Below are 126,543 nucleotides of genomic sequence, written 5' to 3' on the forward strand. Positions count from 1 at the left end.
TTTGTTGAAACAAACACCCGCTGCCCCGGTCTGTATGTAGGTGCCGCCCGCCACCGTTGATCCGCCACCGTCTTCATCCGAGCCGAATTCCTCAGGAGGACCCGACGAGCTGCAGCCCAGACACGGTGGCATCTTCTGACTAAGGCGTGAGCAGATGGCACCACCACCTCCTTCTCAGTTTCTGAGAATAGAGGAGGCTGATAGCCAAAGACACAGTGAAAGGGAGACAGACCGGTAGCAGAGGTGGGCAAAGACTTGCGTGCATACTCCACCCATGTCAGATGCTCGCTCCAGGTTGCAGGGTTCTGAGAAACCAGGCAGCGCAGGCACGTCTCCAACCCTGATTCAGCCGTTCCGTCTGTCCGTTGGACTGGGGATGATAACCTGAGGTGAGGCTGACGGACGCTCCCAGGAGGGTGCAAAACTCCTTCCAGAACCTGGAGGAAAACTGAGGACCTCGATCCGACACAATGTCTCTGGGAATACCATGAACACGGACAACATGAGTCAATAACGCCTGAGCAGTCTCTTTAGCTGACGGCAACTTTGGCATGGCAATAAAATGGACCATCTTAGAGAACCTGTCCACTACAGTGAGGACAGTGGTGTTACCCTTGGATGGAGGAAGACCCGTGACAAAATCCAACAAAATGTCAGACCAGGGCCTGCTGGGAACGGGGAGAGGCTGCAGTAGTCCCATCTGTGATTGTGATGACGTCTTGTTCCTGGCATAAACTACACAGGCAGCCACATATTCGGAGACATCCTTAACCAAGGAAGGCCACCAAAACCTCTGTCGAACGACGAATACGGTCCGCTTGACCCCTGGATGACAAGTGAGCAGTAATGTGTGAGACCAATGAATAACCTGTGACCGCATGGATTCAGGCACGAATAGCCTGTCCAATGGACAGCCACTAGGTTTCGGCCCCTCACCATTGACACGTTTCACCTGATCTACTATAGGCCATGTCACCACCCCAACCACACGGGAGAGTGGAAGGATTGGCTCTGGATCCTTGGCCATGGGCTCTGGGTAATGGAGGCGTGAGAGGACGTCAGGTTTGCCATTCTTGGACCCAGGTCTGAAAGACAATGTAAAGTCAAAACGGTTAAAAAAAAGTTGCCACCGGGCCTGGCGTGAGTTCAACCTCTTAGCTTTGCGGATGTATTGAAGGTTCTTGTGGTCGGTCCAAACCAAGAACGGCTGTGGCGCCCCCTCAAGCCAGTGCCTCCACTCCTCCAGAACCATCTTGACTGCCAACAGCTCTCGGTTTCCGACGTCGTAGTTTCTCTCTGCGGGAGATAGTTTGCGAGACAAAAAGGCACAAGGATGCATCTTATGATCCCCAGCCTCTCTCTGTGAGAGAATGGCCCCCACCCCATCATTGGAGGCATCCACCTCCACAACAAACTGTCGTTGAGGATCAGGAACAGTCAGTATGGGAGCTGTGGTAAACCTTTTTAACTCATTAAAAGCCTCCTCGGCCCTGAGGCCCCACACAAAGTTAACCCCTGGTGAGGTCAGTGCATGAAGGGGAGCAGCAACAGAGCTAAAGTTCCTAATAAATCGTCTGTAGAAGTTAGCAAACCCCAAAAACTGCTGTACCTTCTTCCTATTGGTGGGGGTGGCCCAGTCTGCCACTGCACTGACCTTTGCAGGGTCCATCAGGATTTGTCCAGGAGAAATGATGAACCCCAGGAATGAGACAGTTGATGCATGGAACTCACACTTCTCTGCTTTTACGAACAGGTGATTATCCAGTAGGCGCTGTAGTACTTGGTGGACATGTTGCACATGAGTCTCCTTATCAGGAGAGAAGATTAAAATGTCATCCAAATACACAAAGACAAACACGTTCAAAAACTCCCTGAGTACATCATTGACCAGCGCCTGGAAAACTGCTGGGGCGTTAGTTAACCCGAAAGGCATTACGAGGTACTCGTAATGTCCTGTTGGGGTATTAAATCCAGTTTTCCACTCATCCCCCTCCCTTATTCTTACCAGATGATAAGCGTTGCGTAAATCCAGTTTTGTGAACACTTTAGCATCCTGCAATAGGTCAAAAGCAGAGTCAATGAGAGGGAGGGGGTATCTGTTTTTTACCGTGATGTCATTCAGTGGACTGTAATCGATGCAGGGATGGAGAGAACCATCTTTTTTCTTCACAAAGAAGAAGCCCGCTCCGGCAGGAGAGGAAGACGGTCGGACGAGTCCTGCCTTGAGTGAGGTGTCGATGTAATCCTTCATGGACCCCTTTTCTGGAGCTGACAGGGAGTACAGACGGCCCTTGGGAATCGTGGATCCTGGCAACAAGTCTATAGCACAATCATAAGGCCGATGGGGTGGTAGTGCACTCGCCCTAGCTTTACTAAAGACTTCCTTTAGATCATGATAACATGTGGGGACCTTTGATAAATCAGGGTAATCAGAAAAATAGTCAGAAAGAGGTTCGTTGTGACAGTCTGCTTTAGAAGTGGAGATTTTCCTCAGTATCAACTTACTCTGGTCGTGTACACACTTCTGTTCACACAACATTCCCCACTCTTGTACTTTCCCTGACCGCCAATCAATGACAGGATTGTGCAAAAGTAACCAAGGGTAACCTAAAATGATCGGGTGTTGAGCTGATTTAAACACATGAAAAACTATGTTCTCAACATGAGTGTCATTGATTGTCATTTTTACAGGTGTGGTGCAATGAGTCAGTGAATAGTAGGCGCCCATCTAACGCGTTCGCTTTTAACGGCGAAGGTAATGGCGTCAACGTCAGGTTAAGCCTAAGAGCTAGCTCTTTATCCAAAAAACTCTCATCGGCTCCAGAATCTACAAGTGCCCCCTGTTCAATAACCTGATTACCTTCACATAGCATAACTTGAGTTAATGTGCGTGGAGGGAAGTCAAAAAAGTCAGATTGGCTCACCAGTGTCTTCCCTTTCACCGGTGAGCCTGTTCTTTTACTGGAAGCTTGTTGATGCCCCTGTTGACCGCAGTCGAAACATCTTGCCTCCACTAGGCGGCGACGTCGTTCCTCCGGTGAGATTCTGGCCCTGCCGAGCTGCATCGGCTCCTCCGAGTCAATGGGGGGCGCTGTGGCCTCTGAAGCAGGTGACGAGCCGAATGATGTCCTCCGGACAGGATGAACAACTGTTGAGAACCCTCTGGTTCCGCTGGACGAAACGGCAGTCTTCTTTCTTTCTCTATCACAGATGCGATTGTCAATCTTAATAGCAGCCGCTACCATACTTTCTAAGTCTGTGGGAGGATCCATAAGCAATAAATGATCCTTAATTTTCTCTGATAGTCCGTTCCGAAATATGTCCCTTAACCAGGGCCGGACTGGGACAATAAGTCTGGCCGGGAATTATACACCCAGTCAGGCCACTACCAGTTTTTTGTGCCATTTTGCTGGATTTATTTGTCAATATTTACAGCGTTGCTGCCTGTAGTGATAGCCCCCTAAATCTACTACCCAAAAATAAACATATGGACATGGGTTACTATTTTTAAAAATGTGCAAATCTATTTAGGAACCTATGTGAACATATTGTAGCGTTCACAAGGTGAGTCGGAAACAGGCTTCTCGTTATTAGGCTTTAATAACTCTTGTTTGACAACAGATGATCACAGGTACATGTACACTTTGTGGGTTCTACCTCACACTAACCTAACTCCTACACACACACACACACACATATAATATATATATATATATATATATATATATATAGCAGTGTTACGTCACAACTCCCCACCCTCCCCCGTCTGCTCCCCCAAACCACAGGCCCCGCACTCAAACCAGCATCACTGTGGCAGCTCTATGAATTGGCAGAGAGACGGGGGATGCCTGAGTGACACCCTGGACATCCTATGCAGGGTCGCTACAATATTTTAAGTGGGGTGTGGACCTCAACTCCTATAGCAGGGTCCGGGGGCATGCTCCCCCGGTAAGATTATTTTAAATGTTTGGACTTAAAGGCATCAATCTGGTGCACTTGAGGGGAAATAAAGAGACTACACCATATGAAACATAACTGTATACATTTAAATAATCATAAAATCATAAGAACATGGCCATAACCAATAACATACCATATCCAATATGGAAAAACATTGAAACTTGTTTATTTATTGTTTTTGGTTCATTTATAGTTGTGAGTGTGTCTGTGCTCCTGAACCAAGCCTCTCCTGTCTCCCCCCTGCTCCTCTTTGAGGCAGCAGCAATTAGCTCTCACAAGTTTAATAGTTCTTACCTTTTTTCACCTAGTTAACGTTTTTTTTTTTTTGTATTATTTTACTAATCACTCCCCCCTCAAATGGAAATATGTGTTTACATAAATGGTGACCAAACCGTTTGAGACCCACTGGGATAACTTAGACTAAGTTAACTATCTAAACACTCAGAGAGTCCTTTACCTCACCTGAGCTGTAGTTATCAGTCTCTCAGTCTGACAGCAGAGGACTCTCCTCCACCTTGTTGTTGAAAAAGCTCCCTATATCCGTTAGCGCAGCTAGCTAGCACCAGATGCTAACAACAACAACAATACACGTAACCGGTGCGCGTGCTTTATCTCACTCGCTCACGCCACACATAACACACACCCTCCCGAGCTTGAATGACACACAGAGACCAATCGAGGGCATTAGTATGATCTGTATGAAAGTGGCCATGTCAGCAGGCCACATCATGTAGACAGCCAGTCACCCTCTGTGAGGCAGAGTCAGACCCACATTTGCGCAGCGTTGCGTTCACAATACATAGGCCTACATAAAAAAAAAAGTCCTCAGGCCAGCAGGCCACTTAGCAGGCCAGGCCATCGGGAAACCTCCCGGTCCTCCCGATGGCCAGTCCGGGCCTGCCCTTAATGCTGAATCATTCCAATCGCAATCAATAGCCATAGTGCGGAACTCAATTGCATAATCCGCCACTCGGCGTTGATTTTGCTGAATGTATGTCAAATTATGTGCGCTCTCTACAGCTGGTGTGTGATGTGCAAACACTCTTTTAAAACGAGTGGATGAACTGAGATACAGAGTTGCAAGTTGCAGAATTGTTCTCCCACTCCGCCGTAGCCCATGCAGCCGCACGGCCGGACAGATGATAAATGATAAATGCAATCTGAGCATAATCAGAGCTATATATGTAGGCAGGGCATCAATTTAAAGTGTAGATCACACTGAGTCAGAAAGGATCTACAGTCATTGGAATCTCCGGAAAACTTATCTGGAGGGGCCAAGTGAGGCAACAGGACAGCATGAGATCCAGGAAGCGGCGCCGCTGTAGTAGGAGGGGCTGCCAGCTGTTGAGGATGAGCCACAGCATCAGGTAATGCCGGAGCTGTGGAACCGGCGTCCAGGCGTGCCAGCACACGATGCACCGCCTCCTCCATGTCGCTGATTTGGGTGTTGACCGAGGCTTGGAGTCCATGTTGCTGCTCCGCCAGGTCCCTCACTGCCTGGTGTATGACAGAGAACTTCTCCTCATGATGGTGTAGAGACGTTCGCCCTGAAGTCGTATCGCTGTTTTAACTGGTTCTGCATCTGCTAATTCCATGTTTTGGGCCAGATTGTACTGTTAGGGCTGTACAAGGGCGTGGAACCAAATGCACGATGCAGAGACAAACAAAGTATCAAAATAAAGTGTTTTAATGTAGACAGGTCATAACACACTGAATACATAAAGCAACAAAACAAAAACTACTAATACATCTAACTCTATGGAAGATAACTCTATGGACAATGACAAAAGGATATTACGCTGGAAGGCTTGGAACACACAAGACAATCTGACAACGAGACAGGGGAAGACGAGAACTATATATACTAGACAGACAACACCAGGTGAAGACAATTAGACAATCACAACCGTGGGAAAACAGACAAGGCAGGAAACGTACTTTAGACACATGAGGGTAGACAAGACTATTAAAATAAAACAGGAAATTATCTAAACACATAACATGAAAGCTAAACTAGGGAACAATCTTAGCAGAGCCGTCTACGCACAACACTTGTGAAAAATAAGGATAGATGCTGTGTATAATACCCTCTCCTCATGCAGTGTTAGAAAGTCAAATTATATTATAATGACCACAAAGAGACCAAAACAATAGAAAGAGAAACCAAATACCCACAAAGAGACTCAGAAAAACAAAAAAAGAGACACAAAATGACATTTAAGAGACACCATCGAACAGAATAGAAGGAAGCGACTACAAAAAGGCGCAAAAAAAACAGCAAAGAGAGCATAAAACACTTTGAAGTCTGAGTGTCTTGCTCCTGTAGGAGTGGTGCTGGGGCCTGTCGCATGTAGATCAGCAGATGCAAATGTTCTCATTATCCACCCATAATTATCAATTTGTTCCAACTTTTCATAAATCTATAATTATAAATGTATGTATTTTATATAGTTTATCCGCGACAGACTGGCATTGCTATCTTTGGTTTATATCTGGCTGTATGAACATATCACATCAAACCCATGACTGATACGGAGTGACAAAAATATTGTCTCTATTTTGATCCGCGATGGTTACGACATCTTAAGTCTGGATGCCAGCACCATCAGTGCACCACTCAAAATGCTTTCACTGAGTAAATTGGCACAAAACATATCAATATTATATTTATTTTTTAAAGATTTACTTTCACCTTCCTTGATTAATTATTCTCTAATCACCCATTTCAAAATGATGACAAACTTTACCTTCCTACTGTAGTACCTTGGTTGTCTTCAAGCAGTGAGCTGTACTGCAATAATAACTGTGGGAGACTTATGTGACATCTCTTTATTATGAGTCATGATTTAAAAAAAGGACATCTCTTATGTTATTTGTTGTAAATAAACACAGTAAACTATTAGCGGAATGTGTCATAGCTTTTGAGCTGCTGAGATTATCCCTTGTTTAATACAGAGTTTAAATTTGTATTGCTTAATGCTAACATGACATTGATGTATTTATAACACATTTTAGTTTGAGCTATCCTCATTCCATCACAAGGTGTGGCAGTAGAGCCCCTTATTGTCACATGGTGGTGTAACTGGTGTTTCAGAGGACTTTTCACCATGAATTTCTACATTCTAATGTTTTTATTTTCTACATTATACATTTTTCTTCCCTTATTATCTCTAATTTATCTTTCTTTTTCTATTAACCTCATGTCTGAAAAAGGCAGGTTGATAAAATGACCTGTAACAAATACAAACAAAGATCAGTGTTTAGTACAGTACAGCACGGTCACTTTTTTCCGGTAACACCTCACCAAGCTAATGAGTGGCAGAGCCTGGCAGCCAGCTGCATCCTCAATGGTTGACAGCATTCATTATTAATTGATGACAATAAATGATTCATGAGTCTCTTTTTTTGTTTGCTGCAGAGTGTGGCTGAATTCTCACTGGGAGGGGGAAGCAGGGGGATTACTTTATGTGAAACCCAGATCTGACACCTGCACAACAGACACACGGTAATGGAGGAAACAGATATTGTTCCACATCTGGGATTGCATGCCAACAGAACCACTGGTATATAAACACAGGATAGGGATATAATACCATGCATGCATGTACTGTATACTGTCAGTCTATGTTTACCTTCTCTTTGTCTAGACCACATGTTTAGTTTTGTTCTGCATTATCAGTTGACTTAGGAATGGGGTTCAGAGTTTAGTCAGCAGACAAACAGAGAAACAGAAACAGCTCCATAGGATATACTTTTTTTTAAACTTTCAACTTGGTAGTGATTTTATATAGTTGCAAAACATAACAAAGAGTCAGTTTTTGTTTCAGTATCATTCTGCCTTCCATCTGTTGGTTTTATTGATTGAACCTGCTCTATAATCTCCAGCCCTCTGAGCTTTCTTAGGCCCCGTCCACACGGAGACGAAACGGAGATGAAACGGAGACGAAAACGAACCGAAGCCGCTTTCAAAAAAGTCTTCCGTCCAGACAGAATCGACTCAAGAAACGTGTCCGTCCACACGAAAACCCTCAAAAACGCTGGAGACGCTGTAGTACATATGCCGGGCCTGTAAGTGGCGCTGTACTTCCACCACAAAATACACCAAAAGCAGCGAATAAGAACCTCCGAGCATGGGCATAAGGTATAAACAAACACATAAATGTCCACTTGTTGCTGATGGTTGTGGTAGAGGAGCTGTAGATGTTGCACTAACATCTGTATCATGGTCAGTAGCGTCTGGCGAACTAACGCAACCCTGTGATCCGCCATTGTTGTTGTTGGCGAAATGCATCAGCAATAACGCGGGGGTGAGCAGGAGAAGTGGGGAGAAGCGGGGCTATGGCGTCATCGTTTCAGGGAATGATCGTATAGGCAGGGCGTACACACGGAGCCGCAAGCGTTTCATCCTCAGACCTAACCCACTTTGGGAGCTGTTATCAAATTATTCGGGCTCTGAATCCGCGTTTCCGTTTCGGCCTCGTGTGGACGAACCGTACTCTATACGATAGGTAAGGCCCTGTCCACACGGAGACGATATCAGTTGTATCCGCTAACGTTCCCTATCGTATAGATGCGTTCGTCCACAGTCTTCTCTGATAACCGCTTCCTTGTCTCAGCTCACACCTGCGGCTCTCAGAGGGAGCAACCGTTGAGTTGGGGGAGGTAGGCCGGGGTCTCCCTGGTCTTATCACAAAACAAGGGAGTATAAATCAGATCAACATAAGCATGTAGCAAAACACTTTTATGCCCTCTTTGATTTCTTTAACAGCCTCATCTGTTGTGGTATTCAGCAGCGATACAGCGGCTGCCCTTTTGCCAGTAATGATTGATTGAAAACACACGCTGTGTTTAACTCTTCAGCTCTACCCTGCTATTGATTGTTTAAACAGTGGTACACATTCTTAAATTGGCTATGGTTACTTGTGGGTTCAAATATCTGTGCTCTAGACATATGAAGTGCCATTGACAAAATATAATATCATTCTTTGTTTTAGAAAAACTCCATAGGCCCCTAAAGGCATCCCAACAAAATGCACATACTTGTAAACACTATTTGGCTTCTTGTGAATAATCCTTCATTTGGTAAAACCGTGTCACCTTTGAACGTAGGAGCAAAAACATCTGTGGTCTTGACCCAGAAATGATGGTCTACCCTCCACTTCTCTGCTTGGTTGAATAAAGAGGAAGCTGTTAATGGGCCGTCTGACAATGTCCTTTTGCTTAAACATTACCCTTGCACTCAACCCTTTTATCTGTGTCTGATTGATGGGGCTTCGGGGGCCCTGAGTGCTCCTACAGGTCCTGCGTCGCTTCCTAATTGCTGCCTTTGCCCAAGCTTCAAGCTTCTCTATCCCGAGGGAAACTTCACCATTAATTACAGCAACTTCATGGTATATCAATCAGAGACTCCCGGTAGGCACTGAAGGGTTCTTACTTCGCCGATTACATGCAAAAGAGTTGATGAAGTCCAATAAACTCCTGTAGTGGAAACACTGTCTGTAATTTAGGAGCATGTCTCTGAATCTGCTCGATTTTCAGTTTGCCTATCTGTCTTGCTGGCAGGGACGAGACCCATGGGTGCAAGATGGAGAGGAGACCTGAGCTGAGAGGAAGCTCTATCCTTTAATGCTGGGAACTACAAACAACAACCGTTGTGAGACCTGTGTGCCGTGTGCCTGCAGTATATTTACCCTATTAAACAGTCTTCATGAAAAAAAGAGGAATAGGATGTTTCTCTCTTCAGAAACTGTATAACTCACTGAGGAGGAGGTGCAGCGTAGGCGTTACAAAATGTCGTAATTATGGTTTTTATTTTTAGTGAACATACTGTTATTTGTAATGAGTCAAGCAGTGGGAAAACTTGGCGAGAACTGTAAGAAATAGCTTAGTCATCATTTGTATCCTGATGTTTTGTGTTTCATTTAATTTGTCCCTTTGATTGTTTATTGTGTGTTGTCAATTTCTAATCATTTATGTTATTTTATTTAAATGTTGGTAATTTGTACAGCCATTTTTAAGCTTCTTACAAAGCATGTGATCATATCATAAAAAATAGATTCATTGATACAATATCAGTATAAGTTTAAAGTATAGTATATAATCATTTGAGTACTTTAAACTTTTGGTCATTTTTGTATATTTTGCTCTTAATACTGTACTAAGTAAAACATGGAACAAAGAACTCAACACATCTGTTATTTCCAGTAGAATGAAAGCCAAGTACTATTATGACCACTTTTTCTGACAACACAGGGAAATCACATGCCCTGTCAGCACAAAAATGGGATCATATTATGTCTTCCTTTTTTTAAATAACGGACGTTTAGTGGTGATTGTCTTAATCGAGGACTTTTCCAGGAACCTGAGCGTTATGTGCCCTGAAACCCCACCTGAGGAAACCTGCGTACTTGGTGCTTCTTGTCAGCACCTCAGAGACCTTCTGTTTCCCAACAACCATCTCTCTCCTGGAGAATTATCCAAGGTGAATATGAGCTTTCACTGAAACCATGATGGAATGCACTGTAATGGTCTTTTCATCAGATGCAGCAGGCTCCATTTCCTCTAATACAAATATTTTACAGTGTAAAGCATAAATTGATTAAAAACTCACAAACTTAAGCAATTCTTTTTTAAACATTGAAAATGGATAGATATGCAGTCACAGATAATTGCTGTGAAAATGCCTATGACCTGGTTTCTGTTTGCAGTCTCACACTGGGGAATGCCCATGAGGTATGGTGTGAAGTAATGATTAAGACACGACTGCAGAATCCCACAAGACAAGTACGGGAGGAATTTCAGCAGTAATGAGGGGAGAAATAATGGCTTGCCACACATGTGAATCTCATTTTTGTTTGGATGGATTCATTCATTTATCCAAATCTATCTATAGAAGGAAAACCTTTTATAGATAGACTAGCCAATACATTACGAAAACAGTGGTGCTCTATTTCTATTAAAAATGTTCCTGTTATGTGACTGTGTCCGCCTTAATGTCCCAACATTGAAATCCCATCTTCAATATTGCTTTTGGGTTATTTCTGTAGTTGTGTGTATAACTTTGCTAACTAAGTGTATACAGAAAGTGTTCAGGCTTAGTGTAATTGGTCATGGTCAGCAGACACAAACATGACACTGGTGTAATATGAATGTTAAGGAAAAGTGTGGGATTATTTGAATAGTTAATAAAGAACTAGTGTCTTCATTGGCTCTGTAATAAGCAGAACTGTGTAATTCTCTGAGAGCACAAGGTTAATTGATAACATGTGATGTGATGATCATCATCATGGGCAACATTGCATGGTTTGTTTAAAAACGGAAATGGGGGAAAAATGGGTTTACATAATAAATATGTAATAGTCCTTTGATACATAATTTACATCATTTGTTATCAACATGGATCTATCTATATTTATTCTTATGCTTCAGACAGTCTCAGACTTGCTGAGATGATTTATACAAGGGTTACATAATCAGAATACCAGATCAACGGAAATATGTTAGAATTAGTCCAAACGTACACAATAATGGAGGTAGGATAAGGACTGTCACATCTCAAAGCTATACCCATGAAGTGTGCTGAATGTGATGCAAAGTGGCTTACCTCCAGTGAGTAGAGTTACATTTATCTAATTGCTTACTTGTGAATGAAGACAGTCATTATTTTATCATATCTTTTTTTACAACATATACATTACATATATATTACAGTCAATGTGATAGTGCTGTAAAGGTCAGCCTTTTATTTCACGATTATTAGAGTGCAAACATTCACATTTCTATGAATTTACTTTCTTACTAAGTGCATTATATATTTCCAATTGGTAATGTCCCATTTCAGGGTTCTGTTGCTTTTATGTACATGCAATATGTGCAGTGACATGCAGGGTGGCATTTTCCTAAGGACTGTGATAAAGACTTTGTTTTTATTAAATAGTAATAATTGAAATGAGAAGAAACACTTCTTTGAATAACATATTATTAAGGGGAGCAATCCCAATTTAATGAAGCTAATTATTTTTGGAGAGTCACTAAATAGGAATGTACCTCCTTTTCGTAATGTTGCATCATCATGGTATGCCACTGAGAGACTTATATTTTGAAATCTAGTGGTAAAACAGCAGCATAAGAAGGTAGCCTAGTCTTTGTTCATGATCACCTCTAAACCTCAGGAAGGTTTGCACTGCATTACAGAAAAACAGCTTTTGTATTTCAATATCACATTATAGTATAACACACTGCATTGGGTTCATTCTTATCCCATTCATGCCACTGCAGATCCCGAAATTATGATGAAATAGTTATTATAACAGGTGTAACATGAAATGCTATTTAAATATATTCAGTAGGCTACATTACATTTAAATGGAGTCACACAGTATGTCTGAGGTGAATCACTGTAGACGGAGAGAGTTAAACCCGGTTTCAGTCCCCAGACCCCCCCTGATATCGCTTAGTCACCGCGTCCCGGGGAAGCAGCGCCTCCCTGTGTACACACCGATTGGTCGGTGCTCCTGACGGGCTCGCCTTCTCCACAGCCGTCTCCAGAGCAGGGCGGGGCTGCCTCTCCGCCAAACTGAATTAGGCTACAACCGGCAGAAGAAAACTTAGCCCGGGTCGATTCATGGAGCAGTGTGGGAATGCTCTGACCGTAGGTGGGAAGCAGAGAACCGGACGGCAGCTGCATTTCGGCCACAACACCCCGGACTGCCGCTGCTGCTGGTGCGTTCAGGAGTGACCTGTTTAACACACCACGGCACCGGGCTTGGCGTAAAACATCTGCGAGGTGGAAAAAAGAAGCGTGTTTATTCCTGCGCCTCCACCAGGATGATGTGACACATTATCTCATCTGCTGCCTGGGAGAAATACAATCTGTGTTTTCTATTTCACTGCTGGAGATCATCTGAGCTGCTTGTTATAAGGGTAAGTTGTGTCATTATTGCATGCCTGTCTCCTGTGGTCGCTCATACGGAAGGCAGCAGCCGAAGGAAGCGCTCACGCGTCGTAATCGAAGGGGATAAACGAGTTTATATTGAATTACTGGTCGACATGGGAATCCTTCACATACATGCTGTACAATGTACATAGTAAGCCAGAGCATCATTTAGGTTACAGGGTGCTGTGCCATTGGTGGTGCCTGGAGTGGAGTTTTTAGTGAAAGTAGGCTATTTAAAGTGCTCATGTGGTATAATTGGATCTACCTTTAGGCCCGATCACCTTTTTAAAACGTGTGAAATTCCCTACACATTTGAGAGATGTTGAAGTGGGATTAATGAAGTGTGAGATGAGCCTCAAATCCAAAATGAGCCACAGGCTGATAAGCTAAATGACTTTCTTCCCTTTTTTTAGGTTTAAACTTGGCCACATTCAGTAGAGATTACTTTCATAAGAACCAGCCAGTATGAGCCAAACAAATCTCATGATTAGAGGCTGATGGAAGATGGCTCATCCTAATTGTTGTTTGTACTAAGGAATACACCTTAATGACTATGTTGTTGACTAATCATACAGCACATCACGCATAAAGTCACACCATGACCTCACTTCTCCTCTTCCTCCCACTCCTCCCTCCTCTTCCACCTTCATTATCAGCATAATGTACCTCAAATTAAATCACTACTGCTTCATGTTTCTGTGAATCAACAAATTGCTGCACCACACATTATAGATGGCTGGCAGCACACAAATGTTATATCATTCATGATGAAGATGTGGATGAAAAGAGCAGCACACAGCATGTGGTTCTCATATAATCTCCCTGCTCTCCCACCCTTTGAACCTGAAAGTATTAGATCTTTGTGTTCTTCTGAATAGTGGCTTTCATGGGGTAACTGTGACAGTGACTCAAAGTGACTCATGGCAGATTGTCCCAAAAGGTAACAGATTCTTCAAAATGATACACATGGAGGGGCCACCTTAACGTCTAGATTTGACTCATAAGAGGTTGAAAGCTCCATGGAAGACAGCACAAGTATTCACAAACCGCAAACTTGTTGACATTGGAAAGGTTAAGCGCTTCAATGTCCTACAATACCTGGGCAGACTGAAGTGAAACCATAGACGTACTGTATTAGAAACTGCTGAGTTATTTTGGCAGACAGGACATAGGAGCACATGGCCCTGTTTGTGTGCCCAGTGTTCCTGAAACCTTATCGCATGGAGGGAGGGGTATCATGGCTCTGGGTGATGTAATCACACTGATAAAGCATTGCTCTGATGTGTGATAGTGGCAGTCTTCCTCTGTGTCTGCTCCAACTGGACTCCAGAGAGAGTATTCCCAATGTGTGCGTGTGTTTGGATGTTTATGTGGGTGCATGTGGGTACGTGATACTTGGAGGGAGCTGGGAGTAGCTGTGCTGAGGCAGGTGGACCATCCAGGCCGGCCTGTGTTGACTGGCTGGTATTTGAGTTTTTCAGGGGGCTGCTGAGGGGGCCACGCTGTAGTCATGCCTGCATGACTCATGGCGCGGTATCTGTCTGTCAGTCTTGCCAAGTGCAAAATCCTGTACAAATGCTTCATGGTGCTGCCTTCAAAAGAGCCACTGAGCGTGATTTTACACTCAGCGCTTGTGTTAACATTCATTCTTCAATAGATATTTATTTGCATTCCTCTCAATGCATGTATCAGTCTGCAATAGCACCGTGATGATGTTTTTCATATGTGGCCTAATCACTTCAAGATGATGCATTACATTACATGTGACTTGTTAGACGCTTTTATCCAAAGCGACTTCCATACTCAATACTGTGGGCAATCCCCACAGGAGCAATTTGGGGTGAAGTGTCTTGCCCAGGGACACAACGACATGCTGACTGCAGTGGGGTTCGAACCTGTGACCCAATACCAAGGCTCTATCCACTGCGCCACACAACCTCCATGCATCTGGGTTAAATCCCTGCAGAAATCAATCACTCTCAGACCTCACCCAAAACCATTTCCCCTACATGCTTACCTATATGAGAATGTTTTGTTTCCTTCCATTTTTTAAATGTTATATGGTTAACAATTAATCTCATGAAGTGTTCTTGCTGTATTTGCAATCTGGTGATCAACAGCAAGTTTATGAGTTGTTTGGTTGGTAGGTGTACGTTTTTAAGTATTCAATTGTGGATAAGATATCTGGGTCTCAAATAGGGGTGGTCGTCCAGTATAAGTAAACACTGATGGCACCTGACTCCTGAATGATTGGCCATTCTTAATCAAACAATGTCCAAAGTGTAACATAGGCAAAGATCCATCGAAATTCTGAGTTCAGAACTTTTTAATTTTCGAGGGTGGTAGATCTACAAGCAGGACATCTTTTTGTGGTCCAGATAGTTTTTCTCTGTATATGTGATGCTGATGAGATGACACAGGACTACAAAGCAGCGATAGATTTCCTGGAACAGGCCCTCTCAAATGAGAAATCGTCCTGTTCCCAGACTGGGGTGTGCTCTGTGTGATTGTTGGTCATTTTCTTTAGTCTCCCTGGACAAAGCTCGCTCTGAGTTCAGGATAAATGCACGTCACTGGGCTGAACAGTCCCATGTGCGCAGAGCACATGCTCCTTTAAATAACCTCAGGCTGTTTCTCCAACAAACGCATCTGTATCACAAGTCGAAATGTCTTCACTTTTAAATCCTGTTTTCCAGGCGACCTGCAATTGAAATTGTTATTTGACCCAGGTAGCAAGTTGCTCCGACTATATGCTAAGGAAGTAATACAAATAAATATATGCTTTTAATTTGAGCAGATCACATGTTCACATTCTGGTAAAGCTTGACAGGATGCTGATTAACCCATAAAGTTCCCTTGAGGAGCTTTTTTTATTCCACAATTTATGTTAAGGAGCGCCTTGCAATAAGGATGCCATCTAAAGGGTCCATGTTGGGAATATATATAAAAGTGTTGTGCCCTGTTTTGTTTGACTTTATTTGCATAATTCTTTGAGGGCTTGATCTCTAAAATACACTTCTTTGGGTTTCAACAGAGCTTGTAGTAATTGGCCTACTCCCAATGAATGAATAGTGTTGAACCTTAATGACTGAAAATTGTTATACTGTTAACTGAAATAGATATTTCTCTGAGACTCTTTGCGTCAGTCATCTTTCTGATTTGTGTGAAAACTACTGCAGTGAGCATTGTCTCCTAGGTGGATTTGTGAATGTGGGGCACGGCAGCAGTTTCTTGAGAGGTCAAACATGTTAACCAACTTGTTCTGCTACTTTGGAGACAATACGCATGGTTTCCTGCTAAATATATTGGATACAACTGTTCCTCAAATATACATTAGCTTATAAAGCATGTCAGGTATGTATTTTACAGAGGCTTAATGGTGAGAGAGCCCACAGACACTGTTTGATCTAATTCTCGGTGGTACTCAGCGCGTACCTTTTTTACTTTGATGTGGTTTACAGTTTTGAGTAAGTTGTCAGGAGCAGGAACAGGGATTTTTCTTGAATGCAAATAATGTGGTATTTGTGGAAAAACAGAAATGGTGTTGTGTCTGTCGTGGTACAACAAGGAATGGAAGCAGATATACTGTATTTTGCTTTATTTAAAGAGGTTCACAAAATCCTGATTGGTTGTGGTGCATTGTTGGTAATTATACAGGAAGTGCGGTGTTTGTTGCTCATAAAGGTCCTCATCCTATGGCTGCTTGTTTGCCTGCCTGCTTCCCCTATGGGACTCACAGCCGTTGCATCCAATTGTTCTCACCGTATGACATCTTGGTGGTGGCATGATGCATCCGCAGCCATAACGGTGTAGTCAGTTGTGATGTAATGCTGTAATGCAGCAGCAGGGCTATTTCAGGTTTACCTCTGAGCCTCCAAGGCCTCCCCCTGCTAGCAGGCCACCCATCTCTTCTCTCAGTCAGCACCTCATCTATCATGACCCAGACATACATGAACTGGCTTTCACAGAATTGACCAGAAACCTTTGATGCGCAAGTTAAGAGAAACGTGGGAGATGTGACTGAATTGAAAATACAGGTTTACTTTAATTTGTTTTCACAGTATTTGGTTTAGGCCAACATTAAGCTGTAGCAGAAAGGGAAACCTCTAATTTGGGGTTAGTTGTGCGGTATGTTTGTTCCTGTAGCTTGTATTCTCACTGACACAGTGTCTAAGGCTGGTTAACCTCAGCACAACACACATTTTCAGTGCTGTGGGAATTTTTCTCAGAAGGTTAGCACTTTCAGACAAGCAGCAATTGCTCCTTGAACTTTGATCTTCCTCTGTGAGCGTCAAGAGCTGTCTGAGGGTGTGTCTGCAGAAAACCCAATACATATCTTACTTTACCTAGTGCCTAGAGACAGAAATATATGTTGCAATTACATACCTGGGGGAAATCCCATGACAGAGGGTTTTGTTTAAAGCCCACACAGGCTTAGATAGCAGTACTTTATGGTCAACTTGTGAAAAATATGTTAAGTCTCCTTGTTGGAAATGCACTAAGTTTCATTGAACCAAAAGTTGTTGGTGTGTTGTCATAAAAGCCTTTTCTTACAACATATACAACTTTTCCAAGGTTAGGTTATACAGAAAAGTAAGAGAAGAAGAACAATTATATCTATATTACAAATACATCAAAATAAACGTTACTTCTTTATGTTGCTAATCCACATTGGAGACTGTAGTGTAATGCATGCAGCAAAGCCCTCACATGCTATAATGACAGCCCGATGTTATATCTGTTTACTTTTTTCTCAGGTCATTGTCAAGCCAGAGAACCGACTCAAGGAACACCCTGACAGATACAGTATCCCAGCACTGTTACAACAGCGAGGAGGGTGAAGTTTTAAATAGGATAGACCCCCCCCCACCCCCCAGTCCGCTATCTTTGGCACAGTCGGTCGTCATACGCAGAGGCTGTGAATCCTCATTGTGTACCAGACTGCTAAACTCAATTTGACTGTTCCCTGAGTCTAGCTGCACACACACAGTTATATCTGGGCAGCTTCAACAGTCCCACCAACATCACATACCACACGCCAAACTCACTCCAGCAGCCTTCCCAGAAATGAGGGTGTGTTTTGGATTCCTCTGTGACTTTTCTTTTGCTGCCTTTTTTTTCGGAAGTGGTGGATCTTGCTCGGTTTAAAGTTTTTTTTTCTATTGACTGAACCTGAACCTGAACCTGAAGTGAGAGGTCAGTTAAGTATGCAAGGGGTGCATCTAAAGTCCTATTTTATTATTCAGTTGTTGTTTTTCATTGTGCAAATATACATTGGTAATCTGTTGGACTGTGTTTGATAGTTAGACAAATTAACGCGGAATCATGTTGGCATATTTTGAGGTGTACCTGAACCTGAAACTCTTAACTTTCCACTTCTGCTGCCTCTCTACTGCTTCTCTCCACAGCTGTGCCAACTTTCCTTTTCATTTGACAGAGCTTGTAATGCCGCTTGCCAGGGAAAATGATGTCAAGCCTCTCATGTATGGTGCCCAGTTGATCACACCCAGTTTAAGTGAAGGCATCACACTGGAAGCGTAATGTGTGGCAAAGCATATTCCCTCAAAACCCTGCAAAACAAACATTAACAGTAATGTAAATCAAAAGTAATGTATTCCTGGAGGCTGTCAGGGTTTGAATTCCCACTCAGGGAGACGAGCTCCTTCTCTTTTTTTGTTTCACTTCTCATCTTGGCTTCATTAGACATTCTGTCTCCTCAAGAATATTACATTTCCTGATCATTTGTCGCTCCTGCGTAACAATATTAGCTTGCTGTCATACCTTAAGCAGTAAGGAAAACATCTCTCATGTGTCCTCTGTGACCTGGAGGGGAAACTGACTTTATCTCCAGAGTAAAACAGTCAGTGTGTTTTCTTCGGTTAAATCAGGATTGAGGAGTCCTCCCCCTCACTGGGACTGGGACCGTCCCAGAGGACCTGCCCCAGCCTTCCCAGTTTTCCTGTGCTTTTGTCGTGAGTTTTCCACTGATCTCTCGGTCCAGCTGCATGGCTTCATTCTTCCTCCTTCCTCCCCATCATCATCATTGCTTTCACATCTCCCTGATCCCAACTCAGATACCCCAGCCTCAACTCTGGGTCTTTCTCTGAGTATCCTCTCACTTCCTCTCACATATCAAAGTCTGTGGAATCTTTAAGAAAAGTGAAATTACACTGAGCAGATATTTTGTCTAAAATATTCAGTTAGATAGAAATATATTGGAATTGCTGCTTGTATGGATTATTGCATCTAATGCAACCACTCAGAATCCACTACTATCCAAGCCACGTGAAGAGAAATGTGGATCTGCAAATGTTCTGAAAGGTTATTGTGTCTTCTAAAAACCAGTCATAGAAATGGTGCCGCTATGATGAGTGATTCTGACTTGCTTTGACACAGAGCCCGGGATCTCACCTCACATTTATCTGAATCACTGCTCCACAATCTACATTGTTCACAGCCTCTGACAAAATGCATTGTGACCCAAATGAGTGTCCCACCACAGAGACTGAGTAACTGTCAGATTTTTCCTGTGGGTTGCCAATGTCAGATATCAGAAATAATGTTTTTGATCTTAACTTCATTCCTTTTCCACACAATAGTTTTTGTAGGCGGGAGGTTGCAGTCGATTTGATTGATCTGTGTGCTCTTCCCAACCAGCGCTGGGAACTAGAGCACATACCCTGAATCAGCACTCATCTGTTGGTAAAACTACTTAATCTTGCATAAGACATTCACAATATAAACTTTGTGCATTTCATTCATTTTAATGAGCGCTCTCTGTCTCTTCTCTGCTTCTCTTTCACTGGCATGTTCGCCTGTGTATTCAAATATTGTAGCTTTATTATATTAGCCAAGAAATGTATTGTCTACGAAATCCAGTAAGGAAACCTATAAACCAAATAGGTCTCTATGGCCGTTGCCCCTGCCAAAATAAAATGAAATCCTCAAACCTGTGACACAAGTCTTTAACGTTTTCTAAAACAGAAATTCTGGGTGTATGTCACCAAGATATGTGAAGATAAATGTTTTTTGGGCAGAAGGCTGCCACAACAGCTCAATTGATATTCCTTGCCTTTAACTTCGGCACACCTCCACATACACACTGTGTGGAGACACATGCACATGCTCACCTGCCCACATGTGTTCATACTCACAGACTGCAGTGGTGAAAATCAATGCAGTCCATGATCTGTCCTTGTACCAGGTCTGCAAATCTTCCAAGAGGAACTCACTTTATAATGTCCTCTTTAGTCATTTCAGTGAATGATGAAATGTTTTAAGATTTTAAAGGGCAAAACGTCATTATACTTTAGTCTTTGAGGTTGATTCATGCCGAAAAAAATATATGTGTCATATATTAAATGATATCCTGTTCATTATTAGTAAATTGATTATTTGACTTTGTAGATTATCTCCTCTGCTTGAATCCATGCTAATACGGCTAATTCCCATTGTGCTAGTGCTACAGGCTGCACTTCATCTGCTCGCTTCAATAGAAGTGTCAGCTTCAATGTCACACCTCACTGAGATCACTCTCTGGCCGCTCGGTGCCTGTCCAGAGTGGGCGGCCTGCCTGACTCAAATACTGCATATTATTTTCTGCGTGCTGTGACGTATGCTGCATCACGGCCAGGGATGGGACGTGTGTGTTTACATGTGCGCTGCTGGATGTGTTCCTGTGCATGTGAGCAAACGTATGTTGTTTCCGTGGTTGTGTGGAACGGACACGGAGAATGCGCCTGGTCTGCAGTGTGTTTCCTGCCTTCATTTGCACGTCTCCCCCTCCTTTGCTCTGCACTTCCTTCCTTCCAGCACTGCTCCGTAAAATAAGCAGTAACCTGACCTCTCTCCGTGCTGGTGGTCTCCCACGGAGGATGTGAGATGACAGAGCTGATGGCTCTCCTTTGTGAAGTATTTTTAATCCTGTTGATTTATTAGATCACAAAAATAAACCTAAACAGCAGTGATAGACGCTTGACACTGTGTGCTTTGTTTTCTTTGTCATTAGGACTAATTACTTGATGCTTGTCCATTATAACTTACATACCAATACAACGTCTCTGCTTAACCATAATAGAGCTAACTTGTCTCTTGGCTCAATCTTGATGGAGGGATGAATACTTCAGCCTGCTGCTCTTGTTTTTTTTTACTCCGATCCGGCTGCACAATGACTCTTGTTCAGCCCAGTCCACATCAGACCATACAATGCAACCTTTTGTAGGATTGATTCAGGCTGATATCATGCTGGAAACTATTTAGACGGGGATCACATGTTGTTAGGGCACACTGTTTCTGAGATTCTCCTCTTACTCACTTAAAGAGAGAATGTCAAACCTCCCATAGACAATGAGGTGATTGTGTAAGGACACTTTTGGGAGGACTCGGCTCTGCAAGAGAGATGGCCTACTTCCCTTTGTTGTCTTAAGCGTCTTCTCTTAGTAAGCCATAAATCCAGGATGTTGCGTCAAACCAAATCACATGAAGGGTGAGAAATACTCTATAACCTTGTCAGAAAGTCTGATGCTCATATTATTGATCTGCTGATTATGGCATGTAGTGCAAAAAGTGATCTTTGACATTTACATTTCTGTCAGGTTGACAGCCCTTCTCTAATTCAAAAATATAATATTGAAATGAAAGCATATCCTTCCTTTTGAAAAGGTATTCAGATATATAAATCAGTCATTTAGAATTACATTTATTCATTCATTTCAATATGATTAATTGTGAGTGTAATAGGCAAACAGTAGTTTAGCTTAATCTAATTGTTTGTCAACCCTTTGTGCAAAATAAAATTCAGTTGTCTATATTGGACATGTGGGTTTATTGCAGAGCCATGTTTTTATTTGGAAACTGAAACTTGTTAGCCTCTGAGCTGGGGTCAGGTCCTCTGCAGTATCACAGTCTTGTTACATTTTATTAACTGTCTGTGTTTGTCACACACATACTCTCTCTAGCTCAGTGTGCAGTTGTACAGTAGGTTTCAGTGGCTGCTGGCTTCCTTGTAGGGTTCTGTACATCTGGAGATACAGTAATGTAAAGCTTCTACAGGAAACAAAAAGGTGTCAGGTCTGGCAGCTGGACTCCTAGCATAAAGAGAACTGCTTATCAACTGCTTTATTCCAAAGCGGGGACGGCTGGTTCAACAGGGTGTTACCTGATCTCACTAAAGTTGAGTATCCTCACATCATCTCCCTTGTTATGTATAAAACTGTTTTTAGTTGTCTTGGCGTCTGAGGTATATATAGCCCACCACGAGGGAGTTTTTTCCATCAGCTTCTTCCTTTAGATTAGAAACACAAACATAGCCCTGGACTGAGACATGACACATATCCCCTAAGTGAGCCTTTTGTCCGCTGAGGTGAAGACAAGTCTTTACTATCTGTTGTGAGCTCAAACAGGCCCTTCAACATCCTGAGAACAGAGGAGCTCTAGCTGAGGGGCCCCAGACATGTGCAGCAGGTCCTGTAGCTAGTATGTAGTAAATCATTCTCCTGTGCAGACTAACTAAATAATTCAATTGCTGAATAAGCTGTAATAATATTTCACCTGCTTAGCACAAAGTAAAATAACTTTGTGCTAAGCAGAGATAATATTCAGGTGGCTGATATGTTGTTTGTGACAAACTGATATTAAAGACATTGTGTATCTGGCTTCCTGTGTACTCTCAACAGCTCTCCTTCATATTGATTTCCTATGCAGGATATTAGTTCACATAGAAAGATGGGTTACTGTGCTGATAAAATAGCCAAGTGCAATTTTCTACGACCTTTATTCTCCGGGTAATATATAAGGCTTTGTGGAGAAATACGGGCAGTGGTGCAGGTATTGTGATGGCGGATATAGATATGGCTTCTGGTGGGGGTCTTTTCTTGCACAGAGATTAATGAATGCACCCCGTTCCATAAAACTAGTTTGAAGCTTGATGCTGTGCACATCTTGGAGAAGTGTATTCATGGTTTTTTTGTTGTTGAAAGGAACTTCACACTGTCTAGAAATCTGGAGCAGAATGTTTTTCATGTTGGTCTGCAGTTTCATCCAGACGTACATTTGCTATCTAGTTCTAAAAATACACCACATGCACACAGCCTGCTGTTAGGAGGCCATTTATACTTTCATGAGCTATTCATATCTCTGGCACCCGATCCTGTCATTTAGTAAACACTGTTATGACAGTGAGTGAGCAATGGATCCCATGCAAATAAGTCACTCCAGACTGAAACCACTCAGCTAAAAGGTTAAGTCTTCATTGTAAAATCCCACCGTGTGCCGACAGCCTGTGGAAAACATGGGAAAAGGCTTGAGCTGCTCCACCCTTCTTGGCTGGGCATGTCAGCCATGTCCAGCCTTATCCACCCACCTTGCCAGTCTCAGCAGCCCCGCCTGTCGCCATGCTGCCCCTCAGATAGCTGTGACACTTGATCTCAGGGTCAGCTGCGATGGATATTTCTGCTGTCTCTCTCTCTGTGTGTTTTTTAATGTTGTAAGGGCTGGTTTGGTGTGACAGCCTGTCACTTGTCGCTAGGGTCAATTCAGATGACTGCAGCTTTACTGCTGCTTAGTTGCACTTCACTCTCTTGCCAGCGGCTGTATTTTGCAGGGCATTTTCTTCCTTGTAAGATGTGCTGAAATACTGATAGAGACAAGCTTTAAGCCTGGACAGTGTAGACGGCTCAATTTTATTTTGGTTAGGGTGCTATATGTGTGGAAGCCATATGTTAAAGTCACACAGTTTTTATAGTTGCCAGAGAAGCCAGAAAGGAAGTGAGACACATTAGAACACTGCTTTACATCTAAATCAAGTTTCACAACTGGGTATGTCACCTGGCATTAATGTCTGCTCTACAGTGTAATACATTTATTTTTGTGACTGTTGCTGTCTCCGTTCCTGTTCTCATTACCCAAATGAAATATCAGTGGCTTTGTAGTTTTGTCAGCTTCTTAAGTCAAGCTGGGTCGGAAGCACAATGTGCTATTTAAAGATCAAAAGCATAGTTCTGCAATTAATGTGCAGATGGGCCTCAGATGCCTGTAGGAACTACCGTAGTGTTATAGAGGTTGATGTTTGGATCATCGGTTGGGGGGGTTGCCAGATCTGTTGCTTTTTCATATTGTTTTCTACATGCCTCCACCCACTAGAACGACTATGTCATGGTCATGAGGTTCTGGTCATAGTTATGAAATCTCATTTCAGGGAACTGCAGCTACTGTATATTTAGATTGATTTCATAAAGGAAGCTTTGAGGCATTTGTTTTACAGCAAATGTCTGATATGCTTGGTATGTCTTTTTATATTCAGGCTTTATATTTTAAAGTTTTGTTAGTGAGAGAATAACAGGGAGAGTGACTGTCTCAATAGCATAGTTTCCCTTCATTGTTTGCAGTGTCAAATATGGCCTCTAGCCTGAAGTAGCGCATACACAATGGATAGGAGCATTTATAGTGAATGACTAACTATTGGAGAATGGGGAAAACGTAACTTGTTTGTTCCATTAGGTTGTGAGTAAGACAGTAATCTGATAAACTATCAGCGCCCTGCTTACATAACAGAAAATTGTAGCAACATATTAAAAAACATTTTACCTTAATATTTAGGTAACACTGAATTTATAAATTGAGCCTCAGTGGGCAAAAGTCAACCTGTTTCAGATGCAGAAGCAGGTTCGTTACACAGGAATAGAAAGAGGAGCCCTGCAGCTCTCAAGAATTAGGTATCCGGCCTCATCACTACCCAGATAGATGAGGTCATCCATCATGGCGCCTGCCCGTACAGGCAACAATTCCTCCTTTTTTACTATCCACATTGGCTTCATAATCCATGTTGTGAGCAAACAGGGTCCTGCAAGGCAGCCACCTGAGGCTTTGTCCGCCTCAATGACACAACTCTCTCAGACAGCCAGCCTCAATGTGGCTGCAGCTATACCATGCCTCCCGTAGAGTATAGCTCAAAGCAGTTAAAGTGCACGCAGTACCCGGAAACCAGCCAGCTCCTGTCCATAACAGTTAGGCTTCATGTGGTTTCCTTCTTGGCCATTTGAGCTCAGTTCATTCTCAGCTAGAGACCTTTAGGAATGTGGCTATGGCATGCTTTAAGATTGGAAATGGCCCTGGATAGAAAAGATTACAAAGATGTCTCAGAAGGACATTTTTGTTTAATACTATTTTTTCTAAAAGACTTGATAGGGTTGTCATGCACACTTTTAAAAATAATACACATTTATTTAAAAAAGGTCCCATTTCTTTCATATCTGTAAAATAGTGTATAGGGACAGAAGAATTTAAATAAAGCATCCACAGAAAAGATGACTGATCCAATTTAAAGGAGGCCACGGTCAGATTACTATTTTATTTATGATGAATATGAAACAGGAGGGCAATGCTCTCTTGCAAGCCTCTGCACATATTTGGAGTACAAGAGCGGTAAGAGAAAACTATGTTGTGCATGATGAACAAGCACAAAATGAAGCATTAACACGGCCCCCGGCCTCACTAAGCATGTTTTTTTTTACTTTGGCTTGAATGTGTTAAAGGTGGCACTTAAAAGCTCCATCAACTGAGCCAGCCAGTCTTCTGTTTGACTTTAAGCCTCACCTGTAGCAGCTGTTCATAAACCAGTGCCTTTCTCTGCATGACTGGATAACATTACTAAGTGATTATATTAAATCAAGGCATGGCAAACGTCAGTGGCCTTGACTTTGTATGCAGAAGGTATTACAATAGAGCGCAGTTCCCCCGAGAGAGACAGAGAGAGACAGAGAGAGACAGAGAGAGTGCTGGGTATACCTGTCAGCCCCAGTCATTATGGCCTGCTGGACATCCCTGCACATGGAGAGATGTCAGCTTCGTCCTCTGTGTTTTGTCATGCCTAATGGAGAAAAAGAAGTGGCCTGGAGAAGCAATGTCAGCCCTAGAATTAAAAAAAATCCATGCAGTGTTGCCATGGGTCTCTTTATTGAGTAGGAAGTGTTCGTTTCTCACAAGGAGCAAACGACGGCAGGAAGCCAATCTTGCAAGGCTCAGTGCAAAGTTATGGGTGTGGGCGTTTTCCCTCTTTAGATGTGAAACGTGAAGTAAAAACAAATATCTTTAAGAAACTAGATTAAATCATTGTACTCTAAAGAATGTGGGCCTGACATCTGTGCTGGGAATGTAAACACTGTAGGGAACTATTACATGCTTGAAATTGTTGCCATACGACAGAAAAAAGCCAAACACCTTGAGAATAAGATAAGACATTGTGGTGCTTTCACTAAGCAGGTTGAAAGAATTCAATAGTGTAGTCTTCTCTCAGTAAGCCGTTGCCTTACAATGATTTTCTTTAACCGTCAAACTTGACCATGAACAGATAAAATGCTGTCAAGGGAGGGCTAATCCTCCTGCCTGGATAATTGCCAAACACAAACTTCAATCAGCTCTCCTTCCCCCAAGGATATCTCTCCTTCTGAAGGATTTTCTGCCGATGAAGACCCCCTCTTATCATACAGGGACCAGCCTTGAGTCCTACCTCTCTCTTCACTGATTTCTAATTATCACTCAATGGGATGTATGACATTTCGAAAGCTCCCTCACAGTGAGAAATGAGTCGTAGCTTGCGTCTGAGCAATGCCCAACTGTTCCAGCTTAACTGCTCCTGAGACACGAGTCGCGGGCCCGTGCCAGTTTGGCTGCCATGTTGACTTTGGAGGATGACGAGAGAAAAATAGGCAGACAGACTTCCACGGCACTTGGCTTTCAGTCGAACGTTGAAGCTTTGACCAAAGCTCTTAAAACCCACTGATCAGTGGGCTAATGGAAATCCACAACAATAGCTGCATGGCTGCATTAGGATTTGCTGTGTTGAAGTTTATTTGGCACGATCAGAATTTGTTTAGTACTTACTGTCATTTAGAGCTTAATTTGCATACTTTGAAAACGAAAAAAGCCTGTGTGGGTTTGATCTAGTTAGCATAAAGACAGCAGGAAAGAATAAACTCAGATGCTGTAATTACCTGTAAATGGCAATCACTCATATAGAGAGCACATTCATGCAACGAGTGGGAGACCGCTCGAAGCTAGAACAAAGCCTAAAGCAGGAACAATGAGAGGTTTTCAGTTATCTTCTGTCCGTCCCTCTTCTTTCATTCTCTAGAGGCAAAGCAGCATCACAACAGCAGTCAGGGCAAACTCAGTTAAAGCACCAGGAGCCAGAGCTTAGGCAATCAAACAATGTTTAGCATGGATTAAATTAGGTTCCCTCGCTGTCTGCTTTTAGTCCCAGTCTGTTCCAATCTACAACCCTAAAGCTGATGCCTGCTCCCTTCACTGATCTGCTCTATATCAGGAGCCCTGCTGTTGCTTTGAACTAATGATGAAAGTAATTAAATGTCGGGTGTTCTAGCCTGGGGTAAGAGAGAGGGCTGTTGTGCGTAAACTGGGTTTGCATTTGCCATAATGTTAGCAGCCTGTCTATAAGATAGAGGAAGTAATGACTCCTTTTGGTGCATTCACAGGCAGAAGGCTCTGCAGGCTTTCCTTGGTAAAAAAAGAGAGCAGAATGTGTCATATGTCACTCTGCAGTCTGTTTACTGGCACTTTCTCTGTTTTTCTGAATCTGCCATGGATGGATATGATCTGGTGTCTGCCTTGCTAATATTGTATAACAGTCCAGACAATGTCACTGGAGGTCAGACAAAACCCTACTAAAACAACCTACAATGCACACTGCTGTCTCTAGTTTTCTGCCTCTCGTAGCATTACCTTTATTGTGTTGGAATTGTCCACAAATGATATACTGTAGGGTCCTTCTGGGAATTGATTGATGGAGAAATATCTGTCAGCAATCGTTAGACTGCGTTTAAATATTAACACATTGCTGATGACCCCTGCTGCCCCTCAGCCTGAGGTTTTCCTTCTGTTTCAAGTTTCACTGACAACTCTTCCCATCACCACTTGGGCTAAAACAGAAGCCTGTGGTGCGTTAAAATGGCAATGGGAAGCAGATGTGGTCACTTGGAGCCATGGGCTTTTTTTCTGGTTGCAAATCTGTAACAGGAGAAGTGGGGACGAGACCTGATGCAAAGTCATTTGTGACAATTGCATCTTGTGAAACTAAAATATTTGAAGGACGCAAAAGGGATTCTATAAATTCATTTGGTTTTGTAACAGCTCCATAGCTGAGGAGACACCCTCTTTCGTAAGTTTACACACTTGTGCAGAAAGGCAGTCATTCATTTGTACATTCCTCATGTCTGCAGATTGAAAGATTGCTTGAATCAATAATGAACACATAACTTTGCATAAACATATGTTTGTGTGATACTGCTGGACAACTTGCAAATGATGCCTTTGCACTGTTAAGGACTAAAAGGAGCAGTTTTCCGTGGGAATGTAGTGAGTAAAGTAAATGACAGGAAATGAACCACCAGGCCTAGAGAAGTGAGGTTAGATGGTGGGACAATAAAACGAGGGCCTGGTGATAACAAGGCTGCAGCTACAGGCAGGCTGATGTTGAGTTTCACTGTGTAACCTTCACAGGCTTAGTTGTGGGAATGCAAACATAGTCTCTTTAACTTTTTAACTTAAACTTTGTCTCTGATAGGTTTGCTGGATCCACAAAAGGACCACATTGGGGGATTACATTTGATTTGAACTAGAATTAAGGGATTATTTTTAAGAATGCAACTTCCCTACTCTCCAGCACATGTTTTGCTGTTTTTTTTCAATGGCTCTGGGAATTATTTTGGAAAAGGGGTAAAAAGCTGTAGGCTGCTCTCTGTGGTTTCCCCTTTACTATCTAATGAACGGAAATATGTGAACGCCCATGCTTGCATCAAATAAGGGGCCTGAGCACCCTCTTGTGAAACAATTATGCAGCACAAAATCCTTGTGGCCATCATGTTTGCAACCGCAGACTTTATCCTTAAAATGTGAATGTGTGTTGTTACTATTGTTCCTTAAGATTGAATGTGATTCTTCAAACACATAATAACGTCATCTTCTCCTTCTCTGTGTGTAGCTGGCAGGCCTGGGGTGGGACAGAGAACATGGCTGAAGCACGGCGGGAGAGCACCAGCAGCCTGCAGAGGAAGAAACCTCCCTGGCTCCGACTGGACATTCCCACGGCTCAGATGTCACTAGACGAGCCTCCCACCTTTGTACAGGTGTTCTTTCTCGCTGAATCCCATTCTCTACTTTTTGTCATTTTTGTCATGACCTGTTTTCACACTTTTCCCTGTGGGTCCTTTGCTGTGTAGCCGGTGAAGAGGCAGGGGTTCCTGCGCAGTATCAGCATGCCAGTGGAGACCTCTCACCTCCAGTCCCCCCCCCGAGACTTCTTTGACACCCGGCGGCCCGTCTTACAACGCCAGTCATCCATCACTCAGACCATTAAGAGGTAAAGGCTGCTAGCAATACACTGGATGTATACTAACGTCTCTATATAAGCGGGTTATAGCATGCCTAAAGATTTGAATATAAAGAACTTGCAAATTATTGAATGAAATGCTGCAATGTGTAAAATAAGTGATAAATGAATGATTTAAACAGAAGATAAGAGCATCCTTGGCATATCAAAAAACAACAATTTCCATGAAACTACAGTGTTTCTGCTTAACTTGTCTTTTTTTCTAATTTGCATGACTGATCCTATCTGCCTGGTAATAACCCTTCTAATGTTTTTAATCTCAATGAAACCCAAGTCCTAACCTAACAGTCTGCTTTGCTCTCTCTGCATGATGGCTACAGCACTGTCCAGCTGCACGTTTCCTTCTCACTGCCTCTTGTTATCTTCTCTTCTTCCTTCTTCCTGTCCCTTTCTGCCACCTTCCGGTCCCGGTCTGCCTGATCACAGCAGCAGAAGGGTGCACTTTGAGCGGATTAACACGGTTCCCATTAAGGGGCAGCGAGCTGCTCGCCGCTGCGTCAGGAAACACCACTCGCTCTCCAGAACCCTGCTCAGGTACGGCAGGAAGTCCCTCACAAACCGCAGGTGTTAGGGTCAGGGCTCAGGTGTGTGTGTGTTGTACACTGATTTACTGTAAGAAAATAAGTGGGTATACTTTGTGTATGATTACTTCACATTGACCATTCGCATGATATTGCCAATTTGCTTAAAATTTTGAATTGTTTTTACTTCATTACTGAATTGTAACACATCATACCATTCCCACACATTTATCTTTTGACTGAAGCTGTTGCAGATGTGAGTCATAAGACCTAAATGACCCAAAACCAAAACAAATTCCCCTTATTCAAATAGCTAATATCTCAGAAAGTTTTTGCATTTGAGTGCTGGCCTTCAGTGAGCCTGCATTTTAAGGCTGACATGCCAGGTCTAAAGGCTTTTATCGTGGACACTGATTAGATTAGTCTGGGCCGTGACAATGTTCAAACATGCTCTTACAAACCAAGGTTAGTGATGGCATATCCACTGCTGCAAAGAAAGCAACACATATGCCAGAATAGTAGCTGTACAATCTTGACACTGACATATTTGGGGACCAAAACGGCAAGTAAAACGTATTCACAGAGAGAGAGAGATAGCTGAACTAGTGAGAAATAGATTTGACCCAAACTTTACAGAGCGTTTACTCTGCAGTTGGTAATTAGTAGAAATAGCTAGCTTTCATGAACTTTCCTTTGAAGAATGTTTCCACTTCCTGCCCTCGGGGTGCAGTAACATTGTTTTTTCTGCTATTGATTAGGGCTTCAACTTCAACAACCTGATTGCATGTATATTCCTCAAGGTTTGGTGCAATGATATTCGAGAAAGAACACATTTAAACCTCAGAGAAATCCTCTGTTCTCTCTTAATTGGGATATCTGTTTGTTTGTGTCAATTAGGATTGGGAACATCTGAATCATTATTTTTTGCATTTGCCGCATCAGACTCCAGTTAATACCTCTGTTGTTTCTTGCTACCTGTCTTTATGGTGTGCCTGGACACAAACATGCCGGGCTTGTTCCCTGTCCTCTGCCTTTCACTTGCCTACATCCTGGGATCTGCAGTCTTATCAGTCCCACACATTTTCAGATACATTGCAGATACAGGGCTGTTCATCTCAAGTTTCACCATTGCAAATTGCATTTTGAATCTCTGTGAGAATTGAAGCACATGTGTTGGTTTGGTGACCCAAAGCTGAAAGGGCAGTGTTTGTGGTGCTAGGGGAACAGCGGACTGGTTTGGGGTCAGTAAGGACGGTGATGCCACCCAGAAATGGCAGAGGAAAAGCCTTCGCCACTGCAGCATGCGCTATGGAAGGCTGAAGCCACAGGTGATCCGAGAGATGGACCTGCCCAGCCAGGACAACATCTCCCTTACCAGCACGGAGACCCCGCCTCCGCTCTACGTCCCCTCCTCACAATATGGCATGCAAAAGGTAAGGGAATACGTGAGCTGCTTTGCCTAATGCTGATCTTGTTTTCTGTTTTGTTTTCTGAAAATACATCATGCTTATGGTGGACAAACATGTACTTTAATCTGAATATTAAAAAACATTTTATATAATAAATGTGGACATCAACTTGACACACAGGTGCATTGTATATACTCCCATTGCTTTGAGCCTGGTTCTAAGTTAGATTGATCTTATCTACAGTATGTGTTGAATGTCTAAGGTAAAAATGACTGTCTCTTGATTATTTTAATTGTTGGGCTCTTTTTAACTACCATATCTCGTACCCATTCTCCAGATTGTGGATCCATTGGCGCGAGGGCGAGCTTTCCGTATGGTGGAGGAGGTGGATGGCTACAGCGTGCCTCAGACCCCCATCACCCCTGGAGCCGCCTCTCTGTGTTCCTTCACCAGCTCCCGCTCAGGTCTGAACCGACTGCCTCGTCGACGTAAGAGGGAGTCTGTGGCAAAGATGAGCTTCAGGGCCGCCGCAGCGCTGGTCAAGGTGAGGGAGAGCGATAAGATCAACAGATTTAATACAGATGATTAATTTTTCATCTCATCATGTCATGCACAAATAATATGGACAGCCCAAACAAGCTCAAATAACACCATGTTTACCATTCTGAGCGTATTTCTTCCACAATTCACACAACCTGTTCTCCTCGTGGATGTTTTTTAATCCACCAAATTCAAGGGCCAGAGGAAGCTGCAACTCACTAAAGACCTGTGACTGCTTGATAGATTTGCTATGAGATCGAATCAAGTGAAATAATTCTATGTTTGTATCAGTCTTCCAAAATTACATATTTTCAATTAAAAACAAGAAAATACCTGTACTATAACACATTCTGGAAATAATTGGACTTTATTTGTGCAGAATTACATTACACAGGTAAGATAACAGCTGTTAATGCATATATATTTGCATGTGTTTTTGTGTGTGTTTCTCAGGGGCGGTCAATACGGGAAAGCACTCTCACTCTAAGACGGGCTCAAAGACGCAGCTTCACCCCCGCCAGCTACATGGAGGAGGACATGCTCGACTTTCCTGATGAACTGGACACATCCTTCTTTGCCAGAGTAAGACATCTTTGGATGCCATTATTGTGTAAAAATGTTTATTTATAATTTAATATTCATTCTTATGATAAAAACATGAGAGTACACTTTGTTGCAACCTGCTCACTTTTGTCTTTGTACAATTTTCGTTCTAGGACACTCTGATGCAGGAGGAGCTGTCCACGTACGCAGACGAGGTGTTTGAGTCGCCGTCTGAGGCGGCCATGAAAGAGGACGAGCCCTGCAGCCAGATGGATGAGACGGAGCTGACAGGCAGCGCCCTGGATAAGACGGAGCTGGAGAGGAGTCATCTCATGCTGTACGTGGCTGTACTAGGCTCTGCTAATACCAATGTTTAAAAATAATTATTAACATGGTCCATGTCACTAAAAAACAGCTTTCATTCAAACTCACAAAGCTGAGCCGTAAATGATGTTTAAGAGGACCATGTTTTGTGATTGAATTAGGAATATAGAAACCAAGTGTTGGGAATATAATGAGTGGTAAAAAAGCCCTTGGTTAATTTACCAAACTACTTCTCTCTTTTGCTGGGATGAAGCTTGTAAAGCCTTTCAGAATAATGGAGTCTCTTTTCCTGTGTCAACCCTTTCAGACCTCTAGAACGGGGGTGGCGAAAAGCCAAAGAAGGAACCCCAGGGCCCCCAAAGGTGCCCCTTCGTCAGGAGGTGGTGAGCGTTACCGGACAGCGGCGAGGCCAGCGCATCGTATTACCTGTCAAGAAGCTTTTTGCCCGAGAAAAAAGGCCTTATGGACTGGGCATGGTGGGAAAGCTCACAAACCGGACCTACCGCAAGCGCATTGACAGCTACGTCAAGAGGCAGATCGATGACATGGATGATCACAGGTACTGCTCCTCTTCACAGATCTGACTAATGAGCGCCCTCCCTCTGCTCCCCTCAGTGGACGACAGTGATAGATGATGAGCGCTGCTGCTCTCTTTTTTTTTTAATACATACTTTTTTATTTCCTCTAGGCCTTTTTTTACATACTGGATCACTGTTGTCCATTTGCTCATCACTATCCTGGCTGTATGCATCTATGGGATTGCACCAGTGGGCTTTTCCCAGCACGAGACAGTTGATTCTGTGAGTAACGGCTCATTTACCGGCTCTGTTCTGATGATCTGTTAATACACTTTTTAAATCCTTTCATATGTATTGTGCTCTTGGTGATTTGGATGTCTTCTGGTTTAGGTTTTAAGAAACAAAGGTGTTTATGAAAATGTCAAGTATGTACAGCAGGAGAACTTTTGGATCGGGCCGGGTTCGGTGAGCACTCTTCTCTAAAAAGATCAATAATGCAAGCATTAAAGGGACATCAATACTACATTTAAGATGTTTGTCCTATTGTCTTTTATTCGTAGGAAGCTCTGATCCACTTGGGCGCCAAATTCTCTCCATGCATGCGGCAGGACAAACAGGTGCATGATCTTATCAGAGATAAAAGAGCTATCGAACGCAACTCTGCCTGCTGTGTACGTAACGATCGCTCCGGCTGCGTCCAAACCTCAGCGGAGGAATGCTCGGTCTGTAAACCATCCCTCTTCTTGTTTGTGTTCTTCTACCTTTATAGTTTAACTGTAAATCGAAGATGTTAGCCTCTAACGCTTTCATTTGTTGTTTTATATTTAGAGTACTCTAGCTGTGTGGGTAAAGTGGCCGAGTCATTTCAGCACACCCCAGTTAGACGGTAAAGACAGACAGTATGGCTCTGTATGCCATCAGGATCCCAGGTAAATACACTTATTTAATTTCTCTCATTAACGGATACGGTTTGGTAAAAATACATAATGTATGCATATTGTTTGTCTCATTAAAGGATATGTCTAGAACCTGCCTCAGTAACACCTCATGAATGGCCTGATGACATCAGCAAATGGCCGGTATGTTCAGTGACATTGTGTCTGGCATTTAGACATAAATGAATGACAGACCCTTTGGAAAGTTTAATAACATCAGCTACATGTGATCCGGCCTCGATAATAAATTAAATATTTGAAAAGATTGATTTCTCAATGTTTGATTGATTTTTTTTAATAAAGAATACTTTATCCAAAGAATGAATGGTGTAAACATGTATTTCCAACATTGGTGTCATAGAAAACAGGACAGACATTCACACATAGCATGCAAAGAATCCCTTAAATAGTAAGAAACAAGACCCAGGGCATCTGAAAACATGCTGTATTATCTATTCAATAAAACACACTTAAAACTTTAACTCAAACGTGTGTCGGGGATTAAGCAACGTTTTCTGTCCGGAGTACATATTGCTCTCTTTGGTGAATCCAGGAAGTATACAGATTTCGGCTCTAAATAAGATTAAAAAAACCTAACGAAACAACTGCTTTCAGATTTGTACCAGGTACAACACAGGGAACCACACCAACCTGCCTCATATAGACTGTACCATCACAGGCCGACCCTGCTGCATTGGAACCAAAGGGAGGTGAGGGGAACCGATGTACCTGTCACTAATATGTATCCTGGACTAGTAGAGAAACAGGATGTATGATAGGTTATTCATTTAGAAATGCTTCTTGTTTTTCTCAAGGTGTGAAATAACATCCCGGGAATATTGTGACTTTATGAACGGCTACTTTCATGAGGAGGCTACTCTCTGCTCTCAAGTAAGTAACCATCTTAATTAGATTTTATTATCGGGAGAAAAGGAGCTGTTCAAAGCCAAAACGTTCTTTGTTGTACTATATTGTTTCCTGAATACCAAAACACATTAAGTGTGAACTCACCAAACATTTCTGTGTAGAAGATGTGTTGTCTGCTTCAGTCATATTTGATCTTTGATTATCACATTAATAATTTGTGTATGACATAATATGATGTGTTACGTCCATTTTCAGGTGCACTGCATGGACGATGTGTGTGGACTGTTGCCTTTCCTCAACCCCGAGATCCCAGATCAGTTTTACAGGCTCTGGCTCTCACTTTTCCTGCATGCTGGGTAAGTCTGTCAAGATACTGCAAAGTGATTTTTCTTAATATAAAATGTACCTGGCAAAAGAAACCAACAAAAAGGAAAGGAAAGGATGTTTTTCATATGAAATGTAGTATTCCTAGAGATTATATCTGTGGATGTATTTCCAACTTCAAACACGAGTAGTATATAAAAGAAAAATCTTGAATAAGAACATGACTTTCTACACAGTAGTACAAATCAAAGCAAATCCGGCTAACCAGAAACATAATTTAGCAGATAAAATCAGCCTTTCAGCCGATAAATCGGTCAAAACATGATTTATAAAGAGCTGAAAGCCAGCTTGTCTCAGCATGGTATACTAAATCAGTTTTTTCAAGGACTGTGTTTGCACCCAGTGGTAAGGAAAGGATGATTAAAAGATCAAAATCAGCATCATGTTTATGAGCAAAATATATTTGGCACATACAAGGAAATTGACTATCTGTCTGTAGCTCTTGGTGCATTCATACTTACCTCAAAACAAATGTATGGAAAGATAAAGAGACATATTAAATATCTAAAAGAAAAAAAAAAATCAGGAGAAAAGGCATGAGTAGCAAAGGTGAGGTTATTGGTTGTTAATCATATGTTGAATATAAATGCAAGAGTCCATAAAGAATATAATATGGGAAATCCAATTAAATCGAGTACTATCATATCCCTAGTGATATGTGTACATTAATAGTGCATTCATTGTATAAATGCAGTGTATATTTAAGACTGGCTGCAACACTCTCTGTAGTTCAGACCTGACAGCACAGAGAGCTGACCTCCCTTTAGAAGAGCGGTGCTTCATCTTAATGCCGTCTCTTATCCGTCTCCCGGGCAATTAAACAAAGTGCCCTAACCTCACAAACTCATTAAGCTTCAATGAGATAGAGACCGATTTTGTAGATGGGCAAAGTCATTGGTCTGCTGAGGTTTTTTTTCTTATCTTCCTAACACGCACAGCTTTTCTTACTGACATACACACACGTCCCGCTACACATATAACATATTAAATATAACATTTATGACACATGTAGGAGCCATATGTTAAAATGTATAGTTTGATATATTTGAATATTATAATCCTTTGTTGTTAGTACTATCATATCATTTATTTGAACCAGCCGTGTGACATCGACGGCATAGACGACCGCAGCTGTTTGTGATTACGAGACGTTATAGACAGCTGCTGGTGATTGTGTGTGTGTGTGTGAGAAGGAGAAAGAAGCACAGAGCAACAGCGTTTTTTACCTGAGAAAATATGTGTTTGTATTTGATACCTTTTTGTTGAAGTAAAGAGTCAAACAAACTATCCTGAGACGTATCTTGTCCGAGTCAAGCTTATTTGCTATCTGTAAATCAAATTTTGGATTACTGGAACTACAACACATATGCACATAATAACCTTTTCTCCTTCCTCCCTAGGATCCTTCACTGCTTGGTGTCGGTTGCTTTCCAGATGACCATCCTGAGGGACCTGGAGAAGCTGGCAGGCTGGCTGCGCATCTCAATCATTTACATTCTCAGTGGCATCACTGGCAACTTAGCTTCAGCCATATTCTTGCCCTACAGAGCGGAGGTAATCACCAGTATCACACTCACGAAACATCAGTGCATTTAAGAGCCATATTATCAGGGTTCCTGTTTTGGAGCTCATTAAGTTTATTAAGAACATCATATAATGCAAGGAACTTTTAAAGGTCACCTATTATGCAAAGTCCACTTATTTTATACCCAAATATGTGCCCCCTCTGCATTAGGAGATTCTAAAAGTTTCAGGAAAAAAGATTCACTCACTTTTTGTTCTGATCCAATTATATAAAAACCTGTCTGAAAATGAGCTGATCAGATTGTGGCCGCTTTGTGATGTCATAATGTTATTTTGGCTTGTGTAACCATTAGCCAATCACCAACCAAGGTAACACCCGCCCACCTTATCACCTGAATCTCCTCCTAGAGCACCATTGTGTTATTTTTAACCAAATATCTCTCAGAGGGAAGTGGCTCCTTATTTTCATCTAAAGTAACAGACAGAGAATCAGCACTTTGGAAACAGGGATGAAACAGAGGAGTTTATGGGATGCTACAATGATCTGTTTGGTATTTAGAGCCAAACACTTCAGAGACATGTTTTGTCTATATCTGAGACCAATAATATATTGATGAAAAACAGTATAATAGGGGACCTTTTATATAACGTGGTGAATGTTTGTGCACATGGTTATGTTAGCTTATGCCTCTCTCTGCTGTCTTTTTGTCAGGTGGGCCCAGCCGGCTCTCAGTTTGGGATCCTGGCCTGTCTGTTTGTGGAGCTGTTTCAGAGCTGGCAGATCCTCGCCCAGCCCTGGAGGGCCTTCACCAAGCTGCTGTGTGTGGTGCTCTTCCTCTTTGCCTTTGGGCTGTTGCCTTGGATCGACAACTTCGCCCACATTTGTGGCTTCATCTCCGGCTTCTTCCTGTCCTTCGCCTTCTTACCCTACATCAGCTTCGGCCGCCTGGACATGTATCGCAAACGCTGTCAGATCATCGTTTTCCTGGTGGTGTTTGTCGGGCTCTTCTCGGGCCTCGTGGTGCTATTCTACGTCTACCCAATCAAGTGTGAATGGTGCGAGTTGCTCACCTGCATCCCCTTCACGGACAAATTCTGTGAGAAGTACGACCTCAACGCTCACCTCCACTGAAGTGTGGACAGTGTGAGCGAAACAGGAAGGCATCAGGTCAAAAGAGGAGGACTCACAGATGATATCAGCAAGTCTGTGTTTCCACTCTGCCCCTGTGTGACTGTGGGAATGTCCCCCTCGTTGTGAAAATGACAATGTACTTTGTGTTTTTTTTTTTTACTCTGTCAGTATGAAAACCTATGCCCCTCATCCTAAACACTTCCTTTTATCACCTCCCTGTTCATTGTCACTCCTTCATTGTCCAGTGAAACAAAGGTATGGCACTTCTGAACCTCATTAAAGTTCCCAGCTGCCTTTTACACGAGAGGCAGGAATTAGAGAAGCCAGCGCTGGTACAGACATTGATTTTATTATTCAGGCAACCTCAAACAAAAGCAGGGACAAATAAATCAAATATCGATACCGTTGGTGCCTTGTTGAAAAATGTACCAACTACTGCCGTATTTTTGTTACGTTATGCTGAGCACTCAAATGTTTTCTTTTATTTGTTTGTATTGCTTTTCACGAAGTGATGATGTTTTAACCCGGTAGTGTTTTAGCTACCTGTCTAATCACATGTAACTGAAAATAACAGTAAAAAAGATCGACAACCTACAGTGGTCTGTGATTTTATCTTATTTATCAAAAAATGGCTGTCGAAGATTTTACAGTTTATTCAAATTGTGTAAGAAAGAAACAAAAAATATCTGCTACAAATACTCAATTGACAATAGAAGCATTTTAGCAATATGGAATACATTTTCACAGTAAAGACACTTTGAATTGATCTCATCCTTTGCTTTATAAAGTTTGCAAAAACAGTAATGGCATCACTCACTACCCCAGATGTAATGCTCAAAATTCACACATAATTTACTCTATTACATTACAAACAGTGAGTTTTGGAGGATTTGACAAATAACAATAAATGCTTTTGAGTATAATGAGATGTCTGACAACACAGATTAGTTACTCTTTTTGCATTCATCCTCTCTGGTCCCATTTGTCGTCACACAGTCCTCACTCAGTGGATACTGGGGTACTGACATGAGGAGGTCCATTTAGACCTTGTTACCAACATTGAACCCTGTCTGCTGCACACAGGCTGACCGGAGTCCATGTTAGATAGGAGGGTGTAGAAGCTCATAAACTAGCAGCCACTGTTCCGCCGTGCGAACGCCTGCCCACCAAGTGTGAACTCCATCTCTTGGAATTGCATGTTGTATATGGAGATGGCTGATGTTCCTTTCTCCTTGAAGCCGGCCTTTACGTAGAAGGGCACCAGGAAGTCTTCACAGATCAGCAGCGCCCGGCGGAGGCCCGGCATACAGCGCAGGTACTGTAAGTAACGCCAGAGGAGGATGGAGCCCTTGCCTTGCTGGCGACAGTGACGGTGCACTGACAACACATGGATGTGCACAGTGGGGGTGTCTGGAACATGCCGAGTCATTGCCTCCTGGAGAAAGGGGATTACATAGTCACATGCATCAGAGAAAGTTTATCAATATCATTTTTCTTCATGGTGAAACAAGGTTTGGCACATTTTATTTTGTACACATTTTCATACCTGTGAAAGCCTCTCCTTATCCCAGCCAGTGCCGATGATGAAAGCTACCAGCTGTCCCTCCTCAAACCAGCCCAGCGACAGCTCAGGGCACTGGCCCACAAAGTTAAGCACCTCATCCAGGGTAAGTGGACACTCTCCAGACACCGAGACAAATGCTGGCATTAAGACGAAATTGAACACTCAAAAGATATGTAACATTTATATCTTCCCCAATAACAGAAAATACAGTATATCACCTCTACACAAGAACAAGAGTCAAGTTCTTAGCTGGTGATACATTGTGTTAAAACGCATATCAGGTTAGTTTTATGGTGAGCAGAAACTTGACATACCTTCTCTCTCGATCTCAAACACACTGATAGCGTCCTGCGGCGTGAGGTTTCTGAACTCGCTGGCAGGGAGTGTGTGTCGTCTCTGTCGCAGAGGGTTGACCACTCTCACAGGCGTCCTCAGAAAAAAAGGCTTGAGGAACGGTGAGCCACTGACCTGCTGTGTCATGATGCCTCAATAACACAAGGCAGGAAGATCTGGTGATTTGAGGAATCTCTTGTTAATCAGTTTTATTCTCTTCCAGCCTTTTTAAATATAAAGTTTATACGGATGCAACATGAGTCCAACAAAAACTTTGGTCTGCTCAGTTTGTCCAACAGACTGTCATGTAACTCACTTCTCTGTCTCCCTGCTCTCTCTTGCTCCTCTTCTTTCTCTCTGATCTCATACTGCAAAGTGGTCCTCTCAAAGTAGGGTAGCTGTCTGTGCACTTGTGTATGCAGTTTCTTAATCCCCTGCTTACAGACAGGCATTATGTTATTAGGGTGTTTCTTTTGTGATCAGAGTTTAGAAGAACTCTTTAGTTGTTGCTTTCTATTGTGCATATTTTTAACAGACAGTATTTTGAGTTACCTCCGTTTTGGATGTTTTCAGCACTTAGTTTTATTTTTCCCACACCTTATTTTGTATTTGTTTATCTGGTATTTGATATATTCACTGTGGGATGAATGTTTTTTTGTGACAGTGAAATGTTATGTTTTTTAGGGGAAATCAAAGGCATGATTAAACCCATACTGAGCTAGGATGGAGATTTGCCTCAAAGAGGTTTAGTGCAGACTAATTCAATGAGGGAGCACTTTCTTTGACCGGCCAGAGGTAAACGTGTTTACACAGACTTGTTTGACCTTTTAGTTTTAGCATAAATTAGAACCTAAATGGAGAAAAAAGAGCTTTAAATAGTAAATTATCCTCTAATCTTGAATTTTGAGTTTACTAGTTGTGCAAGTGTCTTAGAGTTTAAAACAGTATTCTTGGTGGATTTAACTTTTCCGAAAAATATTTTCATTCCCAAGCATCTGCAACAAACGAAAGTCCTGTCTTACATTCGTTATTTCTCTGCAGAAAGCCAAGCTTCACCCCTAAATCACCGAGCATGAGGCATATCCTAATATGTTTTAAAGTACTGCCCCAAGAGATGAGACCAATATAGAAATATTTTAAGGATTATTGTTTACCCCAACTGTTTATTTTTACTGTTAGATAAACATTTGTACAGATTTGTATCCACCTTCCTGAACAGCAGCTCTCTGTGTGGCCTGGGAGGGTCTGAAATTATTCCTAATCTTCTCTCAAAATGACATGGTTAAGTTTTTAAAATCATAAAAACATCTTTCAGCTTATCAAACAAGCGAATACATTTAAAAGCGTTAAGGAATAGCTCTCGACTGATCCCACCCACTGACCTTCTCTAGCTGTCATAGACCCTAATCTCATTTACAACATGTGTAAACACATAACACATACATTTGCAGACACATTTTCTCAGAGTATTATGTTTTTACAGGCACACCCGAACCTCGGTAACTGAATCCATATTACATTTTACACTGCCGTATACCTGTCGGTCCAGCTGAGTAGAGAGCAGTTAACTAATACTGGAGAATGTCTTTATGAAATATGAAACATCTAGCAAATTCATCCTGACATGAACCGGCAAACACCAGCAGGTTGTTATATGTGTGCTTCATCAAAACAAAAAAAACATGTATGTACTCGTTTCAGGGTGAGACGTAGAGGTATATCATCTGGAATATACTGACGTTAACAATGTGGAATCGAGGAAAAAATAGTTAATTATTAATAGGATTTGTGCACTGTCAAGACACAGATATTCAGTTCCAGCACAATAAATGAGCACACACCCTTCCTCTTTTCCACAGACTGTTCATCCCCCGATTGGCCTTACTTCACTGTTGCTGCATTCATGTGGAGCAGCTAACATGTTTCATGCCTGCTTTTCATAGGAATCTGTTGCAGGACCATGGCAAACAATAAGCAATAATATAAACACAAATGATGTACTGAAAAGTAACATAGATACTATTCCAAATTCAAAGATTTTTCCGATTATTTTTTGACATACTATACTTTCATTTATTTATTTGTATTTGTACTATATACTATGTATTTTTATTACATACTATACTATTTCTTTTTTATTACACATGATACCATAACTTCTAAAACTTTCTAGTTCAATTCTATACTTTATTGGCCTACTCTTTTTATGAAATACTGTTCTGGGATATTTTTATGATGTTGTTTGACATTCTTAACTATGACTTATTTTAACTAAATGTAAAACATACTATACAATGCCATTATTTAATAAAAAAATAAAAAATGTTATAAAATAAAGTAGAGAAACCTATAGGATAAAGCACCTCTCTATTGGACACAGATCCGACACAAGGCAGGATGTAGTTAAGCAGTCGCTGCTAAGGAACTGTACCTGGTGGTGTTGCTACTAGCAACAGAATGCTCAACTGAAGCCAGCTGCTGGTGGCAGAACATGGACTGCGGCTTCAATGAAATGTTGCTGTATCAAATGGTATTGGTATTTAAAGGGAGACTTGTTTACTTGTTCCCTGTTTGGTGACTCAGATTGTAAATGACCTTAGGCCGACTGTGAGGGACACTTCTCATCCACTTACATCTGAGTAAGCTATAATTAATTTGTTGACAATGCAACTGCACTGTTCTAAGCTTCAGCCTTCTTATAGTTCTCATCAAGGGACATCAAAAGTTACAGCCTTTAAACATACTTTCACAAATGGCATTTTATGATGCTCTTCGTAGCACTTTATGAATGGAAATACCATATAGATCATGTTAATCATAAACTAACAGGACCATAAGAGTAAATAAAAACCTTTATGGTTTTACTGCAGTTCATGGTCCATGTGAGGAATCCTAATCCATGGGAGGATTGTGTTGCCTCCTTTGCCAGCAGGGGGCACTGTTTTTTCTTACATGACAATCTTTGCCAGGTTTAAACCTTTATATATACAGTCTATGGTTTAAACCAATTTGTGGCAGGCATTAAACACACGTATAAAGTAAGTAATAATAATCAAAGATCAACATCTGGCCATCCTGTAATCATACTTTAGGCCCCAAGTTCAAACTTAAAAGTAAATAAGTAACTAAAATAACTTGCAGTAGCCTATATGGAGTAATATATTCTAATACCGCAGCATCAGGACTAAAACCACCAGACACGGACAGTTTCATCCCACAGGCCATAAGACTATTAAACACCTGCATTTTTTAAACATCCATCCATCCATCTTCTCCCGCTTATCCGTGGTCGGGTCGCGGGGGTAGCAGTTCCAGCAGAGAGCCCCAAACTTTCTTTTCCCTGGCGACATCAACCAGCTCTGACTGGGGGATCCCAAGGCGCTCCCAGGCCAGCGAAGAGATATAATCCCTCCACCTGGTCCTAGGTCTACCCCTTGGTCTCTTCCCAGCTGGACGTGCCTGGAACACCTCCCTAGGGAGGCGCCCAGGTGGCATCCTAACTAGGTGCCCGAACCACCTCAACTGGCTCCTTTCGATGCGAAGGAGGAGCGGCTCAACTCCGAGTCCCTCCCTGATGACCGAACTTCTCACCTTATCCCTAAGGGAGACACCAGCCAACCCTGCGGAGAAAACCCATCTCGGCCGCTTGTATCCGCGATCTCGTTCTTTCGGTCATGACCCATCCTTCATGACCATAGGTGAGGGTAGGAACGAAAATGGCCCGGAAGACAGAGAGCTTTGCCTTCTGGCTCAGCTCCCTTTTCGTCACAACGGTGCGGTAAAGCGACTGCAGTACCGCTCCCGCTGCTCCGATTCTCCGGCCCATCTCACGCTCCATTGTTCCCTCACTCGAGAACAAGACCCCGAGATACTTGAACTCCTTCACTTGGGGTAAGGACTCATTCCCTACTTGGAGTGGACAGTCCATCGGTTTCCTGCTGAGAACCATGGCCTCAGATTTGGAGGTGCTGATCCTCATCCCAGCCGCTTCACACTCGGTTGCGAACCGATCCAGTGAGTGCTGAAGGTCGCAGACCGATGAAGCCATTAGAACCACATCATCTGCAAAAAGCAGTGGTGCAATCCTTAGTCCACCGAACTGCAGACCCCCTCCCCCATGACTACGCCTCGAAATCCGATCCATGTATATTACAAACAGGATTGGTGACAAAGCGCAGCCCTGGCGGAGGCCAACCCTCACCGGAAATGGGTCCGACTTACTGCCGAGGACCCGGACACAGCTCTCGCTTTGGGAGTACAGAGATTGGATGGCCCTGAGTAGAGACCCCCCTCACCCCATACTCCCGCAGCACCTCCCACAGTAACTCCCTGGGAACTCGGTCATACGCCTTCTCCAAGTCTACAAAACACATGTAGACCGGATAAGCGTACTCCCAGGCCCCCTCCAGGATCCTTGCGAGAGTAAAAAGCTGATCCGTCGTTCCACGACCAGGACGGAATCCGCATTGTTCCTCCTCAATCTGAGGTTCGACAATCGGCCTGACCCTCCTTTCGAGTACCTTAGAGTAAACTTTCCCGGGGAGGCTGAGTAGTGTGATGCCTCTGTAATTGGCACACACCCTCTGATCCCCCTTTTTAAAAAGGGGAACCACCACCCCGGTCTGCCACTCCTGTACTGTTTCCGACTTCCACGCAACGTTGATGAGACGTGTCAACCATGACAGTCCCTCAACACCCAGAGCCTTCAGCATTTCCGGGCGGATCTCATCCACCCCCGGGGCTTTGCCACTGTGGAGTTGTTTGACGACCTCAGTGACCTCCCCCCGGGAGATTGGTGTTGATCCCCGTCATACTCCAGCTCTGCCTCTAACATAGAGGGCGGAGTTGTCGGGTTCAGGAGTTCCTCAAAGTGTTCCTTCCAACGCCCTAACACTCCATCAGTTGAGGTCAACAACGTCCCATCCTTACTGTACACAGCTTGGATGGTTCCCTGCTTCCCCCTCCTGAGGTGTCGGACAGTTTTCCAGAACAACTTTGGTGCCCGCCCGAAAGTCCTTCTCCATGTCTTCTCCGAACTTCTCCCACACCCGCTGCTTTGCCTCGGCCACGGATGAGGCTGCTGCCCTTCGGGCCTGTCGGTACCTTGCAACTGCCTCGGGAGTCCCCCGGGATAACAAATCCCTGAAGGCCTCCTTCTTCAGTCGAACGGCTTCCCTGACCACCGGTGTCCACCAGGAGGTTCGAGGGTTACCGCCCCTTGAGGCACCTAGGACCTTGAGACCACAGCTCCCCGCCGCGGCTTCGGCAATAGAGGCTTTGAACACCGACCACTCTGGTTCAATGTCCCCAACCTCCACAGGAATGCCCGAAAAGCTCCGCCGGAGGTGTGAGTTGAAGGCCTCCTGAACTTGGGCCTCCTCCAGACGTTCCCAGTTCACCCGAACTACACGTTTGGGCTTACCAGGTCTATCCAGAGGCTTCCCCGCCACTCGACCCAACTCACCACCAGATGGTGATCAGTTGACAACTCCGCCCCTCTCTTTACCCGAGTGTCCAAAACATACGGCCTCAGGTCCGATGATACGATAACGAAATCGATCATGGACCTTCTGCCTAGGGTGCTCTGGTACCACGTACACTTATGAGCATCCTTATGTTCGAACATGGTGTTTGTTATGGCCAATCCATGACTAGCACAGAAGTCCAGTAACAAACCACCACTCCGGTTCAGATCAGGGGGGCCGTTCCTCCCAATCACGCCCCTCCAAGTGTCTCCATCATTGCCCACATGTGCGTTGAAGTCTCCCAGCAAGATTAAAGAGTCCCCTTCAGGAGCCCCATACAGGACTCTTTCCAGGGTCTCCAAGAAGGCCGTATACTCTGAACTGCTGTTGGGTGCATAAGCACACACAACAGTCAGAGTTTTCCCCCCCATAACCCGCAGGCGTAGGGAGGCGACCCTCTCGTCCACTGGGGTAAACTCCAACAACGAAGCACCTAACCGGGGACTTGTGAGTATCCCCACACCCGCCCGGCGCCTCACACCTTGAGCAACTCCGGAGAAGAATAGAGTCCAACCCTATCCAGAAGTAAGGTTCCAGAGCCGACGCTGTGCGTAGAGGTGAGCCCAACCAGATCCAACTGGTAACGCTCCACCTCCCGCACAAGCTCCGGCTCCTTCCCTCCCATAGAGGTGACGTTCCACGTCCCCAAAGCCAGCTTCTGTCGCCCGGGTCTGGTCCGTCGAGACCCTCCGCTTTCACTGCCACCCTTCTGGCAGCGCACCCGACCCCATCGATGTTTCCCGTAGGTGGTGGGCCCGCGGGACGGAGAAGCGGAGGTGTTGCCCACGTTGCCTTTTCGGGCTGGGCCCGGCCGGGCTCCGTGGCAAGCCCGGCCACCAGACGCTCGCCGACGAGTCCTCCTTCTGGGCCTGGCTCCAGAAGGGGACCCCGGGCTTCCTCAGGGCCGGGTATCCTCACTTCTTGTGTCGTCTTTCATGAGGTCTTTTGAACCAATCTTAGTCTGGCCCCTTGCCTGAGACCAATTTGCCATGGGAAACCCTACCAGGAACACAAGGTTCCAGACAACACAGCCCCCAGGTTCATCAGGGCACACAAACCTCTCTACCACGGTAAGGTGCTGGTTCTTCAGAGAGGTTTTTTTTTTTAAACATCCACAACATTAATCTGGCTGCAATTTATAAATTATTTATCTATTATATCATATTCAATCACTTGCATAGTATTGCAGTATTAGACTTTTTTAGTTATTTACTTGCACTATTTTTTCAGTTGTATTGTGTTTCACTGTTGGAGGAGCCTGTGACCTAAGATTTTCATCGTCATAACTACACTCTAGCTATGTATGCATGAAAAATAAAAGCCTTGAGGAATGTAAAGTATTCTCCGAAGTAAATAGGTACTGTGATGGATCAGAAAGGTTCAGGGTCGGAAAGTATTTCATCTGTTCTTTATTGTTATACACATGCTGCTATACACACGAGGAAAGACAGGTATTGATTTTACAGAGAGCCACAAACCACCTACTGTGGAGTTATCCTGGATACCAGGTCAATAGTGGTCACAACAGGAAAAGGAAGGCACAGTGTCAAGTTAAAATGGCACAGAAGAGGAGCGGGGAAAGACAAAACAACCATGTTACTAAAAAGCGGTGAGAGGTTCAAGCCTCTACGAGTTCACATGCAATCGCTAGCCCAATTAGTAATTGCACTGTTTGCACTTATTGCATTGGATGGTGGTCATTCCAATCAAATGTAATCTTAAAAATCCACTTGAACCTAAATACTAAGAATAAATGCATAATTGATTCATGGTCATAACAAAGTAAATGAACAGTTACATTTTATATTGCAATAAACAATAACAAGATACATCTTTCGAGTAGCACAAAGTATGCGATAGAAAAAAAGGCTTTGTACATCAGAATCAAAAATCCATAAAACTGTTGAATATTGTAGCATTTAGAAGAACACTAATGTCCAATGCAACAAGCAGGCAGCCATATCAACTCAAGGCACATAGATCTATATGCATGGCGCTACACATACACTACCAAATAATGTAAAGGTGATGCAGCCACACAAACGTCACATAAGCAGACACTGGCTTTGCCGCGAAAAGACTGAAGAGAGATCTGCCACATCAACGACGAGCACACCTACTGTGCCACAGTGAGTCAGCATCTTTGAGTTTAGCTGTTAGGTTGTGAATCTGTAGCGCTTATTGAAAACCAAGTCTTAAATCTTATCTGAATCTAGTTTCATTATTTAAATATAAGGACCTTTTTTTCTATGTAATATGCAAGTATACATTTTTTAAGCAAGTACACAGGATTCTGGTAGATTCATGATCGATAAATGTCACATTAGAAATAATAGAAAAAGTGACATGTAGATGTTGAGGACTGCAGACAACTTAAACTCATCTCACCATAAACTCATTGTTATAAGGAATGGATTATTTTTGGAGTGCAAAATCACTTCAAATGGACACAGGTACATACGCGATAAATGTTCAAATGTTCTTATCATTACCCAAATCTAACAAGTACTGTAACATGAATGTATTTCACTGAGGAATACAATATTCAGACACAAATTGTATTTATAATGTCTTCTGAATTTAGTGTAAAGCAATTGATACAGTTAATTTAAAGTAAGTGTGCTTAAAACCACCATGACAGGTAGTGAAATGTCTCTGGAATCCACATTACAAGACCACACCTTCGGTCAAGACACACAACCCAACACCATCTGACCGTTAATGAAATGTTTTCAAAGCTCTGGAATCAATATTCCTTTTTTAAAACATCCGTCATATAATAAAAGGTATGAGGAACATCTTTGCAGAGGCTAAATTTGGTTTCTAATGTCAGAGCCATTGATGGAATAAACAGAGCCCTCCATCTTCCTGGCGGACTTCTTTCAGGGCCGCTGTTGGATCTCATCGGTGAAGCAAAAGACTGGGCAGGGGGGGTAAAGGAATAGAGGGACTGGATGTAACGCATACATCTGTTCTGATGGATGGGGGGGAGGCTGGGTCAGACTCAGGGGTTGAGGTGCTCATCTTCCATATGAAGGCTGCTTGTGGGACACAGGAGAGGCTGGCTGGAGCAGTTGGTGCTCTGACTCTTCAGGCTTTCTGTGGACTCTGATGACCCTGGAGAGGAAGAAGCAATGGATAACCAACATGGCTCAAAGGGAAGTTTTCAGTCAGACGAGAGAAAAAAAACATGGCCTATTCTTCCTAAAATAGGCCTATCACCGTCACTTGATAATACCTGCCAGATCTTGTGTTTTTCTATCTGTGTGACAGTTGATATCAACTCCCTAATGGAGTGAGAGCAGTAGAGCTCGCACACAGGCCCAATCCCAATGTCCCACTAAACCCTGATCCCTCAGGGACTGAATTGACGTCCTGGTAAGTGCTTCAGTGTGGGGGGAATGGTATAAACAGACCTTTTTACAATTTGCACTTTCTTCAAGGCTTATCAAGGCTTATCTAAACTGCTCTGGCTTAACAGAATTGTCAAATTATCTATTTATCAAAGAAAAAATAAATCCTAAATCCTTTTTAATGTATTGTTTCTTTGTTATTATACCAGTGCAACCGACATATATGTTTAACTGAACACCCAATGTGACAGTCATCCTTTCATCATCTGAATTGTGGGTGGTTCCCTCAGGCAAAGTCTGTACAACTGCAGACAAAGTGTGTATATAAAGCTCAAAATGTCGGCAAGAGAGCCCTCATGCAGTAGAAGATTTGACAGAGGGACAGCCCTAAGCCCTTGCAGACCTAACAGGAACATGCTTCAAAGTCTGAGTGTGGGCATGGGCATTGAGCCCCAGAAAAGCAGAGCAGACAGGAAAGCCTACATACCAGAGTTATTCCTCCAAACCAATGGAGCAGGAATCAGGACCTAGAGCTGCCCAAAGCGAGGCAATACGAAGGGACAGGATGGAAGGAACCAGAAGAGGATTGTTAGGGAAAAGAGAAGCACACAGGTTAGATGCAGAGCACAGGATATCCCAACCTGGAGTCTTGGGTTTAAGAAGAGGAACGTTAGAGAACCAGAACTAGAAAGGAGTTGAAAATGAGACGAACCACATGTTTTTAGTAATTCATTTTAAAAGCTGCAGTGATCAGCTTGATCAAATTTGCTTTAAGCCATCATCAAGTACAGGTTGAAACTGTTTATGGATTTATACAAACATTTATATACACAGTAGATATTGCACATCATCCCTTTGCTTTCCTGTTTTGCTCACCTGGCAGAGACAAGTCGCCCGCTGGGTCGCTCTCTGTTTTGGTCAACCTGCTGTGTTCTCTGCTGCAGTCCTGTAGGATGTCTGCCCCAGAATGCATCCTGTCCTCTGAATCACGCAGGAGAGTAAATGTCAATTACTTTTACCCTTAAAGACAACAAATCTCTACCAGGGTCACATAATGAACTGTTTTCTGAGGAAACTCACCATCATCTGGAGACAGGGATTCTGCCACATCCTCTGCAGCTGTGGCCTGGAAGAAGAGAAGGAGAAATATCTGGTTAATCCTTTGTTTTCAGCAGAGTGGAAACTGAAATGTCAGGTGGTGCAGAGGCGGCTCACGTCGGTGTGGGCGGGGCTGCTGGACAGCAGTGTGTGTGGCTGTGCGTCAGACATCTCAGACAGCTTCTCCTCATCTTCTTCCTGGATAGGAGACGATGGAGACCTAAGGGTGCTGTAGGGGAGGACAAGGCAAAAAATGTTATAAGTAAATAAAAAAATATAACAGGTAATTCAATCAATCACAGCCACATATATTTTCACTCTTACTCTACCTCTACAAAATATATAATAATGGATTCCAGATGTTATAACCTTAAGAATACATTTCAAAACTTTAGTCGAGTAGCATGTAAAAGCTGCCTTTTTCTAGTTTATTGTGTCTAAATTGTCCTATTAAAATCTGCAGCAGCCACTGAAATATTATAAAGTTGAAAATATAACTGAACACCACATCATTGTATGAAAGAGGTTGTAGATCTTATTATTAATCAAGCATAATGTAAAGAGATGTTTGTAAATAATGTTGCATATACATATAATCTGGTGTCCTGACCTGACCTGATTTCTTGCACATGCACACCTACCTGTCAGGTGACTTGCTGACTTTGCCTTTCTGCAGACCGCCATCACTCAAATGCTCGGGGGAGCTCAGCTGTCTGCCGTCGCCGACCAGACCTCCTGAGAAGTTGATGTCATCATAGAGGGGGGCAGATGGGACGGCAGGAGACACTGAGCTCATACCATTCAAAGCCTCCAGCAGGGAGATGGGCTCAAAGCCCGGAGGAACCGAGTCCGTGCTCTGCAAAGAGACACAGACGAGAACTGATGGTAACAATGCACAGCTTATGTCAAGGATACAATTGCATCGAAAACACTGTCAGAGATGGGCTAGGGCCAGTTTAGATGGTAAGAGTCGTGGCCCTAAGGTCTGCTAGCCTACAGTATGTTTTTCCCCAAATAGTTGGTCGATAAAATGCCTTTGGAAGCTGCAATGGCAATATGATAAAAACATTAAAAAAAGATTTTACCATCTTTTTTTACACAATAGGTTTAAACACTTTGAACCACATAAGGACTAAACATTTTATTTTTTTTTACTTAAAGGTGGGGTAGGTAAGTTTCAGAAACTGGCTCGAGTGCACTAAAATTTGAAAGTACACAGCCGAAAAGAATCCGCCCCTTCCTTCAGACTTCCTTACAGAGCACCTCCTCCAACACACATGAACGCGCACAACTCCGATATTGACTCTGGTTTGACTTCTCCTAGTTTCCACTTTCTTTTTGTTCCTAATTTGCTCCGTTACATTTTTTCTTTTGCGATCAGTAGACGATGTTGAACCTAACTCTGCCATGGTGAAAGTGCACGCCTAATGACGGCACGCCCAATGACGGCACGCCCAATGAGGGCACGAGATACATTTGTGCGTGCACGAGATGGAAGGCTGACAGACAGGGCGGCAATCCAATCCGTTTAGCCGGCCCGGTTGTGCTTTTTACAGTACTACGGCTTCCACAGATGACATTTTTTTATGGATTTTTTGTCAAAGCACTTCAGATATTCATTGCTATCGGGATGTTAAGAGCATTCCATGGAATATAACAAAAAATGTATCTCGAGCCGGTTTCTCAAACTTACCTACCCCACCTTTAATTTGTGAATTTCTGCTTTTTTTTTTAATACTGTGAACCTAGAAAAAAAAGATTACAAAAATGATCTATTATGCATCCTGAATTCATGACCAATTTTCCCCCTGATGTTACTTGCCGTCTTAGCCAATAATATCTGATAATAAACAGATGTACAAAAGACTTACTGAGTGCTCGTCATGGTCCATAGTCTGAGCCAGGACAGGGCTGAAGGACACGGGGGAGAGAGCCCCGGGCTTTTTCCTCACAGCTCTGATCTGCAGCAAGGCTCTGAAGGCTGGTAAAGTAACACAATAAAACACAATAATAATGGACAGTCATTAATGTAAATGTTGACCTGTCCTCAAACAGCATCAATAAAGCCCTTTTAGGAGAATAACTGTTTCAAAAACAATGTGAGACTTCTTACGCAGCCTGCAGATGGGGCAGTTGTTGGCCTGGTAACGCAGGGTGTCTGCGCAGGAGTTGCAGAGACACAGGTGTCTGCAGGGCAGGATGAGAGTGTCTCGCAGGTCGGACAGACACACAACACACTCGTTGCTGTTGTCACTGTTCTCATCGTCTGACTGCTGGAAAAGGGAAACAAAATCAAATTAAAAGTTAAGCAAATGAAACAGAGAGAAAGGTTTACAGCATTGTGATTTATGAGGTGATGTTAGTAAAACCTTGGTTTCCTGGTTGTTTTTGTTCTCAATCCCATAGATCTCCTGCAAGAGGTAGCTCACACGATCCACCTGAAAAGTGCATTAACGAAGTGTTTAACTTATCCTCTCCACTTTCTTGTTTTGCCTTCATTTGTTTGGTCCGTTTAGTTATACATTTGGGCAGGATTGTACAAAATGAATTGATATATATTTCAATGCTGAATGTTATAAAAGGCTTAAAATGAATAGCATCGGTCTGAGCTCATAAATATTTAAACGTTAAAAAAAAAAAAAGATGGGGCTCTAAAACCTGCCAGACTCCCAAGGGTCTCGTAACAGATTATTTTTGTCTTTTTTCTAAAGCCGCAGATGAGTATGTGGCTCACTGATGATCTGCGTTAACATCCTGCATTGTATTCACAACACAATCACAATTCACTGACTAGTACTGAGGGTATTTCAAAAACAACACATTTACAAAAATCGGTGTAATACGATACTTACTTAATAATTTGCTAATCCATAACATGATTAATAATATATAAAATAAGAAAAATCCTGAACTTACAATTTGCTTCTGCTTCAGTGGTTTGACAGAGAAACTGCCATCAACGTGCTGAAGTTAAAAGAAAAAAACGTTAAATATTCATATAAAAACATTTATCTACACCAAGTGAAATGATTTACGTTAGATGTCTACATACTCTTTCAAAGGCTGCCAAAAGTACGTGAGCATGTCCGAGGCAATCTTGAAGAGAGAACACAAGACTTTGGTTGATAGTGATGTTGACCTAAATGTTTATTTAAGCTTACATTGCAACTGCTAACACTGGCATAAATATTACAATTTGTTATGACTGTCGAACTATTCCTTCACATTACTATCTCTGTCTTACTACGTCTTCATTTATATACAACCAGTCTCAATGGAACAGATGTCTCGTCCTGACTGTGATGCAGCTCTAGTAACTTACCGTCCCCTTCATCAACGACAGCCTGGATTACTATGGGAAACACTCCTCGGTCAAGGTCAAAGTTCAGCTTTAGGAGAAGAGAGACATAGTTGCAAATATTTAACGAGTTACCACAGGTGTAAACCGAGGACATCCATGTGTGTAGGTCGGAAGTTGTGTTGATAATGTAGACCTAGATACATGTGTGCTGTATAAGTGTAAACAGAGGATATTTACAGACATAGAACCACACCGATCGTTGATTAATGTGTGTGAGAAACTCCAAAAACTGCTGCAGATACTTACATCTTCCTCTTTCCACTGAGTGAAATCTATTTTGAAAGACGGCATGGAGAACTGTTGGCTCACTCCTCGCTTGTAGTGCACAGTTTCAGAGACCAGTGACGGATTCTTTGGGCTGTACCTGCACACACAGTATGTTACAGAGAAGATGATCAGTGTGCAGAAGCATACATGAATCTTGGATGTAAAGTGAACTCTGTTTCGTCAACTGGGCAATTACATAGGTTGACATTTAGACATTTTTCTTTTAATATCTTGTACATGCACTACTTTGTAGATAAACTATTATAATAGAAATAGATACTTTGGATTCTGGAGACATGTATCATCTTTCTGTCTCATGTAATTGTAACACAATAACTTCAGTACCAACTATTACTTTCATCTTCTTCTAAGTTTCATCAGCGGTAACCATGGCGACTGGAGGTTGCTAAGGAGCCAGTGTATCTATTCTAGTCTTTGTGCTCCAAGGCTTGAATCTTACAGATAGATGTGCACTCTGTTTATTTCATAAATCACTATTAATATATTAAAAAACTACATAAGTGTCCAATTTCATTGGTTTGATTTTTAGCAGCTCACCCTTTGTGATAATAATGGCTGAAAATGTATTAAAACCCCATTCAAAAAGGAGTTTGAGAGCAGATTCTTACACTGCCATCCCATTGGAGAACTCCTCAAACGCCTGGCAGTAGAGGGTGATGGCCACCCGAGCGTCAGCATCAAAGGTGAACTCCACACCATACTGAACCTTTGGTTTTCCACCTTCCTCCACAGGTGTGTCAGAGTCATCTTTATACCTAGAATCAAAAGGTTTGACAAACTTTTAAATATTTTCCTTAAAAGAGTTCACTTTTTACTGAGACTAGTGTGGTAATATTGCTCTGCTTTTTGTTACCTGACCAAACGCAGAGAGTCCTTTCTTATATTGACGAGACTCCTCAGGGTTTTGACAGGCTCGTGGGGTGCAGGCGTCACATATGGAAACTAATGAAAAAACAGCAATATGGATGATATTTAATTTGAAACTCAAAGCAACATGGTTTGACTCATCCTATTACTGAGAAGAAAGGTAGAACTATATCAAAGTCGTTTTTAAGCTGCTCTCAGATGAAAACTAAGAAAGATAAATATCAGTCTTTACCTGCACTGGCCTATTTCCAAGAAAGTTCAGGTCCATGTTTTCTCCAAAAAGGTATCCCTCTGGATGTGGTGTGTCAAACTTTTCTCCTCCCATGAAGAAGTGGCTCGCAAAATAGTTCCCTGAGGACATGAGAAAAAACATGAAAAATAATGGCACTGCAAGCAACATTATATAGTGAAAAGGATGTATATACAGCTAGTTCAAATCACACAACATCATGCCAAGCTTTGTAGCATGGGCATGTTACTCAAACGTCTAAATCTGAAGAGAGTTGTGTTTAATTACAATCATTGAAACTACCCATAAAACAAAACATATAATACAATCAAATAAATAAGGTTAAAAATAATTACTTTGTTTTAGTCATCATAGGTTTTTACTGAGATGCGGGGGTAACATGATGAGCTGAAGGCCAGTTGAAAGGAACATATGATGGGTTCTAAACAGAGTCAGATGTATTGGTCTAACATTGACATGCCAGCTCCAAACTGTGTTTTTACCGTTTGAAGGTATCCTAATAATAAAGTGAAAGTGTTAAAACCATGCAACACTTAACAGATACTTCTTTATATAGCTTTGTAATCGCAGGCTAACAAGAGCCTTAGAGATTTCTTATGCAAACTATACATTATTTGTTGATATGGGTGTCACTCTCTTAGTGTCAGTATGAGCTCGTGGATGATCAATTTAATGTGGATATAACACTTTTTGATTGTTTTGATGATTGTTTTCAGTGTTGGACATACATGTATTATACAGCATGATCACAATAACAACATATCAACCTTGAGATACATACACGACTGTAAACATCACAATGCTTTCTGAATAACGGGTGACAAAGACAGTCACATCTCTGTATGCTCATATATATTTCTTATGATTGTCTAACAGTGTATTCTAGCTGATGAGAGTCAACAGCAAGGAAACACCAATTAGACCCTTATTTACGTTAGCGAGTGTATGCTCGGTGTCTCGTTGTTTATTATTGCTTAGAGGATTCTTGGTTAAGGGAGATCTGAATTCAGCCAAAAGACACTAGCGATCACCTACCAGATTTCGGTGGAAATCGATAGGCCGAGTTGGCCTGGATATCGATATCCTCAACACCAGCGATTCTGCGACTCAGGATGGACCCCATCTTCCTGGTGCTAGCTACAGTTAGCCTGGCAGCTATCAGCGCGTCACAGTTCCGATGAAATCTCCCTTCAAATGTACACTAACGCCAAACAAAGATTATATCGACAAAGTACAAAGGGTGTCGTTAATCTGACATTGTACACGTTCAGTTTGCCCAGTGGCTATGTTGCGAATGCTAATGCTAACAGGAAACAAATAGACAAGGCTGTTGTTTTGCCAGAGCTGTGCTAACGCAGCAGGGAGGCAACCTGATTGGCTGTCTCCAAGCGTTCCAGAGATTCAGGGCGTTCGCTTTCTGTCTGGGGACCGCCCGGCGGGGAGGAGATCAGGAGGGACGAGAGAGTAAAGCACGGTCTATAGTACGAACCGCTGCTCCATAATGAACAGCCCTGTAATAACTTGTTGCTTTGCGATTAATTATTGTTGTAAAATCACCACTCTCATGTAATTTATTTTTCATTCTGTACGTTTTAATCTGAAGTGTGTTATTTGTTTGACACCATGGGGCGTGTTGGTTTACTGTCCTCCAGTGGTCACAGTAGTGTACAACTGTTAACAATGTTATCAGATGAGACACCTTTATTCATCCCACAGAGGGTACAACTACATTTGTACAGCAAGTAAAGAGCCAAAGATAGCATACTATTAATTAATACGTATGTATAAAATATAGAAATGACAAAATTCACAATTTACAAAATACTCATCTAGTAGGCCTACCAATAATAAGACAAGTTAGAGACAAATAATATCTGCAGTGTCATAGTGGTACAAACAATACATATAAAACAATACACATTTCCAAATATAAATTCAAGAAATATGTTTACATTTAAACTGAACTAATATTGTCAAACTTAATTTGTCAACATTATTGCAAAATGCAGGTGCAGGTATTGTCATTACGAGAGATTGAACATGTAAACTATAAATGGTGTGGTTGAGCAGCTTGGAGAAGATTATTTAAGATCATGCTATCATTTAAAAACATCCAAATGATTCAAATAGATATCTATACAATCTTAATCTATCCAACATTGAAGTGAACAGAAACAACATTTAACTGTTTAAAACTGTATTGATTAATTTGTGCAATAAATAAGGCAGTTAGAATTATACTTACAAATAATGCAGATCATACAGCTTATAGAATGTACTTCATTTATTCTGTATACACAACGGACTCAGCTGATCTCATTTATATGATTAAAGTGTCAGATTTGGCAACATAGAACACAAATACAGTAATTGTCTTTATCAGATAACATCGACATTTCATCTGATAACACTTGGATTTCATTGGATGAAATGTCCACTTTGGTTTCTTAGTGCTTTTTCATCTTCCTCTCTGGAAAAATTGGCATCTCAGGATAGCTTTGTTTTCTTCCGATATCTTCAAACCTTCGCAGAGGAGGTCATGGATTGTCTGCATTGAATCCACCTCTGATCTCCAAAGTGCTGCTCTGGCTCTGATAAACTGTGAGACCTCAGTCTCGCTTCCTTTGGCCAGACTCATGCTATCTTTACAGATGAAGAAGATATCCATGCCAAGGAACAGAGCATTGAGCCCTATGAGACCGGCCCTGGCTGAGTTGGAGAGGGCAAGAGGCCCTTTGACTGCTGCCTGACCGATATCTGGGATATCTGACGCCACCCTGGGAACGCTGCGTAAAGCTTTCCCTTCCTGCAATGCCACTTTACCAGCACTCATAGCCAGCTCTTCACTTTTTAACAGCTTGAAAGCAGAGGCTGCATCAACTAATGAGTCAATACCTTTACCAGTAACACCTGCTTTAGCTAGGACCTTGCCGACCCCGAGAACAACATCTATGTGGGTTTGTTCTCTTTTGATGACCTCCTCCAGACACTCCTGGAGACACTGCACATCCTCCATGAAGCTCTCGAAGACTTCTCTGGCTTTCTTTTGATATGTATGGTTTACTCCAATCTCTGTGGCGGTGGTGACAGCGCTGTTGACTCCGCTTGTAATTCCCATGCCTACCCCGGTCAATGTCAGAACCAAAGACACTCCAGCTGTTACAGGAATTAAAGCCAAACCAACGATGGAGAGCACACCTCCTACTGCCCCCACTGAGCTGCCTGCCACACTGGAGATCTTTGCTCCCTTATTCATCCTGTCTAACTGAACAGCATGCTCCTCCAGGTCCTTGAGAGACTGTTCCATCCTCTGCTGTCGCTCTTTAAACTTATCGATGAAGCTTGAGCAGGGTTCGTCCTCCTGAAACAAGAACACCATCCGGAAGCTCTGGTTCATCCTGACGATGAAAATTGAAGAAAAATACAAATGAAAATGATGCATTTAAAAACCTTAGTATAGGTAGTAACCTTAAATGCAGTAGAAAAACATTGGATTATAAATTGTAAAAACATGACCTCTAAAATCCTGCAGTTGCAGCAAAATGTACGTTAAGAGTCCACAGTATTCATACTGTGTCTCCAGCTCCTTTGCATTTTGTTTAAGTATTTATTTATTTTGTTATTGTTATTGTGTGACCATCTTAGTTCAGCATGTTTTCTAATTAACACTATACTGAGGTAAAGGCAATGTCTTAACCTTTGCAGAAATTTGGTGACAAACCAAAGTCTGGCAATTAAATTGATTAAGTTTGACACGACAGAGCGCTAGAGGAAAAGTAAGTTGCTAACCAAAGACATTAGCTTTCATCATCTGGGAACTATTAACATGTGTACAAAGATTTGTGTTGGTCTGTGGAACAAACAACAAGCAAGCTAATACTGAGTGCATTTCAAAGTTTTCAATATCATAACTCATCACACCTTGCACAGCTGTGTTGACAAAAACCACATAAAGAAGTTACACGTACCTGAGTTCCTCGAGCTGATTAATGTGATGAAGCATCCTTTGCGTGTCGTCTTCAGACAAATCCACAGCGAGGTCTACCAGTGTATCGTCGTTCATCTTCAGTGAAAAGTCACAGAAGGAGCTGTGAAAAACAGGAAAATATTTTTTATAATAGATGTTTATTTTGCTAAATGTGCATATTATTTTAAGGACATTCCTCTTTACCTTTTCTCTAACTTCTCACAGATGTTCTCGGTGGTCCTTATGTATTTGTCCAGCTGATATGCCAGCACTTCCACATTCTGAAGTTTGGGGCAGAAGAAGGCGTCTGCAACTCTTTTAAACTCGAGGAGGTGAGGGCAGATAATCCGTGCAGCAATGATGACAAGCTGAACCGTTACAGGGCTGATCCCTTCAGGCAGATGTAACACCTGGTTCTCTTCCATGAACAAATGAAGTGAGGTGACCGCCAGATTCTCCACCGCAGCCAAGAAGCAGTCGAGCTCTTCCAGGCCTTCCAGAGTGGACTTCAGCAGAGCAGCCAGCTCCTTCTCCAGATCTGCTCGCCTGCTGTCTGCAGTCACCTGGGTTACCTTGCTCTTCATATATTGCAGAAAGGCTTTACCTCTGGTCTGTGACTGGGTAACATGGCCAATGCTGAGGTCAATGTTATCAGCCCTGGTTTTGATGTCAATCATCATATCCAACTCTTTCTCCCTCTTTAGTATCCATTTAGAACTCTGCTCACAGAATTCTTTCACTGTGTCGATGTCGATGAGGGTGTCTGCGGTGTAGCAGCACAAGGCCTCCTGGAGGTCCTTTCTATAACACAAAACATCATTCAGTTTGTGAAATTGGAAAACAAATTCAAATTGAATTGCCGTTGTGCCGTTGTTGGCTTTTATCACAAGATCTACCGTATATCTCCAGCTCTAGCTTTAAGTGTCCCCACCAAATATTCCCTGGGCCCAAAGCCTCTGGTCAAACTTATTCTTAAAAACACAGACAGCCCTTGATTATGGTTTTCTTACTCATTTACACAGACTGTTGACAGTCAGAGGAGGATTGGCTCACATCTGAAACCCCTCGCACTTAAACATAGGGTTTTACTTTAGGACCATCAATAAATTACCATTTTATGAGACAAAACATATCTTATTTCTAAACCACCATGCTGATTCATATAAGTGGCCAATGGCCATAATGCTAAAACAAATGTCACTGCAGAATTCTATAAGTACAATGAACAAGAGAAAAACATGTATTATTTAATGAAATTTAGTCCACATTCATCAGTATGGGTAGGACTTTTGTTGTGCATTTTTATGTATTAAAGGTCACCTATTATGCAAAACCCACTTGTTGATGTATTTTATAAATAAACTTGTCTCCCTTGTAAAAGAGATCCGTGATCTCAAGGGACCTATCTGTCTAAATAAAGGTTTGAAATGAAAAATGAAATGAAAATGTGTCCCCTCTGTGTAAAAAGATTCTGAAAGTTTCAGGATAAAAGATTGGCTCACTTTTTGTCCTGATTCATTTATATAAAAACCTGTCTGAAAATGAGCTGATCATATTTTGGCCACTTTATGATGTCATAACGATTTTTTTCCTATTGTAACCATTAGCCAATTACCAACCAAGGTAACAACCCCCCCCACCTTATCACCTGAATCTCCTCCTAGAGCACCATTGTGTTCTTTTTAACCAGATATCACTCAGAGGGGCGTGGGGAGTGGCTTCTTATTTTCATCTAAAGTAACAGACAGAGAATCAACACTTTAGAAACAGGGCTGAAACAGAGGGGTTTTTTGGGATGCTACAATGCATGATCTGTTTGGTATTTCGAGCCAAACACATCAGAGACATGTTTTGTATATATCTGAGACCTATAATATATTGATGAAAAACAGTATGGGGACCTTTAATGTAAAAATCTTCCTCAATAAAATAGAAAGTTGACTGAATTAATAAAAAACGTTTTTCCTGTTTGTCGAGTGCAGTAATGATATATGTTATGAATTTCGAGTCACTGGGTAACATGAAATGGAAGGTATGCAAATAAATGTGTAATGCCTTATTTGTCCAGTATAAAGACGCAGCAGAAACCGGCGTGAATGTCTTTCAATTGACCAACCTAAAGCTAACTTCACCGAGTTAAATATCTAAATAATTTGACCAAATAACTCAATTTCTGTGCTGAGGAGCGTCGGTGTTGATCTGCTGTGGCGGAACATTAAGACAAAAAGTTAGAGAGCCTGTCTTTATCTTCAGGGTAAACTCAATACTGAAGTTGAACCGAAGTAAGAGTTCTGCTTCACCTGCACGAGTCACCGAGACAAAAAGCAACTACAAATTGAGTGACGTAAAGAAACTAAACTACAACAAAGAGACCGTGCTATGGCTACTTTTCAGTTTGTTGCCTTTTATCACATGATAGGCTTTAACATTACTTCCTACGTATATTTACTATTATAAAACACACAGTGGAAATAGCTAAAATGACACTTACTACAAAATAAATCTTTAATGTATTTTTCTGTTCAAAAGTGTCTCAACGATATTGTTTACCTTGCAGCAGACATGTTTCTCCTTTGACAGTGTGCGTTCTTCAATTCCTCCACAACTTATTACCTGCGTGTTTAAAATGAAAACAGAAAAATATTGTACATCTAACTTGTAACTAACACTGACCCGAGAAACTATACGACTAATCTGCTGAAAGCACTAACGCCAGACTACTTGTTAAGGACTTGTGTTGACATAAGGGCTGACGTGTTAGGTTTCATTTTCTTTTCTCCACCTCACCAGGTAAAACCACCCCACCCATTCCTGGACTGAGGGTTGAAAGGTTTAAGGTAGCAGCACACCTTTTGGTTTCTTGAGAAAAATAACTTTAAAAAGGCTGTCCGAAATAAACATTTTACTTTATGATGCTGTAATGACTGATAAGCTGACAAGATAAGCTGAATTGATTTACATATTTAATAAAGAATTATGTCAGTTTTTTAGCTTTCAGTAGTTGTGTTTCAGTAGTTGTGTTTCAGTGACTTTCAATCCATAATAGTTATTATGACTACATGGCCAAATAGGACAGACCTATTTTATTGGATTTTACAGCCTTTTCTATTTTATGAGAAATGACTTCTTAAAATTAGGAACTTCTCAAAGATACATGTGATGAAACAGTGATGTGTAAGCAGTTTCAATCAATCTCATTATGTGGTTATTTAGTGTCAGATTTGGCAACAAAGAAGAAATACAGTAAATGTCTCCATGTTGCTGTCAGTTGCCGTCTACCGTTTACCCCTCACTGTTTATTCATCATTCAATTCATTCTATATTTTATTCTGTCGATTGTGTACATTACTTTTCAATTTACTGATTTTTGCACTCCTGGTTAGAAGCTAAACTGCATTTTGTTGTCTCAGTATCTGTAATCTGTGCAATAACAATACAGTTGAATCTAATCTTGAGCAGGAACAAATGTATTTACTTAGTACATATCTGACATTAACGATTAAACACATTTGTGCATTCTTTAGAAGAGAGACACTTGCTCTGTCATAGGCCTACTGGGTCAGGCTACAAGGAAGTGGAGAGGAAAATATCACAAACAGAATACTACAGGATTGCTGGGAATACACAAAGTTCCAGGGGCGTGGGTTTGGCTGGACAAGTAAGGAGAGAACGAGGGCATATGGAGTGGAGACCATAAAGTTTGCCAAAGTAAGCCCATTTAGCAGTGTTCCCCCATGGCTTTTCCCAGAAGCTATACAGATGTGAATATACAGTACTGTATCTCATTATGTTCACTTGTTAATATTGCGATACTAAATCAAAATATTTCTAATTAAAGTGACATAGAGGATCCTTTTTTTCATCGAGTGGATTTTGGCTTCCATTCCATTGGCTTCCACCAATTATCGCTATGAACTATTATCACCTATTGCATTATTACGTTACATTTCATTCAGCTTATGCAAATAGTCTTACAATCAGTGTAATCAACCATGAAGATACAGACTTAACACACCAGGCATGCTGCAAGTACATAAGCTTTCAATGAGCCACAACTTTTTACATACAGTACTACATGCTGAAATAAGAAGTTTTGTTAACGTTTAAAAGGTTAAGGCGCCGCTGGATCCAGAGTGAAGAGGCGTGTCGGTGATGATCTGCTGTGGCAGAAAGATTAAAGGGGACCTATCATGCAAAATGCACCTTTGTACGTCTTTTATACATGAATATGTGTCCCCGGTGTGTCAGGGAACTCACCAAGTGTCAGAAAACACAACCCTCTCTCTTTTCCTCCATACCCAAAATCTCTAAAAACGGGGCTGCAACGGATCTGATACAGACTGATACAGATTTGAAATATCTCTGATGTCAGTGACGAGGAGCTCCGCCTATATGGCCAACTCTCCACCAATCAGGGGAATGAGAGGTTGCCGTGGCATGGTAACAGCATGGTAACATGACGCTCGTAACTCGGCCCCCTCCTTTGCAGGGGGGGGGGGGGGTGGTCAGCTGCAGCGCATGCAAAGACAGGGGTGGGGGGGAGCAAAATAGAGCGAAATGAGGCATGGCTAAAATGCATGATGTTTGCTATTTTGAAAAAGAAAACGTATAAATATACCTTATATAGGTATGGCCCTACAATATATTATTCAAATATAGCATGATAGGTCTCCTTTAAGACAAAGAGTCAGAGAGCCTTTCTTTATCTGCAGATTTAGCTGAATGCTGAAGTTGTACTGAAGTTTGACCTGTGAGTTCTGCTTCACCTGCACCTGTGACTGAGATAGGTATTAATCAACTTCACATGGCCAAAAAGCCACTACAAAGACAGACACAGAAGAATGCAAGAAAAACAACCACAGACAGATGTGACATGGCTACTTCTCTATTTGTTGTCTTTGTTAAACAACAGGCTTTAACATTACTTCTTCCGTTTATTTAATATTTCAAAACTCATATGACACTAAGTTGTTACTCGAGGGTTAATGTCTTTAATGTATTTTTCTGTGCAAAAGTGGCTCAACTATATCAATGCTTTACCTTTCAGCAGACATGTTAACAATTATTATTGCCTGGTAGTTAAAGGCAATAAAATCCAAAGGATTGTTGCCAAATAATTTTTACATTCAAATACATAACAACCTCAAGAATAACCAAACAAAAGAAACCCTTTACCAAACTCCCCTCTCTCTTCCTTGACTTCAAAGTCAAAGTTTATTGACATCAGCTGGAGTTGTTTAGTAAGTCAACTTTCTCCGGTTGACCTGACTCTGGCTGACTACCAGTTGTGCTGAGCTGCCGGTATTATCATTACGAGAGATTGAATGCATAATATATGAATAGTGGGATTGAGAAGCTTAAAGAAAATAATTAAAAATAATTATAGTAAACAAAAGCATCGAAATGCTTCGAATATATATCTATATATTAATGCATCATTCAAATGAACAGAAACAACTTTTTAAAACTTTATTGAGTCATTTGTACAAGAAGAAAAGGTAGTTAGAATTATACATACAAATAATGCAGATCATACATATTATAGAATTAACTTCATTTATTCTGTACACACAACATCTTTTCCACGTCCTTGTTGCGGGATCCCTCTTCAGTTGCTCGCCCAGACGTTTCTTTTTCATTTGAACCTGTTTATTCTGGAGTTTCTCTTATTTAGTTGTTCTTTGTGCACTGCAGGGTTATATACATTGAATGTGATTAAATGATTGATTGATTGATATTTAGTTTAACATTAGTATATAGGAAGGTTTAGAAAAATCACTTCTTAGAATGAGGAACTTCTCAAAGATACAGTATATGTGATGAACAGTTATGTGTACGCAGTTTAAATCAATCTCATTATGTGGTTATATCAGATTTGGCAACAAAGAAAAAATACAGTTATTGTCTCCATTTAGCTGTCAGTTGCCGTCTATTTAAGTTGCTTAGCGCTTCTTCATCTTCCTCTCTGGAAAAATTGGTGTCTCCAGGATAGCCTTGTTTTCTTCAGATATCTTCAAACCTTCGCAGAGTAAGTCATGGATCTTCTGCCATGAGTCCACCTCTGATCTCCAAAGTGCTGCTCTGGCTCTGATAAACTGTGAGACCTCAGTTTCGCTTCCTTTGGCCAGACTGATGCTATCTTTACAGATGAAGAATATATCCATGCCGAGGAACAGAGCATTGAGCCCAATGAGACCGGCCCTAGCTGACTTGGAGAAGGCAAGAGGCCCTTTGACTGCTGCCTGACCGATATCTGGGATATCTTCCGCCACCCTGGGAACGCTAAGTAAAGCTTTCCCTTCCTGCAATGCCACTTTATCAGCACTCATAGCCAGCTCTTCACTTTTTAACAGCTTGAAAGCAGAGGCTGCATCAACTAATGAGTCAATACCTTTTCCAATAACACCAGCTTTAGCAAACACCTTGCCGACCCCGAGAACATCTATGTGGATTGTTTCTCTTTCTGTGACCTCCTCCAGACACTCCTGGAGACACTGCACATCCTCCATGAAGCTCTCGAAGACTTCTCTGGCTTTCTTTTGATATGTATGGTTTACTCCAATCTCTGTGACGGTGGTGACAGCGCTGTTGACTCCGCTTGTAATTCCCATGCCTACCCCGGTCATTGTTAGAGCCAAAGACACTCCAGCTGTTACAGGAATTAAAGCCAACCCAACGATGGAGAGCACACCTCCTACTGCCCCCACTGAGCTGCCTGCCACACTGGAGATCTTTGCTCCCTTATTCATCCTGTCTAACTGAACAGCATGCTCCTCCAGGTCCTTGAGAGACTGTTCCATCCTCTGCTGTCGCTCTTTAAACTTATCGATGAAGCTAGAGCAGGGTTCGTCCTCCTGAAACAAGAACATCATCCGGAAGCTCTGGTTCATCCTGACGATGAGATAAGAGGAAATACAAAATAACATGATGAATGAAAAAGTTAGTATAACCTATAATACAGTATAGAAATATTGGATTTGAGATTTTCTTTATGGGACACACATTAGGAGAAAACAACGCAATAGAATCAACAAAAAACTAAATATTTCATAAGCCAGGTATGCTTTCAAAAACGAGTCCTGAATCATGGATATCTAGCTAGGTCTATTTGGTAACAAAAGTTACCTCTAAAACCCTGAAGTTGCTGCAAAATCAAACAACAGTATAGAGTCTAAAGCAGGGGTCGGCAACCCTAGGTGGCACGCGGTACCATAACCAGTGGCCCACTAGGAATAAGTGGAATAAGTGTGCAAAAATATTTAAATAGTATTTTCGGATCCGGAATGAGACCCGCCGCCAAAGCGCGTCTCCCCGTTACCTGCGGAAGGAAGCCATGCACGAAAGGAATACTATAATAGTTTAAAAAGGGGAGCGATTTGTAAAATATCCATAAAGAAAAAGAAAATCTGTTTACAGTTCTGTTTCATATGGGTTTTGACAGATGTATCTAGATATATTAATGTTGCTCTCAAAGTGCACCAGATTGATGCTTTTAACTTCAATATTTATAAAAAAAGAAAGCCTGCCTGTTGTGTGATAAATCGGATGTGGATGTTTTCATATGGATGGGAGCATACTTGGTGCTCATGTTTCTGTTCGTTACATTTAATTCACCCGTTTTGACATTTGCTGTTAACACATAAATAAATAAACGCAAGTTTATTGCAAAGATTGGTGCTTAATTGGTGATTGTTGGGGAAATATTTTCCAGGGCCCATAACTGTGACCCAGTAGTTTAAACTGTCCTGACTGAGCGCAGCCACCTGTAGCCTTGGAGGCTGTGCTCTCAGTGTTTTGTCTCCCTGTTCCTGCCTGTTGGCATAAGCTGATAGAGGTGTTATGCTTCTATCTTGTTGTGCACAATGTTGATTATTCCCTCAGAACTAGCTAAATACATGGGTCTGGGTTAGAGATCTTCAGAATTGATTTGGCATCTCAACCTGTGTCAACTCGTGGCTCATGACATGTCTTGTGAGTTCTCCGGCCGAAGCTCCAAATAAACCGTCAGTGTTTGCCATCAAAGCTCCAGCTCTCCTCGAGTCTCTCTGAGTCCTGTTTCCAATTGCTTCAGAAGTTTCCCCCACAGTGATTAGTGATTTCAACTCAGATGTGAATGTTTTCATAAGGATGGCTGCTTTCTTTTAAATGTTGCTATGCACTTTGATGTAATAAAATTATAGATCCGCTAGAAATGTTGTGATGTCATTATTGCAATTAATGATAATCTTAATGTGGATTTTTTTTTTAAATGGCACTTCATATCAAAAAGGTAGCTGACCCCTGGTCTAAAGCATTAATGCTGTGTCTCGAGCTCCTTTGCATATTTTAAACTTTTTTTAAATGTATTTTGCTTGTGTAATTGCATGACCATATTAGTTGAGCATGTTAGCATTCTAGGGTTTGCTAATTACCACTAAACATACAGTAAATCTGATGTTGAAGTAACTATTCAAATGTGTACAAAGATTTGTGCTATGCAGTCAACAACAAGCAAGCCAATTATTGAGTGCATGTCATCATTTTCAATATCATAACTCATCACACCTTGCACAGCTGTGTTGACAAAAACCACATAAAGGAGTTACACGTACCTGAGTTCCTCGAGCTGATTAATGTGATGAAGCATCCTTTGCGTGTCGTCTTCAGACAAATCCACAGCGAGGTCTACCAGTGTATCGTCGTTCATCTTCAGTGAAAAGTCACAGAAGGAGCTGTGAAAAACAGGAAAATATTTTTTATAATAGATGTTTATTTTGCTAAATGTGCATATTATTTTAAGGACATGCCTCTTTACCTTTTCTCTAACTTCTCACAGATGTTCTCGGTGGTCCTTATGTATTTGTCCAGCTGATATGCCAGCACTTCCACATTCTGAAGTTTGAGGCAGAAGAAGGCGTCTGCAACTCTTTTAAACTCGAGGAGGTGAGGGCAGATCATCCGTGCAGCAATGATGACAAGCTGAACCGTTACAGGGCTGATCCCTTCAGGCAGATGTAACACCTGGTTCTCTTCCATGAACAAAGGAAGTGAGGTGACCGCCAGATTCTCCACCGCAGCCAAGAAGCAGTCGAGCTCTTCCAGGCCTTTCAGAGTGGACTTCAGCAGAGCAGCCAGCTCCTCCTCCAGATCTGCTCGCCTGCTGTCTGCAGTCACCTGGGTTACCTTGCTCTTCATATATTGCAGAAAGGCTTTACCTCTGGTCTGTGACTGGGTAACATGGCCAATGCTGAGGTCAATGTTATCAGCTCTGGTTTTGATGTCCTTCATCATAAACAACTCTTTCTCCCTCTTTAGTATCCATTTAGAACTCTTCTCACAGAATTCTTTCACTGTGTCGATGTCGATGAGGGTGTCTGCGGTGTAGCAGCACAAGGCCTCCTGGAGGCCCTTTCTAAAATACAAAACATCATTCAGTTTGTGAAATTGGAAAACAAATTCAAATTGAATTGTCGTTGTGCCGTTGTTGTCTTTTATCACAAGATCTACCGTATATCTCCAGCTCTAGCTTTAAGTGTCCCCACCAAATATTCCCTGGGCCCAAAGCCTCTGGTCAAACTTATTCTTAAAAACACAGACAGCCCTTGATTATGGTTTTCTTACTCATTTACACAGACTGTTGACAGTCAGAGGAGGATTGGCTCACATCTGAAACCCCTCGCACTTAAACATAGGGTTTTACTTTAGGACCATCAATAAATTACCATTTTATGAGACAAAACATATCTTATTTCTAAACCACCATGCTGATTCATATAAGTGGCCAATGGCCATAATGCTAAAACAAATGTCACTGCAGAATTCTATAAGTACAATGAACAAGAGAAAAACATGTATTATTTAATGAAATTTAGTCCACATTCATCAGTATGGATAGGACTTTTGTTGTGCATTTTTATGTATTAAAGGTCACCTATTATGCAAAACCCACTTGTTGATGTATTTTATAAATAAACTTGTCTCCCTTGTAAAAGAGATCCGTGATCTCAAGGGACCTATCTGTCTAAATAAAGGTTTGAAATGAAAAATGAAATGAAAATGTGTCCCCTCTGTGTAAAAAGATTCTGAAAGTTTCAGGATAAAAGATTGGCTCACTTTTTGTCCTGATTCATTTATATAAAAACCTGTCTGAAAATGAGCTGATCATATTTTGGCCACTTTATGATGTCATAACGATTTTTTTCCTATTGTAACCATTAGCCAATCACCAACCAAGGTAACAACCCCCCCACCTTATCACCTGAATCTCCTCCTAGAGCACCATTGTGTTCTTTTTAACCAGATATCACTCAGAGGGGTGTGGGGAGTGGCTCCTTATTTTCATCTAAAGTAACAGACAGAGAATCAGCACTTTAGAAACAGGGCTGAAACAGAGGGGTTTTTTGGGATGCTACAATGCATGATCTGTTTGGTATTTCGAGCCAAACACATCAGAGACATGTTTTGTATATATCTGAAACCTATAATATATTGATGAAAAACAGTATGGGGACCTTTAATGTAAAAATCTTCCTCAATAAAATAGAAAGTTGACTGAATTAATAAAAAACGTTTTTCCTGTTTGTCGAGTGCAGTAATGATATATGTTATGAATTTGGAGTCACTGGGTAACATGAAATGGAAGGTATGCAAATAAATGTGTAATGCCTTATTTGTCCAGTATAAAGACGCAGCAGAAACCGGCGTGAATGTCTTTCAATTGACCAACCTAAAGCTAACTTCACCGCGTTAAATATCTAAATGATTTGACCAAATAACTCAATTTCTGTGCTGAGGAGCGTCGGTGTTGATCTGCTGTGGCGGAACATTAAGACAAAAAGTTAGAGAGCCTGTCTTTATCTTCAGGGTAAACTCAATACTGAAGTTGAACCGAAGTAAGAGTTCTGCTTCACCTGCACGAGTCACCGAGACAAAAAGCAACTACAAATTGAGTGACGTAAAGAAACTAAACTACAACAAAGAGACCGTGCTATGGCTACTTTTCAGTTTGTTGCCTTTTATCACATGATAGGCTTTAACATTACTTCCTACGTATATTTACTATTATAAAACACACAGTGGAAATAGCTAAAATGACACTTACTACAAAATACATCTTTAATGTATTTTTCTGTTCAAAAGTGTCTCAACGATATTGTTTACCTTGCAGCAGACATATTTCTCCTTTGACAGTGTGCGTTCTTCAATTCCTCCACAACTTATTACCTGCGTGTTTAAAATGAAAACAGAAAAATATTGTACATCTAACTTGTAACTAACACTGACCCGAGAAACTATACGACTAATCTGCTGAAAGCACTAACGCCAGACTACTTGTTAAGTACTTGTGTTGACATAAGGGCTGACGTGTTAGGTTTCATTTTCTTTTCTCCACCTCACCAGGTAAAACCACCCCACCTATTCCTGGACTGAGGGTTGAAAGGTTTAAGGTAGCAGCACACCTTTTGGTTTCTTGAGAAAAATAACTTTAAAAAGGCTGTCCGAAATAAACATTTTACTTTATGATGCTGTAATGACTGATAAGCTGACAAGATAAGCTGAATTGATTTACATATTTAATAAAGAATTATGTCAGTTTTTTAGCTTTCAGTAGTTGTGTTTCAGTGACTTTCAATCCATAATAGTTATTATGACTACATGGCCAAATAGGACAGACCTATTTTATTGGATTTTACAGCCTTTTCTATTTTATGAGAAATGACTTCTTAAAATTAGGAACTTCTCAAAGATACATGTGATGAAACAGTGATGTGTAAGCAGTTTCAATCAATCTCATTATGTGGTTATTTAGTGTCAGATTTGGCAACAAAGAAGAAATACAGTAAATGTCTCCATGTTGCTGTCAGTTGCCGTCTACCGTTTACCCCTCACTGTTTATTCATCATTCAATTCATTCTATATTTTATTCTGTCGATTGTGTACATTACTTTTCAATTTACTGATTTTTGCACTCCTGGTTAGAAGCTAAACTGCATTTTGTTGTCTCAGTATCTGTAATCTGTGCAATAACAATACAGTTGAATCTAATCTTGAGCAGGAACAAATGTATTTACTTAGTACATATCTGACATTAACGATTAAACACATTTGTGCATTCTTTAGAAGAGAGACACTTGCTCTGTCATAGGCCTACTGGGTCAGGCTACAAGGAAGTGGAGAGGAAAATATCACAAACAGAATACTACAGGATTGCTGGGAATACACAAAGTTCCAGGGGCGTGGGTTTGGCTGGACAAGTAAGGAGAGAACGAGGGCATATGGAGTGGAGACCATAAAGTTTGCCAAAGTAAGCCCATTTAGCAGTGTTCCCCCATGGCTTTTCCCAGAAGCTATACAGATGTGAATATACAGTACTGTATCTCATTATGTTCACTTGTTAATATTGCGATACTAAATCAAAATATTTCTAATTAAAGTGACATAGAGGATCCTTTTTTTCATCGAGTGGATTTTGGCTTCCATTCCATTGGCTTCCACCAATTATCGCTATGAACTATTATCACCTATTGCATTATTACGTTACATTTCATTCAGCTTATGCAAATAGTCTTACAATCAGTGTAATCAACCATGAAGATACAGACTTAACACACCAGGCATGCTGTAAGTACATAAGCTTTCAATGAGCCACAACTTTTTACATACAGTACTACATGCTGAAATAAGAAGTTTTGTTAACGTTTAAAAGGTTAAGGCGCCGCTGGATCCAGAGTGAAGAGGCGTGTCGGTGATGATCTGCTGTGGCAGAAAGATTAAAGGGGACCTATCATGCAAAATGCACCTTTGTACGTCTTTTATACATGAATATGTGTCCCCGGTGTGTCAGGGAACTCACCAAGTGTCAGAAAACACAACCCTCTCTCTTTTCCTCCATACCCAAAATCTCTAAAACGGGGGCTGCAACGGATCTGATACAGACTGATACAGATTTGAAATATCTCTGATGTCAGTGACGAGGAGCTCCGCCTATATGGCCAACTCTCCACCAATCAGGGGAATGAGAGGTTGCCGTGGCATGGTAACAGCATGGTAACATGACGCTCGTAACTCGGCCCCCTCCTTTGCAGGGGGGGGGGGGGGGGGTGGTCAGCTGCAGCGCATGCAAAGACAGGGTGGGGGGGAGCAAAATAGAGCGAAATGAGGCATGGCTAAAATGCATGATGTTTGCTATTTTGAAAAAGAAAACGTATAAATATACCTTATATAGGTATGGCCCTACAATATATTATTCAAATATAGCATGATAGGTCTCCTTTAAGACAAAGAGTCAGAGAGCCTTTCTTTATCTGCAGATTTAGCTGAATTTGTACTGAAGTTTGACCTGTGAGTTCTGCTTCACCTGCACCTGTGACTGAGATAGGTATTAATCAACTTCACATGGCCAAAAAGCCACTACAAAGACAGACACAGAAGAATGCAAGAAAAACAACCACAGACAGATGTGACATGGCTACTTCTCTATTTGTTGTCTTTGTTAAACAACAGGCTTTAACATTACTTCTTCCGTTTATTTAATATTTCAAAACTCATATGACACTAAGTTGTTACTCGAGGGTTAATGTCTTTAATGTCTTTTTCTGTGCAAAAGTGGCTCAACTATATCAATGCTTTACCTTTCAGCAGACATGTTAACAATTATTATTGCCTGGTAGTTAAAGGCAATAAAATCCAAAGGATTGTTGCCAAATAATTTTTACATTCAAATACATAACAACCTCAAGAATAACCAAACAAAAGAAACCCTTTACCAAACTCCCCTCTCTCTTCCTTGACTTCAAAGTCAAAGTTATTGACATCAGCTGGAGTTGTTTAGTAAGTCAACTTTCTCCGGTTGACCTGACTCTGGCTGACTACCAGTTGTGCTGAGCTGCCGGTATTATCATTACGAGAGATTGAATGCATAATATATGAATAGTGGGATTGAGAAGCTTAAAGAAAATAATTTTAAATAATTATAGTAAACAAAAGCATCGAAATGCTTCGAATATATATCTATATATTAATGCATCATTCAAATGAACAGAAACAACTTTTTAAAACTTTATTGAGTCATTTGTACAAGAAGAAAAGGTAGTTAGAATTATACATACAAATAATGCAGATCATACATATTATAGAATTAACTTCATTTATTCTGTACACACAACATCTTTTCCACGTCCTTGTTGCGGGATCCCTCTTCAGTTGCTCGCCCAGACGTTTCTTTTTCATTTGAACCTGTTTATTCTGGAGTTTCTCTTATTTAGTTGTTCTTTGTGCACTGCAGGGGTTATATACATTGAATGTGATTAAATGATTGATTGATTGATATTTAGTTTAACATTAGTATATAGGAAAGGTTTAGAAAAATCACTTCTTAGAATGAGGAACTTCTCAAAGATACAGTATATGTGATGAACAGTTATGTGTACGCAGTTTAAATCAATCTCATTATGTGGTTATATCAGATTTGGCAACAAAGAAAAAATACAGTTATTGTCTCCATTTAGCTGTCAGTTGCCGTCTATTTAAGTTGCTTAGCGCTTCTTCATCTTCCTCTCTGGAAAAATTGGTGTCTCCAGGATAGCCTTGTTTTCTTCAGATATCTTCAAACCTTCGCAGAGTAAGTCATGGATCTTCTGCCATGAGTCCACCTCTGATCTCCAAAGTGCTGCTCTGGCTCTGATAAACTGTGAGACCTCAGTTTCGCTTCCTTTGGCCAGACTGATGCTATCTTTACAGATGAAGAATATATCCATGCCGAGGAACAGAGCATTGAGCCCAATGAGACCGGCCCTAGCTGACTTGGAGAAGGCAAGAGGCCCTTTGACTGCTGCCTGACCGATATCTGGGATATCTGCCGCCACCCTGGGAACGCTACGTAAAGCTTTCCCTTCCTGCAATGCCACTTTACCAGCACTCATAGCCAGCTCTTCACTTTTTAACAGCTTGAAAGCAGAGGCTGCATCAACTAATGAGTCAATACCTTTTCCAATAACACCAGCTTTAGCAAACACCTTGCCGACCCCGAGAACATCTATGTGGATTGTTTCTCTTTCTGTGACCTCCTCCAGACACTCCTGGAGACACTGCACATCCTCCATGAAGCTCTCGAAGACTTCTCTGGCTTTCTTTTGATATGTATGGTTTACTCCAATCTCTGTGGCGGTGGTGACAGCGCTGTTGACTCCGCTTGTAATTCCCATGCCTACCCCGGTCATTGTTAGAGCCAAAGACACTCCAGCTGTTACAGGAATTAAAGCCAACCCAACGATGGAGAGCACACCTCCTACTGCCCCCACTGAGCTGCCTGCCACACTGGAGATCTTTGCTCCCTTATTCATCCTGTCTAACTGAACAGCATGCTCCTCCAGGTCCTTGAGAGACTGTTCCATCCTCTGCTGTCGCTCTTTAAACTTATCGATGAAGCTAGAGCAGGGTTCGTCCTCCTGAAACAAGAACATCATCCGGAAGCTCTGGTTCATCCTGACGATGAGATAAGAGGAAATACAAAATAACATGATGAATGAAAAAAGTTAGTATAACCTATAATACAGTATAGAAATATTGGATTTGAGATTTTCTTTATGGGACACACATTAGGAGAAAACAACGCAATAGAATCAACAAAAAACTAAATATTTCATAAGCCAGGTATGCTTTCAAAAACGAGTCCTGAATCATGGATATCTAGCTAGGTCTATTTGGTAACAAAAGTTACCTCTAAAACCCTGAAGTTGCTGCAAAATCAAACAACAGTATAGAGTCTAAAGCAGGGGTCGGCAACCCTAGGTGGCACGCGGTACCGTAACCAGTGGCCCACTAGGAATAAGTGGAATAAGTGTGCAAAAATATTTAAATAGTATTTTCGGATCCGGAATGAGACCGCCGCCAAAGCGCGTCTCCCCGTTACCTGCGGAAGGAAGCCATGCACGAAAGGAATACTATAATAGTTTAAAAAGGGGAGCGATTTGTAAAATATCCATAAAGAAAAAGAAAATCTGTTTACAGTTCTGTTTCATATGGGTTTTGACAGATGTATCTAGATATATTAATGTTGCTCTCAAAGTGCACCAGATTGATGCTTTTAACTTCAATATTTATAAAAAAAGAAAGCCTGCCTGTTGTGTGATAAATCGGATGTGGATGTTTTCATATGGATGGGAGCATACTTGGTGCTCATGTTTCTGTTCGTTACATTTAATTCACCCGTTTTGACATTTGCTGTTAACACATAAATAAATAAACGCAAGTTTATTGCAAAGATTGGTGCTTAATTGGTGATTGTTGGGGAAATATTTTCCAGGGCCCATAACTGTGACCCAGTAGTTTAAACTGTCCTGACTGAGCGCAGCCACCTGTAACCTTGACTGCTGTGCTCTCAGTGTTTTGTCTCCCTGTTCCTGCCTGTTGGCGTCAGCTGATAGAGGTGTTATGCTTCTATCTTGTTGTGCACAATGTTGATTATTCCCTCAGAACTAGCTAAATACATGGGTCTGGGTTAGAGATCTTCAGAATTGATTTGGCATCTCAACCTGTGTCAACTCGTGGCTCATGACATGTCTTGTGAGTTCTCCGGCCGAAGCTCCAAATAAACCGTCAGTGTTTGCCATCAAAGCTCCAGCTCTCCTCGAGTCTCTCTGAGTCCTGTTTCCAATTGCTTCAGAAGTTTCCCCCACAGTGATTAGTGATTTCAACTCAGATGTGAATGTTTTCATAAGGATGGCTGCTTTCTTTTAAATGTTGCTATGCACTTTGATGTAATAAAATTATAGATCCGCTAGAAATGTTGTGATGTCATTATTGCAATTAATGATAATGAGGATTTTTTTTTTAAAATGGCACTTCATATCAAAAAGGTAGCTGACCCCTGGTCTAAAGCATTAATGCTGTGTCTCGAGCTCCTTTGCATTTTTTAAGCTTTTTTTAAATGTATTTTGCTTGTGTAATTGCATGACCATATTAGTTGAGCATGTTAGCATTCTAGGGTTTGCTAATTACCACTAAACATACAGTAAATCTGATGTTGAAGTAACTATTAAAATGTGTACAAAGATTTGTGCTATGCAGTCAACAACAAGCAAGCCAATTATTGAGTGCATGTCATCATTTTCAATATCATAACTCATCACACCTTGCACAGCTGTGTTGACAAAAACCACATAAAGAAGTTACACGTACCTGAGTTCCTCGAGCTGATTAATGTGATGAAGCATCCTTTGCGTGTCGTCTTCAGACAAATCCACAGCGAGGTCTACCAGTGTATCGTCGTTCATCTTCAGTGAAAAGTCACAGAAGGAGCTGTGAAAAACAGGAAAATATTTTTTATAATAGATGTTTATTTTGCTAAATGTGCATATTATTTTAAGGACATGCCTCTTTACCTTTTCTCTAACTTCTCACAGATGTTCTCGGTGGTCCTTATGTATTTGTCCAGCTGATATGCCAGCACTTCCACATTCTGAAGTTTGGGGCAGAAGAAGGCGTCTGCAACTCTTTTAAACTCGAGGAGGTGAGGACAGATTTTCCGTGCAGCAATGATGACAAGCTGAACCGTTACAGGGCTGATCCCTTCAGGCAGATGTAACACCTGGTTCTCTTCCATGAACAAAGGAAGTGAGGTGACCGCCAGATTCTCCACCGCAGCCAAGAAGCAGTCGAGCTCCTCCAGGCCTTCCAGAGTGGACTTCAGCAGAGCAGCCAGCTCCTCCTCCAGATCTGCTCGCCTGCTGTCTGCAGTCACCTGGGTTACCTTGCTCTTCATATATTCCAGAAAGGCTTTACCTCTGGTCTGTGACTGGGTAACATGGCCAATGCTGAGGTCAATGTTATCAGCCCTGGTTTTGATGTCCTTCATCATATCCACCTCTTTCTCCCTCTTTAGTATCCATTTAGAACTCTGCTCACAGAATTCTTTCACTGTGTCGATGTCGATGAGGGTGTCTGCGGTGTAGCAGCACAAGGCCTTCTGGAGCATTTTTCTGTAACAAAAAATACCTTTATTGAAATAATTCTTCAACCTCTTATCTGCGGCTAAGACTTCACAAACAAATTAATCAATATAGATTTCATGAGGGACCATCAGTACATTTGAAAAAGAAAAAACAAGTGTTAGTTCAATTCCTCTGTGTGTACTTCCTCATGTTAGGTTATAATACATCTTTCTTAAGGAGCACAACGTTTTTGATTACTGATGTGTCATGAATTGATTTTGAATACATATTTTGTATTACAGTTTTTTTTTTCATTTGCTAAAACACATTTTTTGACAAGAGGGCTCATTTTCTCAGAACACTAAACATAATTCACAAAACCACACACCCAAAGTGCAAAACACCATATCTTGCAAAATGAAGCACAAAACTACATGAACACTTACCAAAACCAAACTTCTGCACCAACTACACACTGTGGTGCTTTATATAAAGCACACTCATCTTTTATGGTGATCTGTGTATTGAGAATTCTGCATAAAAAGTTTGTTCAAGTTTACAAAAATATGTGCAGAAACTATATACAGTTGCTATAATTTAGTTTTTCTCCAAAACAAATTGGTGCAACATTCCTGCACAACACATAGTTACAGTTGTGTAAACAGAAATGATGCCTCTGTCAAATACAGTAAAGTGAAAGGAAAACTTTGAGGACAAATAAATATATAATAAATAAATATAATAAATATAAGACAACAAGCCTGAGAGCCTCTCTTTATCTTCAGGCCAGGGTAAACTAAATACTGAAGTTGAACCGCAGTAAGAGTTCTGCTTCACTGAAACCAAGCAACTACACAGAGACAAAAAGCAAAGAGACATACAAATAAAAACAAACAACTACAGAGAGCCACAAAGAAGACAACCACAAAGAGACAGAAGTGCTAAACACACAGTGGAAATAGCTAAATGACACTCACTACAAAATAATGTCGTTAATGTATTTTTCTGTGTAAAAGTGTCCCAACGATATAAATGATTTACCTTGCAGCAGACATGTTTCTCCTCTGAAAGTGTGCGTTCTGCAGTTCCTCGACTCAGACCTCAATTTATTACCTGCGTGTTTAAAATGAAAACAGATAAATATTGGTCATCTAACGTGTTACTAACCCCAGAATCAGATAGCTCTCAACTGACAGAAAACGTCTGTTTTATATGCTGCTCACTTTCACTTTCATGTTCAGTTATAGTCAGTGTTACTGTAACGCCGTTATTTTTGGCAGTAACTAGTACTCTAACGGAGCGTCCACACTACAGCTTCAAAAAAAGCTTGGAGCTGGGCGTGTCTGAAGCTTGGGGATGTTATTCAAGCAACACGACCAACAACCAATCACATGAATCTCCCGCCCCCGACATACAAAGCAAAAAACCCCGGGGATTTTATGGGAGCAATATATATATAAACTCCCCAAACAGGCGAAAACCTACCAGTTTCACCCACTGTCTCTGCCACCTCCCTCCATGCCTGGTTCCTCCGGTTTGTATCCCGGTAGGTGAAGAGGGTCTGGTCATACAAAACCGGGTGATTCGCTACGGCGATAATTAGTTTCTCCTCCATCTTTTTTTGAAATACGGCTTGAGCTGTCAGATTTTCCGAAACGGGATTTGATTGGCTGGCGCTGGCTACTCCGGCGTCTCTGGCGTCAGAAGTTGAACATTGTTCAACTTCTGACGCCTGAGACGCCGGAGACGGACCGCTCTGCTACCCACAATTCAGTTCGGCGAAAAAAAGCGGCAACGTGACGTCACCCCATTCAAAGTGAATGGGCAGATTGAAGCTGTCGACGCTGCAGACGATGTAGTGTGGACGGGCCGTTAACGCATTACTTTTTTAATTCAGTAACTCAGTTACCGTTACTACATGGTGCGTTACTCAGTTACTGCGTTAGTTTTTTTATATAGTCAACAGCCAGGCGAACAGAGATGAGAACTATAGGTTACTTACGTAACCCCAGTTCTCAGAGTAACATGAAGTGAGATGTCTCACTATGGGATGCGCCTCATCGCGGAGCAAACAGAAGCATCAATCTCATTACGCCAATCCTGATTGGCTGGTGATCTTGACGTCAGCGTCAGGGAAATCACCCCCTATAAGTAGCTTGCGCCACGACGCACGCGCCATTCAAAATAAGCACCTCTTCTCGCTTCACCATAGCAAGGAGGGCCATCTGGTGAGACATCTCACTTCATGTTACTCTGAGAACTGGGGTTACGTAAGTAACCTATAGTTCTCATTCATAACACTCCGTTCGATGTCTCACTATGGGAAATTGTAGCTCCCGTATTGCCAGACGAGCTTATCTCGAAAATCACCAAACCAACCAGAACTTAACAGGTAGAGCTCTGACTCAACCAGGTGCCCAGCACTGCTTGAGTCACACTGGGAGCAGAACGTCCAGCCTGTTAGGAGGCGGACAAAAGTGAGCGGCGAGGACCAGCTCGCCGCTGCACCAATGTCTTTGATGGGAGACATCCTGGACAGAGTCCAGAATGCAGCCAGACCCTGAGTCGAAAGAGCTCGCGGACCCGAGGGTGCCTGCGAACTCTGACTCGTATGAGCCCCAAAGCAATTGCTTCCACAGACCAGTGGGAGAGCCGTTGCTTAGTAACAGGCTTGCCCTTGTATGGGTTAGCCCAGGACACAAGGGGTTGGTCATTATGACAAAGCACCCTTGATCTGTCCCTGTACGTGCGTGAAGCACGGGCTGGACACGGCAAATCCGGCCGCTGTTCCCCGGAGGAATACAGTGGCGGGGAGGATGCCTCAATGTCAAATGTGGTACCCGAACCGACCGCCTTAAGATAAAGGCAGGGTTAGGCTTCAACCACACTCTGTTTGCCCTGGGGCAAACTGAGTGCATGAAAACTGTACAGATAGTGCATGAGTGCCACTGGCTCGCTTGGCAGCTGCCAGGGTCAGCGTCATGTCACACTGTATTTAGATTGTACCACTCACGGGCCAGGCCCATAGAGCCAAGCGCTCTGGGTGTGGGTGAAAGATCGCCCCCCCCCCCCCCCGCTTGGACAGTATGTCCCTGCGTAGTGGGAGCTGCCATGGCTGCCCGCACAGCAGCTGATATATCTCCGCTAGCCAGTACATAGCTGGCCAGTGCGGAGCTATCAGGATAAGTGTGTGGCGTTGCTCTCTCACTCTGGCCAGAGTTGGGGGTATCAGAGCCAGGGGTGGGAACGCGTACAGAAGGCCCGGGGGCCAATTGTGCGCGAGTGCATCCACGCCTAACGGTGCATTTAGATCGCGCATCGAAAAGAACAACTGACACTGAGCGTTGTCTTTCGATGCGAACAGATCCACCGCGGCTCTGCCGTAACGCACCCACAGCTGGCTCACAATCCTTGGATGTAGAGTCCAGTCTGCATAAAGTGGTATACCTCTGGACAGTAGATCTGCCCCGAGGTTCATCACTCCCGGTACGTGCGTCGCTCTCAGAGAGAGGAGACGTCTCCCGCTCCATAGGATAAGTTTGCGCGCCAGTGTGTGTAACTGGAGAGAACGCAAACCCCCTTGGCGGTTAATATACGATATTGTGGTCGTATTGTCTGTCCTCACGAGGACGTGATGTCCCCTGAGGAAAGGCAGAAAGCGTTTAGGGTGAGAAACACCGCTAAAAGCTCCAGGTAATTTATGTGTGCCCGCTGGAGGTCTCTGCTCCAGAGACCCCTCACCGGGCGACCTTCATAAATACCCTCCCCAACCTGTCAGACATGCGTCCGTGGTGACCACTTTCCGTGAAAGGACAGCACCCATAGGCACACCTCGTACTAGAAAAGTCGGGTGCAGCCAGTGGCGCAGTGCCATTACGCATTTCACAGTAACCATCAGCGCGGGGTTTAGTTTTAGGGCGGCCACCCAGCGCTGAAACTCCCTCATGTGTACGCGTCCCAGTCGTACGACCAGGATGGCTGACGCCATGAGCCCCAGCAATCGCAGGCATGATCTGAAGAGAACATGTTTGCGCAGCTGGAAAAGAGCGAGACAAGCTCTGAAAGCTTTCACTCTATCCGCTGACAAGCGAGCTGAAAAGGGCACCGATTTCAGGTGTAAACCCAGGAAGAGTATAGTCTGCGCGGGGCACAACATGCTCTTCTCTGTGTTTATTATGAAACCCAGGTTGAGCAGGTGCTTTACGAGGACATTTGTCTGCGTAACAGCCTCCTGCTCCGACTGTGCGAGAAGCAGCCAGTCGTCCAGGTAGGTCGCCAGGCGAATACCCTGTTGTCTTAACGGGGCTATCGCGGCTTCCGTACATACCGAAGGGGAGTACTCTGTATTCATAACAGATCCCCTGAAATGCGAATCTCAGATATTTCCTGTGTGGGTAATATACTGGGATGGGAAAATACGCATCTTTCAGGTCGACTGATGTGAACCAGTCGTCTTGTCGCACGAGCCGCAGCAGAGATGTGTGAGTGAGCATTCTGAACTTATATCTTCTTAGATATTTGTTCAGAGCCCTCAAATCAAGTATTGGCCGAATTCCGTTCCCTCCCCGTTTGGGAACGAGGAAGTACTTGGAATAGAAGCCGCCCTGACTCTGCTCGGCGGGTACAATAGATATAGCCCTCTTTTCTAGGAGTGAGAGAATCTCTCTCTCCAGAATATGGGCTGACTCTCCTCGGGCCTGCGAATGCAGAATGCCCGAGAAGCGAGGGGGGGTGACAGCGAATTGGAGTCTGTAGCCCCGTGTTACTGTCTTGAAAACCCAAGCAGATGATGTGAGCATCTTCCACTGCATGCTCCTTAGAGCCAGTGGAGATGTCACATATCTTCCCCTCTGAGTCTCTATTTGTTGTGTTATGGGGCCCTCTAGTGTCTGAACACAGTGGTGCCCCTTTTCGACAATCCCCACCGACACTGCGCATGCGCGTGGCGGTGGTGCTTTTAAAACCCCAGCCGGCACTGCGCATGCGCGTGACGGTGGTGCCTTCACAGACCCGCCTGTAATCCGCCTTTTGAGAGATGCCGTAGCTGCTCTCAGAAGGGGAACAGTTTGACGGGCTGTTTATTGGTTTTATTGTTTTTCTTATCATTTTTTTGAGCTGCGCCCTCGGCCTGAAGCCTGGATGCGTCAGCGGCAAATGTTTTATGACAGAGGAACAAACAGATTTGTGACATGTGTTTTTGCGGACTTGAGGATGGTGTTGAGGCATCTCTCGAGGCGGCGGGAACACATTTAGAGCTGGGGAACCGTGGACTTCCAGCTCTGTCACGGAGGGGAGAAGGAGGGGCTGTCACGCCGCTCGCTTCTTCTTCCTCGCCTGCTGGCCGAAATTCTGGGTTGGCTGCGCCTGAGCTGCAGCCGGAACCGGAGATTTTCTGGGCCAGCTCGCCCTCATCTCCAGCCTGGGCTGGGGACTCGGGGCGGGCTGCGACCTCTGCATTTTCGGTGTTTTAAACCGAGCAGGGTTCAAGGCAGCTTGGGCGAAGGACTGCTGCTGCGAAGGACTGCTGCTGCGAAGGACTGCTGCTGCGAAGGCAGCGGCTGGACCCTTCGAGGGAGGCAGAGGTGGAGTGCCTCGTCCTCCCTCTTTTTCGACTCACACCTCCTTTGCATGGAAGCAAGAGCGGAGCCGAAAATTCCCTCGGGAACGATGGGCATATCCAGCACATCCTCCTTTTCCCGGTCTGGGAGGTTGGTGAGGTTGAGCCATCTCGCTCTTTCCTGCACCACCATGATCCCCATTGCCTTACCCGTGGCCTGGACGGCGCAGCGTTGGACACGGAGACAGATGTCTGTGACCGCTGCCATCTCGTCCTGAGTGGCTGCCCCCGGGTTACCCGACAGGTCCTTGCAGAGCTCCGCTTGATAAGCGGTTAGCAGCGAGGCCACATTCAGGGCCCTGGCGGACAACGCTGCGGCTTTGTAGGACCGTTCAGTCATTGTCGACTGAAATCGGTCCGACTTTGCCGGCAGCGTGGGGTTCCTGCTTGGTGACGGGCCCATCCTCGGTAGGAGGTGGGCTGCTACCAGCGGTTCCATGGGCGGTATGCGGAGCAGGCCGAGCTTCTCCATTCCGTCACAGTCTAGGGAGGAGGCACCCTGGATTGGGACCTTGTTGCTGAAGGGCCGGTCTCTCCACGAGACCGACACCTCATCCAACATCTCCGGGAAGACCGGAAGGAGTTGCCTCTTTGTCCGCGCTGCTTGGGGAAAATGTTTCCCTTCGTAGCGGGACCTGGAGGTCTCCTTGGCCATTTCAGGCCACGGGATGTCGAGTCTGGCCGCAGCGCGTTTGCACACGGCCTGCAGGTCCATGCTCAGACAGGGCGAAGCTGGTGTGCTATCGTCTGGGAGAGCAGCCCTCGCTCCAGGCTTTGCAGCCTGAGCCGATGACATGAAGATGTCCTCTTCATGTTCATCCGACTCGGACAGGAGGAACACCGAGGCGTCCTCTTCGTCCTCGTCGTAGTTCAGCTCGAGGACATCCTCCGCGGGTGAGACCATGGTGAGGTCTAACCGGGAGCCCCAGCTCGGTAAAGCGTGGGGTCCCGTTCCCGCGTGTCTTGCCGTCACCGGGTCCCGGCCTGCCAGGGCGCGGGAATCCGGTTCTGCGGCCATCGCAGATACTGAGCCCCAGACCGACATGGAGAGGGGTTCACTCTCTGTGGCGGATGCCCCCGCGTCTTGACTGCCGGCCGGCAGGTCAGAGGACATGGGGGGGTCCTGTTCCGACAGGCTAGCTTGGCGTGCTAGCCTTCGGCGGAGGCTCTTTACGATGAAGCGGACACAATGTCCGCACGAGCCGGGATTGTCGATAGCGCCTCGGGCGTGTTCCAGCCCGAGGCAGGACGAGCAGACCTGGTGTGTGTCTGTGCCCGAGATCTTCAACCCGCAGCCGCAGAGTCGAGCCACCGAGTCCCTGACTCCTCTGGTGTGAGGGAGAGGGGCGTCCATCTTGTTCGCCTCATGGCGTGGAGAGGACCCGCTCTCAACAGGTAGGTCGGGAGAAAAAGAAGTTACCAGCCTGTCCTTAATCCGGAGAAAAGGACGGTGTGGGTCTTTTATTCCCGGAGAATACTGACTGGTGTGGGGTATTTCTATATTACTTTGTAAGAGTAAACCCCAGCTCGGTTCAAATATACCAAAACCCAGTGAACAAAGATAACAGTACTCGAGTTTCAAGTTTACTTGCTGCAAGGAGAATCAGCGAGTGACATGTCATGTCAACTCCATAACCAACTCTGCTCGCCTTCTCCTGGCACATTCTTTTTATTTCAACAATACAGTAACATGACAATCATGTGGTGTTGACCAACGCCTTATTTCTTAGTGTGAATCTTATGACTCTCAGTCATGTGAATCTGTGTGTGTGTGTGTGTGTGTCATTTTAAACAGACTATGCTTTGTTCCTCCATCAACACATTTTGTAACACAGCAAATGAGAATACATTATGAAAACACATTTTTATCCTTCAATAAACTCTAACATTCCCTCCTGTTTTTCATAATTACTAGCTGGTTACAGTGTCTTTATTACTTTCAGAATTAATTCACTTGTTTTTGACATTTTCGAACCATTCGTCATATGACAGACAGTAACCTAGCTTTAAGTCTTACACATTGGAGGTTAGGTGAGTATATTCGTCCTTCTGAGAGGGGTCTGTGTCAGTATAGTCACCGTTATCGGTCTGTTGCAACATCGTATATTGGACAAGAGTGTTGGTAACTATTTTACCAACCATAGCTTTAACCCATGGTATAATACAAGCCATAGCACAGCACACCAGGATGAGAACACATATGATTGCAACAAATCCCATCACAAGCTTTTGAACCCAGCTCCCTGAGAGTGGCCAATTGAACGATCCGGTCTCAAGAGAGGCATGTCTGTCTTGGCCCATAACTGTCTGTAGGGCTTTGAGATTAGCCATTGCATCTGTCATGTTTTGGGAGTGGACATTGTCGGTGATATATGTACAACAGATTGTGTTCAAAAGGATACACGTACCTCCTACTGAGGCAGTGAGTAGATCAAGGGCCATGCGGTGCTGTAGCACCATGGTTCTGAGTGAGTCTAGTTTGAGGTTCTGTTGTTTGTTTACAACGATGGAATTATTTACAAACATGCCGAACCGGTAATCAAGGGTTTCGTGTCTCAACATGTTCTTTGCTACGCCTAAGGCAGGAGTCAATGCTAATATTACCTTTCCACTGGTGGACCAGTGTTTGAATTCATCAGGGACATCTTTTCCCCATACTGAATCATGTTCTTTGAAGGCAGGCATGGCATTTCTCCTCCTGCGGGTGTGGTTAAGGTATGGTTCTATGTCTATCACGAAGGTGTGGTCGCTAACAAATATTGGTGCGCACGTGCCTGTCCAATTTATTGGCAGAACTGGATAAGCGTTGTTGCCACACAGCCACCATCCTCCTTGTACCCACCATGTACCATTAGATTGTTTGCTCAAATAGACTGGAGCCCCTTCGCCATTAACAAGTGTCTGGTTACAACCAGTGGTGTTTCCCATTGGTACAGAATAGGGATGTGCATCTCCATCACTGAGGCCGATACGATGCGCATCTCGATACGTTGCCACGATACGATACATTAACGATACATTTGAAACACCAGGCGATGCGATACGATACGATTCACCCCTGTTGCGATACAGTTCGATACGATTTGATTCAACATTATGCGATTCGGTGCGATACGATGCGATTCAACACGATGCAAAAATAATGATACTTCAATTTGGTACGACAGAGGATTTTTGTTTTATTCCTTATATGCAGCAAATCATACATTAACAAAAAAGTGCTTTACATATTTGGTACTGCACATCCCATCATGCCGTTTATTTTTTTACCTTTAAAAGCTCTCCAGAGTACAATTGTATAACACCTCACAGTTAAACAATGTAAGGATGCATTGCTCATGATTAACAATGTGCAAATAACAGCTACCATAGAGCAATGCCCATACCATGCCAGCCTGATGTGCTTAACACTCATTCATAGGCTAACTCACCAGTGAGCAGAAAGCGGTGGGTTCTATATGAACAATAAATAATACAAATAACCTTTCACAAACAGGTATTTCATAACTGCTTACAGTGAGGAATACATTTAAATTATTATTGGCCGTCACAGGCTGCTGTAAACTAAACACCACTCTCTCTGACAGAACACCTCACTGAGTGATTTAACTCATATGTCTAACTTTGAGGTTTCTCTTTTCAGCCGCAGACCCCATGTCGACTCTTTATGTGCGTCGCTAAGTTCCTCGTACTACTTGTGTACTTTAAATCGGCTCGGCATCGTTAACAATTTGCGAGCGATTTTTCAAGTTGACCGTCTGTGCATATACCATACACATATACCATCAGGACGTTACTGATGGGGTGCGGCTGCGGAGTGATACTGTGTGTATGCAAGCCCGCATCTAGGACGGATCTATGTATCATGGCTGTAGACCTGTTAAGTAATAAAGATACCTCATACAAAGGTCTACGGATACCTTATTACTCTCCATGACCTGCGGTCAACTATATAGCCTAGCATAAAGGACTATTACACCGTCTTTCTTGAACAATCCGAAGTGTTGCCAAACGTTTGATTTGTAGGTATTTTTCGGTGCGCTGTTTCTCTTTCTCCTCGACTTCCGTGTGTGTTGATAACTGAGACTCTCGGCCTCCGTAGTGGCGAAGATATCAAAGATCGTATCTGCTGAGCGTTGACAAGATTAGGGGATTTTATATGAATGAATCGGTTTTTTACCGATGCAAAGACGCTACGCAATCGATGCATCGCGAGTTCAACCCGGTTCAACCCAAACTGTAGCCGATGTGCACTCTTTCAACCGGTGCACTCACATCTTGAACGTTTATGCCGGTGCACCGATGCGAATCGGTGAATCTTAACATCTCTAGTACAGAACCTTCTGTCTGACTGTAACACATAGGGTGTATAGCTTCATTATTTGGCATGACTACCTTTTGTCCTGTCATTTTACGCGGCACTGTCATGTTAAAGTTCACCCAAAATATCTTATTACAAGTGCCATTGCTTAAACCTGGGGCATATGGATTCACATCGTTGACTTTTATCCCTGAGTGCTGGTATCCTACACCTCCCATGGTAGCAAAACATTTAGCTTGTGATTTACTCATCCTTTTACCATACAGAGTTACTTGTCCAGTTGACCATGGCATGTGGGAACAACATAACAATTTGAACGCCCTGTCTTTGTAACAAGTTGATGGACATAGGCATACCAGGCATTTGTCATCCTAGGTGAGCGTGCAGTTTTGTCGTTGTGGTTCCATGGGTCATCGTTGAGTAATGACCATTTTTTCTCTCGATGGACCTTTTTTTGTTGTTGAGGATTCCTCACTCAATTGTCTTATAGTCATTAGCGTCAGACCCAGCAGGGTCACTACAAACAACACCTTTACCAACATAGTCTATTTGTGATAGTGGTTCTGTTGTTTTCTTCACCGGGGTTGAGACCAGTATTTCCTAATGAAACACCGCCCTTTGTGTAAGAGAATATTTTAATCTGATCTGTTTATAGAGTCTCTTATTATTCCTTAGAGTCTGTGATACTGCAAACATCTGCTTGTAGTCACTCAAAGACTCCTCTGTGGGTTGAGGTCACAGGTCAAACGCTTCTCCTATATCCGTGGGGGATGTTGAGGCTTGTCTGGATCTCTTTGAGACAAGTAGACCATTGTCTCGCATCGGCTATTGATTAGGTAAACGCGGGCTTTCTATGGGCCGGCCTCTCCTCGTGTTGGTTAGATGTTTTGTGTCTTTTGGTTCAGAGATCGCTGGTGGAGCACTGGACATGTGTGAAACTAAGATGATCTCCCGGCCGTATTGTCTGTACTTTCTCCAATAAAACTCTCAGTGCTTTTGGCTAACAACGGTTCCAGACTCCTTCATTCTACCTCAACATTGCAACAACAGAAGTTTACCTTCACATTTTGGCGTCTACGAATAGGATACCGAGATTTCTGCAGAAGACTGGTAAGTTCTTTTTTTCAAATCTATTTGAACAACTGCCTTACCAGACTCTGTGATTGACGGTATCAAAATTATCTGTGAAACTGCGCGAGTGCAATTTGTTTTGGTCTCTCCACTATGTACATCGGAAGGCTTAATCATAACCTGAGGAATCGGTGTCAAAAGGGGATTTTATCCTGGCCGGTTCTTCCTGTGAATGCTGCTGGGGCATGTGCCAACAAAAGCAAGCACAGCTCATGTATAAACAATAAGAATATTTGGGGCTAATAAATAACCTCGGAACATCGACTTTTAACGATTTCCGCTGTGTGTGGTTTCTAGAATTAAATTACTGGACAATCACACACTGCAAATATTCGGAGAGACCTTAAGGAAAGCATCAGCAAGGTGGAACCTCTGTTTTAAAAAAAAAAAAAGAAGCAATGTGAGGATTTGTAATTGAAACAAATTGCCGAATTCTGGAAATTTCAACGGGTTTAAATCAGACCAATCCGTTTTCGGGTGTCTGCTCAGGCCTGCAGGAGGGAGGGCGAATTCCCCTCCCCCCTGTGGTGAACGGCACACAAGTAATGTTTAAGAACACAGACTTGTATTTTCTGTTAATCACACCATAAGCTCAAGAACTAAATTGAGCTATTAAATGGGAAGGGTCGTGGCAGAATATTACGTTCACACTGTGTTTAATAAACTAACGGATTATTGAATTGGCTGTTGTTTTTTTTTTTTTTTTTAAAAAGCACTGAATTAATTAAAACAATCGCTGCTCTCGGTCGGTTGAGCAGTTTTATCACTACATTTGCATAGTGGTTTTGATTGAGAATAAGGTAGTTTATTGCTCATCAACAGATTGAATATGGCTGAGAAGAGCCCATATTAAACAGATATTTCAGTGCTCCCGTTGACGTTTCCGTAATTCTCGGACTAAATTAAACTGGATGATTTTTGGCCAGGGCACTGATTTTGTTGCGAGTACATGTTTGTTTGTCTAATTGCAGTGTTTGTTTTTATTGTACTAACCGTTAAACATGGGTAATACTGCCTCCACAAACGATTCAGTTGGTAAGAGGAAAACCATTTCACGCACAAAGACACTTAAAAAAAACCCGATTGCAGAAAACCACTACACGCATTTGTTTTCTCCAAACATGCCGTCTGGAATTGTCGGAAGAACTTTGGATTGGTCTAAAGTTATGCCGTTTACATCGTTACTTTGCGAACACTCACAACAGATTAATCAGAAAGGATTGATTCAATTTGATTGGCCTCTGACAGGTAGTTTTGATATGGCCGTGTTGTGGCAAGCATTTAAACTGGTGGAAGATAATTCAAATTGTTCATGGGATCAGAAATACATGACAGAATGTGTGAAAGCCTGGATGACTTTGGCAGAAAAGCGGGGTTATGAAGAAAGGAAAAATGCTAAATCTGTTGGCAGCGAGCGAGGCTCCATTGAGCTCAAGGCGCTTATTGATAAAGTTGCTCAATGTGCAAAAAGTTTTCATTTGCTTAGCCTAGAGGCTGCTTTTGATGTAAGATCAGAAAACATGTCCAGATTCAGGGAAAGACACGGTGAGAATGTTCCAGACATTGCAAAATCCATAATTTATGATTGGATTAAAAGACAAGGTAAAACTCCAACCCCATCTCAGCTCATTTGTATTTTGACAGACGCAGGCTGTATCTCTCTGTACGAAAATAATTCCCGCGACAGAACTCTCAAATCCCGTTGCGAGAAACTCCGATGATGATCTGTTAATAACAGCTGCAGCTATCATGAATGAAAATGGGTTGAGATATCAGAGAGAACAACATAGGAAATTAGAATCGGCACAAGCCGAGCAGAGGCCAGCAGCAGCGGGGGATGGGAATGTTTCACATGGCAGTCCGCGATTGACCCCCACTCCTCGCACTCCACCACTCCTTTTACAAGATTACCCAGGTTCGCCGTACGGCAGCAGTTTTCCAAAACATGTCCAGCGTAAAATGTACACGACAAAGCAAACATCTCAGGATAATAATTCTGAAGAAAGTGTGACCGCCCCGAAAATTCTGATAGGAGAGGTTCCAGTTTGCAAACCCTGGACACTCGCTGAGGTCATTGATGTCACTAATCACGCTCCCAGTCCCACTAAAAGTCCAGATGAGTATCTGTCATGGTTGACTAATGTTTGTTCAGTTTATAACTGTTTGGTTCATGATGTTAAACAGCTGATAATCTTAACATACAAGGCAGATTGGCCCACGTGCAGAGACGAGTTTAAATTTCCTGTGTACCCGCAGGGGACTGGCCCACGACACAGACGCGAGACACGTGGATACAAAACGTCGCTGCATTGGCTATCAGAGCATGCGCTAAAACTCACACAGATTTCTTACAAGTGACGGCTTGTGTACAAGACCCAGCGGAAAATGTCCCTGAATTTATCCAGCGTTTCATGACAGTGTGGGATAATAATGCGGGAATTAAAAGAGAGGGTAATGATTTGTTTGCCATACAGACCTTGTTACATAATTTAATCCCAGAGATAGCTCAAGCCTACATGATGTCAACTCCGGATTGGCAAATTAAATCTTGGAAAGCGACTATCGCCACAATGCGTGCGTTGCATAGGAGCCAAATATTTCTTACTCCCAGAATTTCACAACTGCTTCAACAATTGCCTCAAAACACCCAGGCTTATCAAACGCAGGGACAAAACCACCCACAGCAGTATCAAAATCAGGGGAGATCACAGGATTATCATAATAAGAGCAGACAGCAGAACAAAAATCCCAAAAAGTTGATGCCATGTCATGTTTGTAGAGAGACCGATCACTGGGCAGGACAGTGTGGTAAGCGGTGGGGGGTCCAGCAGCACACACAGCCCCCCCTCACCCAGCCCCCCTTCTCCCAGCCCGCACTTCCCCCTAACCTCCCCCAGCAGTCCGGACATCTGGCATTGATGCAGCCTCCACGTTATGACAGACAGAACCAGGGGCAGAACGCTCAACAAAGTGGATTTAATAGAAGATAGTGGTGCCAGGAAGATATAGGATCAGAATCACAGCATTTACCCATTCAAGCAGCAACAATTCGCCTTTCCAATAACCCGCGTGAAGATCCAATTATGCCCGTTGATTTTAGTGGTACGGCTGTAGATATTTTGATTGACAGTGGAGCCACCTTGTCTGCCGTGCGTACTAAGGAGAAAGTGTGTGAAGCAACCAATACATTTGTCACAACCATCGGTGTTGCTGGAATTTCTATGTCCGAACCCATTTCAGAGAACACTAATGTTTCAATTAATGGATCAAACGTGGAACACTCTTTCATTATTTCAGATGGAAGTCCTATTAATTTAATGGGCAGGGACTTACTATGTAAATTACAGGCAACAATACATTGCACTTCAGACGGATTGTTTTTCACAATTCCTGACAGTAAGGTCTATCAGGCAGTCCGATTCATTCAATCATCGCGAGACAACCTTTATTGTTGGTCATTTCCAGATTTCAATATGATTTCTGTTTTCTCCACAACAGGGATTCAGAAGATTGCTAGCATTTCTCCGGTTTGTGCGTCTTTAATGTCTCTTATGCGACCTGTGTTGAATTGTCATTGCACAGCAGCCTTTAATCCGTCAGATGACTACGCGCAATCAGTAAGAGGTTTTTGCAACAAATCAGATCGGTTGACAAGTGAACAATATTTGTTCATTTCCCGACAAGGATGTGTTTTACCCATCAGACTCACAACACCCCAGCAGGTTCTCCATGTTGAAGAAAGCCTCCCCTACATAACGGTGGCTGTTACGCCAGGCAGTAACCCAAAAGAGGTGGGGGCCATGGCAGCCCGCTGCCAGGCCCAGCTGGAAGCCTCACTTTTTTCACACACACACACACACACACCTAACGTAATTAACTTTGGAGGGGAGCATTTCCTGCTGCGTCTCGCGGAGCCAATTGCTCTCCCCCAAAGCACTTTCCTTCATTTACAACCAAACCCCCCCACAGAGTATGGCCCCCCCTCAGATTTTTCAGAAGTACCGGCTGCATTATGGGCAAAACACAAGAATCATGTTGGGTTTGTTGCCTCAGCGCCTCCACATCGAGTAACACTTAAAGCCAATGCCAGATTGCCAGCTATCAGACAGTACAATTTGCCCCATAGAGCCATTTTGGGGATTGAAGGAGTAATCCAATCTTTGCTTGATCAGGGCGTGTTAATTTACACAACTAGTCCCTGTAATACTCCAATTCTACCCATACCTAAACACAATCGCCCTGATGAGTGGCGCTTTGTCCAGGATTTGCAAGCTATTAATGCTATTGTCATTCCGACAGCTCCAATTGTGCCGGACACCAATTCGATTTTAGCTTCTCTGCCCCCGGACTCTAAGTACTACACAGTGATTGATTTATGTTCAGCATTTTTCTCTGTTCCTCTGCATCCAGACAGCCAGTATCTGTTTGCATTTACTTTTAAAGGTAAACAAATCACATACACGCGCCTCCCACAGGGGTTTGTTGAATCCCCTACAGTGTATGCAGCAGCTGTGAGGAGAGATCTGGACACTTTGGTCCTGACAGGAGGTAGTACCTTGCTTCAGTACGCAGATGACCTGTTGTTAGCTTCTCCCAATAAAGACGCCTGTCGCATCGACTCCATTCTGCTCATGAAAAGACTTTCTGAATGCGGACACAGAGCATCCCTGGCCAAGTTGCAATACTGCCAGACTGAGGTCACGTATTTGGGTCACATTCTGAGGGATGGACACCGTCTCCTCTCGCCAGCAAGGATTTGTCTGTTGAACAAAGTACCACCACCTCGCACAAAGAAGGACATGCTTTCCTTCTTGGGCATGGCAAATTATTGCAGACACTGGATTTTTGAGTATGCTGCGATGGATTCTGTCCTGCGTGCTGCCACTCTGCAGGCTGCCCCTAACATTGTTCAGTGGTCTGAGGACATGCACACTGCCTTTCAGGACTTAAAGCAGGCCCTCACATCTGCTCCTGCCCTGGGGCTCCCTGACTACCATCAACCTTTTCATCTACACGTCCATGGGAAGGGGGGCTTTGCAACGGGCATCTTGGTGCAGAAGCATGGCTCTAATTTCCGGCCTGTTGCATACTACTCATCTCGACTCTCCCCTGTGGTGCTTGGTATGCCTTCATGCCTGCGGGCTGTGGCCGCAGTGGCGATAGTGGTAAAACAATCCTCTCCCATTGTACTGGCCAGTGACTGTGTAGTACATGTCCCACATGCAGTTTTGCATATTCTGAACACCTCTGCTACTCAGCATATGACGGCAGCAAGGCGATCTGGTTATGAAGCTGTAATTCTTTCAAGTCCACACATCACTCTTAAACGTTCCCCCCCCCTAAACCCAGCTACACTGGTGCCAATTCCAGATTTTGAAATAACACATGACTGCGTCACAACGATTGACATGTCTTCCTCCCCCAGAGCTGATATGTTGCAAACCCCTATCCCTAATTCAGATATGATTCTGTACACAGACGGGTCTGCGAGCAGGCCGTCTGACACAGTACACTTAGCAGGCTACGCTGTTGTGAATGACTGGGAAGTTTTAGAAAGCCGAGCCTTGCCAAATGGCACGTCAGCTCAGGCTGCAGAGTTGTATGCTCTGCTCAGGGTGTGTATTTTGGCTGAAGGTAGAGTTGCAACCATTTTCACAGACTCCAGGTATGCATTTGGTGTGTGCCATGATTTTGGTGTCTTGTGGAAAATGCGCGGTTTCTTAACATCGGCTGGTAAGCCTATTCAACATCATGCGTTAGTAGCTGAGCTATTAGACGCTATCCTGCTCCCTGCACAGCTAGCAGTAGTTAAATGTGCTGCTCACACAAATTCTAATGATCCTATTTCGCGTGGAAATGCGCTAGCCGACACCGCGGCTAAACAAGCAGCAGTTTCCTCCTCTTCTATGGTACTCCAATGCCCCTCGACACAACCCGCAGAAACCATTTGTTTGCCTTCCTTTAATGATGTCGCGGACATGCAAGCCCGCGCTGATGTTAGGGAGAAAGATTTATGGCTAAGACGAGGTTGTACACTTGACGCTGAGTCCAGCTTGTGGCTCCACCCAGACGGCCGGATGGTCTGTCCCCGTTCATTCCTCCATGTTTTGGCACATGTTGCACATGGCAAATCACATGTAGGAAAAGGAGGGATGAATGGAATTATAAAGTCACAATGGTTTGCTCCAGGCATTACACTAGCTACACAGACCCTTGTAGATAGATGCATGATATGCCAGCAGACAAGAAGAAGAAAAGGTCCAGTTCAGCATGAACATTTACCGCCCCCCTCGGGGCCCTTTGTAAATATGCAAATTGACTTTTCGCACATGCCACCATGCCAAGGATTCAAATATCTTTTGGTAATAGTGTGCCAGTTCTCCAAATGGGTAGAGGCCTACCCTACCAGAAAAGAAGACGCCAGAACAGTTGTAAAGTGTCTTCTCAAAGATGTTGTCCCTAGATTTGGTGTTCCAGCAGGGATTAACAGTGACAGAGGTCCAGCATTCATTTCTAAGATAACCCAGAGTCTAGCTACAGTGTTAGGGTTCAAATGGCAATTGCATGTTCCCTATCATCCACAGAGCTCAGGCCAGGTTGAGAGAATGAACTTGACTATAAAGGAAAAACTCACTAAAACAATGTTGACCACAGGACTAAAATGGGTAGACGCGCTGCCGCTAGTTCTGTGCTCAATCAGAAACTCACCAAATGCAACGACAGGGCTCAGCCCACACGAAGTATTGATGGGAAGGCCAATGTTCACAGGATCTAGTTTTCCAGTAATGCCCCACAGACTCACTCTTTTGTGGACAGAGGATTACATGACTAACTATGTCAAATATCTAACTGAAATGTTGAGAAAGTTTCACAGGCAGGTGGCTGACAGTCTCCCCCAGCCTGGTGAGGAGCCCACCCACCCTTTTCAGATTGGTGATAATGTACTAATCAAATCGCTTGAAAAAGATTCTTTGTCTCCCAGGTGGAAAGGTCCTTTCCAGGTATTAATAGTGACCAGAACAGCCCTGAGAGTACAAGGTAGAGCGGAGTGGATTCACGCTTCAAGATGTCGTCTCTCTCCTCTACCGGATGCTGGCGTGTGAAGGCAGTCACCATCATCGTCATTCTGGGTTTACTGTACCTGGCCAAGAACGCCCTGCTAGATGAAGCTGTGAAAATCCCAACGACAGGTGGCGAGGGACCTCGCCCATCTGAGGGAGAAAATAAGGTGCTCTTATCTAAGAGCGCAGACGACTTGACCACTCAGGGTCCAGGCCCTGAGGGCAAAACAACACCAACGGGCAAAGAAGTGCCTAGCGACAAGGACAGGTTGTATCCAAACACCACACAGACATTCAGTATGGTGCAAGAGACACAAAGAGAGAGAAAAGGAGGGAGAACAAGGAGGATTGTCTCCCTCCCTGATCATAAGTCAGAGACTATTGCCGTTAACTGCCCAAGTTCAATATGTGACTCATCTAACTGTATTATTGTGTTTCCTGTGTTCTCAGTTTACTCAACATGGGAGTTATATCCAGAAAACCAGTACTCTCGGTTCAGGGTCGCACCAGAGGGGGTAAGGATGGTTCTTAACACCATCGAAGAAATGCCCCCAGAACTGTGGTGTAGCACGATAGAACAGTTCGAGGCACTGATAAGGAAGGAGGTAAAATGTACAGTGCGGAAGCCAGATTACCGCATTCCCAATCTAGGTGATACTGCATGCACAGTTACTGGACCAAATAGCAAAACAAATGTTCCATCTACTCCACTTAAACAATCAGGAGGCGAGGTAGATTCTTCAAAAAAGGCCTTAATTACTCCTTATAAACAAACTAAAACTAATTCTGCAGTAAGTTTAATGTTAGACTATGCACATGAACGTAATGTTAGCAACTGTTGGTTGTGCCAAAATATGCCAGAATCAATGCATTCTCCTATGTTTAGCCCAATTCCTTTCACAAAAGCTGATTACGGTTTAGTAAACTGGAATGACATAGCATCTAGAATTAGCGATGAGGCTGAGGATTGTTACACTCCTTCCTACCCCATAGACTCTGAAAAACCTTTACAGTACAAGGGCTTAGTCTCTCTCATTGTTGATACAGTAAATAAAGATTACCTGCCTGACGGTTTCAAACGTTTGATGTTTTTAAAACTAATATATATGAAGAAATACGTTAAACTAGCTTTTGAATATAGATTCCAGTTAGCTCTAGCTCAGACTAATTGTTCAGCTAACTTTACAAGTCCAACATGTACAATGCAACCACACACACCCGCTTTGTTAGTGGAAGCTTTGGTAACAGTTGTGCCCTGGTTCGGCTCTAGGACAGTGGACTCCGTTGAGGTTAAAATACATGACTGTACGCAGCCAATACCCTTAGGCAAGCCCCCTACACGTGACTGCTCAGTATATGTCCCCCCAATTGTTGTGAATGAATGGAAGAATGTGTCCATTTGCTTCCAGAATGCAGTAGGATCTCACACCTCTCCTGATGTGGGACACAGCGACTGTAATGCCATAGTGAGAGTACATATAGCCAGAATTCCCCTCCCACAGAGAGTTTACTTAGTTTGTGGGGACCGAGCCTATGGCTGTGTGCCATATGATGTTTTTTATGGTACCTGTTATCTAGCCTACCTAATCCCTTTAATCCGTAAAGTAGAGGCTACTGAGATTGCAGCAATACTTCCCTCTCTACACAGGAACAGCAGGTCTATTACACAAGGACAACAGATAGCTAGCCTATTCTTGCCTTGGTACGGTATTTATGTTACTCAGCAGGAAATTGTCGCATTGTCTAAAGTGGTAGAACATCATTTAAATGTATCCAACACAGCGATGTTAGCTGAACACAAAGAATTGCAGGAAGTTAGGACAGTAGCACTACAGAATCGTATGGCGCTTGACCTCCTCTTAGCTGCCCAAGGAGGAACATGCAAGGTGATAGGAAGTGAGTGCTGTTCTTTCATATCTGATGCCACACCTGAAGTTATGGACATGGCTCATGATACTGCCAGGGGAATAAAAGAATTGCATGAAACTCATGGGTTTACATTTGGGGAATTAAGTGGAACTTTTGGATCTTGGGGAGCGGGGCTGGTTAAATTTGTTGTTACTGTTTCAGTGTTTGTCTTGGTTGTGCTGATCCTAGTGATCTGTTTGATCACTGTGGTTAAATTAGCCATACGAAGGGTTGCCAAGACTGCCCTCCAGGCCCCACAAAGGCTAGTTGGACATTCGACTGTACAGGACACAATATTAATGTACAATGCCGAGCTTCCGGACCCCTGGGTCTCCATCGTGATCTCCGACCCGTGGGTACCTCCATTCAACGATTGAGATGTTGTTTAAAGTTGATATTCTGAATAAAGAACAGATGTTTTGATAATTGATTACAGTTGATACACTGGATTAAAGGACAAATGTCTGATTTTTCCTTTGCAGGTTGTGATACAAATAAAATGTCTGATTTTCCTTTTCAGATTTTGAACAAGTGTATTTGAATGAAATAAATGTATTACTAAGTGCCTTACTCTTGAATAAAGCGTAATGAAGTAAACGTAAAGTAATGTTAAAGATTGAGGACACTGTATCTTTACAGTTTACAGATTGATCGATTCATCACTGCGAATTTATACCTTAAACTAGGAACCTTAGCTGGATCTCTCATGATTCTGATTTATACCTCAAATTGATTTCTTATAATCCTAAATTCTAATTGTGTTTTTAATAAGTAATTGCCTTAAAGTAAATCTTTGAGATGTAAGCTGATTTTAGAATCTGTGTTTGATGAATGAGATTAACTGAGTGATAAATGATAAAAGATCTTATTTTTTGAAACATATATTTTGCTATAATATTTTGTATCCCATGTGTTTATTATTGTACCTTTTGACAAAAAATGCCAAGCACTGAAGAGAGATGATTTTTATTATGATTGACTGTGTTCAATCAGGGTGATTGAAATGTTTTCAATCTTGTTCTATTTTTAATGTAATGAATGTATCTGAGCCCACCCAACTCTGAGGACGCCTATTGATTTTAAGTATTGACTGAAATATTCTTAGACTAATGTTAATTGGTTATCAATAGATTGATAAAAAGAGTGAATCTGTAAGAGAATATTTTAATCTGATCTGTTTATAGAGTCTCTTATTATTCCTTAGAGTCTGTGATACTGCAAACATCTGCTTGTAGTCACTCAAAGACTCCTCTGTGGGTTGAGGTCACAGATCAAACGCTTCTCCTATATCCGTGGGGGATGTTGAGGCTTGTCTGGATCTCTTTGAGACAAGTAGACCATTGTCTCGCATCGGCTATTGATTAGGTAAACGCGGGCTTTCTATGGGCCGGCCTCTCCTCGTGTTGGTTAGATGTTTTGTGTCTTTTGGTTCAGAGATCGCTGGTGGAGCACTGGACATGTGTGAAACTAAGATGATCTCCCGGCCGTATTGTCTGTACTTTCTCCAATAAAACTCTCAGTGCTTTTGGCTAACAACGGTTCCAGACTCCTTCATTCTACCTCAACATTGCAACAACAGAAGTTTACCTTCACACTTTGTAGCCGGACTTCCACCACTTATCCGTCGTTAAGTTGGAGAGGTATTATCTTTTTGCAGTGGCTCTGATGTATCCACGTAGTTCTTTCGGCGATTTTTAGTGCAGTCGGTGTTGTCAGCAGTACCGTGTAGGGACCGTCCCACCGTGGACAGTGCCAATGCTTCCTCTTAATCACCTTCACGAGGACCTGGTCACCAGTCTGCACTCGAGTGTCCTGCAAGGGAGTAGAAATGTCTGGCAGGTTATTTGTTCGAGCTATCTCATTGCTTCTGAAGAGTCTGCTCATCCATTCAGCTAATGTAGTCTCTGCCTCAGCATCATCCTCCTCCCTCACCTCGTCTGTGATTGGTAATCTGAATTGCCTTCCTGTTATGATCTCAAAGGGAGACAACCCTTTTGCCGTGGGCGTGATTCTCATGCATGTTTCTACCAGAGACACACATTCCACCCATGGTCTTCCTGTTTCCTCCATTGTTTTCCTTAGTCTTAACTTTACTGTTCCGTTTGTTCTTTCCACTAAGCCTGCACTCTGTGGATGATATGCACAATGGTTTTTTAATGTTATCCCCATATGTTCGGACAGTTTGGTAATAACCTGATTTACAAAATGGGAACCATTATCACTGTACAGTTTCTCTGGAATACCTCTGTTTGGTATTATTGTCTTGCATATGGCTTTTGCTACAGTAATAGCATCTGCATGTTTTGCTGGGAATATTTCAACCCACTTTGAAAACGGACATATCATTACCAAACAGTATTTGTACCCTTGGCATGGTGTTAGTTCGATGAAGTCCATATGCATGTGTTGAAACGGGTATGTTGGTGGAGGGAACTTTCCTCTCTGTGGTCGCTCATTGCCTTGAGCATTGTGTCTGCAACATACTACACAGGCTCTACAAAAGTTTTTAGAAAATGTAATGTAGTTGTATGTATGGAAGTGTTCATTTATTATTGTCACCATCCCTCCTGTTGAGACATGGCACGGCCCATGACTCAAATGAGCTGCTGTTTTGTAGAGACTGACAGGGAGTACTATCTTGTTGTTTATTCTGAATGTTCCCTCAGGGTCTGTGGTTGCTCCATCTGTCAACCATTTCTTCTTTTCTCTGTCGGGTGCGCTGTTCTGCATATCCCTTAATATCACAAGAGGTATCGGTTGTGAAACACTTTCCCCCTTCTGTAAGAGGATATGAACCCCATATTCGCCCATAGCTGCTAGCTTCGCTACCTTATCCGCGTGTGCATTGCCAAGTGTTACTGCATCCTTCCCACTGGTGTGCGCAGCACATTTGCATATAGCAATTCTTTTCGGCAACAACACCGCTTTTAAAAGATCAGTCAGCAGCTGTGCATGGGTGACTGGTTTTCCTGTTGACGTTGTCATGCCCCTGCGGGCCCATTGGGCTGCAAATATATGTACTGTTGAGTGCGCATATTGGCTGTCTGTCCACATAGTCACATCTTTTCCAACCCCCGCTTTGCATGCTTCTGTAAGAGCTACTAATTCCGCTGCTTGTGCAGAATATGTGTGGGGGAGTCGGCCTGCTTTTATGACCTGTGAGTGTGATACAACTGCAAACCCTGTTTGATTTTGGCCTGTTATAGATTTAGAACAGGACCCATCCACAAACCATGTTTCGCCACTGAGTAGTTGTTTGTCTTTCAAATCTGGTCTTGGTTTGCATGTTCTGTCAGTCTCTTCTTTACAACAGTGTGGTTCTCCATCTTCTGCTGTAGGTATTAATGTGGCTGGATTTAAGATATTACATCTTTTTATCACAATGTGTGGTTGTGACATTAGTGTAGCTGTCAGTGCCAAATAACGTGCAGGTGATAAGAAAGCCATTTTGGTGTCATGTAACAACATGGTCGCTGCGTGTGGAACCATCAGTGTGAGTGGGTGGAACAAAACTATTTCTGCTGTACAATGTACCGCCATTGCTGCAGCGCATACTGCTTGTACGCATACTGGTAATGCTTGTGCTACTGGGTCTAACCTTTTAGAGTAGTAAGCGACAGGCCTTAGTTGTGTGCCGTGTTTTTGGGCCAATACTGATGTCATAAACCCTTTTTTGCAGTCAACTGTTTGTACAAATGGTTTTTCATAGTCTGGTAATGCTAACACTGATGACCCTACGAGACACTGTTTAGTCCTTTCAAATGCAGCTTCTGCCTCTTGTGTCCATTCTATCTTGCCGGACATTTTCATGTCATTGTTTGAGTATATGCAATCTAGTAGGGGCTGAGTCATTCCTGCGTAGTCTGGAACCCATGCTCTGCAATAGTTAGTCAGCCCAAGGAATTGCATCATTTGTTTTTTTGTTGTTGGTTTTGGTGCGTTTAACACCGTCTGTTTCCTCTCTGAGTGTATGCGTCTCCTTTCTCGGTTTAAATTGTGGCCTAAAAAGATCACTTCCTCTTTCACAAACTGAAGTTTCTGTCTTGAAACCTTGTTTCCTGTTTTGGCCAAATGTGTCAGTACTTGTAGTGTGACTTTTGTGCTTTCTTCCTGTGTGGGTGACGCAACAAGAATATCATCTACATATACCAAAATCTGCGATGTGTCAGGTATCTGTAATGTAGCCAAACAATTTGCTATTTCTTGTGAAAAGATTGTTGGGCTATCCACATACCCCTGAGGTAATCTGGTGTATGTGTACTTTGTTCCTTCATGTGTGAACCCGAACCATCCTTGTGAGTCTTTTTCTACAGGAATGGAGAAAAAGGCATTGCTCAAGTCTATCACTGAGAACCATGCCATATTTGGCTTAAGGCCGTTCATTAACGTGTGTGGATCTGGTACTGTTGGGGCTGTGCTTTGTACAACGTCATTTACTGCTCTTAAGTCTTGAATCATTCTCCATGACTGCCCATCAGCCTTTTTTACTGGGAAGATGGGGGTATTGCATGATGCATCAGGGCACTCACGCAGGATCCCTGCTTTTAGCATTTCTTCAATTACAGGTTTGATGCCAACTTTTGCATCCTCTTTTAAGGGGTATTGTCTTATTTTAGGTCTGTAGTCAGTTTTTGGTCTAACGTGTACAGGTTTTGCGTTCACCATGCGACCTACATCACATTTTCCTTGTGACCATACGCATGGCGGCACCGTTTTCAGGACCTCTAAGGCCTCTTCACTTAGCATACATCATTGTTGTTCAGGGTCGTCTAGGTGGGCACGTGGTGTCATCACTAAGGTAAACCCTAGAGTTTTGCGCTTTAACCCGCCTCCAGTTTGCCAACCGTTTTTGTCATCTGTCCATTTTGTTATCCTGTTACCCCTAGCCACTAATAAACCTAAGTCTCTCCATGAAGTCCCTGGGCCCCTAGCTACTGATATGTGTGGCGTGGAACCTGGTTCCATTATCAAGGCAGTGGTTGATGGGACCCTAGCGTCAATTACAACATCCCCGTGTTGGTTTGCATACATCGAGTGGAACACTACCCTCTGTGGTGTCAGTCGATGCACGAGCACATCATAGTCTTTGTCTGGACCAGGGGTGTTCTTGTACTTTAGTGTAACGTGCAATGCGTCAGGTTTCATTACTTCTTGGCCATGTTGTGGGGTGAATAGTGTTACCAGGTGTTCACCTGTGTTTGTCACGTCAGGTTGTGGCATGTCTAGTGACCAGTAGTAGTTGGGGGTGTTTATGGATTTTTGAAGGAAGACCTGGTCTTCCACCTTTTCTCCGGGCCCTACTGCTCGCATTCCCCCTTTGACTGGTACTACACTGATTTTTAACATTTCCATGCCGTCTCTCCCTAGCAAATTGACAGGGCAGTTTGAGATGAACACAAATTTAAGGGATGCCTGGAGGCCTGACCTTCTATCTTCCATAAAAAGTGGCTTTGAAATCGACCTCTGATTTATGTGTCCATTTGCTGATTTTACAAACATAGTGCCAGTTGGTGGCCACATTCTTTGGACCTCTTTGTTCACTACTGATGAGTCTGCACCGCTGTCACATAAGAATTCTAATTTTTCCCCATTGATTTCGATTGTCCTGGTAGGTTTAATACTGTTGTCTGACAGATTCAGTAATACTTCAGAAAGGTCAATGTGATGTGTGTGGACGTCCTCTTCTTCCTTTTCTACGTCTAGTCAGTTGTCATAACTATGTAGGTTATGTGAAGGGGGGGGCCATGTCTTTCGTCTTTATACTGTCCCTTTTGTCCCCCTTCTTTGTTCTGTGGTATCTGTTCCTCACAGTCCCTCGCCATGTGCCCCTCCTTTCCGCACCTGTAGCAGAGGAATTTTCCTTCTGCGTTTCTGCCTCCTCCTCTGCCTCTGCCTGTTCCTCTACCATTCCCTCATCCTCTGTTAAACCCGCCTCTCCCCTGTCCTGGTCCCACAAAGAAAATCTGATTTTCTTCCCCATCTTCTCCTATGAAGAAAGCTGATGCTGACGCTTTCTTATGTCTTTTTTCTTTGATCTGGGTTGCTGCATGTTCTGCATAATTTAGGCACTCTTGTAAGTCGCATGTCCTATGGTTAACATTATGCTTGCGGATAAAGTCAGCAATACCTGGGTGGAACCCATTCATCAGGCTTTGTTTCAGCTGCTGCACATATGGGGAGTCAACAGCATTGCTGGGTGGAATTCCGCTATGGATACGGAAACAATCTTCCATTCTGATTCTGAAATCTTGTACTGACTCTTTTTCTCCCTGTCTACACCCTGAGACTTTAGTAAAGTCTCGTCTCAGTGCAAAAACCCTCTCGATTGAGATATTTACGGGAGCGAGTGCATTTATGAGGTCCTGCTGACCTGGTTCCAGGGGGTTTCCATTGGGCGAGGACCCGGTGAAATCTCCCTTTACCCTGGCCCATTCGTGGCCAAAAATTGTCATAAGGGTTCTTAAAACTTCATGTCCATTTAAACCATATGACGCTATTAATGCAGTATGGTCAAGGACAAACTGCGCCGGGTCCTGTTTGTATGGAGTCAGTCCCTCACAAGCCTTTTTACACTCATCCATTGTCCATGGGCGGAACACTTTTAACATTCTTTCTAGGTCACCGTCAACTCCATAGTGCGGGTTGGCCACTTGTACTAATGGATAAGCATCACCCTGATATGCTGTTCCATCGAAGGATTGTTCTGCTTCTCTTAATTCTTCAACAGGATATAACTTGGTTTCCCCCTTATTTTTTCTGGTGTGCAGTGGGCTTAATGCATCTGCCATTTCTATGTCGATGCGTTTTTGTGTCTCTCTTTCCCTGTCTTTTCTCTCTTTCTCTTGCTTTCTTTTTATTCTTTGTTCCTGCGCTTTGTGTTCTTCCACTATCGCTCTCTCTTTCTCGCGGCGTACAGCGTCAACTGACCCTGAACGCCCTGTCTCCTCGTCTGCTTTCACTGAAACAGCCGCTGCTATCATACCTTCTTCTGCTTCACCTGTCCTTTTATGGGCTTGTTCAGCCCATAAAGCTGCAACTCGCAGTTGAGCTTCTAACTTCTTTCTTTTCTTGCCTTGTGTTGTTCCAGCTGTTGCTGCTCTCAATTTGTCGCTTAATTCTCTTACTGCTGTTTTCTCCAACTTTCCTCGGAAGCCGTACAGTTTATACCATTTGCTACAATAACTGGTGCTGCCATGACTATATATTTCCATATATCTCATGTCCCCTGTAGCGGCAGGCTTACTCCCATTGGACCCCATGATTCTAGCTTGGTGTTCCTACTGGACAACGTGCCGGTCAGAACCTAATTCCTAATTCACCACTACGTGTACTTCAACAGACCACAGAGTTTGTGTTATCACCATTAGGTTTCCACTCTGTGCGCTGATTCCACTTGGTGACACTTTTACACACTGCTTTCACTCAATCACTCATAAGTGTACCCAAAGGCACGTCGATTCTCCTCCTAGGCAGAGTAGCCTTTCTCTATCAACGTTTTATCAACCTCCTTAACGGCGGAGTAGCCTTTCTCTATCAACGTTTTATCAACCTCCTTAACGGCGGAGAAACCTTTCTCAATCAACGTTTTATCAACCTCCTTAATGGCGGAGAAACCTTTCTCAACCAACGTTTTATCAACCTCCTTAACGGCGGAGAAACCTTTCTCAACCTCCTTAAATGGTGGAGAAACCATGTATATCAATTTTTTATCTTACCCGTTATCTGTGGTCACTGGTCCGGTTGGATTCCGTCAATCGTGCCGAGGATGAGGGAGGTTGGACATATAAGCACCGGCCCGGCCACGAATTCTGCGTCCCGGGTCTTTCTCGGGGTCGGCTGATGATCCCGGCTGTCGACAGACTTGCGGCGTGTCTTTTCCCTCCTCCTTCCAGTCACGATGTGTTGGAATCCGGCTCGAAGGACCAATTAATGTGGGGTATTTCTATATTACTTTGTAAGAGTAAACCCCAGCTCGGTTCAAATATACCAAAACCCAGTGAACAAAGATAACAGTACTCGAGTTTCAAGTTTACTTGCTACAAGGAGAATCAGCGAGTGACATGTCATGTCAACTCCATAACCAACTCTGCTCGCCTTCTCCTGGCACATTCTTTTTTATTTCAACAATACAGTAACATGACAATCATGTGGTGTTGACCAACGCCTTATTTCTTAGTGTGAATCTTATGACTCTCAGTCATGTGAATCTGTGTGTGTGTGTGTGTGTGTGTGTGTGTCATTTTAAACAGACTATGCTTTGTTCCTCCATCAACACATTTTGTAACACAGCAAATGAGAATACATTATGAAAACACATTTTTATCCTTCAATAAACTCTAACACTGGTGTGGCAGTATGCTCCTTTTAATCCTTTCTTCCTCCGTGGGGAAGAGAAAAGAAAAAACGTCCTCGCTACCGTGGTGTCGGTAGTGAGGGAGCAAGCTAACGCTAGCTTGAAAAAGTCAGACCTAGCTTTCTTTCCGGGGAAAGAGAGCGTCGAGGTCGATTTCAACAATAACTAGCGTTAGTAATTACCGTCTTCCTGCGAAGCAGAAGGAGTAGCCGGCGAGCGCCCGTCGACCGAAATGGATATTTGGGTTCAGTCTGTGGACCGTTAAGCTTGTCCGGCTACCATAGAGATGTGCTCTGAAGCAAGAAGAGGTGTTTGAATGGCGCATGCGTCGTGGCGCAAGCTACTTATAGGGGGTGATTTCCCTGACGCTGACGTCAAGATCACCAGCCAATCAGGATTGGCGTAATGAGATTGATGCTTCTGTTTGCTCCGCGATGAGGCGCATCCCATAGTGAGACATCGAACGGAGTGTTATGAATGAGAACTGTACTTAAGTACAGTACTTGAGCAAATGTACTTTGATACTTCCTGTGTCACATGCGGAGACGGGCTGTGGGCGTGTTTGTGTTGTTTACTAACAAGACTATCATGGGGGCGGCGGAGCTCAAGTCTAGTTTCTCCACCTGGAGATATTCTCACTATTTCACTTTTGTCGAGCACAAAGAAAATAACGTTTTAGTTAAATGTAAGTTGTCTCTTGGCGGGTCAAAGATCCTATCTACTGCCCAAACCAGTCATTCAAATCTCTTAAAACATCTGCAAAAACAACATGCTGGGACGAAGCTAGTAGCTAAGACCACAGAGACTCAGCCGACGCCACTCCACCTCCACCTAAGCAACAGCGGCTGGATTTTAACCAAAGGACTGCTATCCAGGGAAAAGTCGATAAAGCCATTGCACGGTATGTTGTAGAACACATGCAGGCTATTGCTACAGTGGAGTCCCCCGCTTTCAGGGAGCTAGTTAGCATGATAGCATGTCCGGGCGGCACACGGCATATGGGACTGAAAACTTTTTCCAACTACCTGGAGAAAGAATATACAAAAATGGAAAGCCAGCTAATATCGATGCAATCCAGATTGCATATAATGCATGTCAAGTTGATCAACAGATTGTATTATTCTCCAATGCAATAACAGTACTGAAATGAAGGCTATAAGGGCATTAATGGGAGCCCTTTTTTACAAGTAACGAAAACGTTACTTTTCACAGTAACGCATTACTTTTGGGTGTAAGTAACTAGTAAAGTAAATGAGTTACTTTTGACATGAAGTAACTAGTAATGGTAACTAGTTACTGGTTTTCAGTAACTAGCACAACACTGGTTATAGCACACCATGTGACTTAAAGGAATTGCCTTTATCGATGTACAACTTAAAGGTCCCCTATTATACTGTTTTTCATCAATATATTATAGGTCTCAGATATATACAAAACATGTCTCTGAAGTGTTTGGATTGAAATACCAAACAGATCATGCATTGTATTATCCCATAAACCCCTCTGTCAGCTCTGTTTCAAAAGTGTTGATTCTCTGTCTGTTACTTTAAGCCCCGGCCACACGAGGACGATAACGCAAACGGACCGCAATCGTTATCAAAAAAGTCTTCCGTCCACACGCAGCGGGCACCAGAAATGTGTAGACAATTTACTAGCGGTAGACATTAAGGGTAAATAATGTCTACCTCCAAAAGAAAATCGACTAATAATGAAGAAAATTAACACATTTGTTGCAATAGTAATTTATGCACTAACTACATTACTACTTGTACTACAACATTGTAATCATCAGTTCTTCCTCATTTTCCTCAATTGTTCATATTTGGTTTATTAAAATAATGATATTGTAGTCATTGTTAAAAAATGTCTGCTATTATTATGAGTAGCCTATTATTATTTGTTTTATGCACTTTCTGCCTTCCTGTCATTAGGAGTTAGACATGTAATGGCTATGTAATTGATTTGATTAGAACCTTCATTATCCTAAACTGCTGGGACATTTCGCCAATACCTTTATCAGTGTGCGAAAAAGTACACGTCCCACCGTCCGGGACGTGTTATTTACAATATCGGACAAGTAGATCTTTCAATTGACTTGTCCGGCGGACAAGTGACGTTTTTCGGCCTGATTTATTGACAAATTATTGATACATTCAGTTTACAAAGGGCAGAACTCATTCGCAAATTGTACGTGTCCGCCATTGTTCGTTTAGAAGTGTTAGTTTCGGTTCTGCTTGTCGATTCCTAAGGAAATGCATCTCGCCGCTTTCTGTAGTTAGACGAGGCGGGGTGGGAAGTGTAGCAGTGGCAGGGTTGGGAAGCAAAACACGGTTCCGAGCAGAGTTGGGGGTAACGCGTTACTGTAATAATATTACTTTTGTTTGTAACGGAGTAGTGTAACGCGCTACTTTTATAATTCAGTAATCACACTACAGTTACTAACATTGCCCCGACACGCGTTACTTCGTTACTTACTAAAATCAGTCATAATCACACTGACAGACAAGAGGGGTTTCCGCCGCAGGTTTATATGTACGTAATCTGCGCGACTTGCGCGTCCACATCTCCACGTGCAGTGCTGCATAAACATGGCTGAGTCAGCGATAACTCTCGAGGGGTGGAGGTATGCTCATTATTTTTGAGTTCGTCCGAAGAATAGACAGGAATGTGACGGTGAGGTGCAAACTGTGTCCAGGCCAGAAGCTGTTATCCACTGCTGTAAACACCACGTCAAACCTCAACAAACACCTGCAAAGATCACATGCTAAGGTGAAGCTAACGCACACGCTATTTGTTTGTTTGTTGTTCTTCTTCTCTGTCTTCCGGTTGTTGCCTGTTTTGAATGACGAATACACACTACCGCCGCCTGCTGGTAAGGAGAGTTATTGCCACTCACGCATGCGCAGTTCGTACGTGCTCGGCGAGTAAAGTAACGAGTAAAGTAACGAGTTACTTTATGTAGAGAGTAACGAAGTAGTGTAATATATTACTTTAAAAAAAAGTAATATGTAATATATTACATTTTTTTATTAACGACCCCATCTCTGGTTCCGAGTAGGAACAAATAACAATTGTCCGGTACCGGGATTAATAAGAGTTGTGAGGACAGGAGGCGAGGCCGAGCCCCGCGTACTGCAGCTCTCTCTATGCTCCGTATCAGCTGATCGCTGCACGGTGCAGCTCAGCGTCTCTCTCTCTCTCTCTCTCTACACACAGTGGATCCGCTGCCCGATTAACAGCCTCATCTTTGTCAAACTTTCTTATGTTCTTTCTCTAACACGTAATGAAGGTTATTAAGCGTTTTAACTCCTATGTTGTTAATATTGACCACCATTTCATTTATGAAGTAAAGTAACCTCCCTGTCTGTGTCCTCCTCGCGCTGTCCTCACATCCCCGGACCCCCAGACTCAGAGGAGCACAGGGATGTCAGTATTGTTTATGAAGCAGGGTAAAGAAAGTACATTATTGAAATGAAAATACTATTTATTTACTTTTACAAACAGTGAGCAGCTGGGCAGCTGCAGCATGTGTATTGCAGGACATGTGTAAGCGTATTTGAGTTGTAGAAAAGCGCTAGGCCTATAGGCTATACATCTAATGTGTCATTATTATTATTATTAGGTTATGTCCTATGTGTTGGACAAGTGTGGTTGGACTTTGTCTCACAGGCAGGTTACAGTGTATTCTCAAATTCTCAAACTGCACCACTTAGAACTAACTAAACAATGCAGAGATTATTTTTATATAATTGTATTCAATAACCGTAAGAAATTCAACAGTATGAAGTGATTTGTAAATAGGAATACAGATTTGACTTAATCTTTTCATAAATATATTTTTCTCCCAGTTTGACTTATTTTTACCCTCTCAAAGAACCGGAATTGAGAACCGAAAATAACCGGAATCGAAAAGCAGAACCAGAATCGTTAAAATCCAAACGATACCCAACCATAGACGTATATGTCTATGTACCCAACCCTATGTGTGATGCAGTAAAATCTTACCGCTCACTTACGTTAGCGGTGTCGTAAAAACCGTGGGAAAATGTAAAATACGATGACGAAGAAGAAGATTCCAGTGGCCCCAATTTTTGTCCATTCTGGACAAGTGAAAAATGTATTCGGACAAGTAAATTGCCAAACTCACTTGTCCATGGACAAGTACTCTCTAAAAACTTTTTCTCACACTGCTTTATATTGTCTACTCTTCACTTACTTGTCAGCATAAGTCGGCATTGATGTACAGAGCCGACAGAAGACCTTGTTTATTTTTGGCATCATATTGAGAGGTGCAGCCAGTGACGCATCCTAAAACCAGGAAGTAAGCTGCTGGTTCCCTCGACAAGGGTTTTGGAAAATAGCTGCGCTCCACAGCAAACAGCTGTTTGCTTTTCACCCAACAACGACAACCGACTCACGGAACGCTATGTTGTAGCGTTGATAAATGAAACAATTTAACTAAATTGCTAGTCAAAATACCAATATCACAGGACAATTTTTTAAAGCAATATTTTTAGTGGCAAGTGGAAAGTACGTTATGCTTCCGGGCCAGCGGGCCATTTAATGTCAAGCCCTGCCGGTTACCGGCCGGCCCACATCGTCCGACCGGCCCACTTCAGTACCGGCCCATCGGGATTCGTCCCGATGGCCAGTCCGCCCCTGGGTTTGGCCCACACCCCACTGGGCTGGGCTGGGCCATTTTGATAGGCTATCTTTGTTCTATCTATCAGATAGTTTAACTTTCACACATCAGGCCCGTAGCAGCTGAACAATCAGGAGTGAGTGACTGAGAGACCTAGCTGGCAGTTGCTTACAGATGGATAAACAAGCTCCAAGTAAAGGCGTTTTTGTATAGTTTGTATATACAGTATACAGTATTGTAGCGAGCCCTGGGTTCAGAGGGAGGGGCTTGCATAGGGGAGGGGGGGGGGGGGTTGGCAGGGAAACGGGGTTCAGGGGGAGTGGCTATACCCGTAGGATAGAAAAGGGGGAAGTGACGTCTGACTCAGAGGTCACGCGGCTGTGGAGAAGAACGTGTTGCCCACATTCTGTTACTGAGTTTAGGCTAGCTAGCTAGCAGGTTTATTGTTTTGGGTGCAGTCACTTTTGCCTCCACTTGCTGTTCAAATAAATGTTGAAAGAAAAAGTAAATCTGTTTACAGTTCTGTTTCATATGGGTGTTGAGAGATGTATCCATAGATTTAGTCCCTAATTTTGCTCTCAAAGTGAACCAGATTGACGCATTTAACTTCAACATTTAAAAAAAAAAATCTTCCCGGGGGAGCATGCCCCCGGACCCCCCTAGAAGAGGTGAGGTCCACCACCTGCCCACACCCCCTGTTAAATTGTCTCACCCACATTGAGGATGCTTCCTACGCCCATGTTTTATTCCATGCGTCAAGTCAGGCAAATTGGGTCCAAATGTTATTGCATCTATGATCTGTTAACATTAAAATCAATAAATATATGCTGTAACTATTTTTCTCTACTCAAGGGCTCAGTTAATGTGATTACTATATGAATAATGGTCCAAAATAATATTAAATGCATATGGTTTTTTGTTAAGTAACATACTTTCGTCTCCGGCCGGCCGATACATGCCACGCATTAAGTGGGCCTGTCTGTCAATTAATCCCCGGGCCACTTTTTCCCCCCAGTCCGCCCCTGGTCTGTCCCACTTGCACATAGGTTAAAGTGGGCCTATAAACAATAGTGACATGTCACAATAACATATTACAATATTTACATCAGTCATTTCACATGGAAAGTGTTATACTTACAATAAACAATTGTCCCTCCACCTCCTCATCATCATTTAAGCCTGGAAACTTGCTTGGGGAATCCATTTTCTGTGCAAAAACATAATACATTTAATAACACATAAAGTGCACAATACATTTACACTTCAACTTAATCAATACAGATCACACACTGAGTACTGAACTCTAAACATGTGCTTCGAAATAAAAGTGCTGACAGTTCAGTTTTAACTAGGAGCCGTTTTCATCAACTCCCATTCAAATCTCAGGGCTAGCATATGGGGGTTTATGGGGGTTATTCCCTATCTTTATTCAAGAGCGTGGTATTTGGAGTCACAGAAAAAAAGAAAGTAGTGCCGTCACACAAACCAATTGTGTGTTCTGTTAACTGTCTTCCTGCGAAGAATGCCATCGTCATCGATATGGAGTCTTTCCCATTCGCGGAGAAGGCACTTGCTTTGTTTACTAAATGCATGAAATCCATGTCTATCTGGCTTGTTGTCCCTCAGTTTACACTGCATCACTGGACCAATGTTTTTGTCGTCTTCCTGTGCTTTTCTTATTTCAGGAACTGAAAATGATTTATACATTGCTCCACTCACTGATGAACATTGGAGAGTGGTAAGTACTGGGCAGACCAACGATGAGCTTGAGTCTTGAGTCTCGACTGCTTGGGCTGTAGCTGCCACACAGTCTGATGGGAGCTCTTCAGTACATTTGATCAACATCTCTTCAACATTTACAGGCATCCTTGATAGACTGTCAGCATCCACATTCTCTTTCCCTGGACGGCATCGAATGGTAAAGTGAAAGTCGGCAAGCTCTGCTACCCATCTATATCCAGTTGCATTAAGCTTGGCACTCGACAGGACATAGGTAAGTGGATTATTATCACTGTATACAGTAAATGTAGGCGCATAGTACAAATAGTCTCTGAATTGTTCTGTTACTACCCACTTTAATGCGAGAAATTCCAATTTTCCTGAGTGGAGATGGTAATTTCGTTCAGAGGCTGTCAGTGTCCGAGAACCGTAGGCGATCACACGGAGTTTACCATCCTGTTGTTGGTATAGGACTGCGCCAAGGCCTTGGTTTGACGCATCTGTATGGAGGACAAATGGCAGTGAGAAGTCAGGGAACCCGAGGACTGGGGGCTCAACCAGACAGTCTATTAGCCGTTCCAGGATGCATTGATGTTCTTCAGTCCACACAATTGGTTTGTGTGACGGCACTCCTTTCTTTTTTTCTGTGACTCGTCTTGTTTTTCTCCTGCTTTCTGTTACATTGTTGTCTTCTGCTGTACCTTTCAACAAGTCATAAAGTGGTCCAGCAATTCGGGAAAAGTTCTGTATGTATTGTCTGTAGTAGCTTAGCAAGCCCATGATAGCTCGAAGCTCTCCCACATTTTTCGGTCTCTTATCTTTCAATGCTCTCACAGTGATGGTGTCAGCTGGATCGATTTTGCTACCTTCGGCAGAAACAACTCTTCCCAAATATCGAACCTCACGCTTGAAAAGTTCACACTTGCTGGGCTTCAATTTGATTCCATATCTTCTCAACAGCTGTAGCACTTTTCTGGCATGGTTCACATGGTCCTCAAACGATTGACTGTACACAAGTGTGTCATCCAAATAGGGGATGCAGATGTTGTCTCGCACTTCTTCTAAACACTCTTCCATGCACCGTTGAAAGGCTGCTGGTGCATTCATCAGCCCAAATGGAATTCTTATCCATACAGGCCCCACGGCGTCACAAATGCAGTTAAAGGTCTGCTGTCTTCCTCTATAAAACCCTGATGGTAGGCCTTCCCTTGGTCTAACAATGAAAACCAAGTATGACCGCCAAGACTGTCAAGGATGTCCTGCACTCGGGGTATCGGTTGTCTGTCAGGGTTTGTCTTTTTGTTTAACTCTCTGTAATCTATGCAAAGACGTAAGCTGCCATCTTTTTTTCTTACACAGACAACAGGTGAGGCATATGGTGAGCTGGATTTATTTACCCATCCTTGTGCAATAAGGTTATGTAGATAGTCTTTCATCTCCTTATATAGTGGCTTTGGCACAGACACGTACGTTCGTGCTACAGGATCTGTGTCTGTAAGTGATATGCTCAACTTCAGCTTCTCAATACATCCAATATCATCATCTGACTTCGAAAAAGATGAACATTCCTCACGAAGAATATCTTGCACCATTACTTTCTCGGTTTCACTTAGATGACTCAGGTTAATTGGTGGATTCCATGGAATGTCAGCATCATGTTCACTCTTTGCATTCACTTGATTGACTGACACTGGAGGATGCTGATTTGGTTTCTCTAACACTGTAGTTGGATACACAGCCTGGACTTGCTGCACTCTGCCCACAACAGTTCTTCCTGCCAACTCAATATCATGATCGGTGGGGTTTTGCACATCGAGAATAATGTAAGGTGAAGCACCACTTTTAAGCATCACCAATGTATCACAAAACTCAAGGCCTTCAGCCCACTGAGGATTTATGTCAGGCTCAAAAATGAGAGTAGTGTCTTTCTTCAGTGGCTGTGTCTGTACTTTACAGTCAATTTGAACAGAAGAGTGTTTAGGAACCATGACTTTCCCTTTTGTGGTTTTTACCATATGACATGACTGTTCTGTAGTCACTAGGTCAATGAAGGCTGTGACATTCTTTTTCTCAAGACTGGGAATAGCTGCTGTTAAAGTCTCATGCAACTGCTCTCTTCTTCTAACATCCATTTGTTCTGAAGTGCTGGTTTTCACTATTCGCTCAATGACATTGTAGCCTAGAATAGGCTGTGAGAGAGATCTGCCTTTCATCACGAGCATGGGGACAATAAGTTATTTGGGATCAGCTCCTTCTGCAGCTAATCCAAAAGTTACCTCAATGTAGCCCTTGTAAGGCATGCTCTCTCCGTTAGCAGCAGTGATATTCAAATTATCCGGTGCATCCAGTAACTCTGAAACATCTCTTAGCTTCTCATGTGGCAAATGTCTCTTTTTCCATTTTTCATCAACAATGCAGACTTGGGAGCCTGTATCCCACAATGCTTTAATTTTACGGTCTTGGATGTAGCACTCAACTATACAGCTTTTTCCTACCAACGCCACAAGACGAGAATGGCTGTCCTCTTTTCTGGTGTGGGCTGTGCTTGCACTTGGTTGAGAGCACTGATTAACATGCGCGTGAGAGGGCTGCTTGCATTTTTTGTAATGTTTTGGCCAATGTTCAGTTTGACAGGTTTTAGAGCAGTAATTGTCTTCTTTACACGATGCACATTTTCTGAATTTCTGTTCGTTTTCAGGGACACCACAGTATGAGCAATGCTGTTGGGACATTACACTGTTGTTGGTTACTCCCTGTCCCGTGGGGGTAACCCTGTTTCGTTTAAAGGGACCTCTCTGTCTGGTCCGTTTCCTCTCAGCCTGCAACCTGCGAGAAAATGTTCATTACTACCACACCTGTAGCAATGGGTGCAATACTCACTTCCATTTTGCTTGCAGCCAAAACATTTTCTTAAGCGTGCACGACTTGGCCCGGAGAAGTTGTGTTGTGGTGCGAACCCTCTTTGGTATTGAGCTGTCTCTCCTCTCTGCCCTGGTCCTGGGGGTGGCCAGCGGTTTTGCTGTGGATACTGGAACTGATGAGGGGGGATGCATTCTTGTGGTATAGGTGAGGTGAAATACTGTGGCTGTGCTTGGTTAGGCTGTCGCATTGACTCTGATTTGTGCAACTTCTACGCCTATGTTTTTCAGTAATGCCATATCAGACCGCATTTCTTTCAGTTCACTCAGAACATCAGGCTGAAATCTGCTGTTTTGGTCTGGATTAGTATTTTTTTCCTTTTTCTCTGCAGTTGTCTCGCTGGATTGAGCTGAGTGCACTGCGGTTGGCCTCTGCTGGGTAAGTAGTTTATTTTTATTTTGTCTCTCTGCTTCGTTGGCACAAGCAATGTTAACTTTTTCGAGGAGCAGCTCATCACTTGATGTTGTCTGTTGCAAATACGGCTGAAGATCACTTCTAATGTTGTCATTTTGCAGGCCTGTGAGAACAGTGTGGAGAAACATACTCTGTACGAGGACAGGATCATATCTTAGACCACATTCTGCCTCCTGTGAAGCAAACAGAATTTTCTGTCTTAAATCCAGAGCACGAATCAGGAAGTTTTGTGGAGTCTCCTTGTTATTTTGGACCTCTGAGGTCAGTTGTTTGTACAGTTCTGTTGCTCCTTTTTCTTGGTAATGGGACCTGAGTATCCTCCTCAAGGTAGGTAAAGTCAGGTCGATTTTTCCCTCCAAATAGCTGCAGAGTTGTAGGCCTGGTGCTATTGCCCTTATCACTGCATCCATTATTTCTATTTCAGGAAATCCCTTGCTCATGCCTTGCTCAATTTGATGTGCTAGACTAGAGAATGTAAGTTTGTCTTTTTGACCTGGTTCACCAATCTGGCCTGATATTTTGAATTCTCTGCTCCACTGTAATGAGACACGTGGTTGGGGGGTCTGTTGGACAGTCACATTGTCTTGTTTAATAGTATTACCTTCCCCACTCACTAACCTTTGGGCCCCACCGGTCTGGTCTGGTTTTGCCTGTAGTGAAAATGCTAAGGCTGACTGTAGTTTCTCTATCTCTTTAAGCAAACTTTGTCTTTCTGACGGCTGTATGACATGTTCCTGCACCACGGTTTGTCACCTGAACTCTGCTCTTTTCCTCTGTTATCTTCTCTTAATAAAGCAGCCTGTTGTAACTCAACTATTTTATCTTTTAGAACAAGTATCTCTGCCATACCCTGATCCTCAAGTTCACTTAGCTCTTCTCTCTCTAAGTGCATTGTAACATGTGAGATGAGAGACGAACGGTTTTTACCTGATACATACTCAAAAGTTGACCCGGCAATAGTTAGGAAATCACACACTTCAATCAAATCATCCCTTGTCAGTGTGTACAGTTTACCACCAACTTCTAGCTTCAAGTCTTCTAGCGCTCAGGAGTCCATTTCAATCTATTTTCCTGTGGACATTGTCAGTGTAATGTAGAACCTTCACTTTGCAGATGAGACAGCGTAACTCTCCTGGCACCCGTAGTTGACCTCAGATTGTATACAAGTCCCTCTCCGTAGCTATTGAACCACCACACGTCGTCGTCCACCCTAATTGTAGTGAAGATGGGTTGAATGATGATCGGGGACATCTATCTGGATTGGAACAGCTGGCCCTCGTCACATTCATCCCGGACGAGCCCCCAAAGTTACGCCCCTGATAAAAGGGAAGAATTTTGACAAGAGTCAAAGTTAGGTTTCATTCTCCAGTACTTTACTCGAGTCAGTCAACAAATGCAACACCTTTCAATAGCACATACAACTTGGCTATTAACACTGTATTTCAATCATGAAACTTCTTAATTACCACAATATCATTGATAAGATTATATAATTGACAACATATTACATATAACTGTGTCCATACACAATACACAAGATGGCGGCAAATGCAACACCTTTCAATAGCACATACAACTTGGCTATTAACACTGTATTTCAATCATGAGACTCCTTAATTACCACAATATCATTGATAAGATAATATAATTGACAACATAGCAGAATTATTTAACTAAAATATAAAGACAACATATTACATATAACTGTGCATACACAATACACAAGATGGCGGCAAATGCGCGCTACGCAGTGTTTGTTCATGTAACCATGTAGACGTTACTACACACATTCTCGGCTATCACACACATCAGCCCGAGCTGATAAAACGTAATAATAACACACTCAATATTTCACACAACCGCTTTAAAACACTCCTTACACATGTTATAGTTTGGCCCAATTTGTTATGGTTTTGTACTATCTACATACCTGATAAAAGGGAAACATTTTTGACAAGAGTCAAAGTTAGGTTTCATTCTCCGGTACTTTACTCGAGTGAGGAAAGTACCGCGAAACCCCCCAGATATGTGGGCGGAGACAAGAGCAATCGATCTCCGTCTCCCAGATCAAGGCCATCTAGTCGATCACAGTTTAACAGATCACACGTCTCCAAAACAAACACAAACAAGCGCAGACAGAATACCTTCTCCTCCTTTCCAAACATCCTACAATTAAACTACATTAACAAAGGTCAAAGGTAACAGTTAAAATACTGTCAATGTTACAAAAACAATCTATTACACTGACAGTTCAGTTTTAGCTAGGAGCTGTTTTCATCAACTCCCATTCAAATCTCAGGGCTAGCATATGGGGGTTTATGGGGGTTATTCCCTATCTTTATTCAAGAGCGTGGTATTTAAATTTGAGAGCATACTTTATTGATTTCTTTCCCTCAAACCCTGTCCTCGCACTCAAATAGTGCCTGCTTGCGCTTAGATTTGCTCTGCTTCTGCTCTGCTTCTGCTCAAACTGTACGCTTGCACTCAGATATATTGCTGTTTACAGATTTCCTGTGTTCCAGCTTAAAACCTTCTCCTCACACTCACGCTGTTTCTGTGCGCTCGTGAAATTTCTGACTCAGATTTATTCTGTGCACGCTCGAAACTTTTGTGCAACAATCCTGTCAAAATCCCTCAACCAATAGGAGGCCAGGTGTCCTTGCGGATGCGTTCGCTTTACTTATTACAGCGTCCCGTAAGGGCGGTTACTCTTTGGTTTATAAACTACCGCCCTCCAGGGCTTTATAACATATATATACATATACATATCTATAGGTTACTTACGTAACCCCAGTTACTCACTATGGGATGCGCCTCATCGCGGAGCAAACAGAAGCATCAATCTCATTACGCCAATCCTGATTGGCTGGTGATCTTGACGTCAGCATCAGGGAATTCACCCCCTATAAGTAGCTTGTGCCACGACGCATGCGTCATTCAAAATAAGCACCGCTTCACCATAGCAAGGAGGGCCGTCTGGTGAGACATCTCACTTCATGTTACTCTGAGAACTGGGGTTACGTAAGTAACCTATAGTTCTCATTCATAACACTCCGTTCGATGTCTCACTATGGGAAATTGTAGCTCCCGTATTGTCAGATGAGCTTATCTCGAAAATCAACAAACCAACCAGAACTTAACAGGTAGAGCTCTGATTCAACCAGGTGCCCAGCAATGCTTGAGTCACACTGGGAGCAGAACGTCCAGCCTGTTAAGAGGCGGACAAAAGTGAGCGGCGAGAACCAGCTCGCCGCTGCACCAATGTCTTGGATGGGAGACATCCTTGACAGAGCCCAGGATGCAGCCAGACCCTGAGTCGAAAGAGCTCGCGGACCCGAGGGTGCCTGCGAACTCTGACTCGTATGGGCCCCAAAGCAATTGCTTCCACAAACCAGTGGGAGAGCCGTTGCTTATTAACAGGCTTGCCCTTATAAGGGTTAGCCCAGGACACAAGGGGTTGGTCATTATGACGAAGCACCCTTGATCTGTCCCTGTACGTGCGTACAGCACGGGCTAGACACGGCAAATCCGGCCGCTGTTCCCCGGAGGAATACAGTGGCGGGGAGGATGCCTCAATGTCAAATGTGGTACCTGAACCAACCACCTTAAGATAAAGGCAGGGTTGGGCAACCACACTCTGTTTGCCCTGGGGCGAACTGAGTGCATGAAGACTGTTCAGATAGTGCATGAGTGCCACTGGCTCGCTTGGCAGCTGCCAGGGTCAGCTTCATGTCACACTGTATTCAGATTGTACCACTCACGGGCCAGGCCCATAGAGCCAAGCGCTCTGGGTGTGGGTGAAAGATCACCCCCCCCCCGCTTGGGACAGTATGTCCCTGCGTAGTGGGAGCTGCCATGGCTGCCCGCACAGCAGCTGATATATCTCTGCTAGCCAGTCCATAGCTGGCCAGTGCGGAACTATTAGGATAAGTGTGTGGCGTTGCTCTCTCACTCTGGCCAGAGTTGGGGGTATCAGAGCCAGGGGTGGGAACGCGTACAGAAGGCCCGGGGGCCAATCATGCACGAGTGCATCCACGCCTAACGGTGCATTTAGATCGCGCATCGAAAAGAACAGCTGACACTGAGCGTTGTCTTTCGATGCGAACAGTCTCCACCGCGGCTCTGCCGTAACGCACCCACAGCTGGCTCACAATCCTTGGATGTAGAGTCCAGTCTGCATAAAGTGGTATACCTCTGGACAGTAGATCTTCCCCGAGGTTCATCACTACGTACGTGCGTCGTTCATCACTACGTACGTGCGTCGCTCTCAGAGAGAGGAGACGTCTACCGCTCCATAGGATCAGTTTGCGCGCCAGTGTGTGTAACTGGAGAGAACGCAAACCCCCTTGGCGGTTAATATACGATATTGTGGTCGTATTGTCTGTCTTCACGAGGAGGTGATGTCCCCTGAGGAAAGGCAGAAAGCGTTTTAGGATGAGAAACACCGCTAAAAGCTCCAGGTAATTTATGTGTGCCCGCTGGAGGTCTCTGCTCCAGAGACCCCTCACCGGGCGACCTTCATAAATAGGCCTACCTCCCCAACCTGTCAGACATGCGTCCGTGGTGACCACTTTCCGTGAAAGGACAGCACCCATAGGCACACCTCGTACTAGAAAAGTCGGGTGCAGCCAGTGGCGCAGTGCCATTACGCATTTCACAGTAACCATCACTCTCCGCGCGCCATGGTTGAGCAGGTGCTTTACGGACATTTGTCTGCGTAACAGCCTCCTGCTCCGACTGTGCGAGAAGCAGCCAGTCGTCCAGGTAGGTCGCCAGGCGAATACCCTGTTGTCTTAACGGGGCTATCGCGGCTTCCGTACATCGTACAAACACCCTTGGACTGAGAGACAGACCGAAGGGGAGTACTCTGTTTTCATAACAGATCCCCTGAAATGCGAATCTCAGATATTTCCTGTGTGGGTAATATACTGGGATGTGAAAATACGCATCTTTCAGGTCGACTGATGTAAACCAGTCGTCTTGTCACACGAGAAGCAGCAGAGATGTGTGAGTGAGCATTCTGAACTTATATCTTTTTAGATATTTGTTCAGAGCCCTCAAATCAAGTATTGGCCGAATTCCGTTCCCTCCCCGTTTGGGAACGAGGAAGTAGGCTACTTGGAATAGAAGCCGCCCTGACTCTGCTCGGCGGGTACAATGGATATAGCCCTCTTTTCTAGGAGTGAGAGAATCTCTCTCTCCAGAATATGGGCTGACTCTCCTCGGGCCTGCGAATGCAGAATGCCCGAGAAGCGAGGGGGGGTGACAGCGAATTGGAGTCTGTAGCCCCGTGTTACTGTCTTGAAAACCCAAGCAGATGATGTGAGCATCTTCCACTGCATGCTCCTTAGAGCCAGTGGAGATGTCACGTCTCTTCCCCTCTGAGTCTCTATTTGTTGTGTTATGGGGCCCTCTAGTGTCTGAACACAGTGGTGCCCCTTTTCGACAATCCCCACCGACACTGCGCATGCGCATGACGGTGGTGCCTTCACAACCCCAGCCGGCACTGCGCATGCGCGTGACGGTGGTGCCTTTCAAGCCCCAGCCGGCACTGCGCATGCGCGTGGCAGTGGTGCCTTCACAGACCCGCCTGTAATCCGCCTTTTGAGAGATGCCGTAGCTGCTCTCAGAAGGGGAACAGTTAACGGGCTGTTTATTGGTTTTATTGTTTTTCTTTTCATTTTTTTGAGCTGCGCCCTCGACCTGAAGCCTGGATGCGTCAGCGGCAAATGTTTTATGACAGAAAAATCAACAAATGTGTGATATGTGCGGACTTGAGGATGGTGTTGAGGCATCTCTCGAGGCGGCGGGAACACATTTAGAGCTGGGGAACCATGGACTTCCAGCTCTGTCACAGAGGGGAGAAGGAGGGGCTGTCACGCCGCTCGCTTCTTCTTCCTCGACTGCTGGCCCAAATTCTGGGTTGGCTGCGCCTGAGCTGCAGCCGGAACCGGAGATTTTCTAGGCCAGCTCGCCCTCGTCTCCAGCCTGGGCTGGGTACTCGGGGTGGGCTGCGACCTCTGCGTCTTCGGTGTTTTAAACCGAGCAGGGTTCGAGGCAGCTTGGGCGAAGGACTGCTGCTGCGAAGGACTGCTGCTGCGAAGGCAGCGGCTGGACCCTTCGAGGGAGGCAGAGGTGGAGTGCCTCGTCCTCCTTCTTTTTCGACTCACACCTCCTTTGCATGGAGGCGAGAGTGGAGCCGAAAATTCCCTCGGGAACGATGGGCATATCCAGCACATCCTCCTTTTCCCGGTCTTGGAGGTTGGTGAGGTTGAGCCATCTCGCTCTTTCCTGCACCACCATGATCCCCATTGCCTTGCCCGTGGCCTGGACGGCGCAGCGTTGGACACGGAGACAAATCTCCGTGACCGCTGCCATCTCGTCCTGAGTGGCTGCCCCCGGGTTACCCGACAGGTCCTCGCAGAGCTCCGCTTGGTAAGCGGTTAGCAGCGAGGACACATTCAGGGCCCTGGCGGACAACGCTGCGGCTTTGTTCAGTCATTGTCGACTGAAATCGGTCCGACTTTGCCGGCAGCGTGGGGTTCCTGCTTGGTGACGGGACCATCCTCGGTAGGAGGTGGGCTGCTACCAACGGTTCCATGGGCGGTATGCGGAGCAGGCCGAGCTTCTCCATTCCGTCACAGTCTAGGGAGGAGGCACCCTGGATTGGGACCTTGTTGCTGAAGGGCTGGTCTCTCCACGAGACCGACACCTCATCCAACATCTCCGGGAAGACCGGAAGGAGTTGCCTCTTCGTCCGCGCTGCTTGGTGAAAATGTTTCCCTTCGTAGCGGGACCTGGAGGTCTCCTTGGCCATTTCAGGCCACGGGATGTCGAGTCTGGCCGCAGCGTGTTTACACACGGCCTGCAGGTCCATGCTCAGACAGGGCGAAGCTGGTGTGCTATCGCCCGGGAGAGCAGCCCTCGCTCCAGGCTTTGCAGCCTGAGCCGATGACATGAAGATGTCCTCTTCATGTTCATCCGACTCGGACAGGAGGAACACAGAGGCATCCTCTTCGTCCTCATCGTAGTCCAGCTCGAGGACATCCTCCGCGGGTGAGACCATGGTGAGGTCTAACCGGGAGCCCCAGCTCGGTAAAGCGTGGGGTCCCGTTCCCGCGTGTCTTGCCGTCACCGGGTCCCGGCCTGCCAGGGCGCGGGATTCCGGTTCTGCAGCCATCGCAGATAATGAGCCCCAGACCGACACGGAGAGGGGTTCACTCTCTGCGGCGGACGCCCCCGCGTCTTGACTGCCGGCCGGCAGGTCAGTGGACATGGGGGGGTCCTGCTCCGACAGGCTAGCTTGGCGTGCTAGCCGTCGGCGGAGGCTCTTCACGGTGAAGCGGACACAATGTCCGCACGAGCCGGGGTTTTCGATATCGCCTCGGGCGTGTTCCAGCCCGAGGCAGGACGAGCAGACCTGGTGTGTGTCTGTGCCCGAGATCTTCAACCCGCAGCCGCAGAGTCGAGCCACCGAGTCCCTGACTCCTCTGGTGTGAGGGAGAGAGGCGTCCATCTTGTTCGCCTCGTGGCGTGGAGAGGACCCGCTCTCAACAGGTAAGTTGGGAGAAAAAAGGTGTTACCACCCTGTCCTTAATCCGGAGAAAAGGACGGTGTGGGTCTTTTATTCCTGGAGAATACTGACTGGTGTGACAGTATGCTCCTTTAATTCTTTCGTCCTCCGTGGGGAAGAGAAAAGAAAAAGCTTCCTCGCTACCGTGGTGTCGATAGTGAGGGAGCGAGCTAGCAACAGGTGTGTTGCTAGCTTGAAAAAATCAGACCTACCTTACTTTCCGGGGAAAGAGAACGGCGAGGTCGATTTCAATACTAACTGACGTTAGTATTACCGTCTTCCTGCAAAGCAGAAGGAGTAGCCGGCGAGCGCCCGTCGACCGAAATGGTTATATTTGGGTTCAGTCTGTGGCTACTATAGAGATGTGCTCTGAAGCGAGAAGAGGTGTTTGAATGACGCATGCGTCGTGGCGCAAGCTACTTATAGGGGGTGAATTCCCTGGCGCTGACGTCAAGATCACCAGCCAATCAGTGAGACATCGAACGGAGTGTTATGAATGAGAACAGCGACGTGCAGTCAGGGGAGGCAGGGCCAGAGCCTCACCTGTCATACTCCAATGTAACGGAAAAACAACTAAAGAAAAACTAAATAATAATAAAATGTCTCCACTGATCTGTGTTGTAAATGTGATTTATGTATGATTCCAATCGCTTTTTATAGTCAAAATCAGCAAATTTGCCGAGCTCCGCTACAACTACGGGTAGCGATAAGAAGTGAGGCAGGGACGAGCTCTGCCTCTCGTAAACCCACAGTAACTGGCTGGAGCGCGGGCACTAATTTAACGCGGGCACTTGTTTTGTGAGCACGCTCAAGCCAGTTACTGCTGTGGGGTAAGGTGAGGCACAGATGAGATCTGCCTCACCTCAGAATTCGTCACCCCACAGAAACTGGCTGGAAAGCGGGCCCTAAGCGCATGCCTGCACCATCTCACTGTATGTCACCAAAGTAATGTTTGTAGATCCCTTTATTACATTTATCCTCGGCATCCATAGTCTCTAAATAACTTATTTCACGTATATATGATATTTAGGCTCGCTGGTCTCATCATACAACGGCAATGAAAAAAGCACCAGGGGAGGCAGCCATAACCTCTGCCGCACTGAAGGGGGCGCAAGTGAGCCCACAGGTCCTTGTTGCTACTGTTATTCTACGCAGAGGTAGACGCAAACAACAAACTAGACTTTTGAAACTAGAGGAAGATAAGGAGGACTTTTACAAAAAAGTAATAGAGATTGTTATCCAGAAGGATAGCATGGACTTCATCTTCAAGTCAAGGTAAGACCCCAATTGTAATGAAAATGGAATCTTACTAAGAAAGAACAATCCAATATTTAGATTTTGGGTATCCTTTTGTTGAACGGTCTGTGTAAAAGGAATCGAAGCATCGGACTAAAAAACCTTTTGAAAATAACCGAATATTTCGATTAAGGTCAAAATATAATATTTGTAAATCTGACTCTGAAAGAGTCAGTGCCTCACCAGCCATGAACCTCACCGCACGTCACTGATACATATATATTCATATATATAACATATATATATATATATTTATATATATAACAATATACTATTATACAAAAAGTCAGACAGCCTCACTTTATCTCTAACGTGAACTAAATATGCAAGTTTAGTTGTGGTATGAACTGAGAGAACTGTTTCACCCGCATCTGTCATCGAGAGACACAAGCAACTATACAGACACAAAAAAGGGACTAAATATATTTTTTTAAAAGACAGAACACAAAACTAAAAGACTACAATGAGACAGAGGTGCTACTTTTCAGTTTGTTCATATGCTAGGCTACAACCTTAATGTCCACATCATGAATGTTTTAAATCATATGCTTCACATATCTAAAATGACTAGTTTTAGATATGTCAAGCTAGTAACTTAGCTGTTACTGCAGGCTTTTTATATCTTTCTTTGTCCAAAAGTGGCTCAACAACGATATAAACTCCTACCTTGTTGCAGACATGTTTCTTGACTGTGTGCTGTCTTCAGTTCTTTATCAAGACCTTATCGACATGTTACTAACCACAATCACAGAAACCACAAACTTGTCTGTGGACTGGCTCTGCTGAAATCATCAGGTTTCATTTTCTCCTCTCTATATCCCCAGACTGAACCATCATGCAATTTTCTGTTATCAGCTCATTCCAGAATCAGCAAATATATTGGTAAAACTCAAAGTTCACTTAACTCATAAAACCCACCTGTTCTCAGTGTACCTTTGTCACGAACTTGAAAACACAAGGTAGTAGGACTCAAATGCACGACCCCAGGAGACAGAGGTAAAGTGTGAGAAAAATACTTTATTTACAAAAACAGGTCACAAAAAAGGATCGACACTCTTGACGAGGTGAAAAAGGTTCAAAACAAAAGGTAACAACAAAAATTCCCTCAGAATGAGGACCAAAACTAATTAACAGAAAAATAGCTTTTTTGTTTCTGATAGCAACTCTCTGTGGGTCCGCTGACGATTTGACGTCAGTTCGGATGGAATCTGTATCCGCTCGTTGTACACCCGTTTTTAAAAGATTTGGGTACGGAGGAAAAGAGAGAGGGTTTTATTTTCTGACGCTGCGTGAGTTCCCCGACGCACCGGGGACACATATGTATGTATAAAAGACATCACAAAGTGCATTTTGCATGATAGGTCCCCTTTAAACATGAGGTAACTGGGCACAGGTGGAAACAATCAGGAGCGGGGCTGATGAGAGCAGGCACACACACACAAGGATAGGGAGTCAAGGGACCTGGAATGAGACACAAAGGGTGAGTACCAAAATAAAAGAGGAATTGGGAGACAAGACAAAAATGACTTAACAAAACATGAAACATGACTAGACTAACATTTTTTATGAGATACAACAACCTTAGCCAATAATAAAAACCTTTATTACAAAATAATGAATAGAAAAAAAAACTTATTTTGGTGACATTTTGACTACAGTAAGTACTGTATCTCATTATTTTCACTTGTTAACTCCATATTGCGATACTAAATCAAAATATTTCTAATTAAAGTGACATAGAGGATCCTTTTTTTATCTAGTTGGCGGATTTTGGCTTCCATTCCATTGGCTTCCACCAATTATCGCTATGAACTATTATCACCTATTGCATTATTACGTTACATTTCATTCAGCTTATGCAAATGGTCTTACAGGCAGTGCAATCAACCATGAAGATACAGACTCAACACACCAGGCATGCTGCAAGTGCATAAGCTTTCAATGAGCCACAACTTTATACATACAGTATTACATGTAAAATGTGCCATTTTATTTGTGTTTTACAGCTGTATTTGTCTGCCTGTCATGTCTTTGTTTTATCTGTTGTAACTTCGTACATGCTGCCCTTCTTGGCCAGGTCACTCTTGGAAAAGAGATTTTAATCTCAATGAGTCTTTTACCTGGTTAAATAAAGGATATATATATACTGAAATAAGAAGGTTTTTTTTAATTCTAAGGTTCACTTAGAAGGATGGTGAGGGAAAAAGGAGCCTAAAAGCATCAGATGTTCAGTCAATACAATTCCTCAACACTAAAAACTAACACTATAAACATTACTTTATGATACTATGATGATAACAAAATGTGCCCGCCTTAATTACCTGCTGCTGTCAATAGATGACCCATTTGAAAGCTCTGCAAATCTCCGTGGTCATAATAACAGCGGAGTGTATACAGTACAGGCTATAGGGGTTGAGAAGGGCCCTGTGCTGTTTCCATGGCAACGGGGCACCCAGCGTCTGTGATTTCCCCCAGCTCATTGTCGGATCAGACACAACCAATAAAAACTTGCAATTAACTGTCAAAAAAGAGACAGAATGAAACAGTGACAAAAAGAAAGATAGAAAAAGTGAGATAGAGAAATAAGAAAGGAGGTGAAGAACAATACTTAAAATAATTAATAATTAATAAAGGAACAAAATAAACCAGGCTGATATGACGTGAGGACAAAGAAAGAAAAAAAAAGAAAGGAGGAAATGTCATATATGAAGACAGGAAAGGAAAGAAGGAAAGGAAGCAATGAAGGAACGATAACAAAAGGAGCGAAAAGAGATTAAATAAAAAAGGCATTGGGGGATATAAAGACATTAAAGAAAGAGTTGGAACTTAATTGAATAAGGAAGTAAAAAAGTCAACATTAAGAAAAAAAGTTTTTAAAATATGTTAAATTAAATATATATATATATATATATATCAGATGCAGTCTATTCATCCTGAGGGAAACTGGTGTTCGTCAATTGCAGTACAAAGTAGGAACAACTGCAAACAAAAGTGAAAATAGAACCTCATATAGAAAATAGAGATCATCAGTATGATGCTATATAAACAGGTTAAAGTTTCAACTGGCTAATCGCAAGGAC

General features: G+C 43.2%; 7 protein-coding genes across 17 annotated transcripts; 1 reads left to right on the plus strand and 6 right to left on the minus strand.

Annotated features, from left to right (window-relative positions):
* The first annotated feature begins 12,540 nt into the window (after window positions 1-12,540).
* On the plus strand, window positions 12,541-38,588 carry rhbdf1a (rhomboid 5 homolog 1a (Drosophila)). Of its 2 annotated transcripts, XM_034220229.1 has the most exons (19): window positions 12,541-12,882; window positions 28,890-29,034; window positions 29,128-29,267; window positions 29,724-29,831; window positions 31,038-31,251; window positions 31,565-31,771; window positions 32,221-32,349; window positions 32,484-32,647; window positions 32,942-33,193; window positions 33,323-33,434; window positions 33,543-33,617; window positions 33,713-33,874; window positions 33,981-34,081; window positions 34,168-34,231; window positions 34,703-34,797; window positions 34,903-34,978; window positions 35,210-35,310; window positions 36,739-36,892; window positions 37,575-38,588. In XM_034220229.1, the coding sequence occupies exons 2-19, from the start codon at window positions 28,918-28,920 to the stop codon at window positions 37,992-37,994; spliced, it is 2,691 nt and encodes an 896-aa protein (XP_034076120.1). In that variant the 5' UTR covers window positions 12,541-12,882; window positions 28,890-28,917; the 3' UTR covers window positions 37,995-38,588. The 2 variants fall into 2 exon arrangements, with proteins under 2 accessions (XP_034076120.1, XP_034076121.1); XM_034220230.1 differs by lacking the exon at window positions 29,724-29,831.
* A 535-nt stretch (window positions 38,589-39,123) lies between these two features.
* On the minus strand, window positions 39,124-40,258 carry aanat2 (arylalkylamine N-acetyltransferase 2). Its single transcript, XM_034220157.1, has 4 exons — window positions 40,204-40,258; window positions 39,873-40,043; window positions 39,541-39,695; window positions 39,124-39,429 (listed from the first exon to the last, which is right to left on the minus strand). The coding sequence occupies exons 1-4, from the start codon at window positions 40,256-40,258 to the stop codon at window positions 39,124-39,126; spliced, it is 687 nt and encodes a 228-aa protein (XP_034076048.1).
* A 6,550-nt stretch (window positions 40,259-46,808) lies between these two features.
* mgrn1b (mahogunin, ring finger 1b) lies at window positions 46,809-56,019 on the minus strand. Of its 2 annotated transcripts, XM_034220247.1 has the most exons (17): window positions 55,669-56,019; window positions 54,616-54,734; window positions 54,370-54,458; window positions 54,125-54,271; window positions 53,475-53,592; window positions 53,190-53,256; window positions 52,920-52,963; window positions 52,784-52,831; window positions 52,237-52,305; window positions 51,981-52,140; window positions 51,739-51,848; window positions 50,509-50,723; window positions 49,985-50,096; window positions 49,850-49,895; window positions 49,646-49,750; window positions 49,257-49,302; window positions 46,809-48,533 (listed from the first exon to the last, which is right to left on the minus strand). In XM_034220247.1, the coding sequence occupies exons 1-16, from the start codon at window positions 55,754-55,756 to the stop codon at window positions 49,262-49,264; spliced, it is 1,578 nt and encodes a 525-aa protein (XP_034076138.1). In that variant the 5' UTR covers window positions 55,757-56,019; the 3' UTR covers window positions 46,809-48,533; window positions 49,257-49,261. The 2 variants fall into 2 exon arrangements, with proteins under 2 accessions (XP_034076138.1, XP_034076137.1); XM_034220246.1 differs by lacking the exon at window positions 49,257-49,302 and having other exon boundaries at window positions 55,669-56,018.
* Window positions 56,020-56,330: 311 nt separating this feature from the next.
* On the minus strand, window positions 56,331-61,371 carry LOC117548387. 2 transcript variants are annotated; one of them, XM_034219641.1, is made up of 5 exons: window positions 61,151-61,371; window positions 60,249-60,332; window positions 58,805-59,401; window positions 58,602-58,721; window positions 56,331-58,031 (listed from the first exon to the last, which is right to left on the minus strand). In XM_034219641.1, exons 3-5 carry the CDS (start codon window positions 59,278-59,280, stop codon window positions 57,092-57,094), a joined length of 1,536 nt encoding a protein of 511 aa, XP_034075532.1. In that variant the 5' UTR covers window positions 59,281-59,401; window positions 60,249-60,332; window positions 61,151-61,371; the 3' UTR covers window positions 56,331-57,091. The 2 variants fall into 2 exon arrangements, with proteins under 2 accessions (XP_034075532.1, XP_034075531.1); XM_034219640.1 differs by lacking the exon at window positions 60,249-60,332.
* Window positions 61,372-64,368: 2,997 nt separating this feature from the next.
* On the minus strand, window positions 64,369-69,933 carry LOC117548390. Of its 3 annotated transcripts, none has more exons than XM_034219646.1 (5): window positions 69,740-69,933; window positions 68,838-68,921; window positions 67,395-67,991; window positions 67,192-67,311; window positions 64,369-65,491 (listed from the first exon to the last, which is right to left on the minus strand). In XM_034219646.1, the coding sequence occupies exons 3-5, from the start codon at window positions 67,868-67,870 to the stop codon at window positions 64,543-64,545; spliced, it is 1,545 nt and encodes a 514-aa protein (XP_034075537.1). In that variant the 5' UTR covers window positions 67,871-67,991; window positions 68,838-68,921; window positions 69,740-69,933; the 3' UTR covers window positions 64,369-64,542. The 3 variants fall into 3 exon arrangements, with proteins under 3 accessions (XP_034075537.1, XP_034075538.1, XP_034075536.1); XM_034219647.1 differs by lacking the exon at window positions 68,838-68,921 and having other exon boundaries at window positions 64,369-64,688; window positions 64,998-65,491; window positions 69,740-69,932; XM_034219645.1 differs by lacking the exon at window positions 68,838-68,921 and having other exon boundaries at window positions 69,740-69,932.
* Window positions 69,934-72,714: 2,781 nt separating this feature from the next.
* apol (apolipoprotein L) lies at window positions 72,715-115,955 on the minus strand. Of its 4 annotated transcripts, XM_034219652.1 has the most exons (7): window positions 115,522-115,955; window positions 110,681-110,749; window positions 77,551-77,622; window positions 75,961-76,557; window positions 75,758-75,877; window positions 73,569-74,062; window positions 72,715-73,259 (listed from the first exon to the last, which is right to left on the minus strand). In XM_034219652.1, the coding sequence occupies exons 3-7, from the start codon at window positions 77,562-77,564 to the stop codon at window positions 73,114-73,116; spliced, it is 1,371 nt and encodes a 456-aa protein (XP_034075543.1). In that variant the 5' UTR covers window positions 77,565-77,622; window positions 110,681-110,749; window positions 115,522-115,955; the 3' UTR covers window positions 72,715-73,113. The 4 variants fall into 4 exon arrangements, with proteins under 4 accessions (XP_034075543.1, XP_034075539.1, XP_034075542.1 ...); XM_034219648.1 differs by having other exon boundaries at window positions 72,715-74,062; XM_034219651.1 differs by lacking the exons at window positions 110,681-110,749; window positions 115,522-115,955 and adding an exon at window positions 76,956-77,026 and having other exon boundaries at window positions 72,715-74,062; window positions 77,551-77,597.
* On the minus strand, window positions 86,517-100,011 carry LOC117548388 (protein NYNRIN-like). 3 transcript variants are annotated; one of them, XM_034219643.1, is made up of 3 exons: window positions 98,619-99,398; window positions 98,143-98,441; window positions 86,770-87,064 (listed from the first exon to the last, which is right to left on the minus strand). In XM_034219643.1, the coding sequence occupies exons 1-2, from the start codon at window positions 99,356-99,358 to the stop codon at window positions 98,165-98,167; spliced, it is 1,017 nt and encodes a 338-aa protein (XP_034075534.1). In that variant the 5' UTR covers window positions 99,359-99,398; the 3' UTR covers window positions 86,770-87,064; window positions 98,143-98,164. The 3 variants fall into 3 exon arrangements, with proteins under 3 accessions (XP_034075533.1, XP_034075534.1, XP_034075535.1); XM_034219642.1 differs by having other exon boundaries at window positions 86,517-87,064; window positions 98,143-99,407; XM_034219644.1 differs by lacking the exon at window positions 86,770-87,064 and having other exon boundaries at window positions 98,148-98,575; window positions 98,982-100,011.
* Window positions 115,956-126,543: the final 10,588 nt, after the last annotated feature.

The sequence above is a fragment of the Gymnodraco acuticeps genome, unplaced genomic scaffold (genome assembly GCF_902827175.1).
Source record: "Gymnodraco acuticeps unplaced genomic scaffold, fGymAcu1.1, whole genome shotgun sequence".
Lineage (NCBI taxonomy): Eukaryota > Metazoa > Chordata > Actinopteri > Perciformes > Bathydraconidae > Gymnodraco > Gymnodraco acuticeps.

Coding starts and splice junctions, on each gene's coding strand:
- rhbdf1a (XM_034220229.1), top strand. CDS start 28,918: ATGGCTGAAGCACGGCGGGAGAGCACCAGCAGCCTGCAGAGGAAGAAA. Junction 33,618..33,712: donor TTTGGATCGGGCCGGGTTCG/GTGAGCACTCTT, acceptor TTTTATTCGTAG/GAAGCTCTGATCCACTTGGG. Junction 34,979..35,209: donor AGGCTACTCTCTGCTCTCAA/GTAAGTAACCAT, acceptor GTCCATTTTCAG/GTGCACTGCATGGACGATGT.
- aanat2 (XM_034220157.1), bottom strand. CDS start 40,258: ATGAGATCAGAGAGAAAGAAGAGGAGCAAGAGAGAGCAGGGAGACAGA. Junction 40,044..40,203: donor GCAGGGAGACAGAGAAGTGA/GTTACATGACAG, acceptor TGTGTTATTGAG/GCATCATGACACAGCAGGTC. Junction 39,430..39,540: donor ATAAGGAGAGGCTTTCACAG/GTATGAAAATGT, acceptor CCCTTTCTCCAG/GAGGCAATGACTCGGCATGT.
- mgrn1b (XM_034220246.1), bottom strand. CDS start 55,756: ATGGGGTCCATCCTGAGTCGCAGAATCGCTGGTGTTGAGGATATCGAT. Junction 54,272..54,369: donor GACTCTCTGCGTTTGGTCAG/GTAACAAAAAGC, acceptor TTTTGATTCTAG/GTATAAAGATGACTCTGACA. Junction 53,593..54,124: donor TTCTCCAATGGGATGGCAGT/GTAAGAATCTGC, acceptor CTGTGTGTGCAG/GTACAGCCCAAAGAATCCGT.
- LOC117548387 (XM_034219640.1), bottom strand. Junction 58,722..58,804: donor TGTGAGAAGTTAGAGAAAAG/GTAAAGAGGAAT, acceptor TGTTTTTCACAG/CTCCTTCTGTGACTTTTCAC. Junction 58,032..58,601: donor AATCAGCTCGAGGAACTCAG/GTACGTGTAACT, acceptor TTTCATCGTCAG/GATGAACCAGAGCTTCCGGA.
- LOC117548390 (XM_034219645.1), bottom strand. Junction 67,312..67,394: donor TGTGAGAAGTTAGAGAAAAG/GTAAAGAGGCAT, acceptor TGTTTTTCACAG/CTCCTTCTGTGACTTTTCAC. Junction 65,492..67,191: donor AATCAGCTCGAGGAACTCAG/GTACGTGTAACT, acceptor TCTCATCGTCAG/GATGAACCAGAGCTTCCGGA.
- apol (XM_034219648.1), bottom strand. Junction 75,878..75,960: donor TGTGAGAAGTTAGAGAAAAG/GTAAAGAGGCAT, acceptor TGTTTTTCACAG/CTCCTTCTGTGACTTTTCAC. Junction 74,063..75,757: donor AATCAGCTCGAGGAACTCAG/GTACGTGTAACT, acceptor TCTCATCGTCAG/GATGAACCAGAGCTTCCGGA.
- LOC117548388 (XM_034219642.1), bottom strand. CDS start 99,358: ATGGGCGAATATGGGGTTCATATCCTCTTACAGAAGGGGGAAAGTGTT.